The sequence below is a fragment of the Saccoglossus kowalevskii genome, chromosome 22, assembly GCF_978046115.1.
Source record: "Saccoglossus kowalevskii chromosome 22, keSacKowa6.1, whole genome shotgun sequence".
In the NCBI taxonomy this organism is placed as follows: Eukaryota; Metazoa; Hemichordata; class Enteropneusta; family Harrimaniidae; genus Saccoglossus; species Saccoglossus kowalevskii.
In genome coordinates, this window is record NC_140662.1 from 28,525,109 (window position 1) to 28,668,437 (window position 143,329).

The window sequence follows — 143,329 nt, forward strand, 5'->3', positions numbered from 1 at the left end:
TTGTTATTTTTAGAACAATGCCATAGAACACAATGTTAGAGAAAAATTGCATTTTTGACACTTTTTAAAACCCAGATTTTTTAAATATTTCAGAGCAACAAAAAGTACTCCATCATTAACAATATATGTCACCAGGCTAGATTTTGAGATATTGCATAATATCTCTGCTGTAGGAACCTGTGGTAAAATTATTAGAATAGTGTCAAAATGGCGACTTTCCACTAAAATACAACCATCAATTTCTCGAAAAAAAGGCTGGTGACCCCCAACTTTTTTTAGGTCAATAACCTTATATTGCCTTGAAGTACAATTTATTGCAAAATGAATAAATTCCGGGTTTTTGAATTTATGAGTAGGCTTCTAACTTAAGTAAGTGCAAGTTTGTTTATTTTCTATATGGGTTGTCCTGAAATAAAGTTAATAATATAAAATATAGTTAGAATAGATACCCTGAACGGGGGGGGGGGCGAACGTTCTAATCAACAACAGAACATGAAAGATGCTGCCAGTGATATCTAACCAACTCATATCGATATTCAACAACTGCAAAACAGCATGCTTAATGAAAAATCGTTCAATATACTTCTTTCTACTCAGAGTTCAAAGTTATTGGACTTCCAACAGCGTTTAGCCAGAACAAAACGAGACCGATGTGTCCTCTGAATTACCCCATCCACTAACAAACATGCTTGTAATGTCTGGTATGCACACTGTCAACGCAACTATGCAGACAGGTTCAAATATTTTTTTACATCTTCCCGGAGATTCAGAGACTGACTTAAATACTCGCATGATATCGACGTATATTGCTATAATGGTACGTTAATCATCAAAAATACACACATGGACCGTATGTACCGCTAGTATATTTAACTACCTGTGTAAGCGTTCTTCAGCATCACGGCTTTGCTCAACCCACCAGACATATAAGTCCCTCTGCGAGTGGAGATAGTGGAAATTTAATGCCTTTATTACTTGAATTTGAGCTAGATTATTCAAGTTTAATGCTCAAAATTCATGTTTTACTTTCCTTCAAATGTGTGTGTGTTTTATAAATATTTTTTTTTGTTATTCTAGTAATTTTATATTTTTCCCATTATATCAGTACAAATTTAAAAAACAAATTTTCACCCGAGAACTGGTCAATCCCTTAATTCATCGTGGATGCTATGCCTGGGGTCAAATGGGATACATTTCAAGAGAGTCTCCCCAGGGAACTTATGAAAACCGCGATGCATTAAATATAAATATAGAGGAAATGAACTTGCAATTTCGTATATTTCAAACCAATTAATTTTGAATCGACAAAGTGAGGCAATCATATCGGTGATCAGCATGATCAGTACTGTTTTTTTTGTCGATTGGAGTTTATGGCAGATTCATTTATTTGGATACCTGGAGGAACGAACAATTTTCTGTCAATTTCGAATCGCCGACTTAAAAAAAATCGCCAATATATATTCTCATGATATTTTGAAAACAATTAAACAAGAGTGTATTAGATGATCTTAGTATGTCTGAGGTGCTGCCATGGCAACGTTTATAATAATGCTTCGTCACAACACATACTTTGTGTCCAGCTGTTCTTTAACGAGATGTGTTTACGGACGATGTGTGTAAATAGTATTTTAATGTGTATTTCACATTACACTTTAATTTATGAGTAGTAATACCGACCAAACAGACCGATGTTTCTGCTTTACGTTGATAGCTGGCGTGCTTCGTGAAAACGAAACGCACATACTCCATGTGACGTCACATAATTATGATTGGTAATGCAGACGAAGATATTCCCGGTAATTATAATTGTACTGTGAATAAATATATGAAAATATGGTAAAATATAACCACACACAAATGGACACAGTCAATAATTTCCAGATACGCAAATGTATGCAATGTAATACCACTAGCTTTATTTTCACTACTGATATAAAACTTAATATTGTTGACCATATCTAAAGCTCATTTTCCAAATTGTACTTAATGATACACAGATTCAATATTGAACAACTTACCATATCATGTTTCAATTATTTAAAATGAATATTTTGAATATTTTGTGAAGATCCGACACGAACATAGTCCGAATTCTTCAAAGTACCTACCACCTCCGCCATTTTGTACCCGGATGACTTCATCTTTTAAAGGGGTTACCATAGCAACTCTGAGAGGGAAGACGGTAGAATTGCCTATATTTTCAGTCTTAAAGTAATTGTTTTCGTTCAGGATCATATCGCTAAAAACTAGCTATTGATAAAATGGAATTTGCATGGATAGTTTGTGATTAATGCTGGGTCACATCAAACACGATATTAGGTGATTGCAATTTCTCAAATATATTGCTCCGGTTAGTTGGTTTGTTGACCAGAGTGCCAACTTGGGACCAAGACAGATATACACTTACAGGCAGAAACAACCGAACGATTGAGTATTCTAACTGCCTGAATGCACATGGCGATTCTGTAAGTATAAAATACGTAATATAGAAACATTTACTACAATTAAATAACCGATAATCTCGTTATTTATTTATTTTATATAAATATTAAATGACGATTGAAAACTGATCAATCACCACACGACAACGAATGCATGGCCGTAAACCGATCAATGACTGAATTAAGCACACAAAGATTTCTGGGTAATGGCTTCTAGCCGGACATTTATAGCCAATGAGAGCGTACTTGAATGGGCTTGGCAAGAATGTTTTTTTTTATACAGAATATTTATAAATATTTTATCAATTGCAAATGACGATTTAAACATCTGGGCCAATCATAGGTAAATCGGCCAATGATTGTACAAAACCCGCAAAATTGACGTTACCAAATAGCTTCTTTTTTGCCAATGAAAGCATATTCTTCGGACTTAATTAAAGCGTGAGGATCTTCCAGGGTAAATGTTTTATATAAATATTTTAAATATTTCCACAGTCGATCGTGATTATTATTATTACGTATAACCACACTTTTTTTAAAACTTAGTTTTTAAAAACGAAGTACCGTAAAATCCTGACAAATTCAAGCACAAACGGAGATCATTTCTGGACAAAGGTCAATAACCTCTAACTTACACTCTACGCATGCGCAAGTTAACTTAGAACCTTCCATTTTAATCTGTGTAAACTCTCGTGGGTTTTTTGGATTGTTTTGGTTTGGTTGAACTTCGACCACCTTGTTACATTTTATTCAGAGCAGTAGGAGCTCTGGGGTAAGTGTATTTACGCTTTGATAAGCAATATCTCGTGACATCGTCGCCAATGTGACATGTAGATTCTCAAACTGTCGGACAGTGTCAGTTATCTGTGGCGAGTTGTCCCTCAATCGTCGCGAGATGCTGGGTCACTAAATAATTGATCTATGCTTTTCCAGCGGTTCGAAATCCGAAATCGAAAGTTGTATTGATCAATCGGCAATATTTAATGGACGCGGGTAAGGTTGTATGTTAATAGGTCACATACTGATACGATGACCTTGTTTGACCTCGTCGCGATGTCCGTAGTGATGCGCAGCTCAGGTTGCGTCACAGACTCAATTGTGAGGCCAAAGCCACAGTACCCTTGCTGGTGAGTGTGCCACAAACTCAAGTATACCCCTACAAGTATTCTACATCCTGTCACAGTCACTGGGACTGTGGTTCTGTTGATACTGTGATGCTTTGCTCATAGAGTATGTTGGTTTTGTGAAATTCGTTTTCATCGCGGAATATTTTTTTATTGCGTTTCATGTAATAGTTGGGCTAACATGATATATATTATTACATTGTGGGTGTGGAAGTAAATAGACTGCCATTGATGTTGTGATTATTTTTATATATATTATATAAAGGATTTTTACCATTGAGATGAACTAAAATTTTGCATCAGGAGTGGATCGTTAAGAGGTGTAGTTTACAAAATATAACACCTGTTCCTCATCCTGCCTATACTGCCACAACTAAGGATTACATTTCAACACAAATCTTCAGCCGAGAGCGACGATAGGTATTGATGTGGGACACGTCTGCCTGTAGGAGAAGGTGTGAAGCAATGTGCATTGAAGAGCGGTTGTGCCTGCAGCCCACTTGTCATTTTAATACTTTACTGTTGGTTTAACTATCTATTTTATCGCTTCATTGAATTTGGTACTACCTCTAAACTATATATTGAAGTACAAATGTAACATCTGCAATTCACAGTTCAGTCGGAATGGTCCAATAAAGTTCACCATGAGATAAAGAGTATTATAAAGAGTAATTAAAAATTGTTGTACAAGTTTTGTAACAAATTTTATATTCATTCATTTGTTCGTAACTAAATACACTTTTCATAGGCAAGTTTGTGTCATTTAAGATCTTTTAAATAATCCATTGAAACAAAAACAGAACCGTTGAAAGTGAAAAATAGCATGGATGCGTTTTGAAACTCATACATTTGTAAAATGTCTAGTTTTCATGAAATAATTTAAGATTCATGCCCTAGGGACGTATAAGTAAAGTCTGTATTTACACATGTATTATGCACTTTAGTGCATTTATTTACGGGTACCTCAAAAGCATATCGGAGGGCGTGTTGAGCGGGCACGCAGAAGACACAACACCGATGTCTGCATGTTGATCTGTGCGTACATTCTGGGGGCACACAGTTGACACATAAATCAAGTCTGTTTGTACTACCAATTCTTTTATATGCCCTCACTGGAAGAAACTTGTTAAGCTATAAACTAGCTACATTTAGTTGAAAGAAACAAATGCGTAGAAATGTGACCGGTCAACATTGAAAATATATCGTTATCAAGTAAACTAATGACAAAAAAATGCAGTTTTGAATAGTGACACCATTTATATTTTAAAAGGCATCAAAAATAAAACAAAGCAAATAGTTGTACACTGCTTATTTTTAACTGTTAAGCTGCATCTATTCCCGCTGACAATTTTAAATTAAGCAACAAAAGATCGCCACAGACTTTGTTTGCATGTTGTAAATGCCAGGTTCTGTTGAATAATATATAAGATATTTAGAAACAAAGAAACAGTTGAAATTTGTTTACTTCCCTATAAGTACAATCATATAGGTTCAATTGGTGCAATCGTGTCATCCATTTAGTCAACCGAACGTTACGATCCGGACTTGCTTGACTATTATTCATCAACTTTTTATTTTTGATTTGGATATATGCTGTTCTATTCTTTTTATCAAATTCGATACCACTTCCAAAGTATATATTGAATTAACATCTACCATTCAGTCGTTGGAGTGGAACAATAAAGTTCACCATAAATTTTATATAGAGTTCATTTATTGGTCATTCATAAATGCATTTTACGTACCGTTTTAGACCTTTTAAACAATTCCCTGAAACTGAAACAATTCTGTTGAAAGTGAAACAGCGTAGCTGCTGAACAAAAGTGTTAAAATGTGTTGTTGACACTCCTGCTTGTCAACCAAATATAGCACAGTCCAACAAGTCAAAGATGGCGGGCTGCAAACTCAAGATTGTTGTCTTTTAACGGCAATGATTAACACCTGAAACGCTCCAAGATATGGTTTGGGTTTGTAAAACACCGATCACCGGAATGGAATGGAACTTATTTAGATTTCTATTCCCAGCATTGAATGGACAACTAACTATTAAGTTATTTCCCATCCTACCATCTCCTGGTACCACAGTAAATTGTGTATGTTTGATTCTGACGTTCAAACTATAGTCAGTATACCGTACGTAATTAAACAAGAACAAAAGAATAAATATTGGCCTACACAACTTTAAAACTGGGCCTAGCTACTTGCTTGTCTGTCTATCGATATCTTCATATATTCCCCACTCACAACCAGTTTTACTGCTAGGTTTATTTATTGTATTAAAACAAAAGAATCGGTAGTACCGGTACACGCAGTTCAGACATAAGTCATGTCTTACTATTGGCTACTAATAATGAATCCTTTCCCTTTTAGTTGTTAGTTACTGGTTCATGATGGCAGCATTTCATCGATTGCGGCGACTTGTCGTTGGCGGTGCTGTTGTCGCTGGTGGAGCAACAGCTACATATTTAGCATACAGCCGAACAGAACATTCAAGCGTGAGTGAAGTCTACTTATTTAAAGTTGTACCCGGTAGTCTTGAATTTTTTAACTTGAATATGCCTTATAAATGTAGGTATAGTCTAAATATAGGGACTCGTACTTATTAGATTTTGTACGCATACACATATACTTACATACATGTGCAGTTACTTGTCTCTCAAAGATAAAATAGCGTTATTGTTATCAGCAATGTTGTTATAGAGCTATTGTAATCAGTGAGCGACATACTTGTTATCAGATATTTGCATGCTGGTTGGCAAAAATTAAACGTATGACATATCACGTATAGAGATAAATATACTGTATTTATCTAAAAATACATTGAGATATAAAATTGTGATTTTTGAACATCAAAATGTGGGACTAGACCAAGACTAGTCTGATTCCAATATGTCTCGTTCACATTCGTCAATCAACCACTTTATAATGAATGACCTCCTCTAAGCTCCTCTAAAGCTTTTTACCAGTTGTGTACTTTTTAAAACTAAATTAAATAAATACAGACCCAGTTTCCTAGCAGAACCATCAAATTGTCACTGTTATTGGTCCTTGTGTCACAAGATTTTAAACTGATTTACTCATCTTCGCATATGTGTTATTATTCTGTTACTAGCAACAACTTGCCCATGTACAAGCAGCGGAATTAATGGGCGTTCCGTCCTATGAACCTCTACCCTCCAGAGAAAAACAGATGAAATCCTTAAAGGAGACAGAATTTGATGTTTTAGTCATTGGTGGTGGTGCTACAGGGTGTGGTGTGGCATTAGATGCAGCCAGTAGAGGTGTGTACTTTACTTTCTAGTGCTGTTAAGGTAGAGATGTATTTTAATTAGTTAATTAGGAAACCAAGATGACCTCCCTTGTCCACAAAACTATATATTTTCGGAAAGCTTATTGTATGAATTTTTAAATTTTGATGGTATTTTTTTTATGGACACTGTAGTTTGAAATATGCACAAAAATGTGTTTTTTTGGTCAAAAGTGATTTAAAAAAAATTAGCTTCTAAACCATGCTTCTGTTTCTTGTCAAAATTGGTTTATGGGTACATCTGTTTACTATGAAGAAAGTGTTGTCTTGAAAACTGTCTACCAGTTGTCATTTTTGCAGGGCAGCAGCTCAAATTTCACTACTTCAAGTTTATGCATAAATTAACACCCAGGCTAGTTGTCTGTTCAACCAAAAACAATGCCCCAACAGCGGCGTTTTGAAGATAAACTCATTGTCAATCATTTGTGAAAATTTCAAAACAAAAGGTCAAAGCTAATGGCTGTAACAGTTCCAAATTTAAATGTATTATCGTTTTGTTAAAAGTTAAATATAGTGCATAATATGGAGATCCCGTCATTTCTATTCACAATTTTACAAAATTTTAACAGTCTATATAGCCAAGACTGTTTGGATAATAACCCCCCCCCCCCAAATAAAAATTCACTCCCATGTGCCCACGAACCTGCATCTCTACCTTAAGGCAGTTAAAGCACAATTCAAATTTGGCATTACTGAGCATGTTCCTGCACACATGAAATGCATTGTGGGAAGTTTTCTTTTGTATAATGGAATACTATTATCATGCTGGAAACTCACTAACAATATTAGGGTTCATATCAATAATATTGATATTAATGTCACCAATCTATGCCATTTTGAAATGCTGGGTGCACAACTTATTGGAAACATGAATTTTTCAAAATACTGATAAATTGTTTACAACTTTATTCTAATTTTATTAATTAGACAACAACCTTTCAGTTGCCAATAGTGAGAGTTAACACTGCTTCATTTAATGTTATTTTGTCACAATTTTGTATACTGCCAGTGTTCTCCACAATCCAAAATAGCTGGTGGGCGGCCTAATTAGCATAAATTTGCATATTAATTTGCATGTCATTTACATACATCTTTCTAGCTTTTATGTCATGCAATGCAATACACACTAAGTTATTTACTATTCTCTTTTTAATTTAATTGAAACATGTTACAATTTTTTGAAATACAAACAGATTGGTCACTATTAATATTTACGAAATGCAAAAAGTTTGAAATCGGTGATTTATACGTTCGCAAATTATTCTGCAATTCGAGTAACCAAGAGCAAGTACGAGTTATAATGTAGAAAATATACGAGGTGATTTGTTCCCGACGCTAAAACGGACGATTTGTCAAAATAAAACTCATAACATTTTTTATTTGTGGCATCAGTACTCACCCGTGCCGACGGACGGTAAGATGCATTTACGCATGTACGGTCACGATACGTTGCGTTTTCACACGTTGTTTTGGGATTCAAGAAAAATGCTAGCAATCGGCAAAATAAAAGAATCTGCTATTTTCTCGAAAGATTAGACATAAAAAATGGATAAATGAAAAAAAGTACGTGGAAAAGATAACTAAAATATTATTCAATTACAAATACTCGCGGTAAACTAATCTGGCAGCCATGTTTGATGTTTATTACCGCTTTCCGAATTCAGTACACGAACACCCAGAATGCGCTGCTCCCCTATGCAACTTAGATACTAAATCGTTACAGCGCCAACACCGGTGGGTGGCCGACGGTCGTTGAATGGGGTAGGCCAAAAGGTCATCAGTTTGCCTTCTCCATGCTGTTTTCACGATGAAAATCGAGCGAACGTTGTAAATACGGCTAGAATTTTAATTTTTGTTCGAGTTTACATGCAATATGCTAATATATTTGTTTATTTTCTGTGCATATACATTTCGTTCGTATTTAATTCTTTCTTTCGTGATTGGAAGACGATTATTAAAAATACAGCTGTAAATTGAAACCACTGTAGTTGTGTATCGTGAGTAATAAGTGGCAACAATGTCGGGCGACAATGAATTCAGGCGATTGACACATTGCCATGAATACACTTGATAACTGCTTGCAGACTTCCAGTGGTCATTGTTTATGTTTGGACTCTTGAAACAATAGCAAAATAAAGGATTGGGCAACTACTCTTTTGTTTAGGCTTGGGAAGAACAATGCAAGCTTTTTACAAATAATTTCAGCTGGATGTACGTTGGTGGGCGGGCGTTGAGAGTTACTAGGCGGCCGTAAAACTTGATGGGCGGGCCGCCCACCTAAAACCCCTTGTGGAGAACACTGACTGCTATCACAGTAAAATGAAGGTACTCTGTAATTACGTTTTCTGGATAGCCTGGTGAAATTTTCAAAATTGTCTGTAGGGGCTTGTGTAGGGATATGAGTTAGGACTGAAAACAAAATTTGCAGCAAAACACAATATGCAGATGAATCAACAGATTTTAACTTAATCTTGGTTTGTGTTTTAGAGAAAAAAAAATCATTAAATATGATTTGTGTCTATGATGTTTAATAGATAGTTGTGTGTAGACTGAACTTAGCTTTATAGATAATAGTGGTTGCTATCAGCTTTAAATCTGATGTTTAAAATTGATACATGAACAAGTTTAATTCTATATATAATTATTTTTTTCATATCATATATCATATCATATCATATATCATATCATATATCATATCATATCATATCATATATCATACCATATCATAGCATATATATCATATCATATCATATCATATCATATATCATATCATATATCATATCATATCATATCATATGACCGCCTATGGAAGTGATATTCCAAATTGAATTCAAAATACTACTGTGACATTCATTGCAAGGTGACAATAGATATCATATCAGGTGAACAAATGATGATGATAACATCAAATATGTCATCTCTTGATGTTCTACAGTCATGTTATCATATCAGGTGAACAAATGATGATGATAACATCAAATATGTCATCCCTTGATGTTCTACAGTCATGTTATCATTGCAAACATGTATTAGAGGGACTTGAACAAATTTATTTTTTGGTTTACTTTAATTTTCAGGTTTGAAGACTGCCTTAGTGGATAAAGATGACTTTGCATCAGGGACCAGCAGTAGGAGTACTAAATTAATCCACGGTGGAGTTCGTTATTTACAGAAAGCATTCCTTGGACTAGACTATGAACAGGTAATTATGGAATCAAGTTTACAAGGTTAAAAATTCCACCAAGTTCACGTAAATCCAGTGATGTGAAATAAAGCTATACATATGTACAATCATTTCACTTGACTCGTATTCTGCCACTGGACCCCCCCCCCCCCAATTCTCAGTACCCAATTGCCATAAACCATAAACAAGCAGATTCACAAACAAAATCATGAGATCTGAGAATCTGTTGAGGCAACGTTAGTAGTAATGCTGTCATGTACAGCATCTTGAAGCTTTTATTGTATATGCATATTTAAACAAAATTGAATGCATGTGCTTGAAAGAAATAAACCATTACACATGGTTACGCCATATAAATAAAGCCAGGTGGACATTTTGAATTATAAAAAAATGTGTGTTCAAGATATTGATGGAAACTATATAGTCAAACTTTCAGAGAGGTTACAATTTTATGATTAATGAAGTTCAAGCACTGTAGTCACTGGAATAAACATTTCTTTTATCATGACCATGAAATGTGCTCATATTTGGTTGAATAACACTAATTTTATATCTTTACACTTGAACAAAACTATTAAACTAAGCTCCCCCTGAATTCCATCCTAGAGGCCCAAATTGTTTTGATGAATTTCCTGATTAGCATACTTTGTTTCTTTTCCCGGTAGTACTGTAAATATTTTCTGCATTTATTAGTCCCCGTTCGGACGAAGTCCGAAAACGGGGACTTATAATTTGGTCTCCGTCCGTCCGTGTGTCCGTGCGTCTGTGCGTCCGTGCGTCTGTGCGTCCGTGCGTCGTGCGTCTGTGCATCCGTGCGTCCGTCCGGAGTCATATCTCAGAATCTCTTGGACCGATTCCGTTCATTCTTTGCATGTGCCTAGTACTTTATGTGGGACATATGCACATGCAGTGGTTTAGCGATTCGATTTAAAATGGCCGACTGGCAGCCATCTTGTTTTTTGAAAATGTTGTATTTTGGACATACTTTGCCAGTTTTCATTCAAACTTGGTACATAGATTATACATGTTAGGATACATGTCCATGATGATTTATTTCACAATTGGATCAAAGATGGCCGACTGACAGCCATCTTGTTTTTTGAAAATGTCGTATTTTGGACATGCTTTGTCAGTTTTCATTCAAATTTAGTACATAGATCATACATGTTTTAGGATACATGTCCCCAACCGTCTGTGAGTTCCTGAGTCTGTCCGTCTGACCGTCCGTGTGTGCGTCTGTCTGTGCGTCAGTCTATCCAACGTCATATTTCAGAATCCTGTGGACTGATTCCGTTCATTCTTTGCATGTGCCTAGTACCTTATGTGGGACATATGCACATGCAGTGGTTTAGCGATTCCATTCAAAATGGCCGACTGGCAGCCATCTTGTTTTTTGAAAATGTTGTATTTTGGACATGCTTTGTCAGTTGTCATTCAAACTTGGTACATAGATTATACATGTTAGGATACATGTCCATGACGATTTATTCCGCAATTGGATCAAAGATGGTCGACTGGCAGGCATCTTGTTTTTGTTTTTTTATGCGGTATCTTGGACGTGCTCTGTCAGTTTTCATTCAAATTTGGCACATACATGTACTTTATACATGTTAGGATGCATGTCCATGACAATTTGTTTCAAAATCTGGTCAAGGATGGCCGATTGACAGCCATCTGACTTTTTGGCCTTACTACTATATTTCCACAATTTATGTACCATTTTCATTCGTATTTGGCACATACATCATACATATCAGTGTGTTTCATAATCAGATCAAAGATGGCTAAATAACGGCTGTTTTTATTTTGGCTATATTACTATGACACGAAACAAGTGTTTTGATGTAAATAAACAATCTGTTGTATATGCCACTTGGAACTCAAGTTTCAAGGACACGCTCGCGACAACCCCTCCGCTTTAATATGACGAGCACAAAGAGAACTTAACGGGGACTGTATCATTTTCAATGACTTGTTTATAGGAGATTTAGTATTTTAGAGATTTTCACCAGGGATTAAATTAATTGTATTGTGACAGATTGTTTATTTCACTTGGTGTTTATTCAGTTGTCAGCGAAATAAGTGAAAATTAAATCAAGAAAATATTTGCACTCTACACAGTCTGTACATGTATGACTGTTATAAGACCAGAAATAAATCCTGTTATTATTCTCTATATTGCTGTGTCTTTTGAAGTGTTTGAATTAAATGTGAATTACTAGGAATGTGTTCAATGCTGGTGACATAGTTTGAGGAAATTCAGCGTGTTAGAATGATAGCAAGTACATTTCGATTGAAAAAATTCCTCTTTTCAAAGGTATTCTAAGTTCTATTGTTTTCAGTGCTAGTTGTTTGATTAAATATACCCTTTTAGAACATATTTCATTATCTGTTCCAATTTTCATATTATAAACTAGATTTAAATGTTTAATAGTGAATTCATACTGCATATCAGTATTGCCACTAAAACTGTCAGCTATACCTATTAACATAGCCCTGTGATGCTTCTGTGAATATACAATTAATTTATCATATTTTTGACATTCACTCATCAAATTCAGTATCCACTCAATTGCCTTCTACTTCACATGTTCTTCTTGAAATGCAGCTCAGTTTGGCTTCAATCATGAATTCAGACTTTCTTATTAATAGCTTTTTCAAGTGCTAAATCCAATTTCTCACCTCAATTAAAACACCTGTTATTAATATTAAATTCAATATTTTTTTTTCCTGAACAGATTTGAAATTCTGAGCACCAGGTCTATATAAATTAAATACATAATCTCAGTTGTAGCAATCACACGCAGTGTTGGATGAATTTTTTCATCATTTGTACAAATAATTTTTCAACATGTAAGATTAATTCAAAGGATAAGCATGTTTTTTTCCTAAGGATAATTTTGTCCGTCCAATTTTCTTCCAAATAAGCATTTTCTAGTGATGCTTTATGATAGCTTTTTGTTGTAATAAGTTTCAGAGTGTAATATATTTATTGTGCTTTGTTGACGTACCATAAAAACAGAAATGAAAACACTTCAAACAGTTGAATATATTCGTCGTCGTTCGTGTCAATGTTTTACTTTTTCAACTTCTTCTTGAAAACTACAAGCCTGAATGCTTTGATACTTGGTGTATATGTACCTTGGGTAGACCTCTCTTAGGTTTGTTCATTTCATGTTGATATCTTCAATTCTCTAATTTTGGTGAATATTTTTGCCATTTTTGGTAAAAAGGGATATTTTCGACTTCTTGTTAAAAACCAAAATTCCAATTGCTTTGATATTACATATATAGGTACAACATGTGGACCTCTCTCAAATTTGTTCATTTCATGATGATATTTTCAATTCTCTAATTTTTGTGAATATTTTTGCCATTTTTGGTAAAAAGTGATATTTTTGACTTCTTGTTAAAAACTGCAAGTCCGATTGCTTTGATATTACATATATAGGTACTACATGTGGACCTCTCTCACCTTTGTTCATTTCGTGATGATATCTTCAATTATCTAATTTTGATGAATATTAATGTAATTTTTGGTAAAAAGTGATATTTTTGAATTCTTGTTGAAAACAGCAAGTCCGATTGCTATACATACTATACATATTGTTCATTTTCTAATGATATCTTCTGTTCTTTAATTGAAATGTGCAGTGCTAACAGCGGAGCTATCTCAGCCGAGAGGCTGCTTGTATATATTCATTGTACATCATGTCAGAGATATACAGATATATCGGATTGACTATCCAACTATCCAATTAAAAATGGCCAACCGGTGACCATTTTGTTTTAATTAATAATGCCGTTCCATAGCAATATCTCTCAATATGGACAAGTACTCGTTTGATGATCAGATACAAGATGACTGAATGTCAATCATTTTAATGTTAAAAAATCATCATAATCAAGCATCAGCTTCTGGATTCATATATCTGACATGTTTATATTCAAACTATATTACTATAAACAAAACTATATATCATAAATTTGATAACTAACGGGGACTATGCTATGCATGGCTTGTTTTCCCTGCCAATTGTTAAAATAATATTTTTTCTATTTTTATTTGTTATTTTTGGAATAAAAAATAATTGTGTCAAAGTTGACAATGGTTTTAAAGATTTGTTAGCTAATCAAATATTGATGTTGTTGTTTTTTCCGTAAAAGTTGACAAAATTTGACAATGACTGAAAAAAATGAAAATGTAATTTGCTTTGCTAATGAACAAAAAATTCAAATACATTAACAAAGGAATTATGGGAAAATATCTAAAAATTGGTGAAATTTTACATAAAAATTTGAGTGGGAAAAATGATTGCATTCATCAGATTATTAGAAATAAGATTACAAAAATTTGTTTAGTATTTGTAGTATACATACATGTAGATGTATGCATCTTTTTTTGTTTTCACTGCACGTGTTGAGAAGCGTCCTAAGGCAGTTTATCACCTTCATTGATATTAAAGTATGTCATGCCTGGATCTTTTTTTTTTTTGGAATACTGTCTTTCCTCTGTACGATTGTGTAATATTTGACACCCGGGGGGTTGTATTGACACCATGCTCCTCCTTACATGAATGCATCTTGTCTGACATCCTCTTTTTGTCGTGTTTCCATGGTAACAGTATAAGCTGGTGAAAGAAGCACTGCATGAGCGAGCCAACCTTCTAGCAATAGCACCGCATTTATCAGGACCCCTGCCAATCATGCTACCTGTGTATAAGTGAGTACACATTCATTTATTCAATGTATTAAAGGATTACTTTGTATAAAACAGATAAAAAGCAAACTGCAGCTATTATCAATAAAGTCAGTTCCTTGAATGTTCTTTCATTTATTCTCCAAGATGATGCTCGTGTTTTTGAACTATTGTGTAACATTTTTGACTCTATGATAATGCATGATTTGTGGAAAATGTGTCTCAATTTTGACACATACAAATATACAAATGTGTCTTGATTTTGGACACATAAAAATATACAAATGTTTAATTGGCATTTATTTAGCACTCCTGACTGGTGGCCGCCATTTTTTTTCTTTCAAGCATCTATGTCGAAGTTTGTTTAAAACTATGACAGAACACCATGGCATTGCCCTGACATTTGTAGGGTAAGTTAAGAGAGTGAAAATACAGCATGGGTACACTGCATCATTATCAGCGAAAATGAGTTTCAAACCACACAAATGTCAGAGCGAGGCCATGGTGTTCTGCTACTATTACATATTTTTCTAGACTTTACGAAAATTGCCAGGACAGTCGTAAGCACTTCATTTAAGACTTTGGTATAGGTTTTGAAATCTTTCCAATGATTGGTTAATTCTGCGTTCCATTCTATTGATATGCAAATTTTGGCAGACATGCTATTGTTGCTGTGTTTGCAGCAGTTTAAGCAATGAAAATGTCTACCAACAAATAAAGCATATGGAACAAGCTTCAGCATTTTTTCAAAATGGCACTTCCTGACCCTTGAAGGGCATACATCCTGGCACTTTCTGGCCCTGATTGTCATACATCCTGGCACTTTCTGACCTCTGAAGGTCTTACATCCTGGCACTTTCCAATCTCTGAAGGTCTTACATCCTGGCACTTTATGACCGCTGAAGGTCTTACATCCTGGCACTTTCTCACCTCTGAAGGTCTTACATCCTGGCACTTTCTCACCTCTGAAGGCCATATATCCTGGAACTTTCTGACCTCTGAAGGTCATACATCCTGGCACTTTCTGACCCCTGAAGATCTTACATCCTGGCACTTTCTGACCCCTGAAGATCTTACATCCTGGCACTTTCTGACCCCTGAAGGTCATATATCCTGGCACTTTCTAACCTCTGAAGGTCATACATCCTGGCACTTTCTGACCCCTGAAGGTCATATATCCTGGCACTTTCTGGCCCATGAAGGTCATACATCCTGACACTTTCTAACCTCTGAAGGTCATACATCCTGGCACTTTCTGGCCCTGATTGTCTTAAATCCTGGCACTTTCTGACCCCTGAAGGTTGTACATCCTGGCACTTTCTGACCCCTGAAGGTTGTACATCCTGGCACTTTCTGACCCCTGAAGGTTGTACATCCTGGCACTTTCTGACCTCCGAAGGTTGTACATCCTGGCACTTTCTGACCCCTGATTGTCATACATCTTGGCACTTTCTAATCTCTGAAGGTCATATATCCTGGCACTTTCTGATCCCTGAAGGTCGTACATCCTGGCACTTTCTGGCCCCTGAAGGTTGTACATCCTGGCACTTTCTGACCCCTGAAGGTCGTACATCCTGGCACTTTCTGACCCCTGAAGGTCATACATCCTGGCACTTTCTGGCCCTGATTGTCTTAAATCCTGGCACTTTCTGACCCCTGAAGGTTGTACATCCTGGCACTTTCTGACCCCTGAAGGTTGTACATCCTGGCACTTTCTGACCCCAGATTGTCATACATCTTGGCACTTTCTAACCTCTGAAGGTCATACATCCTGGCACTTTCTGGCCCTGATTGTCTTAAATCCTGGCACTTTCTGACCCTTGAAGGTTGTACATCCTGGCACTTTCTAACCTCTGAAGGTCATACATCCTGGCACTTTCTGACCCCTGAAGGTCATATATCCTGTCACTTTCTGGCCCATGAAGGTCATACATCCTGGCACTTTCTAACCTCTGAAGGTCATACATCCTGGCACTTTCTGGCCCTGATTGTCTTAAATCCTGGCACTTTCTGACCCCTGAAGGTTGTACATCCTGGCACTTTCTGACCCCTGATTGTCATACATCTTGGCACTTTCTAACCTCTGAAGGTCATACATCCTGGCACTTTCTGGCCCTGATTGTCTTAAATCCTGGCACTTTCTGACCCCTGAAGGTTGTACATCCTGGCACTTTCTGACCCCTGAAGGTTGTACATCCTGGCACTTTCTGACCCCTGAAGGTTGTACATCCTGGCACTTTCTGACCCCTGATTGTCATACATCTTGGCCCTTTCTGACCTCTGAAGATCTTACATCCTGGCACTTTCTGACCCCTGAAGGTCATATATCCTGGCACTTTCTGACCCCTGAAGGTTGTACATCCTGGTACTTTCTGACCCCTGATTGTCATACATCCTGGGACTTTATGACCCCTGAAGGTCATACATCCTGGCACTTTCTGGCCCTGATTGTCTTAAATCCTGGCACTTTCTGACCCCTGAAGGTTGTACATCCTGGCACTTTCTGACCTCTGAAGGTTGTACATCCTGGCACTTTCTGACCTCTGAAGGTTGTACATCCTGGCACTTTCTGACCTCTGAAGGTTGTATATCCTGGCACTTTCTGACCCCTGATTGTCATACATCCTGGCACTTTCTGACCCCTGATTGTCATACATCTTGGCACTTTCTAACCTCTGAAGGTCGTATATCCTGGCACTTTCTGATCCCTGAAGGTCGTACATCCTGGCACTTTCTGGCCCCTGAAGGTTGTACATCCTGGCACTTTCTGGCCCCTGAAGGTTGTACATCCTGACACTTTCTGACCCCTGAAGGTTGTACATCCTGACACTTTCTGACCCCTGAAGGTCGTACATCCTGGTAGTTTCTAACCCCTGATTGTCATACATCCTGGCACTTTCTGACCCCTGAAGGTCATACATCCTGGCACTTTCTGGCCCTGATTGTCTTAAATCCTGGCACTTTCTGACCCCTGAAGGTTGTACATCCTGGCACTTTCTGACCCATGAAGGTTGTACATCCTGGCACTTTCTGACCCCTGATTGTCATACATCTTGGCACTTTCTAACCTCTGAAGGTCATACATCCTGGCACTTTCTGGCCCTGATTGTCTTAAATCCTGGCACTTTCTGACCCCTGAAGGTTGTACATCCTGGCACTTTCTGACCCCTGAAGGTTGTACATCCTGGCACTTTCTGACCTCCGAAGGTTGTACATCCTGGCACTTTCTGACCCCTGATTGTCATACATCTTGGCACTTTCTGACCTCTGAAGATCTTACATCCTGGCACTTTCTGACCCCTGAAGGTCATATATCCTGGCACTCTCTGACCCCTGAAGGTTGTACATCCTGGTACTTTCTGACCCCTGATTGTCATACATCCTGGCACTTTATGACCCCTGAAGGTCATACATCCTGGCACTTTCTGGCCCTGATTGTCTTAAATCCTGGCACTTTCTGACCCCTGAAGGTTGTACATCCTGGCACTTTCTGACCCCTGATTGTCATACATCTTGCAGGGTTTGCGCTAGTGTCTCGACAAGACGAGTCCCATTTAAAAAAAGTTAAGAAATTGAAATTTGACCCTGGATCAATTTATTAGACATTGGACTCCAGCTTGCCTGAAAAACTGGGTCCTTCTTCAATAATTGGAGTCCGGGAAGCAAAATATGGGGTTAACGCAATCCCTGTTTGGCACTTTCTAACCTCTAAAGGTCATACATCCTGGCACTTTCTGATCCCTGAAGGTCGTACATCCTGGCACTTTCTGGCCGCTGAAGGTGTACATCCTGGCACTTTCTGACCCCTGAAGGTCGTACATCCTGGCACTTTCTGACCCCTGAAGGTCGTACATCCTGGCACTTTCTGACCCCTGAAGGTCATACATCCTGGCACTTTCTGACCCCTGAAGGTCGTACATCCTGGCCCATGAAGGTTGTATATTCTGTCACTTTCTGGCCCTAAAGTACCTACATTTTTTCTATGTGAATCTGTTTTTGAACTTCACTTTTTGAACAGTTGCTTGCGTTTTAGAAAATACTTTAGAAATTCTTATTATAGTGAATTTGCAGAATGTATCAGGATTTCCAGATCACTTGTTCCTTTTCAGATACAAAATCTGAATTTATCTTTCCATCTGTGCTGTGAGTCATACCTCTTTAAATTTATCTACTCCTAACAGAGGTGAAGCAAAAGTCATGATGTTTACACCATATATTCCTATCATATAATGTGTTTAACGTACAATAAGAATGTTTACACCATATAATTCCTATCATATAATGTGTTTAACGTACAATAAGAATGTTTACACCATATAGTTCCTATCATATAATGTGTTTAGCGTAGAATAAGAATGATTTATTTGATAATGTAATGTATTTTATGGTTTTATGGCGCTACCAAACAATTTGAGAAGTGACCCAGTTAAACTTGATTTTGATAAAAAATTCTTAAATAGCTGACTATTTGAAAGTCTGAAGTTTTTAATTTATGTTTGGACAAAGTCATGTATCATTATGACTGATGTCTGTTAACTGTTAATTGTTTTGATACTTGGTGTGTAGCTACCTTTAGTGACAATATCTTTAATTCTCTATTTTTGGCGATTATTGTCATTTTTGGTAAAACATGCTATTTTCAACTTGCTAATAATACATATTGGATTGCAGGTGCATATTATTTTTTGTTTAGAATCTGATTCAAGATGGCTGACTATCGGCCGTTTTTTTTTTTTTACGCCGCTCCTATCTGTTTCTCTAGATCAATTTTATCTCAAACTTTTCAGTGATTTCATATAATTCTAAAATTTCAAGGCACTCAAATTAATGACAGGGATTGTGTCATTTATCTTACCAGTTTGGCTACCACTTTCTATTTGCTTTCCATCATTCATTTGATGAAATTTTCATTATCTCAGTGAGGTATCCAGAATTTTTAAAGTGCTTTTAAAATGTTTTGCATTTTTACAAGTTAGCCGTGTCCAACCTATGACCTAACCTTATGTAATAAAAGATATACCTTGATCAAAATTGGTGTTATTAACAGATGCTGCTTTTGAGCATTAACTAAATATACGTAAGCCATGTATACATTGAACATACTAGGGATATACTTTTACACAAGACAACACTATTAGAAGTACATTTATTGTATTACTGGATCATTAAAATACATTATTATTACCATGAAATGAACATGTTGTGCAAAATTACTTTTCACCACCAGACTTTGTTGCCCCAATTTTTCTGCACTTTTTTCTTATATTCTTCAATATTTCTCAAAATGAACCCTAATTTTGGAGCCAACAGACAAAATTTGATTCAATTTTCTGTTTTTATTCAAAAAATTTGGCTATTTTTGTCCCAATCTTCTGAAAGAAAGTACAGACTATAAACAGGACTATTTTGTGATGAAAAGAGGAAACTGGTGGTGAAAAGGTTTCAATGACGAGACTATTCCATTTATGTGTGACTTGACATGAGACATTTTGTTCTCTGTATATTTCGAAGATAGTGTTGTGAAATGATTTAGTATTGTTTGATCTGAAAACAGCTTTGTTAATTGAATTTTTTATTTGACATAAAAATTGTCACTTGCATATCCTTACATTTTTGTGGGATAATTTTAGAAAAAAATAAAAACTGGGACAAAAATATAAATCATGAGACAAATAGCTGGCAAGACTTATTTTGACGACAGACACATTTCTGTCAATTACATAAACGCATATTATTACCGGTAAGGGAGCATATATATTCTATATTCAAAATTGTTATATGTACATGTATTGCAGAGAGATCATGTTTTTAACAGATTTGAACCGTAAACTATGACTAGAAAGTTAGGTAGATATTTGTTATATATTTGTGCTTTCCAAACAAAAATTTTAAAATACAATGCTATTTTCATATTATTTTAATATTCAAAGTCATTTCTGGAGAAAACATTTTAGAATACTGGTAGTAGTCAGTATTCTCTTTCTGTTATGAATTGCCTTAAAATGTTTCTCAGCTCAGAAACTTGTCAGTGCCCATGGTGCAAAATAATAATACACTGCTATGACAGTGATGCCAGTTTGACTGGAAAGTGTCCTATGTCACGTGTTTCCAAACATTATTACTACATGTGAATTCTTCTCTGAAGCTGGAAATCCCCTGTTGAGATGCATTCAATATGGTTGCATGCTATTTCCACACACAAAATGAAAACATTTGTAGAGCAACCAGATTATTTTTTTTCTTAAATCACTATAAAATGTCAACATTTTTTTTTTATCTTTGTTTTTTTTTATGGGTTGCTATGGTGAAAGTATTTCTTTATATTTTGCTCAGTGACATACTCTTAAAAAGTCATATTTTTATTGATGAGTTTTAGTATTGTGGTAAATTTTAACAAAGTTGATTTTTGATTGTAAGTGAGTTTCCAAGGTGATAAAATATATTCAAACAGAACTTCTTTCCCATAATGCATTGTACATATGCTCAGTAACATGCTCAGAAGTTCTAAATTTGAATTTCTCTCCCATAATGCATTGCACTTATGCTCAGTAACATGCTCAGGAGTTCAAAATTTGAATTTCTCTCCCATAATGCATTGCACTTATGCTCAGTAACATGCTCAGTGGTGCTAAATTTGAATTTCTCTCCCATAATGCATTGCACTTATGCTCAGTAACATGCTCAGTGGTGCTAAATTTGAATTTCTCACCCATAATGCATTGCACTTATGCTCAGGAACATGCTCAGTGGTGCTCAATTTGAATTTCTCTCCCATAATGCATTGCACTTATGCTCAGTAACATGCTCAGTGGTGCTAAATTTGAATTTCTCTCCCATAATGCATTACACTTATGCTCAGGAACATGCTCAGTGGTGCTAAATTTGAATTTCTCACCCATAATGCATTGCACTTATGCTCAGGAACATGCTCAGTGGTGCTCAATTTGAATTTCTCTCCCATAATGCATTGCACTTATGCTCAGTAACATGCTCAGTGGTGCTAAATTTGAATTTCTCACCCATAATGCATTGCACTTATGCTCAGAAACATGCTCAGTGGTGCTCAATTTGAATTTCTCTCCCATAATGCATTGCACTTATGCTCAGTAACATGCTCAGTGGTGCTAAATTTGAATTTCTCTCCCATAATGCATTGCACTTATGCTCAGGAACATGCTCAGTGGTGCTCAATTTGAATTTCTCTCCCATAATGCATTGCACTTATGCTCAGTAACATGCTCAGTGGTGCTAAATTTGAATTTCTCTCCCATAATGCATTACACTTATGCTCAGGAACATGCTCAGTGGTGCTAAATTTGAATTTCTCTCCCATAATACATTGCACTTATGGTCAGTAACATGCTCAGCAGTTCACCTCAGTCACTTATAAGTTTGAAATACATGTAAATGCTTTGAGCTTAGAAAATAAAATTATTTTTTCAAAGTATGTGACAATGTCCCCAAATCCTGTCAAAGACACGGAGGGAGGACTTGCTTAAGGTAGCAACAGAGTCAAAATTCATTAAAAATTTAATTGTGATTCAGACATTCTCTAAAAGTTACAAAGCATGCTACTATAACAACTTACACATCAACTGTAAGCATAGACAAATACTGTAGTGCATGAATGATACCAAAGAGATTACTTGATGGCCAGTATCACTATTGTATTTTTTTTGAGCTCCGCTGTCATCATAGAGGACAGAGCAGAGCTGTTCATATAGGTGATAGTCCGCCCTCGTCGGCTGTCTTTCATCTGTCATCTGTCTGTCATTTGTCAACAATTGCAATTTCACCTTCTTGATAATTCATATGTAGGTAACTTTGGTGGACCTCTGTCAGATTTATTCATTTCGTGTTAATATTAATAAATTTTCTAGTTATTTTTGTCATTTTTTGTTGAGAAATGTTATTTTTAACTTCTTGGGAACTACCAGCCCAATTGGTTTGATATGTTATATTTGAGTACCTTGGGTTGACCTCTATCAGATTTGTTGATTTTGTGCCGATATCATCAATTCTCTTTTTTGACATGGAGCTCTTCACAATACTGATTGTCCATCTGTAGTCTGTCGTAAACTTTTTACATTTTTGTCTTCTTCTTCAAAACCGTATAAACCAAATGCTTTCATATTTGCAACACAGATTTGTTATGATATCATCTTTAATTCTCTAATTTTGATAAATATTTTTGGTAAAAAGTGATATTTTCGACTTCTTTTTAAAAACTGCAAGTTTAATTGCTTTGATATTATACATATATAGGTAGCTCAGGTAGATCTCTCTCAGATTTGTTCATTTTGTGATGATATCTTCAAATCTCTAATTTTTATGAATATTTATGATATCTTTAATTCTCTAATTTTGATAAATATTTTTGGTAAAAATTGAAATTTTTGACTTCTTGTTAAAATACTCAAGTTTGATTAATTTGATATTATACATAAAAGTACTACGAGTGGACCTCTCTCAGATTTATTTATTTTGTAATGATATTCTTTAATTGATGATATTCTTTAATTGAAATGTGCATTGCTAACAGCGGAGGTATCTCAGCCGACAGGCTGCTTGTTACTCCTCGTTCGGACGAAGTTCGAAAACGGGGACTTATAATTCGGTCTCCGCCCGTTGCATGTGCCTAGTACTTTATGTGGGACATATGCACCATCAATTGGTTTAGCGATTCGATTCAAAATGGCCGACTGCAGCCATCTTGTTTTTTGAAAATGTTGTATTTTGGACATGCTTTGTCAGTTTTCATTCAAATTTAGTACATAGATCATACATGTTAGGATATATGTCCCCGAACGTCTGTGAGTTCCAGAGTCTGTCCGTCCGTCCGTCCGTCCGTCCGTCCGTCCGTGCGCCAGTCTGTCCAGAGTCATATTTCAGAATCCTGTGGACCAATTCCGTTCATTCTTTGCATGTGCCTAGTACCTTATGTGGGACATATGCACATGCAGTGGTTTAGCGATTCGATTCAAAATGGCCGACTGGCAGCCATCTTGTTTTTTGAAAATGTTGTATTTTGGACATGCTTTGTCAGTTGTCATTCAAACTTGGTACATAGATTATACATGTTAGGATACATGTCCATGACGATTTATTTCGCAATTCGATCAAAGATGGTCGACTGACAGACATCTTGTTTTTTGTATATGCGGTATCTTGGACATGCTCTGTCAGTTTTTATTCAAATTTGGCACATACATGTACTTTATACATGTTAGGATGCATGTCCATGACAATTTGTTTCAAAATATGGTCAAGGATGGCCGATTGACAGCCATCTGACTTTTTGGCCTTACTACTATATTTCCACAATTTGTGTACCATTTTCATTCGTATTTGGCATACATCATACATATCGGTGTGTTTCATATTCAGATCAAAGATGGCAGAATAACGGCTGTTTTTATTTTTGGCCATATTACTACTACACGGAGCACGTTTTTTGATGTAAATAAACAATCTGTTGTATATGCAACTTGGAACTCAAGTTTCAAGGACACGCTCGCGACAACCCCTCCGCTTTAATATGACGAGCACTAAAAAGAACTTTCAACAATTTAACGGGGACTGTGTCATTTTCAATGACTTGTTTTTATATAGTTTTAAAATTCACAGATTTTCCAGTGAAGTGAGTTCTGATGTAATTTTATTTTGGTGGGATCTCTCATCATTAGTCCATTAATGGTATCTTTTTTATCAGGTAATTCACATAAATGTGGCAATCTTTTACTTTTACAATCTTCTTTGTAAACACCATCTAAAAAATAAAGGAGGCTTTGTTACAAACATCTTTTAAAGAGCAATCTCAAATTCAATACATAGGTGTTTACTACTGGCTTCCCAGTCTATATATTTTCACTAACACTTTAAGCTACTGCAATTGTGAGCCCTTTGTTTCCTATTTCACTTTTACCTGTATGTTTTCTACCCATAAATTATGCTAAATTGTCTATATTTCTATGCCCTAATAGAATACATTTCTATGCCCTTTTTTTTCTTGCCTCCGTACAAACGCGACTTGAAGATCCATCCAGTATAAATTAAAATGAATGGATGTAGATCTAGAGAGGTGCAATGTTGATAAATCATGAAATAGCTGTCAAATCTTTTCTTAACCGTTCCAATAAAAATGTTAAGGGTAGTATTAGAGACGCTAAATTTTAAAATTAAATAAATTTAAATATTTTTACCACAGATTTGCCCTGTTTATTAGAAGTGCAACTCAAATAGGCGTACGGTAATTAATTGTATTCTGGATTATTCAAATATTACTTATTTTGGCTATAGTAAAACTGCAGCTGTACTACTAATAGAGCAAATACTGTAGTGTTAATGTTAATAAAAGGAAAAGAAAGAAAAAAACGTGTTTCCATTTTTGAGTTAAGAACATTTCAGCATTAAAGTATTTGTCTGAAATACTTTAATATGAATTACAGCATTCTTTGTATATTGCAATCAACAAATGTCTTGTTTTTTATGTTTTTACATAAACAGTAACTAAGGTGATATGCTAATTTTCAGACTTTTCTGGTGCACCAAGTGCCTGGGTTATCCATCAGATTTATTAACCCCTTTAAAGCTTTTTTTTTCTCACCAAAATATTGGTGCGTTTTTATATTTTTCTCTAATTTCTGTGTTGATTTTGGACCAAATGGTTGACATTTTGAATCAAGTATATTTTATGCATGCTGCTTTATTTTGTGTAAGATGACAAAAGTTGACACTGACATTAAAAAAATGTCAGAATTATAGTACAATTTTTTATTTTAGTTACTGGTAATGTGAATTATTTCAATGATGTATGTGTGTTGGTAAAAGCAATATTGTTCACTGAGACAACTTTGTTTAGTTTGGTATATGAAGACGAATGAAGGAAAATCATTCAAATTCATCTTTAGTTCTGCTGTCGATGAAGTTGCCTGGAGCTATTCGTATAACTTATTGTTCACTGTCATTCATTGCTGTCAACATCAACTTCACATTTTCAATTTCTGCTTGAAAACTGTTATAAATAATTGGCCTTGATAGATTCCCAGAGAGTTCTCTTTTAGATTTGTTCATTTTGTGAACATAACTTTGATCTCTAATTTTTGAGATTATTTTAATCAATTTACAGCTGTTTTCAGAGAAAGATTAAAACTTGTCATTTTCACATTGTCGGCAAAGTCTGATCACATTGCTATACAGCCAAATGTACACCCACACTTCTGGAACACTGCTTGTAATAGACTTACAGGGTCGTTGTTGATGCCTGTTCAAATCTTCACTTTTAATAAACAGCAAAATTGTTGAAAGAAGTCTTGGTTCAAGCCAATAATGACTCTGTGATTGTTCTTTTTATATTTCCTGCATTGACGTCATTGAATCACTTCAATGCTGAAGGCATATTGAAATGGTGTAATGTTAATGTTTTCTGTAACTTTGCCGAAATGTTTGCACCTCTGGAACAAGCGACTCCCAATTTATCACCAATCAATAGAAAAATCACACAGTGAGCTGTGAATTGACGATATGTTACAGCGAGTGCAGGAAATGATTTTGATTGTTTCCCTTACAACGTTATAATTACCCGTATTCTTTATGAGCGTTTTTGTCATGTTAATGTTCGCTTCAAAGTAACCACCTTTTGAGTATGGAAAATAGAAACCTTGTCTCTAGACATTTTATAAGAGTTGTTTCTGTTATATCACAATACATAATCTCTATTGTATAATATTTGAACCCTACAGACTTTCGTGGTAATAAAACTTCAACAAATTACCAACAAATAATAATAAATAAATATATGAAAAATTATGAAAAAAATGTATAATTTAAGTTTATTAGAGTAGTTATGGTGTGAGTATACGAGTGTTACTGACTTTGCATACTTGTATGACTTGCATTCAGTGACTCAGACAAACTTAATAAATCAAAAGTCAAGATTTATGATACTTTTTCACAGCAGGTAGTAATGATGTAATATAACACTACATATTATCCAAATCCTCAACACACTGATGAAAAATATCATACATGTTGCATTTTAAACGATCTGATTTTGCCAAAATTGTTTCACAGATTTGTATTTTAGATTCTTTTCTCTAATTTTTCAAAAGTTTAAAAGAACACTTTCTAGAAAAACAAAACAAAATCACAATGTCATGGTTTTTTTTTCAATAAAAATAATTGATTTGCATTATTTGTATAGTTTTTGTGTATTATAAAAACCATAATTTGTATGTGATTTGTCTCATAATAGGTGTAGGATTTCTAGTAATGAAATGTAGTTAAAATGCAAATGGATAGATTTCAATTTTTTGAATGCCATTTAGTCAACTTTTGTCACCCTTCACATAATTTATCAATAAAGTTTTTTCATATTTTTGACATAATTTTTTGTCAAGGCCTCTCTCTAGCTAGTCTGAAATGATGTCTATATTGAATTTATTGGAGATAAAATGGAAAGAAAATGTGCGAATGTACTAACATTTTTTGGGGAAACAAATAAAACAGATTTCATTATTTGTGTGTATATATATGAACCAATGACTGATGTGCAGTGTGTGTGAATATTCCTACAAATGTACGTCTCAAAGCTTGTAGCTAGAAATGTTGTCGTAAATAGGAACAGATGGCTAATTTAGCTTTTTGACGATTTTCAGGAAAATGCTTAATCACCTATTTTTCTGGTTGGCAGTGGTGGTGGTAGTGTAAGTTATAAAAACTTGTTATTCAAAGATGCTCTCCATGTTGTTAGGTTCGAATGCAATAAAGAAATTGGATAAACATTATATATTGGAAGATATTTCGCATAAAAATAAGAAATATTATCAATGCAATGGTTGAAAGAATCCTTCTAATTAATTGGTGTACCCACATTACAATCTGTTGAAAAAAAAGGAACTCTGTCTTTTTTGAATGTGATGTGATAAAAGTGTATATGCAGTTGCCTAGCAACACAAGGTGAATGGCATTGTTGTCAGTTTCACTGATTTTCCATTATCCTTCGTTCTTTATAATACCCATCTCTGGCGAATTCTTGTAAATGCAAGGTCAGGAACAGGTCACTCTACTGAGCTATTATTTATATTATAGTCATTAATTTGAACATTTCTAAATTGTCTTGAGTCTTCTTGTATTGATGAAAGGAGTTACAAGAGTAGTTGTCAATTTTTAAACAAACGGAAACAGGTGTCATTTTTTTAGATGTACGTCTCACACTTAGTATAAATTATAATGTGTCTTTCATATTTTATCAGATACACACAAATGTATGTACAATTCATAAAGATAACAATTTTAGATTAATGTAATGAACAAGGTCATGTAAGGCCAAGGTAGACGGCTTATGTCAACTGCTACCTGTGTTGAAACAAACCTCTTGTGCTAGCTACCGTAAATTAAAAAAAAAAATGCAGTTTATAGCCAATAGAAATCTGAACATTTTTTGGGAAAATTTGCCCTAACTCAGCTTGATCACTTTTTGACTAGTAATAAAAACATATCTCCAGTTGATGGTGTTTTTCTATTCATTTTTTTTCTGTGGAGGGTTTCAGAAGGCGATGTCTTGACATCCAATCAATTTGTTCATGTCGTAGTCAGGTCATAGACAAAATTTTGATTTTTATGGCAAATTAAAAAATTCTAAAAACCGAATATGTATAATTTGAAGGAAGCTAAACTAGACATTAATTGACATGGATATTTTGAGATTATTAGAGCCAAAGGTAGACAACATGTATAGTGTTTTGGATTGTTAGATGGGGTCTGTCATGAAAGCTGTTGATCAGGAAAATTGGAAAATGTCAATTCACCACCATTGGTCAACTGATTTTATCAACTGATTTTATCAACTGATTTTATCAACTGATTTTATCGAATATCGAAAAAAAGCTAAGCAAACAAATTCTCACACTAATTGGGCAAAAACAATTTATTTTTTTACTTTTGTTCTGTTTTACTTATTGATATAATTTTCTAATTGTTTACTCTATTTTGTTACTTTTTTAGCTAGCTGTTGTTTATTTAAACAACATTCTTTATTGTATTATTTTCAAGATCCCAATAAGGATACAAAATCAATAAAGTTATTTACTTACTTACAATCCATGGATGTGGTGGGTACATTTACATAGAAATATACTCTAGTTAACTACCGGTAGTTTGTGTGTTCAAAGTGGAAGGTGAAGGATATGGGCAATGTTGTATCTGAAGCAATGACACCCAGAGAAATTAATTGACTTTTAGAAATTCTGTTATTAACAAGAAACTTGTACATGTCAGCGTTTTAGTTGTTGACATATCCTCAGCATGTTAGATGTGACAAAAGCAACTGGAAATTATTCTTTACCTTGGAAAATTCTGTGGCTATGTCCAAGGAAACTTACACCATCAGTAACTTGTATTTTCAATTTGTTGTTAAGAAGTCTGTATTTCTAATTCTGGAAGAGAGTAAATGTTGTACAAGTTCATAACCATGGAGATAAGAGTCTTGTTAACAATGATATCATAAGCCAATTTCTCTTCTACCAGTTATTATTAAGATTTTGAAAGGTGTGTTTGAATTATGAGGAAGTGAGACAGCATGGTTTACTATGTGGCAAATCAAATGTGTCTCAACTTCTCAAGGTTTTTGATGAAGATAATTCAAACTTAGATCATGGCTGTCAAAAAATAACATGTATCTTGATTTTATGTAGTATTTGATAGTGTTCAACATTACTTGATAATTCACAAAATATTAAACATATATACATGAATGATGTAGAATTAGTAAAAATTGCATCTTACAATAACTTAGGCATACATATATTTGGCAACTTTTCGTGGAATAGGAACATTAGAACGAAAGTTATTTGTAATTTCATATAGGCACCAAAACAAAAACATTACATTTTGCTTGTAAGACGTACCATGTGTCTGCATTGGTACATGATGAAAACTGTGTTTAGCACTGAACTATTGCAGGTATGGACAATATTATTTATATGGACTATGTCTGAAATAAAACCATAATAATAATAATAATAATAATAAGTATAAATCTTGCTGTATGTAATGGTCATGGGATTCATCTGTGTATATGTGTACTTCATTTTTAAAGTACAATGCATCTGAGTTGAAACATGTTTGCAGCTTTTCTGTGTTTTTAAAAGTAACAATAACTGTAATACCTTTTGTTGATATATATTTGCTCTTTAGTTTTTTTGTTTACTTTGGAATGTCATGCTCTATACATACATGTATACTATGAATTGCAAAAACAATGAAGTGATGGCATAAAATGCTTATTGAAAGTAAACTGGTGATAAAACTTAAAAAAATTTTAAAACCCCCATGAAGGCTGTTTTACAAGAGTGGTTAATACTTTGCTTGTCATACCACAAGATATGCAGATGATTGTGGTTCAACCTAGCCCTAAGTACCAAAATGCCATCATAATAGGAAGCTGATTACAAAGTCCTGAGCCTTAATATGAAATATTGCCTTGACAGAAATGTCCTATGTGTATGGTCAGCACTTAGTATTTACACAATAGACAATACCTATTAAATCTCAGGTCTTGTAGTCAGGCATAAACGAAAAATTACAAATGTTGGTTGATGATGTATAACAAGCCCGCAATACTGTTGTGTCGTCACAGGAAGCGCTGTCCCAGCACAGACCTGTGTGATATGATGCCTTACTAGCCGATTTTGGCTAAAATAGCGCTCCACTGCCTATTTACACTAGTGTTCATACACTGAACTTAATACTCCTTTTTAAAATTTAAGTTACTTTCTAATCACATACTTCAGTGAAATATTGTTCATTGAGTTAAATATTAATGTTATACATAATTTAATATTTGTAACAGCAAAAACTATCACATAATAAAGCTAATTAAATTTGTGTTTGAAGTTCCAAATTTCCTGCGTAATTTCAGGTTTCAACTAGCTTAAAATAGAACGTCTTCGAACACATAAAAAACACGCGTAGAACGCACTCTACTCAAGGAACTATCAGTGTAAACTGACTGCTGAGTGCACAATATTTTTGGTCCAGCTCATTTCTACATTGTCTCTAAGTTTCACTTATCATTATATAGTAAAGAAATAACTGAAATTATTTATTGTATCAGTAAAATACATGCTGACCATTTTGAACAAACTCCCTGCACTCCTTGCGTGATATGCGTCATATTGATGTAGAGACAATGCCGACCTGCAGCGTCAATGTCCGCAATACACATAATCATTAGATGTCCAACTTTTTATTCCAGAGGGCAGTATAACAGAAAATGTGTTATTTCTTGTTTGTCATTGCGAAATTGAACATAATTCGATTTTTATCTGATAATTTTTTAGAAAAATTATCTGCCACTATTCATTACTATAAATATTTAAAGATAATAGAAATATAATTCAGAAAACAGTTTACTCAAAAAATTGTAACATATTGTTTCATGATATCTGAACCCTGTACTTCCCTTCTAGTGATGTCATGCAGTGTGGTTTTTGCTGTCAGTGTTACCATCACCATCAATGTATTTTAATAATACATTTACAAATACTGTATTAAACTAAGTATTGTTAACTGGATAATTCCCATAAGTTTTATGATAGTTTCAGACCCACTCAACATTTTTTTACAAATGGTCAGGTTTTAATGAAAATGCTTTTAATCAAAAAAATATAATTCGCACTACTTTTTTGTAAATTGATAAACACTAGCATAGCAGTAAAGAGTCCATCAGTCAATTTCACTAAACTATATTCAGAATTATGTTTCAGCTTGCTTAAATCATCTTATTTGGTTTTGTATTTTAATAGCAATATGATTTATCATAAAATAAAAACATTATTCTCTCAGTAAATATGCCAGTATTTATTGTATGGAGTAATAAAAATATTAAATTATGAGCATTTCTATTCTATTCTATTCTATTCTATTCTATTCTATTCTATTCTATTCTATTCTATTCTATTCTATTCTATTCTATTCTATTCTATCGGTGAATCCTTTGTGCATGCATACTAGTGGTAACACTGTAACGCTTTGTTCGCAGTCTTTATGTTTCGCTGTTGGCAACTGTAAAAATGCCTTGTCCATGAACCTCAAACCATTACCCATCTGCATAATCTTTCCACAACTTACGCCGCTATAACCACTGTCCCTAGGCTGACACCTAATATCATTTTTATAACACTGTTACAAACACTTTCCCCTATATTCCCCTATGTCTAATTACGCAAAAGCACAGCAATATTCTATAATAATCGGTATCAATATGCCTTAATGGGTGTAATAAAAATTCATAGAACTGCCGTTCTATTAACGGGAATTATGCAGATTTAATCAATCATATTTGTATCCACATGTACTTTTCTCTCCCATAAACGCTTCAGTTTGCTTTCAAGGACAGTTACAGCCTCCTCCAAAGTCTCCTCCTCTTCTAGCCATCATCTTATTCTCTCTTCCCCATCAATGCCTTTATTAGTCACTTTTCTTGATAAAATTTCAAGGATATTATTGTGTTTACAGCTTCGGGAAGGTATTTTCTATTTAAATTTCTATGGATGTTTAATTTTCAAATACGACCACTTAAAAAACACTTGAAAATAAATGCATTCTGTAAGAGATGCAGTACTTAATACTCATTTGTCAATTTGGTTTTAGACAGGAATGTGTAGCAAGGTCACTGATTATTATCTGAATATTCACTTGAATTTCACCTTTTAGAGTTTCTGTTTTATGGACATGTTTTATTTTGAGTAACCTTTAATTTATACAAAATTGAAAAACTCATCTGGATGTACAGTTGTATGGGAAAATAATGACATTGTTTCCATGGTAACCTTCAGTTTTTATTTGTTTTATATATAGTTTATTTGATAAAACTTTTCGGTTGAAAATATAAAAAATTTGTCATGCTTGAATTGTCGTCATTTTTACAAGTTGCCTTTCGATAAAATAAACTCATATGGATGATGTTTTCGTGTATATTTCGTCACCTGCTGTCACTGGTTTCGACATAATTCACTACGTTATAGAGAGCGTGATGACCTGAATTACTTTTTATTACTCATTTCAAATTAGTAACAGTTTCTACGACCGTATAGTCTACTCGTAACATATTGCACGTAGAAAAACATTCGCATATCGCTGCATATCGCGTTGATTGTGAATGGCTGATATTGATTTTGGGAGTGATAGTAAAATTTAACTACTGATTGAAATTCATAAAATGACAGTCTTTACTTTACATGTAAATAATTGCAAACTATAACATATGTACAAGTTTTCCCGCCAAAATGTTGCTCCAATATTTTAACATTTCCTGTAGTTTTCAATGATTTTTTTGTTAATTTTGAACCAGACAGGCATTATGTTAATGATAATCAAGTTATACAATGTATATTCTCATTTTTGTGGAAATATTGTACAATTATTCTAGTTCAGTTAGAAATCATTGAATTGTGAAAACACATCACATAAAAAAGGAGCTACACTATATCCAATTAATTGTATAAAATTTCCTCCTCATTCCTGTTTATTACAAAACTTACTGTAAAATGAGGGGGGAGATATATCGAAATGAAGGGGAGGGGGAGATATATCGGTAAAGATATGAACAAATACATTTGTATATTTCACTTTGAATGCTTTATAGTTTTAGTGTAACATTTTGCAAATATTTTTGTAATTTTCTTTGAATTCTTCATTAATTTTGAACAAAATGAACATAAATACCAATTGGCAATTGATAAAATATTGGGAAATTTTTTTTTTTTAACTTGGAAGGGAGTTGACTTTGATGTTAAATTGCCGCACTAATCATGCAGCATATGAGTTTGAATTTGCGTAAAATAATTTCTTGTACATGTGTTAGATAGAGAACCCATATCAAACACAACACATTGGAATTGGGGTTTTATTAATTATTTTATTATTTAACTGATTCCATCACCTTTGTGGCTAGATATTTTTTTCATGAAAGTAAACAAATTTTGATTTTCCTGTAACTTTCATGGTATGAATCTAAGTACACCCCTTGAAAAGACAATTAAATCTACCCAAGATTGTTATGTGCAATACACAAAACTTAATGATGTCTTGCAGCCTCCCACAGTGATGGTCATGTATGTGCTCATATTGTACACAGGTTCATTGAACATGAATTAGATCAAGGACTCAGTATGAAATTCTTTCGCAAGTTAGTTTTTCGGTGTCTTTTGTCACATCTAACAAATAATGATTTTCCAAAATTTTGTCGGAAATATGTTGCCAATGAGAAATTATGTTTATTAGGTTCAATATGGATAAACACATGAAAGAAATTCAATATAGTGCATCATATTTTGGATGGTTACAAGAATTCCAAAGTCAGATGAGGTATAAATTACTAAATCTTGTCACCATGGAAACAAGCTTGTGGAACATGAATGCATGATTTTTTCGCTCAGTGGAAAATAAAGATAAATTATAATGTATTACAATTTTATTTTCCAAATTTTTTTTATTGCAAAAGTAAAGTGGTTTTATACGGCGTGGTACTTGAAAACCAAGGGGGCTAGGCTGCTTTCCCTACAGTTTGGATTATTGTGTCATTTCTTTTGCTTCTCTTCATGTTTGCTCTCTCTGACTCACTGCCTTTGTGCTGAATTCAAGCACTCACTTCAATTTGTTACAGTTAAATGTGTAGAGAGTTTTTTAGTTTTTTTTTCCTTAGTTTTGTTTTTAAATATAAAGGAATCCACTGAAAATCTTGATAGGAAAAAAGAGCATGAAATCACCTTTCAACTACTAATATAACAAGAGTTACAAGTGCAGCCGTATTGCTCATATAAAAAGGTTATCGATTCATTCCATATAGACTACTGTACACATATGTTAATACCATATTAAGAAATCTAACAGTGAATGGCATAGGTTTATGTAAATAATTGTTTGGATGGAGGGAGACCATTTTCTTGTTTCAATTTTACATAGTAAAGAAACTTTATTACTTGATTACCATTTTTTTTCTGTTCTTTAACCAAAATAATTGTAATGAGTTTTAGTAAATTGTATGGCCTGACATTTTGGTTCAAGCAGGGTTATATATATATACATGTTTCTGCATAAATTATGTAAATTATCATGTTTATTACACCAATTTGCATAATTTATTCATCTCATTTGCATGTGCATTTCATACCCCTCAAACTGCATATACCTGTATAATCATTCTCATGATAGAAATGACTCGTACTTGGAGTGAGTAAAAGTGATATCAAAACGCAGATTTATGTGGCTTGTATATACGCTTAATACATCATCCACAATGCATTATTCTTTTGAACGTATTACTTGTTGCACAACGTCACTCAAGTCTTAAGTACTACATGTCGTTTTATGCTTTTCCAATTTCTTGTAAATAGTACGTTACCTGGAGTGATGAAGTTGATGAAATGTCCCTCAAATACAATGTTTGTTTGAATACAGATCACATGACACGTCTCCAAATTGATGCGCTTCACCAGAAATGAAATTTTATTGTATGTCGCAAAGCTGTCAAATTTAAATAAAAAAAGCTATTTGCAAGGTGCATGCAGGTATACCAGAACACATCACAAAGCTCTTTATTATTAAAAAAACCTATTACTAGAAATGATAATTCGTAACCTTGATGACAACAGTATGTGCACTGTCTATCTCGGTGTTTATCAGAGTATCTGTCCCCTGTAACCTACTGCTTGGAGTAGGAAGCCACAGTTTATAAAATAATATTTCCTGAGGGAAGTACGATGATTATTTTATTTAAAATAAATTGTCCATAGTCAGAGACTGTTTATTCATCATAGTTAAAAATACAACAGCTTGATTTTTAAGAATGTAGATCAGAGTTGTCTAGGCTAACAATGCCAGAAGCATTGTTATAAACTGTATGGTGGCGTCAACCACATTGTTTGTGAATAATTGATATTTACCAGAAGTTTCAGGTATTAACAGTTGTTGTGCCCCTGGCTTTTTGCTATTTTTTGTGATGTGTTTCAGACACAGATGTGAATACTCACTGTTGATACTGTATAATGTGTTGACATATCACAGTTTTGACAACCTCTGTCCATTCATACTGCTTTCCACTTTGTCATTAGCAATAACTGATTGTATGTGCATGTATGTAAATGGTCTCTAGATGGTAGTTGAGCGCGGTAACTGAGCGTCTCAGTTTTCATGAAGATACGAGTTGAGCGTACGCTCACTTTCAAAAGTAAGCGTGGAACCAAATAATGGAATGCTCGAGTGCGCTCATTTTCAAAAGTAAGCGTGGGGACAAACCATGGAATGCTGATAATGTAATGAAAGCTACGCTCAGTTTAACATGAAGTCGATACAAGTTCGTTTCAGAGATCCAACTTAAGTTAAAAAATCCAAGCTGGATATATCACATATTTACGTGAGGGAACGTTTCTTAAAACAGACGCAACCATATTTAATTAAATATTCACGCAGTTTGAACCCTATGACCTTGTAAGATGGACGCGTCTGGTAATGAGAGACTACGCTCACCTGTACAAGTAATAGTAGGCCTGGGAACAACAATGGAAGTTGAAATTGTTGGTGGTCAAGCAAGTACAAAATTTGTTGGTCACTAGAAATTATGTTTTAGACCAAAGCGATTCAAATTTGTTTCTACTTTATGTTGATTAGTATGTCATGACTGTCTTGCTTTGGATTAAGATTCATATGCAGTTTCTGATTAATCAACAGGCTCCATTTTTTTTTTTACTGTCCAAGGCAATGTCCTAAATGTATTGCCCGACACTGATTCATTAACAGGATAAGATTCATTTACATCATTCCTCTGTAAACTGCATGATTTATCACTGGGACTTGCAAAATATGCAGTAATAATCCTGTGTTATGATATAACAGATAGCGCAATGTACATGCGCACAATGTGTTTTGGGTATATGTGTTGTATAGTATGTTTTATGTTACACAAAGTTTTTGTTTATGAGATGGGTATCGCAGGTGAACATCAAATATGTTCATTTGGTTACGATATTTCAATTCTCTGATTTTTATAAATATTTTTAATAAAAAGTGATATTTCTTTGAAAACTTCAAGTCCAGTTGTTTTGATATCAAGGTGACAAATGTTTATTTTAGCACTCAAAAAAAACAATGACTGTGGAATTAGTATGACAAATGAGGAAGTTCCACTCAGATAACAGTTGATTTATGTGACATATGTGATACTGGCAACTATTGTACTACCCATACTAGGATATATGGAGGTATTTGCTGTCATCAAAACCTATTATGAATTCGTATTACATACTTAAAAAAACTAATTAATTCAAAAGTGTATTAATTCAATAGGTCTTAGTAATCAATATGCAAATGCAGAAGAATGTTGATTGTTGTAATTAGCAATATTTGCTACGTTTACACGACAGCATTTCATCAGAGCCCATCAACTCAAGCCAGCAAAAATGGCCATGTATACACGTTCGACTTGAGCCAAGTTCAGCTTCAATAAACCCTCGTGGTTGAACTCCAATAGGATTGAGCCCTGACATGTCTCCAGCTGTGTATATGCATCGGGCCCAACTATCATAGCCGAAATCATAATAGTTTCCATAAGTAACATCTCATTTCAATTATGGTGGAGTCAACATCGTTTGTAATTTCATGTAATTTCTGGCTTGACAAAGAGGTATGCGCCCTAATATATATTTAAAAAGAAATACAGCAATAGATTGATAGCTCAACACGAAACAGAAAAATGGCAAACAAAATTATGCGTCAAAAACTTGAAATCATTTTCAGCCATGTTGTTTTCATACTAAGTATTTGAAGGCACTCTTTCTTTTGGCTCTGATCAAACTGAATTGAACTCGGATCTTGCAGATCTCGACTCCTGTTTGGCTCTCGACCGTGTAAATGTATTGGAGATAATCTTCTGTTAATCGTGGGAGGGCCAGACCCTCTCAATCCTGATAGAATTCTGTCATGTAAACTAGCAATTGTAAACTCCCAACTTTGTTTTCAGATAATTACACAATTAGCACAGGTGCACCCAATAAATTTAAAATTTGGGATTTATGTCATTTATGTCATTTATGTCATTCACACTTATATTCACACAATAGATACTATTAATCTACATTTTGCAATAAATAAGTTATAATCTTCTTATAGTGTAATTTTTAAAATCCAAATAAATTGAAACAATACAAAAATAAACTGTTAGTAAACCTGTGTCATTCGTAATTAGAGTTTATAAACGACCATTATCATAATTATTAACCCCAAATATACTAATTTTAGATGTAAAGTAATTAGGCTTAATTAAACTAATTGGTTTTGTCAACATAAATAATAAAATTATGTTTTTAATGATGATAAATAGACATCATTGGGCAAGTTACAAGATGGGAGTAGGCATATAATATGTGAAATGAGGACAGATACATTTCTAGAATAAATAAGTCTGTGATAGAACTGATCAGTGTTCATCTCAGGCTGTTTTGTTGGTGTCCTTGTTTATTCTCAAAATGTGTATTACGTGCATACTACATTTTTGAATAAGACGATAATCTCACTCATTTCACACAATCCAAGCTTAAACTTTGGAGTTGTGAGGGCAGTCATTTTCGATGTAGAACATGTTGAATATGCCTTTGTCTAATTGAACTTGTGCAGTGAAAATTAAGGGCCCTGTGTTAATTGATTTTGTGGACTGTGTGAATGTCAAGCCCTGTCATTTTCATTGCATGTGACTTTACAAAGATATCATTAGTTAGTAGGAAGTTAAAATATTGTAAAAATTAACATATTATCATTAACATGTCTTTACGTCTGTCCATACAGAGTTCTATCAGGAGCATTATTGCAGATAGAAATATTCACACAATGTTATATTGAAAACATTGCACACTAGATCTGATCAATATATTTAAAAAAAACATAAATGGTTATGGGATCTTATTATAAATGCATAAATATCATATCTGGAGTACTATTGTAGATTGAAATATTCCAACAGTGCTTTTAGGCACACAGTTAGGCTCATGATCTGATTAATATATTTAATAACCATATGTGGTCATGTGACCTAATTAAAAATGCATAAATATCAGGAGCACTATTGCAGATAGAAACATTCATCAGTGCTTTATTAGTCCCCATTGGGACGAAGTCCGAAAACGGGGACTTATAATTCGGTCTCCGTCCGTGCGTCTGTCCGTCCAGAGTCATATTTCAGAATCCTTTGGACCAATTCTGTTCATTCCTTGCATGTGCCTAGTACTTTATGTGGGACATATGCACATGCAGTTGTTTAGTGATTTGATTCAAAATGGCTATCTTGTTTTTTGAAAGTGTTGTGTTTTGGACATGCCTTGTCAGTTTTCATTCAACTTGGTACATAGATTATACATGTTAGGATACATGTCCATGACAATTTCTTTCGCAATTCGATCAAAGATGGCCAACTTGCAGGCATCTTGTTTTTGTTTTTTTATTAAATGTTGTATTTTGGACATGCTTTGTCAGTTTTCATTCAAATTTGGCACATACTTTATACATGTTAGGATACATGTCCATGACAATTTCTTTCGCAATTGGATCAAGGATGGCCGATTGACAGCCATCTGACTTTTTGGCCTTACTACTATATTTCCAAGATTTATGTACCATTTTCATTCGTATTTGGCACATACATCATACATGTCAGTTTGTTTCATAATCAGATCAAAGATAGCCGAATAACGGCTGTTTTTATTTGTGGCTATATATCTCTGTCACCCATGTATCATTTTCATTGATATTTAGCATGTCATAAATGTATACATGTAAATGTACATGTCAATTCAATTTGCAATTTGATCAAATTTGGCCGACTGGCGGCCATCTTGTTTGTTTATAATGTGATAACTTGGACATGCTTTCACTTGTGATCTATGTTTTTCTTTGCTATGTCTTAAACCGGAGGGGGTTGTCACGTAACAAGTATATGCCACTTGGGACTCAAGTTTCAAGGACACGCTCATGACAACCCCTCCACTTTAATATGACAAGCACAAAGAAAACGGGGACTGTGTCATTTTCAATGACTTGTTTAAGATAATTTGGTGCACTATTGCAGATAAGAGACAATATTCAGTTCTTCATTGGAGACATTTACCTCAAGATCTGTTCAACTTATCTAATAACCATATATGGTCATGTGACCTTATTTAAAATGCATAAATATCGTATTTTGAGCACTGTCATGACTGTAAAATATTTTATTTCAGCTGAAATTAATTTTCACTGAAATGATTTTTCAGCTGTTTTGATTTTTGATGAGTTCAAGGCATATGCATTTTATTATCACCGATTCGTTCTTTCAGGAAAAACGGTGAAAATAAAGGCTGTAGTATTGAAGATACCAATTAAACATACAACAATAGCAAGATGATTATTAATCCTAAATATGCTGATTTAGTTGTAAATTAGTTAAGCTTAATTAAATTGATTGGTATATATAAAAACTTTTGTGATTATTGTGACTGACTTCTGATATTATTAATGTTTGATGTGCATTGGGTACTAGTATACTGTTTAGATTGGTTTATTTTATTGCAAGATTTTCTGTTTTTTACTTATGATGAATATTATTATTAAATTATTATTTTTAGTTAACAACTATTTAAATTTCTCCAATACAATTACTGTGAATACATGTGTTGGGGTGTTGATCATTACTCATATACATGTACTTGGTTACCGATGGAAATATGTGTATTTTCCTTTCGCCCAATTGAAGTAACATGAATCTGTGTGCGCATTTAAATTTTGTTTTACTCCTGTATACTGCCTTCATAAAACATTGTTATTGCTGCCATGGCAGTAAATTTTGTTATTTTATTGCCCATTAGGTTTAGAAACTGTCAGTATATGTATGTGTACACACTTGATGTTGTTATCCAGTCTTGCTTTCTGGTCATAGTGCAATGTATATTCATTTCATCTATTTTATAGTCTTATAGTACAAGTAAAAATATCTAGGTGTTTCCAGAGTTGAATCAGTTATTTATTGTACCTAACTAATGGCTGTTTGGAAAATATTCTGTTTGTGTATTTTTGGGTCTTGTCTGTCTATCAATCTATGTATTTTGTGATGTGCTTTGCTATCAATCTGTTGGGAGATCTTAATGACATCATAATTACAAATCCATACTTGTATTGTTGATATTATCATCTTCACATACTTTGCAGTAATTGTCTCAAACTAAGCTACATATACAACTTAATAGCTGAATATCTAGTGTTGAGGACTGCAATCTATCTGGTTTTCAAATATCATCCTCATTCTGCAAGTGTGTACCGGTAACTTAGGGAAGATATAATAAAATGGCGCCGTCCAACGTTGTCCAATGCTTAGGCGTGTTGACATATATGGTTCCATAAGAATGCATTTCTGTTTATATTTGACAAATTTTAATTATTATTTTTGTATGTAAAAAATGATTTTGAGACTACCACCTCTTTATGAGTAAGATCTTTATGCGTATTATCACCTGAATAATTTAAGTTGATCACTTTTCCTGCCCTGAATTTACCCTTGAAATATTATTTTATAGCCACAATATGACAGGTTGTAATAAATAACAATAATGCTATTAAAATACACTATAAATTGAAGAGACAATCACAAAATGATACATTCTTATGTAATTTTTCTCTGACCTTGATTTGATCTCAATTAATCTTATACTAGCGAGCATTACATCGATAATGGTGCCGACAATTCTTGTTTCGCCTTGCTTTTTTTCTGTATGACACTACATTACCCTCTACTGGTAGGTTTGGTATTTATATCCACAGCTCTTAAATTAAATTAAAGTTTGCAATATGAGATATTGATCTGATGGCCGTGGGTGTTGCTGGGGTAAGTTTCTGTGTGGCTGATTTGATGGAATCAGATGGGAACTAGTGATATTGGGTGATTGATCTGATGGGTGTGGCTGGGGTAGGTTGGTGTGTGGTTGGTTTGATGGAATCAGATGGGAACTGGTGATATTGGGTGATTGATCTGATGGGTGTGGCTGGGGTAGGTTGGTGTGTGGTTGGTTTGATGGAATCAGATGGGAACTGGTGATATTGGGTGATTGATCTGATGGGTGTGGCTGGGGTAGGTTGGTGTGTGGTTGGTTTGATGGAATCAGATGGGAACTGTTGATATTGAGTGATTGATCTGATGGGTGTGGGTGTGGCTGGGGTAGGTTGGTGTGTGGTTGGTCAGATGGAATCAGTTGGGAACCTGGTGATGTTGGGTGATTGATCTGATGGGTGTGGCTGGGGTAGGTTGGTATGTGGTTGATTTGATGGAATCAGATGGGAACTGGTGATGTTGGGTGATTGATCTGATGGGTGTGGCTGGGGTAGGTTGGTGTGTGGTTGGTTTGATGGAATCAGATGGGAACTGGTGATGTTGGGTGATTGATCTGATGGGTGTGGCTGGGGTAGGTTGGTGTGTGGTTGGTTTGATGGAATCAGATGGGAACTGGTGATGTTGGGTGATTGATCTGATGGGTGTGGCTGGGGTAGGTTGGTGTGTGGTTGGTTTGATGGAATCAGATGGGAACTGGTGATGTTGGGTGATTGATCTGATGGGTGTGACTGAGGCTTTGGTAGGTTGGTGTGTGGTTGGTTTGATGGAATCAGATGGGAACTGGTGATATTGGGTGATTGATCTGATGGGTGTGGGTGTGGCAGGTTAGTGTGTGGTTGGTTTGATGGAAACAGATGGGAACTGGTGATATTGGGTGATTGATCTGATGGGTGTGGCTGGGGTAGGTTGGTGTGTGGTTGGTTTGATGGAATCAGATGGGAACTGTTGATATTGAGTGATTGATCTGAAGGTGTGGCTGGGGTAGGTTGGTGTGTGGTTGGTTTGATGGAATCAGATGGGAACTGGTGATGTTGGGTGATTGATCTGATGGGTGTGGCTGGGGTAGGTTGATGTGTGGTTGGTTTGATGGAATCAGTTGGGAACTGGTGATGTTGGGTGATTGATCTGATGGGTGTGGGTGTGGCTGGGGTAGGTTGGTGTGTGGTTGGTTTGATGGAATCAGATGGGAACTGGTGATATTGGGTGATTGATCTGATGGGTGTGGCTGGGGTAGGTTGGTGTGTGGTTGGTTTGATGGAATCAGATGGGAACTGGTGATGTTGGGTGATTGATCTGATGGGTGTGGGTGTGGCTGGGGTAGGTTGATGTGTGGTTGGTTTGATGGAATCAGATGGGAACTGTTGATATTGAGTGATTGATCTGATGGGTGTGGGTGTGGCTGGGGTAGGTTGGTGTGTGGTTGGTCAGATGGAATCAGTTGGGAACTGGTGATGTTGGGTGATTGATCTGATGGGTGTGGGTGTGGCTGGGGTAGGTTGATGTGTGGTTGGTTTGATGGAATCAGATGGGAACTGGTGATGTTGGGTGATTGATCTGATGGGTGTGGGTGTGGCTGGGGTAGGTTGGTGTGTGGTTGGTCAGATGGAATCAGTTGGGAACTGGTGATGTTGGGTGATTGATCTGATGGGTGTGGGTGTGGCTGGGGTAGGTTGGTGTGTGGTTGGTTTGATGGAATCAGATGGGAACTGGTGATATTGGGTGATTGATCTGATGGGTGTGGCTGGGGTAGGTTGGTGTGTGGTTGGTTTGATGGAATCAGATGGGAACTGTTGATATTGAGTGATTGATCTGATGGGTGTGGCTGGGGTAGGTTGGTGTGTGGTTGGTCAGATGGAATCAGTTGGGAACTGGTGATGTTGGGTGATTGATCTGATGGGTGTGGGTGTGGCTGGGGTAGGTTGGTGTGTGGTTGGTTTGATGGAATCAGATGGGAACTGGTGATATTGGGTGATTGATCTGATGGGTGTGGCTGGGGTAGGTTGGTGTGTGGTTGGTTTGATGGAATCAGATGGGAACTGTTGATATTGAGTGATTGATCTGATGGGTGTGGCTGGGGTAGGTTGGTGTGTGGTTGGTTTGATGGAATCAGATGGGAACTGGTGATGTTGGGTGATTGATCTGATGGGTGTGGCTGGGGTAGGTTGGTGTGTGGTTGGTTTGATGGAATCAGTTGGGAACTGGTGATATTGGGTGATTGATCTGATGGGTGTGGCTGGGGTAGGTTTGTGTGTGGTTGGTTTGATGGAATCAGATGGGAACTGGTGATGTTGGGTGATTGATCTGATGGGTGTGGGTGTGGCTGGGGTAGGTTGATGTGTGGTTGGTTTGATGGAATCAGATGGGAACTGTTGATATTGAGTGATTGATCTGATGGGTGTGGGTGTGGCTGGGGTAGGTTGGTGTGTGGTTGGTCAGATGGAATCAGTTGGGAACTGGTGATGTTGGGTGATTGATCTGATGGGTGTGGCTGCGGTAGGTTGATGTGTGGTTGGTTTGATGGAATCAGATGGGAACTGGTGATGTTGGGTGATTGATCTGATGGGTGTGGGTGTGGCTGGGGTAGGTTGGTGTGTGGTTGGTCAGATGGAATCAGTTGGGAACTGGTGATGTTGGGTGATTGATCTGATGGGTGTGGGTGTGGCTGGGGTAGGTTGGTGTGTGGTTGGTTTGATGGAATCAGATGGGAACTGGTGATATTGGGTGATTGATCTGATGGGTGTGGCTGGGGTAGGTTGGTGTGTGGTTGGTTTGATGGAATCAGATGGGAACTGTTGATATTGAGTGATTGATCTGGTGGGTGTGGCTGGGGTAGGTTGGTGTGTGGTTGGTCAGATGGAATCAGTTGGGAACTGGTGATGTTGGGTGACTGATCTGATGGGTGTGGGTGTGGCTGGGGTAGGTTGGTGTGTGGTTGGTTTGATGGAATCAGATGGGAACTGGTGATATTGGGTGATTGATCTGATGGGTGTGGCTGGGGTAGGTGGGTGTGTGGTTGGTTTGATGGAATCAGATGGGAAGTGGTGATGTTGGGTGATTGATCTGATGGGTGTGGGTGTGGCTGGGGTAGGTTGATGTGTGGTTGGTTTGATGGAATCAGATGGGAACTGTTGATATTGAGTGATTGATCTGATGGGTGTGGGTGTGGCTGGGGTAGGTTGGTGTGTGGTTGGTCAGATGGAATCAGTTGGGAACTGGTGATGTTGGGTGATTGATCTGGTGGGTGTGGGTGTGGCTGGGGTAGGTTGATGTGTGGTTGGTTTGATGGAATCAGATGGGAACTGTTGATATTGAGTGATTGATCTGATGGGTGTGGGTGTGGCTGGGGTAGGTTGGTGTGTGGTTGGTTTGATGGAATCAGATGGGAACTGGTGATATTGGGTGATTGATCTGATGGGTATGGGTGTGGCTGGGGTAGGTTGATGTGTGGTTGGTTTGATGGAATCAGATGGGAACTGTTGATATTGAGTGATTGATCTGATGGGTGTGGGTGTGGCTGGGGTAGGTTGGTGTGTGGTTGGTTTGATGGAATCAGATGGGAACTGTTGATATTGAGTGATTGATCTGATGGGTGTGGGTGTGGCTGGGGTAGGTTGGTGTGTGGTTGGTCAGATGGAATCAGTTGGGAACTGGTGATGTTGGGTGATTGATCTGATGGGTGTGGGTGTGGCTGGGGTAGGTTGGTGTGTGGTTGGTCAGATGGAATCAGTTGGGAACTGGTGATGTTGGGTGATTGATCTGATGGGTGTGGGTGTGGCTGTGGCTGGGGTAGGTTGGTGTGTTGTTGGTTTGATGGAATCAGATGGGAACTGGTGATGTTGGGTGATTGATCTGATGGGTGTGACTGGGGTAGGTTGGTGTGTGGTTGGTTTGATGGAATCAGATGGGAACTGGTGATGTTGGGTGATTGATCTGATGGGTGTGGCTGGGGTAGGTTGGTGTGTGGCTTAGGTTTGATGGAATCAGATGGGAACTGGTGATATTGGGTGATTGATCTGATGGGTGTGGCTGGGGTAGGTTGGTGTGTGGTTGGTTTGATGGAATCAGATGGGAACTGGTGATGTTGGGTAATTGATCTGTTGGGTGTGACTGAGGTTTTGGTAGGTTGGTGTGTGGTTGGTTTGATGGAATCAGATGGGAACTGGTGATGTTGGGTGATTGATCTGATGGGTGTGGCTGGGGTAGGTTGGTGTGTGGTTGGTTTGATGGAATCAGATGGGAACTGGTGATGTTGGGTGATTGATCTGATGGGTGTGGCTTGGGTAGGTTGGTGTGTGGTTGGTTTGATGGAATCAGATGGGAACTGGTGATATTGGGTGATTGATCTGATGGGTGTGGCTGTGGCTTGGGTTTGATGGAATCAGATGGGAACTGGTGATGTTGGGTGATTGATCTGATGGGTGTGGCTGGGGTAGGTTGGTGTGTGGTTGGTTTGATGGAATCAGATGGGAACTGGTGATATTGGGTGATTGATCTGATGGGTGTGGCTGGGGTAGGTTGGTGTGTGGTTGGTTTGATGGAATCAGATGGGAACTGGTGATATTGGGTGATTGATCTGATGGGTGTGACTGAGGCTTGGGTAGGTTGGTGTGTGGTTGGTTTGATGGAATCAGATGGGAACTGGTGATATTGGGTGATTGATCTGATGGGTGTGGCTGGGGTAGGTTGGTGTGTGGTTGGTTTGATGGAATCAGATGGGAACTGGTGATATTGGGTGATTGATCTGATGGGTGTGACTGTGGCTTGGGTAGGTTGGTGTGTGGTTGGTTTGATGGAATCAGATGGGAACTGGTGATGTTGGGTGATTGATCTGATGGGTGTGGCTGGGGTAGGTTGGTGTGTGGTTGGTTTGATGGAATCAGATGGGAACTGGTGATGTTGGGTGATTGATCTGATGGGTGTGGCTTGGGTAGGTTGGTGTGTGGTTGGTTTGATGGAATCAGATGGGAACTGGTGATATTGGGTGATTGGTCTGATGGGTGTGACTGTGGCTTGGGTTTGATGGAATCAGATGGGAACTGGTGATGTTGGGTGATTGATCTGATGGGTGTGGCTGGGGTAGGTTGGTGTGTGGTTGGTTTGATGGAATCAGATGGGAACTGGTGATATTGGGTGATTGATCTGATGGGTGTGGCTGGGGTAGGTTGGTGTGTGGTTGGTTTGATGGAATCAGATGGGAACTGGTGATATTGGGTGATTGATCTGATGGGTGTGGCTGGGGTAGGTTGGTGTGTGGTTGGTTTGATGGAATCAGATGGGAACTGGTGATGTTGGGTAATTGATCTGATGGGTGTGACTGAGGCTTTGGTAGGTTGGTGTGTGGTTGGTTTGATGGAATCAGATGGGAACTGGTGATATTGGGTGTTAACAGGATTAGGTGTGTGAGTTGGTTTGATTAGGGGTATAATGGGGATCAAGATTCCGTGGTTGTTCTGCTGTGAATGTAGTATAGTGATAGGTATTCTAATAATATTGTGCAAGCAGAGTACTGAACAGCTGGCATCAACGTAATTTGTCTATTTTTAACGTCTGCAGACACTGGGATTACATCATTACTTTATATTAGGATGGTCATATCATTCTTAAAGCTGGTAGTTTACAATTAATGAGGGCAGGATGAACTACAAATTCCTTAACATTTGACTGATCTACAATCATGTGTTAAAATGGTGGGTACCCATCTTTGTTTCCATGGAAACATCGCAATAGCATACAATAGCTCCCTTGCTTGTTTCCATGGCAACAAATCAACATCAACCACGTTTGTTTCCATGTGAACAGATACAATATAAATTATTTTTATTATTATTATTATTATTATTCATGTTTGCTTCTGAGGAGACAAGATCCAATGGAACCATGTTTGTTTCCATGTGAACGGATCCAAAATCATCTATGCTCGTTTCCATGGAAATGAAGATGCAGTAGCATGTAACTTTCTAGTTGCCATTTTGAATTTTTAAATGTTAAGAATCAAAAATTCGAAAAAAAGATAGCAGGGATTCTCTTCACATTTTCCAAAAGTCAGATGGACAAGTACAGAGCAGAAATAGTTGTAAAGGTGATATATATGTTTCTTGGGATTAATCCCAAATATGCACATTTAGATTTGAATTAATTAGCTGTCAAAATGGTAGTACAAATTTTGTATCAAAATGTGTTCAGTGTGTCCTCACAATATTTAAATAACAAATACATGTAAATGTAATGTTAATCTTATTTTATGCTCTAACTTATTCTCATTAATCCATTATCCTGACTACTTGTACTTGTTTTCTCAGTAAGATTGTAATTTGTAAAATCAGGATTAAGATTGCTGAATACAGTTTCATAGCATGTGTGGGTTTGAAGTGGATGCACATGACTTTTCACATGTTCTAATGTCTCGTGTATTAGCTCCATTGTCTGTGTAAAGTAATATTATGTTTATCTCAACAATTTGCTTTCTGACTTTTTTTACGCTTATGAAGCAATATAATGGCATATTATAAAAAAAAAGAATTCCAAAGACTTTCATGAAGTCAACTTACAAGCTTATTGTAACAAAATTAACTGCAGTCTAAGAATCCAGAGACAAAAGATTTCTATACTGTAATAATGACATGTTTTTTAGTAAGTCATCAAACCATAGTGTTTTCACCATAACCTTGTTATGCCTAGTCGTAACACTGAGGGGTGGCCAGTATATGTGTCATGAAATGGACATGATTACAAGGCTGTTACCAGCCAGTACAGAACTCTACAGACCGAATCTGTTAAAACAATAATATCCGGTATACAGTAATGCCACGTATGTCATCCCCTTTTTTGTTTAAGAGATAAATAATCTTTGGAAAGTAAACTGCCATAATAAATGCAATAAATGAAGATTTAATTTTGTTATGATGACCATGATCTATAATTTCATTGAGTTGTTTGTTTTTATTAGGTGAGCCGTTGATGTTTATTTGCTCCAGATAATGTGTATTATTTTAATGTACGGCTCATAAAATAGACAGGATGAGCTGAAGTCTCGATTTACCGCCAGCCTGCAGGCTGTCTGTCTCCCTAAAAATCTTGTAATGTTTATTGTCGACGTCAATTACTAAGGTTTAGATATAATTAAAATGGTATATTATATAAGTTAGCCCAGAAAAAAATTGTCAATTTAAAATGGGCCATTTACATGAATTTTTCTGGTGTATTTGAAGAAAAAACAAAAAAATGTTATGCATTGAAGAAAATAAAAAGCATAATTCACATGATTTTTACCTTGCCCGTACCATCAAAGATGGAAGGGAAAGGTATATTAAGGGAAAAATTTTGTCCGGCGTTGTCGTCGTCGTCGTCGTTGTTGTTGTTGTTGTTGTTGTCGTCGTTAATAATTGTTATTGTGTGCATAATAACTTTACTAATTCTATTCCAAACTTTATCAAACTTGGTCACCTTATTCATCAGTATAAAGTCTTCCCTGAGTTTGAACAACAGATGTCCTGTATGAAAATATCATGCAAAAATTGAGAAAATCTGATAAAATATTTTGACTGTTTCTACTTGACTGATCACTGGTGATACACATCAAAGGTCACTGATCTCAGTGGAAATATGCATTGTTGTATGTGTTCAATGAAGCAAATGATTTATCTTGTAATAATATCCCTGGTAATGTATCTCAGAATCCCATACTGGGTTTCAAAACCAACTCATGGAGAGATTGCACAGTCTGATACACATTTGCAAACCTACCAATAAAATCTTTACAGAAAACAAGATGTCAGAAAATCAATATAAGCGCTGCTATGAACTGGGTGCCAAACTTTGATCAAGATCTGAAGCTAATAGAAAATCTGTTTAGTCAAAAGTTATAAATCAAAAACAATACATAAAAAATACATTAAAAGCAAAACATTTCATCCACATTTTAAAAAGAAAATTATTCTAAAAGATATGTATTCTGTATTTGACAAACAGTTCATTCGACAAATGAAAACTCACAGGAATATGTTTCAGCTATTAGAACAGAATGATAGAGTTTTTATAATACTAGTTTAAAAACGCACTTCAGAGATTGCAGTGTTTGAAGATGTAGTTTCTCAGGAGGCAACAGTACTGTTGACTTCTCCCTCCACTGGACACCAACTATTTAAGTTGATTTGCATACAAAGCAGAGCTTGCAACATGATAGCTATTCATAAAGGGTGTTTTTTTTTACTTTTCATATAATACAGTAGTCACACAATGAGGCAGTTCATATTTGTCTCAGTGAATCATTCATTTTTGACAGACACCTGTACAAAATACTTGAACTAAAGCCAGCTAAATTTTTCTGTTATCTTGCATGTTTTATGAATCTATTCACATCTAAATGCAGCACTTTTTTTTTGCAATGAGACATTTGTTTTTATTCTAAATATCTCAATTACTTTCAATAAAGCTGGAAATTATGTTCCATATTTTAAGGACATTCGGTAGACTGATTCCCCACTGTTGGTTCAACCCCAAAACTTGTTTGTATTCAAAATTAATTATGACAATGCATATTTATATTGAAACAAACTATGATAAAGGGAATTATATTATATAACAAAGGGCAAGGTCACCAGAGTTCAACTATGTTTTTGGTGTATGTAGAAAAAGTGAAAGAAAATGTAAAAATAAAGAAAGGCTGAGAATAGAGCAATGAGAAAAAACAAAATAAAATCACATAATTTTTTCAAGAAATGTTTTTTAGCTCCACTGTCATTGAAAATGCCAGGCTGAGTTGTTGGTATAGGTGATTGTCGTCCCGTGTCTGGCATAAACTTTTTAAACAGCTTTTTCTTGAAAACTGTTTACTCTATTGCTTTTATACTTGGTATATATGTTTCTTGGGATTTGATCATTTCATGACATCTTTTTCAATTCTTTTTTAATGAATATTTTTGTAATTTTTGGTCAAAAATGTTATTTTGATTTCTACTTTGATTTGTTTGTTACTTACAATGTGTATGTGCTTTGGGTGGACCTCTATTAGTTCATTTCATGACATAAGAGCAACGCTCTTAAACTACTAATTCACAGACGTATTCTATAACTGAAGTTGATGAATCCTTATTTCTGATAATATCTAAACGCAGGAGTAGAAACACTTAGGATGGAATGTAAACAAAACCAACATTATTTGATTGTTCACTATGTTTATGGAACTACATGTGTTCATTTATTATTATAAGACTGCTCTACGGATGTCTATCCACCGTCAGGTCATTTGTTTTTTGATTGTAGTGTATTAACTAGCACTGATACTGTATTGGTCTTACATACACAATTAAATATATATTGAATACTGTACAGTAGTAATATCAGTTGTGTACAAATGTATGTGCTTAAGTGTTTCTATGGTTGAAATACTAACGTAATATTTTAGTGATCTAATATACAACAAATGTCATTTTAGGTGTTTATGTTTACTCTGATTGTTCAGTTTTCAGACTTGGTAAAGTAACTCTCTGTAAGATATTTGTTAACATTTTATTGTGATGTAATTTATATGCCAGTTTTGTTCGTCACATAATTTACAAATGAACCGATTACATTGTGTATTCAAGGAATAATTACCAGATTTTGACCTGTTTCCCACATACATGTATACACACAAGTGCTATCCCTAGAACTAGCATACAACGATAATACATATAGAGCTGTCACAGCAAAAAAAAATCATTTTTCAGGCAAAATATTGAATCAGTATTTTTACAAGTTTACATGTACATTTCTTCTGCACTAAAATTGTTTGGATAATTATTGACAATTGATGATTTATTCAATCCCTACCATGAATAGTTGTCAGAAATAGTGAATAATTTTGTTAGTAGATATATTATAATAGATGTATGGTTTAACTTTTATTTCTTGCTAGATGGTGGCAGTTACCTTATTTCTGGGTTGGTATTAAAGCCTACGATATTGTTGCTGGAAAGCAGTGTCTTAAAAAAAGTTATTTCCTTTCAAAAGCCAAGGCATTGGAGATATTCCCTATGCTCAAGAAAGATGCACTTGTAGGAGCACTTGTTTATTATGATGGTGAGTATTATACTGCCCTCTGAAGGTGGAAAATAGCTTTGCTAGACAGCGCCCTCTTTTGCTACGAATTGAAAATTATGCCAAATTCAAACTTTATAATGTGTTTAATGTGAAGTGTTAGATGATAAAACTGTGACCTTGGTAGCAGTTATCATCTGTTGCATAGATAAATGATATACTTCTATTTAGAATGTAAGGCCAAGCCTCAAGATGACTTGCTCAGTGGAATTCGTCGCTTGTAGAATTGTTTGGGATTGTATCAAATTGGTCATTGTGGATTCCTTGCAAGATATTCAAACACAAGATTTATTCATGATTCTACTCAGCTTAAAATAATTTACAAGCACCAAACTGAATCTGAAAACAAAATGATTTTTCTAAAGCTTTGAGGCAATTGGCTACTAGTATAACAATGTAGTAATGGCTTTCATGGCTGAAACTATTTCATCTTCAGTGAAGGGCCAGAATCCTTCTATTTTTGCATTAGAGTTGTCACCAACTTTAAGTAGCATATATATTCACCATCTATGTATGTGTACAGGTCATAGTGTTTTAGCATTGTGACTTGGTAAAGTAACTCCCTGGACAGAACACCAAATAGATATCAATAATTACAACATATGAGATCCATTATATTAGTGATTGCATGGATGTCTTATTAAACAGGTATGAACTGCATTATTGCCAGCTACTTATTTATGTAATACTGTGCTAAAATGGTCTTTGTGATACCAAATTAGTAAATGCAAGTTAATGCGCATTACATGTAAGTAGCTGGAAATTCATTTTTCCAGCTGTCTAGGTGCTGTTTATATGTGCATATCCTGGTGCCTAGGTGCTGTTTACATGTGCATGACCAACTGCCTAGTTGCTGTTTACATGTGCATATCCTGCTGTCTAGATGCTGTTTACATGTGCATAGCCTGCTGCCTAGGTACTGGTTGCATGTGCATGACCTGCTGCCTAGGTGCTGTTTACATGTGCATGACATGCTGCCTAGGTGCTATTTACATGTGCATATCCTGCAGCCTAGGTGCTGTTTACATGTGCATAGCCTGCTGCCTAGGTGCTGTTTACATGTGCATAGCCTGCTGCCTAGGTACTGGTTACATGTGCATGACCTGCTGCCTAGGTGCTGTTTACATGTGCATGACCTGCTGCCTAGGTTTACATGTGCATGACATGCTGCCTAGGTGCTATTTACATGTGCATATCCTGCAGCCTAGGTGCTGTTTACATGTGCATAGCCTGCTGCCTAGGTGCTGTTTACATGTGCATAGCCTGCTGCCTAGGTACTGTTTACATGTGCATGACCAATTGCCTAGGTGCTGTTTACATATGTATAGCGTGCTGTCTAGGTGTTATTTACATGTGCATCACCTGCTGCCTAGGTGCTGTTTACATGTGCATATCCTGCTGCCTAAGTGTTATTTACATGTGCTTATCCTGCTGCCTAGGTACCGTTTACATTTGCATGACCTGCTGCCTAGATGATGTTTACATGTGCATATCCTGCTGCCTAGGTGTTGTTTTACATGTGCATGACCAACTGCCTAGGTGCTGTTTACATATGTATAGCGTGCTGTCTCGGTGTTATTTACATGTGCATCACCTGCTGCCTAGGTGCTGTTTACATGTGCATATCCTGCTGCCTAGGTGTTATTTACATGTGCATATCCTGCTGCCTAGGTGTTGTTTACATGTGCATGACCCACTGCCTAGGTGCTGTTTACATATGTATAGCGTGCTGTCTAGGTATTATTTACATGTGCATCACCTGCTGCCTAGGTGCTGTTTACATGTACATATCCTGCTGCCTAGGTGTTATTTACATGTGCATATCCTGCTGTCTAGGTGCTGTTTACATGTTTATAGCCTACTGCCTAGGTGTTATTTACATGTGCATAACCAGCTGCATATGTACTGTTTACATGTGCATATCCTGCTGCCTAGGTGTTGTTTACATGTGCATGACCCACTGCCTAGGTGCTGTTTACATATGTATAGCGTGCTGTCTAGGTATTATTTACATGTGCATCACCTGCTGCCTAGGTGCTGTTTACATGTACATATCCTGCTGCCTAGGTGTTATTTACATGTGCATATCCTGCTGTCTAGGTGCTGTTTACATGTTTATAGCCTACTGCCTAGGTGTTATTTACATGTGCATAACCAGCTGCATATGTACTGTTTACATGTGCATATCCTGCTGCCTAGGTGCTGTTTACATGTGTATAGCCTACTGCCTAGGTGCTGTTTATATGTGCATCCTAACTTTTTACCTAATGTATATTCAATTGGATATATTGTGAAGATCATTTTGGTTCAGTATTACTTTTATCAAATATTTGTATAAAGTTGGTGAAACACACAATTTGTAAATGTCAGTGACCTGACTATCATCTATACACATACTCACAATTTGTTTATTTGTAGGTACGCACAATGATGCCCGTATGAATATTACGATAGGTTTGACCGCAGCAAGACTCGGTGCTACCATTGCCAACCATACTGAGGTATTGGAGCTGACAAAGACAACAACAGATAATGGAAGAAAAGTTATTAGTGGTGCTAAACTCAAAGATTGTCTGTCAGGTAAAATACAAATGTATATATATTATATTAGTGCTAGCTACGGGAAGGTAAACATGTTTTAATTTATCTATCTCTGTAGGTGCTTGTGTGGGTTAATAATAATAATAATAATTTCATTTACCGGTATTACACCATAATGAAAGTACACCATAATGAAAGTTAACAAATCATTTTAGGCTATTATGTAATAAATTTGAAAAAAAAAACAGTACCAGTAACAAAATAGAAGTTAAAAAATTAAGATAAATACAGTGTGGTGATATACAATTATGTATGATAAGTACATGTCTATGTGTCATGTTTCTTAAAACAAAGTTTTAAGTATTTAGTCACATGCTTGATTAATTTATGTTCTTTTGTATTAATAATAGTTTTGAATTTGTTTATATTGTTTTCTGATTGAAAAGTGGGGAGTACATTTGTGAACTCTGTATAAAGTATTTCTCTTTCAGTATTATAAAAATCACACCCTGTTACAAAATGTATTTCATCTTCAATTTCTGATGAAGTGCATTTTTTACAGATTCAATGAATTGTTGTTGACTGCGTTGACTGTTTCCTGTCTTCAGCATTTGTGAGTCCACTTCTGTAACTCTAGATCAGTATGAACAAATATAATTTCTGCAGGATTCTTGTACTGACTTGACCCTCAGTGTTCAACGCTGCTCTTCTTAATCCAGATATTGTCATCTGCCATTTCCACATGTCCTCATGACGTCCTCAATGCTAGCAATCCAAAGTTGGTTCTCTCAGTTTATTGAGCCATTTGATCCTTCAAGTTAACACCATAAATCCTTCTCACCATCCTCATGTCATTTCTTTCAAGCCTTAACATATCTTCATTCTTAATGCCTACACATTTCATGACCATAACTGAATTAATTTTCTGTGAGAACCTTCTTGTTTGTATCAATGTAGCAAATTTATTAAAACAATCTTAGGTGGTTTTCTTTTTCCTGTGTTTTGTTTGTGTATTTATGTGCATGTTTGTCTTGGTGTTTCTGTGTTGTGTTTTTCTTTTTCTTTAGTTTCTTATTCATATTGAATATAGTTGTTGTAACCTTTTTCATTCCCTCGAGGGGATGTGTGAGTGTTAATGAATAACTAAAAAAAGGACACTAGGGAATGCAAAGGCTCAGTGCACTACAATATGGTGTAGTCAATATGGTGGACAACATAAATATAAATTATGTCTGTGCATTTGACTACTTTATCTCTAAAACTTTCTCAATGACTACAGTGGCATGTAGTAGGGAAGTATATAAAGTCAATTCTTACTGTGGACATACAAATACTTCTTTCTAATAAATGGGATGTTCTAATTTGGTCTTGTCCATAATAAAATGGAAGAGAAAGTCTATACCGTTAATAGTTCTGTCCATTTTGTCAGTGGTATCATCATCGTTCATTAACTCAAAAAGCTTTTTTTTCAAACTTAGGCATTTTATGTATCAGTATGATATCTTGCCAATGTACTGGTTTAGTGTAGCTCACTTCATGGGATACGATGGTAATAAACGTATGCACACATTCACAAGTTATGGAGTTTGTTTTTCCTGACATTTCTTTATATCTTGACTACTACATTATCTCAATAATGTTCAGATCACAAACAGAAATGGATCCCCCCATAGCATTGTGCTCTCAAACAACAGCTTTTTTGTGTTGTTTACAACAAAGAGATCTTGGTGTACTTTATTTACACTATCTAGTACCATCCCCATCATTATACTAACGTTTGTAAGACCAAACCTATTAGAGAATACCAGGACAGGCATAAGATATATTTTCTTTGATATAACTCAAGTTTATTTGAATTCCAATGTTAGACAAACATACAAGGTTATGGTTGAGTACGGACACACTATATCCAAGGAAATGTTTATTATTGTGAACTTATTTTTTTATACATAATTTTTTCAAAAACGGGTTACATTTGTGACTTGCTACATGGGCCAGGATGTTTACATGCGTATTATTAAAAGATCACACACACACAAAAAAGAATTACATAGGGTAAATAAGGATATTTTCATGGAATAACTAAAATTTACAATATTGCTCTAATTCTCACATTCATGGATCTGCATTCATGTTCTTCAGGTCAAACCTTTGAAGTAAAAGCAAAAGCTGTAATCAATGCCACAGGTCCATTCACGGATAAAATACGTCAAATGGCGAATAATGAAATACAACCGATATGTCAACCAAGTGCTGGTGTCCATATTGTATTACCAGGCTATTACAGGTAAGCTTATCACTACTACTACATGTATAAAGGGTACTGTGACAGGCACATGATGAAATACAGTCGATACGTTAGCCATGTGCTAGTGTCCATTTTGTGTTACCATGGTAATACAGGTAAGCCTATCATCATTGGTGTAGTGATTGTCAGTGTAGCAAGCAAATGATTCGATAAATGGATTGTTTCCATAACAACAACTGTTATGGTTCAATCTAGTGTCTTTCATAATTTTATATGTACATGATTCTTACAGTCCAGAGACAATGGGTCTGTTGGATCCCGCCACCAGTGACGGTAGAATTATTTTCTTTTTGCCATGGTTGAATAAGACATTAGCAGGGACTACGGATACACCGTGTGAGTTGTCACACTCTCCAGCACCATCAGAAAAAGACATACAGTTTATATTGGATGAAATCAAAAACTATCTCAGTCCAGATGTACAAGGTAAATCTTCTGAAGTATTTTCGCTGTTTTTTCTGTGGTGTTTGTCTTGTTTCATCACTTTAGTTTACTCTGTTCATTTCAATATTTAATATCTTATCAAATACTGAATGACTATGTCTTGTTTTTTGATTGATGCAAAAGTCTTTTTTTCTCTGAAATTAATGAGATAATTACTGTTGCAACAAAAACCATGTTGATTTATGATGTGATTAATAGTTTATTCATTACTTTCTAGTGAGACGAGGTGATGTGTTAGCAGCGTGGAGTGGTATTAGACCATTAGTGACGGATCCCTCTGCCAAGAATACACAGTCACTTTCTAGGAATCACGTTATTGAAGTCAGTCCAGAAAGACTCATCACAATAGCAGGTATAGAATGCTGACAATCACTGTCAGTGGTTTGAATCTGCCTCACAATTATCAGCAAGAATAATTTGAAATCAGCAGTAGAAGTTACCCTAAAGACTGCTAAGACAACTATGTGTCCTGTTTAAGCCTGTTAAATAGTGATTCATTCTTTCATTTTGTCTACTGATCTGTGTAAGGTATTTAGAACGTCATGTTGGAAGTAAATTAAACACTATTTGCAAGTACGGTAACTTACTTGTTTTGGAAGTGTTAAAAACATTATTATTACTCATTTGTGATTATAATAACATACAAAAAATTGATTTGTTAGTTTGTTATGAAATGCAAGTAAAATTCAACTTTGTTTCATCACAAGTGAATAGTGGAAAACTGCATGTTTTTTTTTTAAAAACAACAGGAAATTAAAAATTTTTGAATGATAAACTGAACATTGAAAACAACTCATTGTCGAAACTGAGTTTACTCATTCACGCTGGTCACAATAAAATACTGTATTTGGCATCAACAACAACGAAAAACCTAAATTGTATGCTAATTTAGGTGTCACAAAAAATTTATAAGTTCCAAAAGTGAAAATTTTACGGTGAAATTAGGCACATTCAACGAGATCGTGGTGACCATTTGGATCTGAGGTCTATTCCATGTTGTGAAGATTTGTAAGTGTATATCTTGATAGATTTAGTGCTTGTAGTTTGCATGTTCATATTTTGAATGAGGCCATTGGCTTATAGCATCAGTCACTTTATACCTCATGAATTGTGGGTAATGTACTATACAATAGATGTAGATGTATAACAATTATAGTTTCTTGAGAGTACTGCAGAGAATGCTCTTAGGCAGCACATTGACCTCATCATCAGACAATACTATAACCATGCTGCTGTTTAGCATATTTTGTGTATAACCAAATAATTATGAATAGACCATTTTCCGCTCACTGCGAAAATCACGCGTTATGAGTGAAATCGAACGTAAAAACAGGATTAACAAAGGTCATAGCGTCATAGTGGCGTCAAACATCGCGTGGGATTTGACAAACGCGAAAGTATTTTAGATAACATTTCCATGCTTAATAATGTGCTGTCCACATTTGATGATAGGCAATTTTGATTAAGTGAGGGTATTGAAACGCAATATTCCTCTGTTGAATATCGGCCGGTCGATGTGAGCTACGAAATAAAGAATTTCGAGTTCAAAATCAAAATGTTTCGATTTTTGAGGCAGGCGTTCGACGTGCGTCTTTCATGCGACTCGTGAGATCTCGCAGTTGAACGGAAAATCACCTAATTATTCATTCAATCCTCTCCGTATAAGGCGATGGCAAGAGATCTCCATTTGGCTCTAGAGAGGGAGCTCAAAGACAAAAGAATGACCCTTGACATGACACAGCCCCTAGAGCAGCCGCAGACAAGGCCAGATAATTATATTCCATGTTATTATCTCAACCAGGTGGTAAATGGACAACGTATAGATCCATGGCATCAGATACGATAGATGCTGCAGTCAGGACGTGCAATTTAAATCAAGCCTGCGCATCTCAAACTGATGGTATGTTATTAGATGGCGCAGCTGGCTGGACACCGACCATGTTCATCAGATTAGTCCAAGACTATGGGTTAGATACTGAGGTAAGATTTCTAAAATCTACTTTCATTAGTACAACTTTAATTTTCTAATTTTAGTGAATATTTTTGTAATTTTTTGTAAAAAGTGCTATTTTCAACAAATAGCCAGATTGCTTGTCAATGAATATTTTATATGTGGCCTCTAGTCATATTTGTTCATTTTGTGACGATACATTCAATTCTTTAATATTTTTGTAAAAAAATGCTTTTCTCGAATTTCTAGCCCAATTGATTGACACCTTGGTTGAATAGATTTTGTGACAAAAAGTTCAGTTTTCTAGTTTTAGTGAATATTTTTGGTAAAAGCAGAGCTATATCAGCCAACAGACAGCTCGTTCTTTCAGTCTGTTATTTTGCAAAATTTTGCCCTCACAAAAAAAAGTGGAAAAAATTAAATAGTTTGTTGTGTTTGTAAATGCAGTTAAATATAAATTGAAAGATTCTTCATATTTTTTGGCTTAATGTTTTTTAAATTTTTTCTATAGGTTGCGAAACATTTAGCAAGTACATATGGACATCATGCGTTTGAAGTCGCCAAGTTAGCGGAGTTGACTGGTAAACGGTGGCCCCTTGTTGGCGTCAAACTGGTTGACCAGTTCCCATATCTTGAGGCAGAGGTAAGAAAATGGCAAAAAATAAGATATTTGCCCATGATTTACCAAAGATTACAGCATAATAGTGATAACTTGTACATCTTCAATATCTGCTGATTATCAGAGAAATATCTAGGTGGGATATTGTTCATTGAGAGTGAATTATATATTGAATAAACCAAAATGTTGAGATATTACTGGTATAACCAATCTGGAATAACTTACCAAAATGTTGTTTCAAAATGGAGATATTGTTAAGATGAACAAATCTTTGACAAAATCTACTGACGCCGCAGGAAGAAGCTTATGTCTCTATTTAGTTGCTTAATTTGCATACATATTATTATTATTATACATCTGACACCAAAAACAATACTTTATAGAATTTACCTGTCCATAAAACACCTTACAGCTGTGTGCGAAAGTGTTACGAATGTATTTGAATGACTTGCTAACAGATTTATATAATAATAAACTTATCATAAGAATACCGCAAAGTGTGGACTCCAGGAGTTTTTCGAGAGAAAAAATGCAAGAGAGAGCACTGCAATTCAGCAGAGCCAACAAGTGGGGGAGATAGGGTTCTCCCTACCAGGGTGTGGAGTTTTTGATAATTCTAAGTTAAAATGGAGCATTCTATGGCTTCCTTAGGGCCAAAATTACTATCAGACAGGTCAAAGTTAAAGACTGTGGCCCACATGTGATCTCTGGTCAATCAGAATTTTATGGTTGCCAGAGGATCAGGGTAAGGGGGCGCATGGCCATGGCATGAGGGCGCTGCACCCCTGTTCCCTTGTTTAAAAAAATCCCTGGACTCAGGCAGTGCAGTAAAGCATCATTTGATATGATCACAATATTGCCTTAATGGATACTTTGCAGTATTCTCATAATCTCACAGTTCCTACCACCAAACTGAGAACTTATGAAAAATTGAAAGACTCTTATAATTTTGAAAAAATACTTGGATGTGTTGAATTTGAAACAAAGAATTTCAATGACAAAATTTTGAATAGAAATAGAATAGAAAAAGGGAGGCATACACAACAACAAATACCTACTGAAAACAGAATTTGCAAAAAATTTACACAGATGAACTGCATTTTGTTATGCACTTTTGCTCACAAAATAAAGTAATACACTGACAAATCATACAAGACATTACGCTGACAAATCATACAAGACATTACGCCAACAAATCATACATGACATTACGCTGACAAATCATACAAGACATTACGCCAACAAATCATACAAGACATTACGCTGACAAATCATACAAGACATTACGCTGTATCAGGTGCTGGGAATCAGCCACCCTAAATACCAAATAGCAAATTGTTGTCGGCCTAAGAGGCAAGAGATCCGTGGTCGGGTATGAGGAGAAACTACACAAGTCCTAGTGCGTATTAAATTAACAAATAAATCAATTTAATCAACAGAATATCGATATCATAACACGTCTTGGATATATACTTATGCGCACAAGTTAAAGCCCCAACACTACTAAATGTAACCTTTGGTAATGAATATAGCAGTACAATTAATTTATATAATATCAGTTCTGGTAACAAGTACAGCAGTACAATGTTCACTCTCTATGACTAGTGGTTACTGTTAACGCAATGCAGATATGTCACTTAGCTATGTATCACATTCACGGTGAAACAGTCTCAATGCAGATCAAACTCCTATACAGATTGACGTAGACTCGACGATCCAGAGCATATGACGAGTTCCATACAGGGTAGTCTGGGAACTGTAGTCTTTTTACATCCAGGGAGTCAACAATACCGGACTTTAAGTCACTGGCTGGTTAGTTGGAAGTCTTTAATCTAATGGCTGGATAAGGAAATCAACAAAAGTGACTAGAGATGACAGTTTGGCGACTATACAAACGCCGACAGTCCTCATTTGAAAATATAATTACCTTGTCACAAGTACAATAATAAAACTAGAAACTACATAGTATTACAATCGTCTTGTTTAACAGATTACGAAATATAACTTATGAAATGTTGCCTCTCAGTCTTAATATGTACAAAATTATATGGTTACAATACAAGTAGCACAGCAATACACTTGTTCACTCTCGACAACTGGCCGCGAAAAGAATCGCATTTGATAATCTTTTACGTGCAACTAAATTTACACAAAATATATGCACAATATGAAATTAATTACTTACACGAGAATTCTTTCACACACTTCACGCTCAGCAACGGAGGGTCTAGAGGCTGGTCCCACTGAACTCCACCTCGAGTTATCCCCAGCAACACCACACCACCACGCCGATCACACCCAGTACTCAGCCACGCTGCCTGTGTCAAATAGACACAATACTCCTTTTTGGAAGTACCGAACTTACTTCCACTCGAATAGCAGAAAACTGGCTCAGAGAGCACTAGAGCACAATACACCAATATATGGATACATCGACTGCCTAGAAAAGCTATGGTGCGGAATTTCTTCTAACCCACTGAGCAGAGTAACCTGACTTGTTGCTCCTTCACAGTCCAAAACGAAGTGTGCTCCTAACAGCACTACACTGTCCTGGCTAAAACAAAGCCCTACTCATTAGCATAACAATGCCTAATACAGCTTCCACCTCAGCTATGTGGGCACCTGTAATTCCAGTGCCACCCATAATATGACACGCTGACAAATCATACAAGACATTACGCTGACAAATCATACAAGACATTACGCTGACAAATCATACAAGACATTACGCCAACAAATCATACAAGACATTACGCTGACAAATCATACAAGACATTACGCCAACAAATCATACAAGACATTACGCTGACAAATCATACAAGACATTACGCTGACAAATCATACAAGACATTACGCTGACAAATCATACAAGACATTACGCTGACAAATCATACAAGACATTACGCTGACAAATCATACAAGACATTACGCTGACTAATCATACAAGACATTACGCTGATAAATCATACAAGACATTACGCTGACAAATCATACAAGACATTACATTTCCAGAAGAAACACAGAATGATCTCAGGAAATTTAATTTCTTGATGACTTCAAAAGATGATGTAATAATAAAAAAAGATTGGCAACCATATTCATAATGCATTTCAATCAAGAAATGAAAATGTCATTTGATATGTAACACTTGCTTTATCCCATTAACAACTAACTTTCTTTTTGTAGTAGTAGTTATCACAACTAATCTTTATTGCTATTAACTGATAGAAACATTGTATTTTTAAGGATGCAATAAAGTTATTATTATTATTATTATTATTATTATTAAAGTGACATACTAATAATGATATTTAGCTCCGCTGTCGACTTTGTCGAGCGGAGCTTATCATATGAGTGATTGTCCGTCGTCGTCCGTCGTCGTCGTCCGTCGTCCGTGTCAATGTTTTACTTTTTCGACTTCTTCTTGAAAACTACAAGCCTGAATGCTTTGATACTTGGTGTATATGTACCTTGGGTAGACCTCTCTCAGATTTGTTCATTTCATGATGATATCTTCAATTTTCTAATTTTGGTGAATATTTTTGTCATTTTTAGTAAAAAGTGATATTTTTGACTTCTTGTTGAAAACCGCAAGTGCAATTGCTTTGATATTACATATATAGGTACTACATGTGGACCTCTCTCAGATTTGTTCATTTTGTAATGATATCTTTAATTCTCTAATTTTGGTGAATATTTTTGTCATTTTTGGTAAAAAGTGATATTTTCGACTTCTTGTTGAAAACCGCAAGTCCAATTGCTTTGATATTACATATATAGGTACTACATGTCGACCTCTCTCAGATTTGTTCATTTTGTAATGATATCTTCAATTCTCTAATTTTGGTGAATATTTTTGTAATTTTTGGTAAAAAGTGATATTTTCGACTTCTTGTTGAAAACCGCAAGTCCAATTGCTTTGATATTATTACATATATAGGTACTACATGTCGACCTCTCTCAGATTTGTTCATTTTGTAATGATATCTTCAATTCTCTAATTTTGGTGAATATTTTTGTAATTTTTGGTAAAAAGTGATATTTTCGACTTCTTGTTGAAAACCGCAAGTCCAATTGCTTTGATATTACATATATAGGTACTACATGTGGACCTCTCTCAGATTTGTTCATTTTGTAATGATATCTTTAATTCTCTAATTTTGGTGAATATTTTTGTAATTTTTGGTAAAAAGTGATATTTTCGACTTCTTGTTGAAAACCGCAAGTCCAATTGCTTTGATATTACATATATAGGTACTACATGTGGACCTCTCTCAGATTTGTTCATTTCATAATGATATCTTTAATTCTCTAATTTTGATGAATATTTTTGTAATTTTTGGTAAAAAGTGATATTTTCGACTTCTTGTTGAAAACCGCAAGTCCAATTGCTTTGATATATTATACATATAGGTACTACATGTGGACCTCTCTCAGATTTGTTCATTTTCTAATGATATCTTCTGTTCTTTAATTGCCATGTGCATTTCTAACAGCGGAGCTATCTCAGCCGACAGGCTGCTTGTTTTATGAAAATAATAATCATGTGATATCGATCTTATTTTTTTCGATAAAACACCAACACATATGTAAGTAATATCACTTTAACTATCTATCAACTGTATATAATTAGCATATCAATAACTTAAATATATGTTGTGTTTAAAAAATACCGCTTGAGTTGTAGCCTATTTTTGTTTATTACAGGTGAAATTTGCAGTACAGGAGTATGCATGTACAGTAGTGGATGTACTTGCAAGGAGAACCAGACTAGCATTTCTCAATATACAGGCAGCAGAAGAAGCCCTTCCCAGAGTTGTCGAGTTGATGGCAAAGGAATTGGGATGGAGCAAACAAAAACAAAAGGTGAGGGAAATGATATTTCCAATCATTGTGCTCTGTACAAACTGTTTTTAAATCAGGACAAATTTACTTTGGCTATTGTTCATTTCAGAATTTACTACATTGAAAATCTTACCTGAAGTTTGACATGAACAGGATAAAAGCTTACCTTGCTAACTGTGAAATGTTGAACCAAATAAAAAAATCTATGTTGCCTGTTATTACTCAAAGTTGGGTCAACTGGTATTTAAACATTGAGTTGTAATTTGGGCATGGTTTTGCAAAAGTAGGCATGGCTTCTAACATATGGGCACGGTCATTTTTGTAACTCGATCGTAACTTGAACAATTCAGCATCTCAAATAATAACAACAATATTAACATTAAGAAAAAAACATTCTTGTACTGTTCGTTATGGTAAGTATTTAAATAATCTGTCTTGATATTTAGTTACTTCAGATGAACAGAAGATTTGTTTTGTTTTTTATTCTTATCTTGTCTGTGGTTGCATCATAGGAAGAGCATGATGAGGCGATCAAATTCTTATATGAACAGATGGGTAGTAGCTGTAGAGAGAATCTTATGAACATACCTATTAACTTTAGTGAAGAAGATATCAAGAAGTACAACAAGAAATTTGATTGTCTTGATCGCGGCAAGAAAGGATACATAACTCTACTAGATGTCAGGAAATTCCTAGATGTAAGTTGGTTACTATTGAATAGGTGAAAATCAGCCTACTTTTTGCATCCCCATTAGCAATCACGTAATACACGCTAAAATTACAGTTTCAATAAATATAAGTTATGAAATACACCAGATTTTTTCTAGCTTTCTGATGTAAAGCTTTCTTGGTTATAAAATACAAATAATTATCTGAAATGATAAACGTTTCTTTAATGAAGGTTGGGCTTTTTTTCCCATAAATGATTTAGTGTGCTTGTATTGAATGGCACATTGGTGCAGTATACATTTCATTTCATATATTGTGCGAACCCCAAAATACTCAATCGATTTTCAACTCTGTTACCAACAAACATACTGACCATATAAAAACTGTCTGCATTTAATTTTGGCTTGAAATATAGTAATTATGTGATATAGCAGTAGTACCGGGTAATTACCGTACTTGACCGCGTTAGCGCCCAGGGGCCTCAACTCAGAAAATCACGATTTTGTAGGGGTGGGCGCTTACCCGAGCACCCCCCTCGAAAAAGAGTGCAAATGAAAATTTTGATTCATCAAGTGACAGATCACGTCTTTGAGGGAAAGTCAAATTACTAAATTAATTTGCGTCGTCATTGATTTTCACAATGAAGAAACAGAAATGATCACAAAAAATATGCACATTTTATTACAATATTAATTACGTACCACCATAATTTATGGAATTAAAAACATTTGAGTCTGTTGGAACACAGTCAAAGTCAAAATTGTCATATTATTTCCACTGACAAAGTTGTTGGATCGAATGCAAACTCTCGATGAAAATCACTTTCCGCCATGATGCAATTGCAGATTTGACCTACAGCAGCGTCGTTTGACCTAATGGGTCAAAGTTGGTTATTAACTAATCAGAATGCTGTGTTGTACTGACGCAATTCTTAGGAAATTCCCCAAGACTTTCCGATAACGCAATGCGGAAGTGAATAATCGATGTCGAAGTACGATCTGTTGGAATTATTTCAGCGAATAAACGACATGGTATTTCCAAAAAACTAGTAGCTAGACATTTTTGTTTAATTGAAACTGAATATGGCATGAAATATTTATCGCATTTTACTTGTACTAACAGGTCATTGTCGAAGCGTAGTTTACGCACGGTTACCATGTTCTACGCATTCACAACATGTTCACAGCGATTGATGTCCACGCTCTATCATATAAAAACGATTACCAAGATTCGTTACACAAGACCAAGTTTTAAATTAGTTGCATTTTGAAGGGGTGGGCGCTTTGCCGAATGTGACCCCAAATATAAAAATTGTGCAAAAGTGGGGGGTGGGCGCTTGCCCGGGCATGGGTGCTAACACGGTCGAGTACGGTATCCTTTTATGATGAAAAACTTCAATGAATCAAAAGTGTGTGGAAAAGGTTTTGACTGTATTGTTTGAGTTTTTGTAAAAAATGATTTTCACAGGTATAGGTGTGCATAATTATTCTATGATTAAAGCGAGAGGGTCGTCATCTACACATGCATGGGAATTGAGTTCCAAGCGACAATAAAAACGCAAAAAAACACGCTAAAAATGCAAAGACTCATTGGTAGACGCTTGATTGTAAACAATGACACGCTATGGCCATCTGAGGCATACGCAGATGATGACTCCCCCGCTTTAAGAACAATTTGGTAATTTAGCACGTATCATGGTTGATAAAAGTGGTGTCTGAAAACCGTACCAGTTTCTATAGACTTAACAATTTAAGGGTTGAAATAATTTTTCTTAAAAAATTGTTTTTTTTCTTTTTTTCTAAAATTCCGACAACAAACCTATATAAACAAACTATGATTCACATGTTTTAGCACTACAAACACAAACATTTTTCTTCATAGTATCAATAGGTTGAGTAGTATTCTACCTAGCATCTTCAATTTTACCATAATCTAATTTTCATGTTTTTTTAGAGTATTGGCGAAAAAGTGACTGAAGACCAGCTACGAGATATGATGAATGAAGTAGACTGCAACAAAAATGGTAGGATTGAGAAAGATGAATTCTTACAGGTAAGATCGTTTTCAACTAAAAATACAACTGACATATTTTTTCTGACCTAAATATAAATGCAACATTTCAATGTATTTTATAAATTAATGTAAATTAATTTTGGACCAAGTGAACAAAACTTTACATTGCTTATACGTCCTGGTTAAAAATGTTTATTGTGTGAATAAATCAAATTTTGCCATTCAGAGAATATATGCTGACGATGTCTGCAGACGATAAAAATAGTTTAAACCACAACTGTATTACTGACACTATGACTATTCTGTGATTTGATGTTAATCTGAACAAATCTCAAACTGTTATAAATATGTCTGTAATTTTTTTAGCCTCGCTGTTGGCGTCCACATCAACTTAGCCTGATTGCTTTGATACTTAGTGTATATGTACCTTGGGTAGACCCCACTTAAATTTGTTCATTTTATGATGATATCTTTAATTCTCTAATTTTGGTGAATGTTTTTGTAATTTTTGGTAAAAAGTGATATTTTTGACTTCTTGCTTATAAACACTGCAAGTCTGATTGATTTGATATTATACATAAAAGATACTACATGTGGACTACTCTCAGATTTCTTCATTTTGTGATGATATCTTTAATTCTTTAATCGAAATGTGCATTGCTAACAGCGGCGCTATCTCAGCCGAGATAACCCTGTTTACGCTTGGTTATTATCTTCCGCCAAATATGCTAATTTTACCCAGAGAGATCCTATACCCGATACCAAAAACCCTTGCTTGCCATTCACAAACAAATGTATAATCTCTAAGTATATACTTGATCATTTAAATATGACTTATTTTGATTACAAAAAAACCTGTCATTTACATATTAAGTGCATGCACTACTAATAGAACAAATACAGTAGTGACATTGAATTTACCAGTCTGTGTAAACTGAATACTCTATTATGTTCACAGCTGATGAGTGCATTGAAGACTGGTGCAGTGTCTATAAGTCGTCTTGGTACTGCCTTAGCATTGAGTGAAATGAAATCAGCGAAAGCTATCCCAACAGATCGTAGCGGTGGTGGTTTATAAATCCTTTTAATTTAATCTCAACATTTCAGCAATTAGTCAAAGCACTTATAGAGTTAAGTACATAGTGATTTTCTTAGTTTAATTTTTGGCAGCTCAAACTTAGATCCGATCATCATTTATGTTATTAGCATTCACAACAACATATTATAACTGTGTTGTTGTAATACACTTTGAAAAAGAAAAAGTCACTCAAATTTTCATGTTCTTATGGATATTGTTTTGTCATGTCAACTTTCATACAGATACGCAAAGTTTTTTTTTTTATATAATGTGAATAGGAATCAAATTTAATTGGGAGTCAGTGCGAGTTTAAACTTTCATATTCTGTTTATTTACAATTGATTGCTTTTTGTACCTTACGTTTTGGTGCTCATATTGGGTATCCCTTCTATAACACAAAACATTATTTCTGAGGCAAATTTAAAATACTTTTTTACATCTATATATTGACTGACCAGTCTTTAGTTTATGACCAATACACATGTTTCAAAGCAAAATGATTTATATATATAGAAATTTATCAAACAACTTTTTCATAGTGAGCAATATATGCAACAACATATAATACCTGGACTTGTACCACACTACAGTTTGGTTTCAGGCTTGGTAGACACTGCCCTCTAGTGGCAGTTTCATGAAATGAAAGACACAAGTACATTTATTACCAAACGCTTCAGCGTGGTATTAAGAATTTGTTTTCAGGGTTGGGTGATACCAAGGTGGAAAATGGTTGCACATATGGGGGTAATTCCTGGAATTACAATAAAGAGGGTTCAGGCCAAAATACAATATATAGTGTTTTCATGTTTCGTCTGATATTTCTGTGATATTCAGCTGCTGTAACTAATGCAAGATTTGTTCCGAAATCCAGTGTATTGTGTGCACTCAAGGGTTATTCGTTTTTTGCTGAAAAGACCCCTATTTTTAATGGCAGATTCGAACTAGGTTCACTCCCACTGGGAAATATGCATTGTCGCTTGAATGAGAGCTAGTTAAACACATTTTCCAGACCGGCGAAAAAGTATGTAACAGCCAATTGTAACAGCCTATCACGTGATTTTACTCAGAATGTCAACATGGAAAGAGGCTATTCCATTTTACGCATGAATAATTGGGAGAAGAATATGTGGAGGATTGTATAAACAGAGATATGTATACTGAAAAGTAATATCTATCCTTCTTTTGCATCGCTGAGCATTTCTTTTTAGTATACTTGTTTAAAATTGCTAAATTTGCATGATTTGCGATGTTTTGTTTTTATTAAAACGCCCCTAATGGTTGAATCCTGGGTTTGAAGGAGAACGTAACAGCACACCACGTGGTTCGTTTGAATACAATGGTGAAGGGTTGGCACGATAGGGCACCGTCCGATCTCGATGGAATGTTTCGAATCAGTCATACGTAGTTTAAATTAAGTTAAAAGTTCCTCCACAGAACTGCGGTACTCCACTGACGGAATGACTTTCGTCGACAGCGATCGTTGATGAGTTGCACGCTACAACTTCGCTTGTGATGTTGCTTGTTAGCCATGGATTGAATAAATCTTCATTTCCGGTAAAAATGTCGCTCATTTGGCGTTGGTAATCTTTATTTGGAACTGGGTCACGCCGCAACGTCGCCAGCAGAAACCTCCTGGTACTTTGATGTTGATGGTCTATGATAAAGCTCATTCAACATACATCAAGTTCTCTCAATCGTAGTATTCCATGTGGTGTACAGCTAATATTAGGGATTTCAGTCACTTGGTTAAAGACATCGGAAGAAGTGGGTGTGGGCAGCTACCCTTTCAAAAACTACAAAATACGTGAGCAAAACTAAAAGCAAAAAAAAAAATTACCATGAATTCTAGCTCTATATCTTATGGTAAGTTTCTGAAAATTGCAACCCATTGCATGTAGCCGCTTTAACAACACGGGAGAATAAAAATTGAAACCTCCGTGATCTCCAAATTTAACCCGGTGTTCTAAATCCAGAGAAGTTTGCTGCGTTTTCTCCGCGTTGGAATGGACCGTACGAAAATACCACAGAAATCAAGTAGGGGATGACAGCTATAGAATGAGAGGTGATAGGTGAGAATCGGCCGAAAATTGGCGAAACGGCAATAAAAACAAAAGTTTGACGGCAATTTTAGTATCGACTTACAACTTTCTGGCATATCTATCACTCATAATTTGAAAAAAAAATATATTTCAATAGACAAAAATCTATGTTTTGTGAGTGTGACATCAATTTAAAGAGTACGACAAGCCCATTTTAAAAGTGGTACCTCCAACCCTGTACTTTATTTACATGGACTCCATTTTCATGTACGAAGAGAATGTTTCACTCCTTCACTTTTATATACGTTTATTTTGTTTTTAACATGTCTAAAATACAGCATAAATGCAAAGTAAAACGAATTGTACATGTTAGAGCATTCACAGCTGTAAAATTGAGATGATTCATTGGTTATTTTGGCATAAAAATGGATCGATCAGGCAGAGATATAAAAATTTCCGCGCAGCTCCCAGTTATGTTTTCCATGCATACTTCTTTTCTAAGTTGCCAAAAAATAAGCTGTAATGTTATATCTTAGATTTGTTTATTCGTGTCAATGCTTTTTGTTTCATAAGTATTATTATAGCGTAAAAATAAGCAAAGCTTGGTAGAACGCATAGCCGGTCGATGAGGGCGTTTTCAATGCATTTGTATAGGAATAAAAACGAAGGCAACATAAACGAAAGTAAAACTTGTTTATCTTTATTGACACTGACAAATGATTTAAAAAGAAATTTGAATATGGCTTGTTTCTATGGTAACAGATGGTCTATAAGTTGCCTTCTAATGACATTAAATAAAAATTGATATAAAGTTCATTTGTTGAAAATTTGGTGAAAATTCAATAAAAAAGGGGAAAGATATGGCAGTTTAAGTTCAGCTCCAATTAGATAATTAGTGCTTATTCATCCAAAATGGTGCCGTTGTCTTTACTATTCAGTAGTGCTTTGTTGTGTTTTCTTTTGTCCAAAATTAAGAGATGCTAATTGAAGCTACAAAGTACCTTATCTCGAGAACGGTTACCCTGATTTTCATCAAATAAGATGCATTGCATTACTCTAGTAGAGATCTGTCTAATGACACCACTCTATGATATGTGTATAATTTCCCCCTGAAATCCCTATTGATACAGTGTAACAATGTCGGTGCCGGTGATCTCTTACCAGTGCGCAACGTAGCCAGAATAAAAGGCATGATCATTTGGCCACTGCTGTTACAAGACTGGTAGGGGGTCATAAATTTGGGACGAAAGTATTAAAAAAAACAGATTTTGGCTGTTGCCATGGTAGTGGTGGGTCAGGATTGTTTTTCCAATTAGTGATGGTACGACCTATCTGTCAAGTATGAACAAAATCAGCCAAGCCAAAAAAAATCACAGAAGAGTTAGTTAAAAAGCCATAACTGGTGAACAGTTACTCTAAATTTGGGGTCAACCTTCTCATTGATGAAAAAAGATATCAAAAATTCAAATAGTATCATTGTACCCACACTCAAGCCGAGTAAATGAGCTATGTCTGAGGTGTTGTATTCTGAATTTGTAGGAGATACGTTTAGCTCGAAGCTATCCAAAAACCTTTTTTTACAGTTGCTATGGCAACGATGGACCAACATTATTTGCAGATTTTTCCTAATAACTCGGGTGAAGGTGTGACCTACCTGCCATGTTTGAGCGAAATCGGCCAAGCCAAAAAAATCACAGAAGAACTAATACATGAAAACACTGGAAATCACATCACACACACAAATGATTTGAGGGGCAATCCTAGTGGAGCGGATCGCCAATACCGAGTTCATTAGCATATTGACCCTAAAAATACCGAAAACATTATTGCATTGGTGATATACGAATTTGTTTTAGTCAAAATAAGTGACAGCCTAGAAGTTCCATTACTGTTGTTCAAATTTCATTTCACTCGGCAAGTATATTCATGTACTCAAGGGTAAAATATAGTACTTCTAAATATTGTTTATTTTTGCTATGTTTCGAAAACGCTACTCTTGAAAGGACTACTTTGTTTGCATATTTCATAGACGAATCAAAATAAACTGCAGTACATATGTAATAATGTAGTATACTTCATTTTTACTGAAAACGTTTTTCCCCTGAAATAAATTCCAGTGAAAATGCCATTTACCTCATACTCTATTGAGACACAGCACAGGGAAAATCGGATTCACATGTAATGCTTGAAAACGTTTCAGCGAAAATAAATTAAGTGAAATTCTATGTGACTTCATAAGAGTTGGAAATGAACAAATTATGTGAGACCCGACCCTACCACTCCACACAATGTAAACTATACCCCAAAACATGCTTTCACTCACGGTTTCACCAGTGCATTCTATTTGACTTCAGAAGAAATTGAAATAAACAAATTATATGACAACGCACTTAGTTATAATTTCAGCCTCTAGTTCAGCACTGATTAAATAAACTACCTCGTCTTCATGCCAACTTGAAGTTATCATTCATTGCCTACATCAGTGACTTCAAAATGCATGTTTCAAACCCAGGAATTTCACTTGCTATTAATTGCATGGGGCTGCCAGTCTTTCATGATTTTTTATTGTAATATCAATTTTGCGATTACTCTGAACATGAAGCTGTAACCACAGACCGTCTAGGTGCTGTAATTAAATCCTTGTATAAGCACCGGTAAGGCAGTCTTGAACTATGCATGTGAAGCCAGCTGAGAGGTATATCCAATCCTATAGATTTCTCATTGTTTGGTAACTATTTGCTGCAAATGCAACAAAAATCAATATAATAATATTATCCACACAGCATTCTACAGGTTACTTGTTTATATATTGAGTTTCCTCTGACATGCATCATGTGCAATATTGACTAGACTTTATACACAACCCCAAAAGGTCACACATCCTGGCACTTTGCATGACCCCCCCCCCCTGCCAAGGTCACACATCCTGGTCTTTTGCATGACCCCTAGCATTTTTGTGGGTATGGTACTGTTATTTGTATATCTCAATTGATGCTAAGTTTTAAATGTTTTAACACTTTCTGCATGAAAAAAGAAATTCTCATTGATATAGTGAATTCCCTCTTTTCTTAGAAGGTACCAGGATGTGTGACTCTTAGAGATCATTGTATTGGTTGTATTCATGTTTTACTATATTGTTTTTATTGTGTGTGCGTGTCTGTACAATAAATATTGTGTGTCTAATGTCAATTGTTAATAACATCATTATTATCACTGTTAGTGTTACTTGTAATATATTTAGTTTATTAAGGGGTTAGCCATTCAGAAATCTGGGGAGGGCTGCACAGAAAAAAAGGACATTGTCAAAAAAAAAAATGGAGAAAAGAAAGCCAATAAAATACTTACATCATCGTACTTACATCCTGAAATTATAATTGAAGGATACTTCCACCCTCAATTTCTAATGGTTAACCCCTTAAGACTAACAATTATTGATAGAAGAGGGTCTGCTTGCATGCCTCTATTGTATTTTGTTCTCACTGAAATATTTCCTCCAGCTATTTTTAGGAGGAAAACAAATATATTATGTGGACCATGATTTATCATTTCTAAATATGCAGAGTAGAAAAATAGAGGGCATAAATGCCAAAAGTTGTTTTTTGTGTTGTATACTGCATGCTGTGATTTGTTACATAACAAAAGGTTCTGTTAGAGAAAATATAGTATGGCTGATTATACCTTGGATTTGGAGTCTACTAGTAAGTGTATTACATATTTACTGGGTTTTAATTTCACTGATGAATGATATGCGCTAAATTAAGTTCATGTGAGCATAAAATTAGAATTGTTTAATGGAATGAGAATTGAAATCCCACTGAATACACCAGGTTTCATAAAGGCATGAATTTGTTTTATATGAAATATTTATAAAAGTTATATTAGTGATCAAAAATGAATACTGCCTGTATAAAAACTCCATTCAGTTAACCTCTCCTTTGACACTGGATATAATGTCTACACTTTGTTGTTGACACTCAGCAGCATTCCTTGTAAAAATAATGAGGAATTATGCATAGATACTCTTTATATGGGCAATTGTAATACAGGTTCTCAAACAAAAAAATGGTGTCATCATCAACTTAGTGTGGATGCTGTAAATAAAATAGTCTAAAATATTGATAATATATAATATAGTAATTATAAATATTATAACCATTTATTAGAGTTAGTTACTGAATATTATGTTGGGTCCAATGCCCAGGTTGCTTTGTTACCTGGATCTCAATTTCTTCAAATAGGAAATACTTAATACTGTGAAGGGGGGGGGGATGCTTTAAAATTGGGAAGCTGATAAATCACCAATAGTTCTATGCACTGAAAATCAATGAAATAGAAATAAATTCTACAATTCATACAAATTCCAGAGTTATATGTATTTCACATAAGAGTCCTACGAGTACAAACGTGTTTATGGTGCTACACCAATGACTACCACCGTGTGTTATCAGGCGAGTTAACAGGTAGTACACCAAACATAATTTTTGCATCCCTGACCTCAAGAACACTTAACTACATCAATATATCCAGCGAGCCAACCTCTGTTGATGTTGTAGAAGGAATGACATACCAGTTTTGAGTACTTCTGTTCTGCCTCTGCTCAGCACTGCTGGTGTTAACAAGGATGTCCAAGGTGTTGGTAACTCCACATACTGGACATCTTGGTATACTCGTACATAGTCAACTGGTTTCTCTACCATCAACTAAGGGACACTAGATGAACTAGTCTCTAGACGCAGTTTCACTGGCAATGCGGAGGGGATTCACAGATGCCAGTGAATTGTAACACACTTTTTCTGATGGACAACAATCATCTTTGCATACTCAAGTTTGGATGCACTTGGTCATGTGACCTATTCTGGCAGTTGGTGTACTTTTGTAACTCCATATGCTATGTGTAAACTGACAACGCATGTATTCATATAGAGTATAATTGCTACAAATAACTGTGGCATGTTTTGTATTTAACATATGTTCAGCATTGTGCACTGCCAATTTATCTGATTGCTGAATCTTTCAATTTATTGGATTTTCATGGTGCAAGTTCGAAATGCTCACTCGCAAAATGTGGGTAATATAAATCCCCAGTTTTGGTCAGAATCTTGTAAATTGCATGCAGGCTGGTGTCCTTGTGCAAATTACTTGACTCTGACCAAAACAGTGGATCTGTAAACCCACACATTCTCATGGTGTTTCTAACACATGTTACTGTATTTGTTTTATTAGTATACAAGTATATTTCCAATGGAGGTACATGAATTGTTATTGATTGAATTGCAAATGAAATTACCCATAAAATTTTCCATATTAGAAGATTATCTCAGGTTGAGCTACCAGTACATATATTTTTTCTATTAAAAACATATTTCTGATAGAGATGAAAAATCCTTGATGGGATTTATATTTACATTATTAACATCGCTTTTGTAAATGCATGCGCTTCTAATAGAGCAAATTTAATGTGTTAAATTAATTTAATTTCCTTCATGTTATTTAACATCAATAGTGCCATATATCCATTTTTTGTATTAAGTCTGAATGGCTCTACACACAATAGAATTGTTCATTTTTTCAAGCACATAGATTATAGCCATTATTATTGCCATAAGCATTGTTTTGAGTGATTCCATACCTTTCATGAAATCAATCCAAAGAGTGAATTCTAAGTGGGTAGTTAGTACAGGTATTCACTATTTCATTGTTTTCAACCAGACTGGTTGCACATATGAAGCTTGCTGAATTTGATATATTAAACTTTTGCTTACTGATTATGTTCAAGTTGTATTTTGTGTGGGAATGCATGTAATAGGACTCTCAATATAGAATCTATGCAGCATTACATTCATTCAGTGCCTGGATGTGATGCTAGTAATATCGCATTACCCATTTAGATTTATGGGAACCACACACTGTGGAAATCGGCATGCTGGGAATTTCCCATAACCCTGTTTATGTTGACAGGTTTTCAATCTGATGCATGGTTAACAGCTATTACTAGCTGTTATAACTATATTACTAGCATTATATCTAGGCACAAGTGTAGTGAGGTAGTGGGAGTGGAATACTGCTAGGCTACTGTACGAGATATTACTAGCATTATATCTAGGCACAAGTGTAGTGTGAGAGTGGAGTACTGCTAGGCTACTGTACAAGATATTAATAGCATCATATCTAGGCACAAGTGTAGTGAGGTAGTGAGAGTGGAATACTGCTAGGCTACTGTACGAGATATTACTAGCATATCTAGGCACAAGTGTAGTGAGGTAGTGAGAGTGGAATACTGCTAGGCTACTGTACAAGATATTAATAGCATCATATCTAGGCACAAGTGTAGTGAGGTAGTGAAATACTGCTAGGCTACTGTACAAGATATTAATAGCATCATATCTAGGCACAAGTGTAGTGAGGTAGTGAAATACTGCTAGGCTACTGTACAAGATATTACTAGCATATCTAGGCACAAGTGTAGTGAGGTAGTGGAATACTGCTAGGCTACTGTACAAGATATTACCCGGTACTAGCATTATATCTAGGCACAAGTGTAGTGGGAGTGAGAGTGGAATACTGCTAGGCTACTGTACAAGATATTACTAGCATCATATCTAGGCACAAGTGTAGTGAGGTAGTGGAATACTGCTAGGCTACTGTACAAGATATTACCCGGTACTAGCATTATATCTAGGCACAAGTGTAGTGGGAGTGGAATACTGCTAGGCTACTGTACGAGATATTACTAGCATCATCCTAGGCACAAGAATGAAATCAAAGACCCAAGCATCAATTACCTTTTACACAGCATGATTATTTGACCCCTACCCTGGGTAGGATGTGTGCCACAGACTCAAATAGGGGAAGTCCAATTCCACTAATTAGTTCATTCACTAATGAATGCGACTTTGCGGGAACCTTGGTTATTTGATGAGGGAGGTGCCCGCACAGTCATGTACATGTAGTCCCAAATATGGAAATGTCTTTTGTGGAAAAAATGTCCTCTTGCACTATTCCTTGCAGTTCGCACATGGAAAAAAAAAAGTCTGGAGAGACAACAGTGACATTTTCTCAAACAATGGGGAAATCGACTGGCTCTAGTTAAAATTGTTTCTTAAAAGTCTGGAGAGACAACAGTGACATTTTCTCAAACAATGGGGAAATCGACTGGCTCTAGTTAAAATTGTTAGACAAGATTGTTTCTTAAGTTTTATTTCTGCTTTACACAGTACAATAATCTTTTGAAAAATATTACTTAAAAAAAAGAAGAAATGATATTCTTTAGTTTATATTATTCCTTGTCTTCATTGTGTTGTCCAGTATATGAGTCCATAGTCTATGACCGTGTGTATTTTCCCCAGATGTGTAGCATAAATACCGATGCAATGAATAACAAACTCATTACTAATACGGGAACTGGGCCACTGAAAATAAAATGAAGATAAATATTAAAATCTAGTTTATGGTGAATTGTTATACAAGGTTCAAATCAAATTGACAGGTTTTGTAACACTCTCCATGTGTGAAGCACATATTACACATCTTATGAAGTAGATTGATTGGCTTCTGATAATGGCGATAGACTTGCTTTAGAAAATGAAGGTACAGTGTGAAGAATATGGATGGTAAATTTAAAACAAAACTTGCTGAAAATGTCAATTAACAAGAATTATTTTTTCCTTTCATGCCTTGCTGAGATCATCACAGTGATCTGTTTCTTGATTGTTTATGTTAGACCCAAAACATGGGCAATTGTGGAATATTGAAGTTAGTTTACAGTTGCTTCACATTGCTATTCTCTAAAACAGACCGGAAACGAGACTAAAACAAAAGATTTTTCAAGTTAGCGTGGGGGGAAATAACGTTGCTAAGTATTATCGTCAGGGAAATCTATTGTTTAAGCTAGTCTGTGATTGGTTGCTGGCAATGTTTGGGGGATTTTGACCAGTTTATGACGTAGGCTTGAATTAGAGAATGCAATATACTGTAAAACATGCCTTTTTAGCTAGCATGTTATTTTAGCTGTTTTAGCTAATCTGTAATTTAGCTAATTCAAGATGTAGCTAATTTAACATAAAGTATATCCTCACGGGGAGATAGTGGACACTTTAGCTAAATTAAGACTGTTAATTCATGCCAAGAGTATTTTTCATAGAGAGTAGGATTTATATACAGCAAATTTGTTGGTAACACATAAGGGGTAAATAATTGTTAGAAGAGGCTATCTATTTAGCTTAATTGCATGAAATCTCTGTTGCAAAAATAAAATAATTCGATTTTGAAATAGTTCAATCTCGAATTGCAAATCTGAAAGAAAAGTGTTGAGACGTCCTTACTTCATCAAAATTGACCATCATCAAATGTCTATAGCACACTATTAAGTGTGGAAATACGCAAAAAATTGTTTCGTGTTTGTTGAATCCTGCACATTGTTCTGATGGTAGTACAACACTATTCAATTTAACACAAAACACAGAAACTCACAGTGAAATTGTTTATTTACATGAATGATAGACTTACATTTTAACACCGGGTGAATCCTCTGTATAGAATCTCCACATACCACCACTGGAACCTCCGCCACCAGAAGCAGCAACTCGTGTCCTACCGGCAGCAGTACCAGCTGATTTCCTGAATTAATAAGATACACAATGATTTGTAAAAAAAAATTATACTATATTCTCAGAACTTGAAGATCAGAGTATGCTCTCTTAAATTTTTGAATGCAACAAAGACTCTTGTCTTTTCCATCTTTTAAAGTTATATGCAAATATTACAGAGAACTACTAGTATAGACTTCGCTTTCTTTGGCTGTATATTGGACTCAGTGTTCTCCCCACATAGAACAAAGCATGGCGGCACCGCCATGCTTGGCGACCCGGCCGCCACGCTTGGGCTCGGACCGCCATGCTTACAACTTCACCGCCATGCTAATAGGATGCATTGTTTACATCCATTTGACCCGCTCACACGTAGCACTGCATAAATTATCACCATCTACGCCACGGCGGTTTGAACTTGCCGGGACAAATTAAACAGTTCCATTGTTAAACACGTGTGAAGTACAGACGCTGTCAATGGGGAACAAATTGTCACTCAAGTTGCAAACACCGAGATGGTATATGGCAAAACATGTAAAGGAAAAAAAGGTGATGCCGCCCGGCTAAAACGTACAATCACCGCTAGCACAGCACAGAAACGGAAGCGTGTAGAAACACGGAAACGGTGTGAGGCTGGTTTTGATGAGTCGTGGAAAAGGACATTTCCCTGGTTAAGGTCAATTGTTCAGGTAAGATTTCGTAATTTTAGAAATAAAATGCCAGTGTGTGTATGTTTTGCCGATCGTAAGAACACCGAACATGGTAGGCCTACACCGATTTTAATCAACATCTTAGACACGAGGCTGGTATAGACACGACATGAAAAAAAAAAACATCACTCGTTACTGTCAACTTTTTTTAGATTACTTATGGATATCTTCATAGATTAATGGGTACGCATATGTTATAATTTGTCCAAGCAAAAAAAAAATCGAATTTTGTAATCTTCCGGTCACATGTTGACCTGTGTAGGTATTTCCAAGATGGCGGCCTGTCAACGTCTTGCGAACGACAGCTGCTATCATCACGCGCTATGATCGATGGAATCCCGATTTGTATACATAATTCTATCGTTACGTTTTAATTTTAATTGAATAGTGACCTCATGTTTTTTTCCCCGAAATTCCTGAGTCTCCTTGTCGTTGACCTGACAAAACCAACATGTAAACAAAATGTTTTGCAGACGAAATGCTTGCTATCCATACGGCACTGGGTTCCCGATCGTGGCACAATTCAATCGTTATGTTTACATTTATTTGAACCTCAATCATTGTTTTTTTTTATTATTTTTCATTTTTTCCCACTAGGAATGTTGTGCAGTTAATGCTCAAAGCACAACATGATTGCAAAGAGTGGATCTTCTTTATGGAACAAAGTCCCGTGCACGTCTATGACGAGTTTAACTACAGTAAGGCAGCCAATGTTTGGAGCACAACGAAGTCAGAAGGAATAGTTTAGACTAAGTTTTATGGAACAGTTCACATTAAATGTAAAGTATTATGTAATTTAAATAAAGTCTCTCATACATTTTAATACTGTCTTGTATGTTTGTTTTGGTGAGAGTGAATCCTGAAAAATATTCAAATTAGTATGCAAATTAGCATGCAAATTAGACCGCCATGCTTGCCTCTGACCCTGGGGAGAACACTGATTGGACTAGTGGAGACCACTGCTCAGTATGTTTGTTTTGTTTAAATATACCTCAGTCCCTTAATTGATAGCATACTGTCCCTGAGACAAACTAACATTGACACAAATTAAATGAAATTAAAAACAAATGAGCATCAATCCTATGCTAAATTGATATCAAAATGGAGCACATTTTAAGATCATGAAGAATGAACATTTGTTGTCAGTTTATGAACTGTAATAGTCAAAATAAGTCATATTTTAATGATTTAATTATTCAGTATACAACAAATATTATGTTTTTATGAACTGTTTTTATAAAACAAAAAAATGTTGGTGTAAAATATTTTCATTATGGGAAAGGTATAAACCAAAACAATTGATGAGACCAACATTATATTGCAAAACACTATTCTGGCCAATGGTTTGGGTCATGTTATATAGATAACAAGTCATTGAAAATGACACAGTCCCCGCTAAATTTTTGAAAGTTCTCTTTGTGCTTGTCATATTAAAGTGGAGGGGTTGTCGCGAGCGTGTCCTTGAAACTTGAGTCCAAAGTGGCATATACAACGAACTGTTTATTTACATCAAATTCGAACAAGTGTTGCGTGACGACCTCGCCGGTTTAAGACATAGCAAAGAAAAACATAGATCACAAGTGAAAGCATGTCCAAGTTATCACATTTTAAACAAACAAGACGGCCGCCAGTCGGCCATATTCAATCAAATTGCAAATTGAATTGACATGTACATGCATCCATTTATGACATGCTAAATATCAATGAAAATGATACATGGGTGACAGAGATATAGTAATATGGCCAAAAATAAAAACAGCTGTTATTCGGCCATCTACGAATGAAAATGGTACATAAATCTTGGAAATATAGTAGTAAGGCCAAAAAGTCAGATGGCTGTCAATCGGCCATCTTTTATCCAATTGCGAAAGAAATTGTCATGGACATGTATAATCTATGTACCAAGTTTGAATGAAAATTGACAATAAAGCATGTCCAAAATGCAACATTTTCAAAAAAACAAGATGGCTGCCAGTCGGCATTTTGAATCGAATCGCTAAACCACTGCATGTACATATGTCCCACATAAGGTACTAGGCAAAAAATGAACGGAATTGGTCCGACGGATTCTGAAATATGACTCGGACGAATGGAGACCGGATTATAAGTCCTCGTTTTCAGACTTCGTCCGAACAAGGATTAATAATATAATGATAGTTGGCTGCCATTAAAACCAATCAGATTTCCTTGATGTTAACACTATGATTATATTTCTTGTTACTTACTAAACCCAGATAAAAAATATATGGCCACCAAACATTTTGCATGAAACAGCGACCAAATGGCAAACTTTAATGAAAAAAGTGATTATTGGGTGTTTTACTATTGGTTCCAATGAACAAAACTAATATGTAGTTATAAAATGGGTACCACCAGTACTCATTGTTGTTAAAAATTTATTAGAACATTCTGATAATTATCAGACATTCATGTTATATGAAATAATGCTTTAATATAGATTTCAAATGGAATTATTTCAAAAAATGTCCATTCTTTGCATTTTAGAAAATATTTATGATTGGACATTTGTCAAAATCAATATGCGACATTTTCAAAACAAGAATTTGTGATAAATTTGTCATCCCTACTTATTAGGTTCAGAGCATGGTAAAATGCCATCGGTATGTTATCAGTGGTGTTCACTAAATATTGTATCTAATTCATTTCTAGAGAGTAACGTGTATTACACATGATTTAAGAATATATCACAATTACCCAAGTCACACTACTAAAGTTTGTAAATCCTCTAAAAACAAAATTAGGATGTGGAATTAAATTGTACATCTCAGAACAAAAAGCTCACATATGCAAAGTTACAGACAATGAATGTGTGAAACAGAAGGTAACAATATGTGAGCTATTGTTTTAATGCTAACTGATAACTTGACAATATATTCAGAAGGGTGGGAGTATAATGCGGTAGTTCACACTGAGTTTTTGAGAAATTGTATTGTTGAATCACATCTGTGACCATGCACCAGCAACAATCTCAAAAAAACATTTGAACAATGCTTAAAGGGGAACTAAATAGAGCTTATTTTGGTGTTTGTATTTATCAAGTTATGTATATTGATTATAAATTTGAAAAAAAAAATGAAAAAAAAATGATTATCGTCAGAGTTATGATGATTTAAATATGAGAAACCATAAACCTGCGAAGGACTTCCGTTTGCGCCATCTTGCCATAAAAAATGCTCTCATGAGGTATAAACAGGTAAGGAAACAAAGCATGATGACGAAATAGTATCTGATTAAATATACCGGTAAGCAACTTAGGGAGCCATAGTTGGCTGGACTGGTGAATTGACTTCTAGTCTAGGTTGTTTCGACTTTTACGTTAATGTTATTTACAAGCGTATCAACATACAAACATTATGGATGTGCGATTGATCGAGACAGACATTTTGTTTTGTTTTTTGTCTACTGTCTAATAAATGCTGTTTCCAGTACTGCACTGTGCGACGTGCAAATTATTCAATTTAGTATAGATGCTGGAGTATGCAATCTTGAGTTCGTAGGGTGGTGGTGGTGGAAACATTTTCGTCCATGTATTCACGGGGCTGCACTGGCAAATCATGGGACAAGTGTCACAGGAACACCAAGTAGATTGTTCACAGACTTCCATGTAATTTGAAATAAAACTATCATCCGAACAAGGGGCATCGTCGACGATATAATCTCTTCACTCACACTGGACTGATCTGAATCTTCATAGTATACCGTACTTCCCTGATCATAAGCCCGGAGGCATGAACACGTAATGGAAAAGTAAGGGATGAGCTTGTACTCGATGACCAACTCAGAAAAATGATTTTGTTTAGGGGTTAAACACTGTAACCATCTTGCAAACAACGAAAAATTATCCAAAAAAGTTATTCGTTCACCACGCCGGGCTCGGGAAAATAATACTTATTTTTGAAAAAAAATGCGTCATTGATTTGAACGACACTTACAATGAAGAAACAAACATGTTCATAAAAAACACACATTTTATTACAATACGATTTACATACCGTCTGAATTTACAGTGAAATAATGGGTAGGGTCTACGAGGAAACAGTGGATGAAGGCATTTATCATTATCTTCGTTTTGGTATGTTTTCGATTGTACGCAAACTCTCGACGCAAAGCAATTTTCCACCATGAGATTTTTCAGCACGATTTGACCTGGAACAACTTCCTTCGACATAACAGGTCATGTCTTTCATTAACCAATCAAAATGATGTGTCGTAACGATGAAATTTTCCAATTTTTGACGATGATTTTTTAACGCAATGCGGAAGTGAATTACCGCAATGTTAAAATGCGATCTGTAGCACTGATTGCAACGAAAAAACGATGATTTTTTTCCCTAAAAACTGGCGAATCGCAATTTCCGAAATATAAATGACGGTTAATAGTAACCGTGGGTAAACTGAGTGTGGAGGAAGAATTTAAACACCTTTCTCGGTCGCCAACATGTCGCATCGTTCAAACCCTAGGCCTTTCATGATAGTCTCAAAGTAAACCACGCCCAATAACCAGGTACACGACTTAACAATCACATTTTTGGCTTTTCGAAAGCTACTACTCAAAGAAATAGGGATTACTCCAGAATTGCAACATCAGGGTTCATCCTGAGTAAATGACAGAATAGAAAGCATGCGAACCACGTTGTGTACGTTCGCCATGCACTCTGAAATTAATGCGAGTTTTCTCATAAAACTAAAAGCATGAACCAAACTACCATGCCAATCACGATTATTATGAAATGAAACACACCTTTTACACGCATATTATAATCGTGAATGCTCTCAACTCGATAAATACCAAGTAAAAATATAGGGATGGGCTTCATACTCGAGAGGGACTTACGATCGGGTAAGTACGGTACTTTAACGCAATTGGGCTTTCACTTTCAGAATACTGTGGTTCAAACGCATAAGGCTCTAACCCAAGTTTTAAAAAGCACATTGTGCATATAAAAGTTGAGTTTATACTAGTAGTACACAATGCTTGGCAGCATGAACGGCTATGTACAATGGCATATACGAATGTGATCAGATACTAAAACGTCATAGCTTTGAAAAGTACCCGGATGTTAAATATGTTCGTTTGTTATTTATTCCCCTCCATGAATGGCCTCCATGGTGTTTAATTGCAAGCACTTCAAATGCCTATCCAAGCTACAGTTATAATTAAAACAAAATTAAACCACTGCAATATTACTTCGAATATAGTTTAGAATATACACAACTATAAATTAAGGCCGCATTTAGGTTCGCTTTAACAATTTTTAGAAATTGGCAATGTCTTTGGGTTTCTATATGATCAGATGGCGGATCAGACTTGAGAGATAGCAAAGATGTAGAGACCATAGAAAAGACTATTTTTTATTTGTTTAACTAGCTCTAGCAACCGATTCTACTGAAATGAACTACTTTGTATCAATACCCATGAATATTTCAGTCATACCTTTGTCTGACTTGTGAACCACCTCCGGATCTTGGTGCAACTGCCTTTCCAGGCGACCTTCCACCAACATTAGTACTGCTTGCTGCTGGTCCGGGCTAGTAGACAGAGAGAGAAATACACAATTAATAAAAAAATAACAAATATTTTTATATATGCCATGGTTTTAGATCATTTTTTTGAAATTACAAACTTCTTACAGCATAATGAACAATATGTTAACCAGATATAAGGGAACGCTACAATCAAGTACAGATGCAGAAGATAAGATCTTTTATCCCTTCAGACTATTCAAACACTGACTATGAAATTCATTCCGGATGAGAAAATAACAACGAGATTTCTGTTTATACGCTTATTTCGTAGTGTTCACTATAAAAGAAACAGTATGGCGAGGAAACCTCATTTGAATACAATAACTATTACTTTAACAACGAACCCTACATATGGTACACATGCAATACTGTTAGAACTTGCATCATACAGTTTGAAATGTCCACATAGAGCTGATCTCACGTGTAAACTCGCTGTGAGTTTGAATATGAAGGTGTAGCATAAACTACAGCGTCAGATCTCATGACCGAACGGAAGCACTACAAAAGTCCAACAACGCGTTGCCGAAAACGGACGCTGATGTGGCACTTTCCGGTAATGCGGAAGTCGACGTTTTTTCTCTTAAACGTATAATGGATTGCATACAATAATGAACATTGGAACTACATAAGACCGGCGATGTTTTTAGTGTATTCGACAAGTTTAGTAGCAAAACAGACACATGAATGCGAGAAATTAAGCAACAATTCGAGAGCATTAAAAAACACCTACCATCTTTGATCGTTGTCTGAAGCAAATGGGAAGTGACGTCAGAGAGGTCGTGGCTATATCGCCTTTTATGAGGGCGCTCTTCGATTCACAGTCAGTTCGCCCCAATGCACATTCGCCCCAGACCAGTTCGCCCCAAGATTACTGGTGTTCGTTTTCGCGGTTATGCGTGCAAGGAAATGTGGTTTTGAAATATTTTAAAAATTATACTAAAGTAAAGCCACATCGAAGGACGCTGATCGCCGCGATTCATGATTGTAGCATATCGCCCGAACCCGTGCTGTGCCGTGTGCTATGATCGCAGACTCGTTTGACCTATTAGTCCGTACGACACTCTCCGACCCGATAGATTTTATAATTGGCGTTCACAGGTCAAAGCAGCCAGCAATCTTTCCGTTCAGGCTTCGATGAGATCCGTAAACTGGACGAGCTTTGAATAGTTTATCGAAAGGTCGAATCGATCTTCAACGAACCGTTTCTCAAACATCGCCATCTTGGATTATTCTATTGAGCAATAGGGGTTGTGTCGGCTTGGCTAGTATATTATATCTGAAACCAGTGAGCTTCATGATGTTCCTATCAAACAGTGCTTTTACGTTCATTTATTATCTTTCCTTATTGCAGGTGACGTGTATGTACAATAATATCGTAACACGTAAACCAGAATCAATCATTGAGTTGTTGCGTGTCTTGGTTTTGTGTGTGAGGTGGGGTGTTTTTTTGTTTTGTTTTTTGGGTGTGTGGGGGGGGGGGGGCAACAACCGGATTGCTAACTTTATTGATTGTTCGAAAGTACGAGAATACATAACATCGAAGTTCTTAAGTGTACGATAATGTAACGATTATAAAATACATAACATCGAAGTTCTTTAAATTTACGATAATGTAACGATTATAAAATACATAACATCGAAGTTCTTAAAATAACGAACAGGTAACGACTATAAAATACATAACATCGAAGTTCTTTAAATTTACGATAATGTAACGATTATAAAATACATAACATCGAAGTTCTTTAAATTAACGAACAGGTAACGACTATAAAATACATAACATCGAAGTTCTTAAATGTACGATAATGTAACGATTATAAAATACATAACATCGAAGTTCTTAAAATAACGAACAGGGAGCGACTATAAAATACATAACATCGAAGTTCTTAAAATAACGAACAGGTAACGATTATAAAATACATAACATCGAAGTTCTTAAAATAACGAACAGGTAACGACTATAAAATACATAACATCGAAGTTTCTTTAAATTTACGATAATACATAACATCGAAGTTCTTAATGTAACGATTATAAAATACATAACATCGAAGTTCTTAAAATAACGAACAGGTCTTCTAGACGCCCAGTTTAATAGGTGTTATTCGGTACTGAAAAGGTGTCGCGGTCACACCTTTTTGATGGTGTGTGCATGGTGTACTACTATCACGCAATGTAGAGCCAACAATGGCAGAGAACAAACACACAGAATACTACTACGTTTTATGTTTTCAAAATGAATACAACGAACGGCATAATTGCGTGAAATTAGTTTGGAACGGTCGGTCCGTTTGATTGATTGTGCGTTTGTCCTGCCAGGCACCTGGTGCCGTCAATTGCTTGTCGGCCGATATAACTGTAATAACAAACTGGCTACATTTTAAAAACAATCAGCGACGAAAAGGCGGAGGTTAACGAGACAAACCATTTTACTCAAAGGAGTGGTAACTGTGATCTCATTTGTGCCGAACAAACCCGGAATGTGACAGGGATCGTTTGTATAAAAACAACTTGAAGATTTTGACGGTAACGGTTCGACAATTTTCGAAATATAATAAGCTGGAGCTACCTGACACCCCGGTTTGGCACCCCAGTCTGGGACCCATCTGAATTCAGGAAGTGGAAGTTTCTCTGAACACGCGTTCAGTAATCATTGGAAAAGCATTTGTGTGTGCGAAATAGTCTGGGGAATTAGTGTCTTCTTCGAGCGAGTATGGCGTACCAGATACAAGTAAACTACAGGGGAAAAGTTCGACAATCAGTTCGTCAGGAAGCGCAGCACCAACCCAAGCAACTTGATTTGTCCAGTCCAGCCAAACGAGCTGCAATCTGTCCGGACGAGACGAAAGATTCTGATTTCGTTTACAGGTCTCCTCACAGGGAGCCCAGGAACTATAATCAACTGTAATACGCAGTCTCTATGAGCGGCAGGGGGGGGGGGGGTTATCGGCTGGTCTCTAGTGTAAGAAATAGACAAGGGATGAAGGCTCCAGCCAGCTCACATTTTTTAAACTCGAAAAAACAGACGAAAAAAATAAAAAATAAAATCTAAAAAAAATACCAGGTTGAAGATTATTAGTTGCTCCTTCGAATTTCGCCAAAGCCTTACCTACATTTTACCGATATCTGCAGAATAAATCAAGAAAACTACACAAATTTACTCCATTTAGGAATTCCTAACGGTTAGTCCGAACGCATGACACCGTTGAAGGCGTGGCCTGTTCAGCATTTATCAACAACCAATCACAAGACTGGTTACGAACCAGTTGAGCAAGGCTAACCGAGTCGTGACCTCGATGTGGTTCGTCCTATAGTATTCCAGTAATGTTTTAGATTACTTTTTATCACTTCTTGGTTTGTTGTTATACGTTTACTATTACTTAGAATGTCATAAATACATGTTTGATTGGTAGTATTTTTTGGCCCCTTTAGATCTTGCCAAAACAGTTTTGAATTCCTACCACCATTCTTAGCTATATTTACACTCCGTTTAACTTTGAATTCCATCATTTTAGTATTTATCAAATTGTGTGCTTTTCTTTTATAGTCAATGTAGGTGGACCAAAGTTGGTCTCCATCAGAGACATTTTTAACACCTACAGAACAGCGTACTGTTCGGTCAGCGAGTAAACGCTTTTCCCTTGGTAACCTTATGTACACACAGGCGTATTTGGATTTATTGCACACCATAGAACCAAGACGACTGAAATTTATGGATGAAAGTGGGTTTAAATTGAACGACCATGGTAAACCCAGATACGGACACTCGCTTAAGGGCCTACGTTGTGTTGATGTAGTACGCTATGATCGCAGTCCTAACATGACTTTAAATTTACTCATGGGTCTCGATGGGGTATCGCATGTACAGGTTGTTGAAGGGCCATCGAATTCAGTCACGTTTGGTGATTTTATTAGACAGTGTGTGGACACCGTCAGCGATTATGGTGTGCAGGCGCTGCATCCTGGTGACATTCTAATATTAGACAACGCGCCGATACACCACAGCCAAGTTTCACAAGTTTTAGAGATGTGGTTGAACCAACAAGGCATTGACGTCATATTTACGCCAACATACTCCCCAGAGTTCAACGCAGCTGAATTTTGTTTTAACAAAATAAAAAGGTGTTTAGAGCGACCACCGTTGTCTTTAATCAGCTCTGAAAATTTTCCGTATGCTATATACTCTGCCGTTGAGGAAATTACACCAGCTGATACTAGATCATTCTTCAATATAGGATATCTGTTCGTTTAGCGTTTAGCTCAACAACTGTACAAAACGGCCCTTTTTAGGGCCACCACATCCTCCAGAAAGAGATATACCGTGTTTTAACAAGTTTAACAGTTTGATGTAGCTATGGATCCGTTCAGTGGCGGATCTAGGGGGGTGTTCTTGGCGTCCGCCCCCCCCCGTTGAAACAAATTATTCAATTTGTTTTTGTATAATATAAAAAAATCATTAACTTAGTCTGGCGATTTTAAAGTTTGGACACCGCCCCTGGATCCGTTGCTCTTTTTGTGTCGGCGTTTAGTCTTTGTGGTTGTTTTTTAGTTGGTGTCTTCAAATTTTTATTTTAATATATTTTTATCAACACAGAAGAGCTATGCCCCTCTATAAACTAGCCTAACACAGATGTGCGTCACCAATACAACATTTACCGTCACTTATTTATATTACGTACGGTGGACGGTTGGGCGTTATGTTTGCAACAATGTATTTGTTTATCATAAATGTCTACTCTACTAACCAAAACATAACCGTTTACAAAGCCTGTCGCCGACACTAGGACACGTTTCGATCTAGCTGCGGTTCCGTAGCTCTTTGGTGCGACCTACAATCGAATTTCGCCCTAACAATTTCATTTGGACGTCTTTTTTTTAATTTTGTTGTTGTACGTCGAACATAGAGCTACGGGATCTATCACCGTTTAAAAACAGAAATCTGGCATACGTAAATTAAATCGCTTTTGCTTTCGATTACGATGGTGTGACATACCCTTATTGTGAATTGATAGCTGGATGAATAACATACAAACTTTTGTTTGCAATTTGTGTTTAGAAATAAGCAATAATTTGTGATATTTTACAATTACCGCGGAAACCAAGCAAATTACGAGAAAACGACAGCCATTGACATCCCACACTCCCTAGCGCAGAATAAATGTAATCTCGTTTGGCGGTCATGTGATACAGTGGTGGAAGAATAAAACTCACTCTTCCCGTTATTCTAATTGTTCCAACAAAGCAATCACATACAGTATTTATAATTGTATGATTTTTGTTTAATAATAGAAACTAGTTGCATAAACGCAATTTATCTACTGATTTCGATCACGTGGTACAAAATTATAGGTCTCGCGTAATTTGCTATAGGTCTCGCGTAACTCTGTAGTCCAAAATGGCGTCTTTCGTCTTGTTATTTTTCTGCGACTCGGTGTACGGTAAATAAAGTCAATTTTTTATGACCACCGTCATCATTTCACAGCGCAAATAGGTTCTGGTCATTGTTTGGAAGTAAATAAACATAGTGAGTACTTTCGAAGGTCTTAAAATGTGATTTTCGCGACGACCAAATTTGGCATGTGGATTTTAACCGGTATTCAGTCGCACAAGGCCCCATAGCCCTATGGGCCGGCCAGAGTCAGTCACGTAAATAATGCGGTCGGCAACATAGGGCTATGTTCCACAGCTAGTTTCGATCTGACTAATTTCACGCAATTGTGACGTTTGTTGTACTGTGTTCTTGCATTCATAAACCATTGATAACAATTCTTCACTTCTGAAAACTAAACAAATATAATACTAGTACGTGTACAATGTTAATATAACTACGTTGTATATTACATCAAATGAAGAAAAAATGATAGCCATAATGACTAGTGATAATGAGTCAATTATAATAGAACTGTCGAAATATATTTACAACTGTTTCAATCTGAGAGAAGAAAATATTAAAAAAAACAGTATGTCATCTGCCTCAAAATCTAAATTGTTACATGTATTTTAATTTTATTTAATGTGTTTAATGTTATTTTTTTATTTTTACTTCTTTTTTTTTCTATACTTTATTGTACACTTTTGTCAAGATCCTAATAAGGATACGATTACAATAAAGATTATTATTATTATTATTATTATAATTATAACAAGTCTCGTGATCCCTTTAGCGTGACCACAGTCCTTGTGACACACACCACCCCCTTTTGAATGGAACGTTCAAGATGGCGGCACCGTATTTTTAATCCGTGCGTTAAAACTGGAACGCCGAAACCACACAACACCGATTGATTGGTTGGTTCATTCATGTTTGTAAGGCAAGCCAGGGGAGATAAGTCAATCGAAAAAGGGGCAAAAAATCGCTATCACAGCGCATGGCAAAAAAAAGGCAAATTATCGCTATCACGACGCATATGGCACGACACCGGTTCGACTCTTCGGGCGATATGCTACAATCGCGGCGATCAGCCTCCTTCGATGTGGTTTTTACTTAAGTATAATTTTTAAAATATTTCAAAACCACATTTCCTTGCACGCATAACCGCGAAAACGAACACCAGTAAACTTGGGGCGAACCGACTTTGGGGCGAACTGACTTTGGGGCGAACTGGTCTGGGGCGAATGTGCATTGGGGCGAACTGACTGACCACCCGCTCTTCAGTCAACTCGTAAATATAATAATAATAACTTTATTACACTACTAAAAAACCTTCAGAGGGTTTTTGTATGGTAAGGAACATAAATACATACAATACATAAGAGATAAAAAAATAAAATGTTAGTAAAATAAAATAAATTAATTACTTTCTGTGGTTTTAAAAATTGTGCTCTTTAAGTATTTTGCTAAAGCTATATTATTCTCCATAATCTTTTTAAATATGGAATTCACATCCATTGTGTAAATATTTATTGAACACTCATCAAACAGTTTTTTTCTTTGTTCTATATAGCCAGTACAAAATAGCAGGAAATGTTTTTCATCTCCTAATGCTTTAGTGTTACATTTATTACAGTGTCTATTTTCTAATTCTATTTTGGGCTTTGTTCTTCTACCTAATTCTATTTCTAAGTTGTGGTCACTCAGACGGAATTTTGAAAGCATTTTCCTGAGACTGAAATTTGAAATGTTTTGCAAATAATTTTCCATATTATAGCTTACTTTGAATAGTTTGTATGTTCTCAGTTTTGTTCCCCTATTTTCATTGGTTTCACTGAAATTTAGTTTTTCTCTCCATCTTTGAATATAAAACTCAGATAGTCTGAGTTTTACTTTTTTTAGTATTTGATTCCAATTTTCCATATTGTGATCATTTTTTATTTTAATTAGATCATGTCCCAGTGTAGCATTAATAGTCCTTACCCAGTTTGAATTAATTTTTATCATTTCATCCAGGGCTAATTTTAAAATGTGATTATCTGGCAGACTATATAGTCTATGGCAGTATTTAATTTGAGCCAAATTAATTTTTAATTTTACTGGTAACCTACCAAGTTCTGCTTTCAAACCACTAATTGGCGTCATTTTACTCACTCCTAGGATAAACCTGTAAAAATGACTGCAAACTTGCTCTAAACTGTTACTGTCAGTTGTGATTTCATTGGCCCAGATTTCTGCACCATACATGAGTATAGGTGAAATTAATTGGTCGAAAATTTTCAAACTAAGTGCTGGTGAAATTATTTTGTGGTTTAAGACTGTTTGTCTGATGCTGAAAAGAGCCTTCATTGATTTATTTTTTAACATAGATAAGTTTGTTTTAAATTTCCCATTTGGAGTAAATATTGCCCCTAAATAGCAAAACTCGCTAACAGCTGTTATGTCTTGGTTGTTGATTTTAAAATTCATGTTTTTAATCAGTCTGTTGCTGCAATTAAATACCATGACTTTAGTTTTCTTTACGTTTACTTCTAAATTCCAATTTATACAATAGTCATTTAATTTGTTCAGACAGCTTTGTAGGCCGTCTTCCGTTTCTGAAATAAGTGCAAGGTCATCTGCATATTGGATGCAATTTATAGGTTTCTCGCCCATTAGAACTGGTTTATCAATTTGATCCCCAAATAATTCTGGCAGATCGTTCAGAAAAATGTTAAATAAAGTTGGTGATAAATTGCAGCCTTGCTTAACTCCACAGGTAGACTGAAATCCATCAGTTATACCCTCTGACAATTTAATTTTATATTTAATATCCTTATACATAGATTTTATTATTTCATAAAAGTTCCCCGTGATACCACTGTTTTGTAACTTCAGAAAGAGTGCATCCCTCCAGATGCTGTCGAAAGCCTTTCTAAAGTCAACAAAACATGTGTATAACCGTCTTCCAGAACTGCTGCTTTTATTTTTATTATAAATTGTTTTTTCAACTGCTGTTTTTAACAGGAAAATTGCGTCTGTCGTTCTCCTGTCTTTCCTAAAGCCAAACTGCATGTCGGTAAATAAATTATTTTCTTCCAAGTATGTGGTCAATCTTTGATTCATTATGCCAGTAAATAGTTTTGAGAGACAACTTGTTAATGCAATAGCTCTATAATTACCAAGATTTAATTTGTCGCCTGATTTGTGTAGTGGAACAAGAATCGTAGATTTCCAGGTTGCAGGAAATTTTCCACTATCTAGAATACAGTTGAAAAGTTTCTGTAAACATCTTATCATTAACTTATTTTTGGTTTTCAACATTTCATTGGCAATGCTGTCATCAGCAGCTGATTTATTGTTTTTTAGTTTGCTAACAGCGCTAAGAATTTCTTTGTATGTGATATTTGAGTTTAGATATTGGTTGGGAATTTGTCGCATTTCTTTTTCTATAAGATTATTTTGTAACTCATGATTTTTAATGTTTGTTTTATTATAGAGTTTTGAAAAATGATCAATCCAATTTTTTCCGGATATTGTTGTGTCTTGATTTTTGGTCTTTTGATTACGTAGGCTTTTCAGCACAGACCAGTACTCATTTTGGTTGGCACTGTCCATATGTTCAAGTTTGGACACCAACATGTTTTTATATTCTCTTTTTTTATATTTTATAAGTTTTGTATAATGCTTTTTAAGAGTATAATATTGGTGTTTGATATACGGGTTGGTTGGTTGTTTTGTTAGCAACTTAGAGGTACTAATTAATTCCCTTTTTAGTGTAGAACACGACTTATCAAACCATTGTTGTTGTTTTGGATGTTTATAGTTTTTATTATTTATTGTTCTTTTATTGGTTACTTTTTTAAGGCAATTATCTGCTGCATTAATTAATATTTTGTTGAATTGATCTGTTGGTTCATTGACATCACTGTCTTTGAAATCATTGGCAAGGTAGTTTTTGAACATTGTTTCAAAATTTGAATTTTGTAACATGATTTTGTACTTTTGCTTTGCCTCAACGTCCCAAATGAATTTTTTACAGTGCGGTTTCAATTTATTCACAAGCTTTGTGTTCTTGGTGTGATTGTAATTTACAGTTAGTGAGAAACCAATAGGACAATGATCTGACAAGTAATTAATATCATGAATTTTAAGATAATCAATATGTCTGTGTAAATCCTTTGTGCTAATGCAGTAATCAACTGTACTTGAACCGACCGGATTATGACAGGTAAAGTTTCCATTTAAATCACCTATCTTCCTACCATTGGCTATTAAAAGATTATTTATAGTACAAAGATCGACTAATTGTTTGCCAAACTTATTGTTAGTTTTATCTTGGGTGTGCCTTTTTTCAAAATTTTCTAAAGTGTAATTATTTGGAGTGGGTACATGAATGTTATCTCCAAAAGCAATGTAATCAATTAGATTTCCAGTGCGACTATTGAAATCACCTGTTATAATTACCTGGCCCTGATTGGAGAAAACTGTTATTTCTTTTTCTAAAATGCCAAAGTAGTCAACATCTAAGTGATAAACCGAATTTTCGGGTGGAATGTATATACAACCCAAATAAATATCATTTTCTAATGAGAAAAATTCCTTGTCCAATTTACACCAAAGGAAGTCGTTAATTTCAGACTTTATTTCCCTCAGCCCTCCCCTCAACCCTGATTTAAACAAAATTGCCACTCCCCCAGAGTTCCTCCTACTTCTAGCTGATTTGCATTTTCTGTCTGTTTTAAAATAACTATAACTATCTAATACATCTAATGAACTACTATTACTACCTAGACTACCTAACCACGTCTCTTGTAAGCACAAAATATCAAATATAAACAATACCATCGACCCGCATCGTAGTTTAAACATACAGCTGTTTGGACCACCTGTTACACGAGCGAGTTTTCACAGGTATGTATAACCATGGTATATCACAATAGTAAAAAATAGATAACTGTAATAAATTGATGCACGAACGGAATTTCTAATCATAGATGCTTGAGGTATTTCTTAACACAGTCCCTAGGGAAGTCACAGTCCCTAGAGGAGTCACAGTCGATAGAGAAGTCACAGTCCCTAAAGGAGTCACATTCGATAGAGGAGTCACAGTCCCTGGAGAAGTCACAGTCCCTAGAGGAGTCACAGTCCCTAGAGGAGTCACAGTCCTTAGAGGAGTCACAGTCCCTAGAGGAGTCATAGTCCCTAGAGGAGTCACAGTCGATAGAGGAGTCACAATCCCTAGAGGAGTCACAGTCGATAGAGGAGTCACAGTCCCTAAAGGAGTCACAGTCGATAGAGGAGTCACAGTCCCTAAAGGAGTCACATTCGATAGAGGAGTCACAGTCCCTAGGGAAGTCACAGTCCCTAGAGGAGTCACAGTCCCTAGAGAAGTCACAGTCCCTAGAGGAGTCACAGTCCCTAGAGGAGTCACAGTCGATAGAGGAGTCACAGTCGATAGAGGAGTCGCAGTCCCTAGAGAAGTCACAGTCCCTAGAGGAGTCACAGTCCCTAGAGGAGTCACAGTCGATAGAGGAGTCACAGTCGATAGAGGAGTCACAGTCGATAGAGGAGTCACAGTCCCTAGAGAGGAGTCACAGTCGATAGAGGAGTCACAGTCCCTAGAGGAGTCACAATCGATAGAGGAGTCACAGTCGATAGAGGAGTCACAGTCCCTAGAGGAGTCACAGTCCCTAGAGGAGTCACAGTCGATAGAGGATTCACAGTCCCTAGAAGAGTCACAGTCGATAGAGGAGTCACAGTCCCTAGAGAAGTCACAGTCCCTAGAGGAGTCACAGTCGATAGAGGAGTCACAGTCCCTAGAGGAGTCACAGTCGATAGAGGAGTCACAGTCCCTAGAGGAGTCACAGTTGATAGAGGAGTCAGTCCCTAGGGAAGTCACAGTCCCTAGAGGAGTCATAGTCCCTAGAGGAGTCACAGTCGATAGAGGAGTCACAGTTGATAGAGGAGTCACAGTCCCTGGAGAAGTCACAGTCCCTAGAGGAGTCACAGTCGATAGAGGAGTCGCAGTCCCTAGAGGAGTCACAGTCGATAGAGGAGTCACAGTCGATATAGGAGTCACAGTCCCTAGAGGAGTCACAGTCCCTAGAGGAGTCACAGTCCATAGAGGAGTCACAGTCCCTAGAGGAGTCATAGTCTCTAGAGGAGTCACAGTCCCTAGAGGAGTCACAGTCGATAGAGGAGTCACAGTCCCTAGAGGAGTCACAGTCGATAGAGGAGCCACAGTCCCTAGAGGAGTCACAGTATCTAGAGGAGTCACAGTCCCTAGAGGAGTCACAGTCGATAGAGGAGTCACAGTCGATAGAGGAGTCACAGTCGATAGAGGAGTCACAGTCCCTAGAGGAGTCACAGTCCCTAGAGAAGTCACAGTCGATAGAGGAGTCACAGTCCCTAGAGGAGTCACAGTCCCTAGAGGAGTCACAGTCGATAGAGGAGTCACAGTCCCTAGAGGAGTCACAGTCGATAGAGGAGTCACAGTCCCTAGAGGAGTCACAGTCCCTAGAGGAGTCACAGTCCCTAGAGGAGTCATAGTCCCTAGAGGAGTCACAGTCGATAGAGGAGTCACAGTCCCTAGAGGAGTCACAGTCCCTAGAGGAGTCACAGTCCCTAGAGGAGTCACAGTCCTAGAGGAGTCACAGTCCCTAGAGGAGTCACATTCCCTAGAGGAGTCACAGTTCCTAGAGGAGTCATAGTCCCTAGAGAAGTCACAGTTCCTAGAGGAGTCATAGTCCCTAGAGGAGTCACAGTTGATAGAGGAGTCACAGTCCCTAGAGGAGTCACAGTCGATAGAGGAGTCACAATCTCTAGAGGAGTCACAGTCGATAGAGGAGTCACAATCTCTAGAGGAGTCACAGTCGATAGAGGAGTCAAAGCCCCTAGAGGAGTCACAGTCCCTAGAGGAGTCACAGTCGATAGAGGAGTCACAGTCCCTAGAGAAGTCACAGTCCCTAGAGAAGTCACAGTCCCTAGAGGAGTCACAGTCGATAGAGGAGTCACAATCTCTAGAGGAGTCACAGTCGATAGAGGAGTCACAATCTCTAGAGGAGTCACAGTCGATAGAGGAGTCAAAGCCCCTAGAGGAGTCACAGTCCCTAGAGGAGTCACAGTCGATAGAGGAGTCGCAGTCCCTAGAGAAGTCACAGTACCTAGAGAAGTCACAGTCCCTAGAGGAGTCACAGTCCCTAGAGGAGTCATAGTCCCTAGAGGAGTCACAGTCGATAGAGGAGTCACAGTCCCTAGAGGAGTCATAGTCCCTAGAGGCGTCACAGTCCCTAGAGGAGTCACAGTCCCTAGAGAAGTCACAGTCCCTAGAGAAGTCACAGTCCCTAGAGGAGTCACAGTCCCTAGAGGAGTCACAGTCCCTAGAGAAGTCACAGTCCCTAGAGGAGTCACAGTCCCTAGAGGAGTCACAGTCCCTAGAGGAGTCACAGTCCCTAGAGGAGTCACAGTCCCTAAAGGAGTCATAGTCCCTAGAGGAGTCACAGTCCCTAGAGGAGTCACAGTCCCTAGAGGAGTCATAGTCCCTAGAGGAGTCACAGTCCCTAGAGGAGTCATAGTCCCTAGAGGAGTCACAGTCCCTAGAGGAGTCACAGTCCCTAGAGGAGTCACAGTCCTTAGAGGAGTCACAGTCGATAGAGGAGTCACAGTCCCTAGAGGAGTCACAGTCGTTAGAGGAGTCACAGTCCCTGGAGGAGTCACAGTCCCTAGAGGAGCCACAGTCCCTAGAGGAGTCACAGTCGATAGAGGACTCACAGTCCCTAGAGGAGTCACAGTTGATAGAGGAGTCACAGTCCCTAGAGGAGTCACAGTCCCTAGAGGAGTCACAGTCGATAGAGGAGTCACAGTCCCTAGAGGAGTCACAGTCCCCAGAGGAGTCACAGTCGATAGAAGAGTCACAGTCCCTAGAGGAGTCACAGTCCCTAGAGGAGTCACAGTCCCTAGAGGAGTCATCTCCCTAGAGGAGTCACAGTCGATAGAAGAGTCACAGTCCCTAGAGGAGTCACAGTCCCTAGAGGAGTCACAGTCCCTAGAGGAGTCACAGTCGATAGAGGAGTCACAGTCCCTAGAGGAGTCACAGTCCCTAGAGGAGTCACAGTCGATAGAGGAGTCACAGTCCCTAGAGGAGTCACAGTCCCCAGAGGAGTCACAGTCGATAGAAGAGTCACAGTCCCTAGAGGAGTCACAGTCCCTAGAGGAGTCTTCTCCCTAGAGGAGTCACAGTCCCTAGAGGAGTCATCTCCCTAGAGGAGTCACAGTCCCTAGAGGAGTCACAGTCGATAGAAGAGTCACAGTCCCTAGAGGAGTCACAGTCCCTAGAGGAGTCACAGTCGATAGAGGAGTCACAGTCCCTAAAGGAGTCACACTCCCTAGAGGAGTCACAGTCCCTAGAGGAGTCACAGTCCCTAGAGGAGTCACAGTCGATAGAGGAGTCACAGTCGATAGAGGAGTCACAGTCCCTAGAGGAGTCACAGTCCCTAGAGGAGTCACAGTCCCTAGAGGAGTCACAGTCGATAGAGGAGTCACAGTCCCTAGAGGAGTCACAGTCGATAGAGGAGTCAAGTCCCTAGAGGAGTCACAGTCCCTAGAGGAGTCACAGTCCCTAGAAGAGTCACAGTCGATAGAGGAGTCACAGTCCCTAGAGGAGTCACAGTCGATAGAGGAGTCACAGTCCCTAGAGGAGTCACAGTCCCTAGAGAAGTCACAGTCCCTAGAGGAGTCACAGTCCCTAGAGGAGTTACAGTCGATAGAGGAGTCACAGTCTCTAGAGGAGTCACAGTCCCTAGAGGAGTCACAGTCGATAGAGGAGTCACAGTCCCTGAAGGAGTCACAGTCCCTAGAGGAGTCACAGTCCCTAGAGGAGTCACAGTCCCTAGAGGAGTCACAGTCGATAGAGGAGTCACAGTCGATAGAGGAGTCACAGTCCCTAGAGGAGTCACAGTCCCTAGAGGAGTCACAGTCGATAGAGGAGTCACAGTCCCTAGAGGAGTCACAGTCGATAGAGGAGTCAAGTCCCTAGAGGAGTCACAGTCCCTAGAGGAGTCACAGTCCCTAGAAGAGTCACAGTCGATAGAGGAGTCACAGTCCCTAGAGGAGTCACAGTCGATAGAGGAGTCACAGTCCCTAGAGGAGTCACAGTCCCTAGAGAAGTCACAGTCCCTAGAGGAGTCACAGTCCCTAGAGGAGTTACTGTCGATAGAGGAGTCACAGTCCCTAGAGGAGTCACAGTCCCTAGAGGAGTCACAGTCCCTAGAGGAGTCACAGTCCCTAGAGGAGTCACAGTCGATAGAGGGACTGTGCTATTAATGAATATATAGTGGTAGCATACATATGTAATACACCTTGCCGATTGGTACAGATAGTTACTAGTACAATAATAGGGTATTAACCCTTTAGACTGAATATGCACATTCTTCTAATTAACCTTAATAATTGTACTTGAAGTATTTTAGGGTACATGGTAGTCATATGTGAATTCAATTTAACTTATTTTATGACGCATTTAGTGCCGTACTCAAATTCACAATAGTTTAATATTTGTGTCATTGTCCTGCTGTATACCATTTTTATTCCACCAATGAAACATTGTATATATAATAATTAACATATATATATATATATATATAAAGGACCAATAAGCATTAAGAATTGCTGTAAATTGTTGTAACATTGTTATGGATGCCATGTCAGATCAAATACAATTAGGATTTATATGTCATAACCTACAACATAAAGTAGGGTAATAAATTCAAATTAGTTATTAACCTAATAATGTTTGTTTATTATCATTGACTGAATCTTGCAATTTTGTTTATGAGGCCACTACAAATAGATAGGACTCAATCTGCTGTTGTTTTTTTCCAGATCTATGGCAGAAAGCCAGGGCTTTGAACTGCCATGTGATGAAGAGGGAACTCAAATAATACCCTCAAAACAAGAAGCTTTTGAAGATTTCAAGCGAAACAAAGGTTCTGAAATAAACCGGATACTTATGGAAAATAAAGGTACATTTCAAGGTATCAGGGATGGTCATATAAAGGGTAGACTCTTATAAACTTGGGGGGTGATAACATAAATAAAGATATGTTAATGTTAATGTTGATCAGAGTGCAAGTAGAAAACAATTAATTTTCCCAGCAGACCAGCCTCACCTAGATTCTAATAGGCCTTGCATTGAATTGTAAGCCTCTCAAATATTAGTTGAAATTTATGTTTACCGAAAGTAGAATTTGGGAATTGATATAATTTGAATATATTTGTTGTGCCTTAAATACAATTCAGTTTTATTTTTGTTGGTTCACCACTAGTGGAAAATTACTTGCAAGTGGAAAAATAAAATAAAATAAATTTATTATACCTTTTCCAGAGACTGTTAAAAGACTTCTGAGTTTGAGTTCTTTACTTGCTACGATACTGAGCATAGATTCTATGATATAACGAGGGGGGGGGGGTGATTTATAGTCAATTGGTTGTGAGTTCATTGCTGCAGTTTTTCACAAATTTTACAATCCCGTAGAAATCTAAATGTCTCCAGTTTTGTTATGATTATTTAGAAAAAAATTATATTTTACAAATTTGACATTTTGTAAATTTCCATCACACCTTACAATTAAATTGTAGCTTGCATAAAATTAATATATTCTTGATGATTGGCACTACTGTGTGTATATGGTTACCTAGCAACCAAATAACCTAAATCTCAGATGTTTCATGTAATGTTTCAGAGATGCCATTATGTTTCTTTTTTTAGAATAACTTAAAATATAGAATATCCATTTTTGATTTTTGATTTTAGAAATCTTGTCTAACAAACGACAGTCATACAGAGACCTTGCCAAGATCATTAACGTCACAAAATGTGAAATTGACGAAACCAGAGGTGAGATTGAAAAGAAGAAATCTAACAGAATTCAAGAAGGTATGTCCTCAGTGATTGACCTTTGACTTGTACAATGGCCATTGACCTATATTATGTTTGTTGATGTATTTTTTTTTATTACACTTTGATTTTGTTTAAAACAGAATAATATATTTTTAAATGAGACTGAGATCTAGCCTTAACAGACATTTCAATATACTGCTATCCATCAATGTTATCAATATTCCATCATTACACATAAGTCATGTACATTTCTCATTAGTACTAGTCATTGACAGATATTTAAATATACTGCTATCTATCAATGTTATCAATATTCCATCATTACACGTAAGTCATGTACATTTCTCATTAGTACTAGTCATTGACAGATATTTAAATATACTGCTATCTATCAATGTTATCAATATTTCATCATTACACATAAGTCATGTACATTTCTCATTAGTACTAGTCATTGACAGATATTTAAATATACTGCTATCTATCAATGTTATCAATATTCCATCATTACACATAAGTCATGTACATTTCTCATTAGTACTAGTCATTGACAGATATTTAAATATACTGCTATCCATCAATGTTATCAATATTTCATCATTACACATAAGTCATGTACATTTCTCATTAGTACTAGTCATTGACAGATATTTAAATATACTGCTATCTATCAATGTTATCAATATTTCATCATTACACATAAGTCATGTACATTTCTCATTAGTACTAGTCATTGACAGATATTTAAATATACTGCTATCTATCAATGTTATCAATATTTCATCATTACACATAAGTCATGTACATTTCTCATTAGTACTAGTCATTGACAGATATTTAAATATACTGCTATCCATCAATGTTATCAATATTCCATCATTACACATAAGTCATGTACATTTCTCATTAGTACTAGTCATTGACAGATATTTAAATATACTGCTATCCATCAATGTTATCAATATTCCATCATTACACATAAGTCATGTACATTTCTCATTAGTACTAGTCATTGACAGATATTTAAATATACTGCTATCCATCAATGTTATCAATATTCCATCATTACACATAAGTCATGTACATTTCTCATTAGTACTAGTCATTGACAGATATTTAAATATACTGCTATCCATCAATGTTATCAATATTCCATCATTACACATAAGTCATGTACATTTCTCATTAGTACTAGTCATTGACAGATATTTAAATATACTGCTATCTATCAATGTTATCAATATTCCATCATTACACATAAGTCATGTACATTTCTCATTAGTACTAGTCATTGACAGATATTTAAATATACTGCTGTCCATCAATGTTATCAATATTCCATCATTACACATAAGTCATGTACATTTCTCATTAGTACTAGTCATTGACAGATATTTAAATATACTGCTATCCATCAATGTTATCAATATTCCATCATTACACATAAGTCATGTACATTTCTCATTAGTACTAGTCATTGACAGATATTTAAATATACTGCTATCTATCAATGTTATCAATATTTCATCATTACACATAAGTCATGTACATTTCTCATTAGTACTAGTCATTGACAGATATTTAAATATACTGCTATCCATCAATGTTATCAATATTCCATCATTACACATAAGTCATGTACATTTCTCATTAGTACTAGTCATTGACAGATATTTAAATATACTGCTATCCATCAATGTTATCAATATTCCATCATTACACATAAGTCATGTACATTTCTCATTAGTACTAGTCATTGACAGATATTTAAATATACTGCTATCCATCAATGTTATCAATATTCCATCATTACACATAAGTCATGTACATTTCTCATTAGTACTAGTCATTGACAGATATTTAAATATACTGCTATCCATCAATGTTATCAATATTCCATCTATACACATAAGTCATGTACATTTCTCATTAGTACTAGTCATTGACAGATATTTAAATATACTGCTATCTATCAATGTTATCAATATTCCATCATTACACATAAGTCATGTACATTTCTCATTAGTACTAGTCATTGACAGATATTTAAATATACTGCTATCCATCAATGTTATCAATATTCCATCATTACACATAAGTCATGTACATTTCTCATTAGTACTAGTCATTGACAGATATTTAAATATACTGCTATCTATCAATGTTATCAATATTCCATCATTACACATAAGTCATGTACATTTCTCATTAGTACTAGTCATTGACAGATATTTAAATATACTGCTATCCATCAATGTTATCAATATTCCATCATTACACATAAGTCATGTACATTTCTCATTAGTACTAGTCATTGACAGATATTTAAATATACTGCTATCTATCAATGTTATCAATATTCCATCATTACACATAAGTCATGTACATTTCTCATTAGTACTAGTCATTGACAGATATTTAAATATACTGCTATCCATCAATGTTATCAATATTCCATCATTACACATAAGTCTGATATATAGTCATGTACATTTCTCATTAGTACTAGTCATTGACAGATACAGACAATGGTTCACTATTACCAGACTGAACTATCATAATGTTTTGTGTAATTCAGGTTTTTTTGTGGATGAAAGTGAAGAGGCCGTTATCAGTGAAGTTGAGTTTGTGCTCATGAAAAAGTTAAGAAACCTGAAATCCTCATATCGCAGTGACTACGGAGATTTGGAAAACTTAAAACTAGAATTACAGTATTGTAAAAAACAAGTTGATATGTGTAGACAAAGACTTGTGCAAGGTATGTAGTCGGTCTGTGGTTCACCATTAGAAACTTGGGGGGGTGCAAATAAAACATAAAACAGTGTCACAAATTAAATAATTAAATCACACATTGTCCTGGAAATACGAATCAAGTTTAAAACTAAGTGACCAGAATTTTCTGCTCCCAGTGTTCATAGTTTACCCATAGTTTAGTTTGCACTAAAGCAATATATACATAGCGCCCTCTATGAACAAACATAGAAAATGGCTTACTGTCATTTTTGAACTAGATTTCAATGCTGATATATATACTACAATTGTTTATGTTTCACTGCAGTTAAAATGTGTGACCTATCTAATTTATGCTTTATGAATTTCATAGAAATAACCACTTTAATTTTCTCCTGCTTTTAACAATCAGATTTCATTGATGTTTACCATCATGAGGGTCGGCTGTAATCAATTGTTTTTATTTTCGTAATAATGTGATTTAAATACTGTAAAACATGTCTTTTTAGCAAATTTAGTGAGAGAACTGATTTTCTAATTCAAGATGTCGCTAAAGACTGTATTTTAAATTCAAAATGGCCACCAAACAATGTCTTTTTTATCCACACACACTTTGTAAACAAAAATAAAAATGTACTGACATGATACAGGTAGATACACTTTATTGAAAAGTAAATTAACACAAAAAAATAAACGTATTCATTGTGGTCATTATTTCAATGAAAATAAATAAATGAAGTGATACTGATATATTATTACGGAAATTAGTAGTACTTAGTAATATTTGAGTCCCGATATAAAAGGTCAATGTTCTGGGTGTAACGCAGCAATGATACCCGCTTTTTCAAATTCCTGTTGAATCAGTTTTTTATCATGGCGAACAGAATCAAATTACACTTGACAGTTTTTCTTTGTTTTTATGTAGGTGATAACTGCGCATTTGTTTTAGCGCGCGTCAGACAAGTATTGTGAAAACAGGAAATCAACAATGACAAGAAAGATTTGCTAAATCAACATTGCGCTATTACGTCATTTTACGTAAATTCGCTAAAATTGTCGCTTTTTCAACACGTTTTACAGTAAATAACAAACGTAAATACATAGACATGGGCAAGTTGTAATCCAATATTTTATTCATCCAAAATTTGTACAAATATCTTACTTTTTTTAATCATTATAGAGCATTCTCCACAGTATAAAGTGTAAAATGTAATTAGGAATTTGCTTTATCTGTAAAGTGTAAAGACCTATGTTTTACTGTAAATGAAACTTTCCATTTGATATCCTGTAAAAACGTAAAATGCATTTTGTATTTCCCGTAACCACTACCAGCTATCCCTCCTTGCCCCCTCTCATCATGGCATGTATTTTTATTTGACAATAATGTTCATAAAAAATACTTATCATAAATTAATAGTACAGTATACAACTTTTTTTTTCTTGGATGAACAAAACAGTTGTAAAAACAAAAGAAATTCAAGTTATACTACATGAGGGCATACATTAGGAAATTTTTAAAATATTGTTTCTATTTTAAGACCACCAATTTAGAAGTGCTGTTTTATCCTAATTTGAATATTAAATATATGAGACGAGTTGAAATAATATAAATCTGACAATTTGATTTCATCATATTTGAAATGAAAAGTTTTTATAATGACTGTCTCTGAATTATTTTGGTCTAACATTTACAATCTGATATTTCAACAATATATCAAAAATTCAAATTTTGATTTTGTACCAGTTGTCATACTTCCAGATTACTTGTGGACAATCTTTAGATTATTGACGTATGTTCTTGCATATATTATACATAGTCAAGAGTTCATAAGATAAGGGCTTGTAGCTGGTGTGATGAAGTCATACACATATTGAGTTGTTCACAAAACCGTGTGATAAACACATTTCTAGATATACTTTTCCAGGATTGCTTTTTTTCTAGCATCCATTGATATAAATCTGATGTATGACATGTATATTTTATTACTTGTAATTTGTAGTTTTTTATTACACCTTATTTTGTATTATTTTATATACTACATACATATCATCTTGTTGGCTTTTGTGATTACTATAAAATAAAAATATAACCCAAACTAAGATCTTACTTTGATCAGATTGCTGTTCATATAATGCCATTTGTTGAATGATGTGTTCATAGACTAGGATCTGCACTCATCTTATGAATTATTTATATTCACCTTCAGAGTTTGATGTTTGGTACAGTGAATATTTTCCATCAGTTGAGATGACTGGATATTCTTCTAATATACAGCGTGTGGGTAAAATATACAAATACTTGTAATTTGAAATATTTTTGAAAAAAAAAGTTTTTGAACAGATTTTTAGCAGTTTAGTTGAAATCAATCAGTTTTGATATGGTGGAATGGCATATTGAGAGAGAGTACTGCTGGGGGAACTCTAATATTGAATACCAGTGTAATTGAAATGATTCAATTTCTGGGACTTACAACATATGTGATGGTTACAATTACTACTACTATTACTACTGCAATTGCTATTTTAGTAGCAAATGTAAATTGCAGAGGTCAATTAAGTGATATTTTAATGATACAAATATAAAGATGATTTTGGGTTATTATGCGCTTTGCTTGTATATATGCTTGCAATGAGGAAAATAAACTACTCCAATGTTAAATACTTGACTTATTTGTTTTGTGTAAAATATCCTACAAACAAATATATTGTTTTGGTTTTTATTTTATTTTCACTTAATGTGTAATAGATTGAAGATGAAGATGACCATATTGATATAAAACAGTTACCTAGCAACACAACAGACCCTGAAGCAGTGGCATTCTATAATGCAAAACTACGAACAGAAAGGAGGGTATGTAATGAATGAAATTATGTCATCTTGTGAGTTGAAAGAAATACCTAAATACGTTAAAGTAAATGTTATGGAAACTGAGAGAAAAACATCTTTACATCAGGTTCAAATTATAGTATATAATAGTGTATTATAGTAATGCAGAGCAAGTCACATCAAAAGTATTCTCATTTGGTAGCATCTTATAATATATGCTACTATTAGCATAGTTATCACCTCAAAAAAGTGATGGTAACTATAGATGGAGTGGCAGAATAGTCCAGTCATTAACATTGCCTGTCAACACCAGATAATTAACAAATTTGTTCTTGAAAGCAATTATCATATCGTCTTGTGCAATACCAACCTAACATGGTTGGGACAAGAAATAAAACTTTAAGTTTATTCATTCATTTATTTAAATAAGTCTTGTTTTTCAGAACTTGGCTTTCTCCCTGAAGCAGAGGTGACAATAAAATAATATTAAAATAAAGTTCACAAAATAATAGTGTTATAGTGTTTTTTGCAGGTAATTCTTCAAATTGTATGGGGAAAAATAAACACAATGTGTTTTGCATGGCGAATAATGGTACCTGGTATACTAAAAGTAGCAATTGTAGGTCTTAGTTGCAAATTTAATATCACATTCATGCGACCATACATCACGTGTCAATGTGTCACAGTAATTTCAATCACAGCAAGAACCAGAAAATTTAAGCTTAACATGGGTTTTTTGACATTGTATATTAATACAGGGCTTGATGTTAGAATGTGCATGGTACGTGTTGTCTTATGGATAAACAGAATAAAAGAAGCACTGACACACCTATCCAATGATCAAAATTCCTATAACAAAGTACATATGACATATGACAATAACAATATACATGGGACGAAAGCACATTTACACAATACATAGAACAATGTGTGCAGTGGTTAATGTGCTACACAAGATAAAATGATTGGAAGTGAGAGTGAATAGTGTTGTGCAGTGTTTAGATTGTTTAGTACAAGTATATTCAACTAAAAATACAAAGTCAAACATAATGACCATTTGTTCAATTTCTAGCACATGCAAGAATTGTACTTGTGATTATGTTTTTAATCATATTCTATTCATTTTATTTGTTTATAGCATATTGAAAACAATATAACACGTCAACCACAGCCACAGTATGTAAAGAAAAGAGGTGTGAAAACGTCATCTGGTCAATTGAAGTGACAGTGAGAATACCTCATACAAGTGTCATCTGTACTTGAAATTGATTTCACATATCTGCATAATATCATTAATACCGGTAGTTCATAGCATATTTTTATAGCAAGACAATTGTTCTTGATGTTGGATATCACTGTTGGCTTTCATGACTTTGTTTTATCTGCCAACAGCATTATGTCACATAAACCATATTGCATATTTAGAAGGGTATGATCAGGTCACGTGGCAATGTAATATGCACTATGTCGATGTCAGCCTGACACAGCATATGTGGTCTTTAAGCTTGCACTTGTTGGGGAATTAATCTCGGCTAGTGAGTCATTCACGATACTCCAGATGTGAATGTTTTACAGTATCATGGTAAATATGCCAGTTGGCTGCGAATATATTATTTAAAATCAATACTAGTACAATAAACAACCATTCTATGTATGTATGTATTCTTAATTTGTATAGTGTACAGATTGTATTTATCTTTCTTTGATTGGTGTTACCAGTATATTAGTCTGGTCCCATGCCCCAATTTCAACGCTGAGGGCGGTTAAGAAAATAGGGTTATTTTCTTAACCGCCCTCAGCGTTGAAATTGGGGCAGGGGACCAGACTAACCAGTATATATAAAGTTAAATTATTATTGCTTGTAAAAGTTGTAGTGCTATACACTTTGGGCTTTTACGCAATGTACGTCTGTGTAATACATACATTATGTTACTGTGAGTTATTTTATAAGCATATTTATTAGCTTATATGCATTCAAACATAGTATGTAGTTTAATTGTATTGTAAGTTGTTGATGATGGAAACAACATTAATATGTTTCTTCATTTAGTTGATTATTAAAGCAATTATTGTAGCAATCACATAGTAACATTTCACGCATTAAACTATATTTAATCTATTAACTATTACACAAACATTTTAGTATATATATGTATATTTCGTTTTGTAAAGATTGACCAAAGGAATCTCGGCTTATTTATAGTTACACATACGTGGACATATTAGTACGAGAATTCGCTTCGCATGTTGCAGTAGAGGAGGATCTTCAGTTGGAACACTAAAGCGACTAAGACGTGACATAAATTCTACAGATTACTCCATTATTACCGTGAAGGCTTCACGACGAAATGACAGTCTCATCAGAACACTGTTGGGTAAAGTTTCCACGTATACGCTATGTACATCTCGAGTACTTCTTGGGTATAGTTTCTTTTATACGTATCGGGTATTATACGTATTTGACATGCTGCCGAGCATCTTCTGCATATAGATCCCAAGATCTGTTGGGTATCTCTCACGTATAACTCAAATTCACCAGTTACCTCCCACGTATAGGTTCCAAGATCTGTTGGGTATCTCTCACGTATAACTCAAATTCACCAATTACCTCCCACGTATAGGTTCCAAGATCTGTTGGGTATCTCTCACGTATAACTCAAATTCACCAGTTACCTCCCACGTATAGATCCCAAGATCTGTTGGGTATCTCTCATGTATAACTCAAATTCACCAGTTACCTCCCACGTATAGATCCCAAGATCTGTTGGGTATCTCTCACGTATAACTCAAATTCACCAGTTACCTCCCACGTATAGATCCCAAGATCTGTTGGGTATCTCTCACGTATAACTCAAATTCACCAGTTACCTCCCACGTATAGATCCCAAGATCTGTTGGGTATCTCTCACGTATAACTCAAATTCACCAGTTACCTCCTACGTATAGATCCCAAGATCTGTTGGCTATCTCTCACGTATAACTCAAATTCACCAGTTACCTCCTACGTATAGATCCCAAGATCTGTTGGGTATCTCTCACGTATAACTCAAATTCACCAGTTACCTCCCACGTATAGATCCCAAGATCTGTTGGGTATCTCTCACGTATAACTCAAATTCACCAGTTACCTCCCACGTATAGATCCCAAGATCTGTTGGGTATCTCTCACGTATAACTCAAATTCACCAGTTACCTCCCACGTATAGGTTCCAAGATCCATTGGGTATCTCTCACGTATAACTCAAATTCACCAGTTACCTCCCACGTATAGGTTCCAAGATCCGTTGGGTATCTCTCACATATAACTCAAATTCACCAGTTACCTCCCACGTATAGGTTCCAAGATCTGTTGGATATCTCTTACGTATAACTCAAATTCACCAGTTACCTCCCACGTATAGATCCCAAGATCTGTTGGGTATCTCTCACGTATAACTCAAATTCACCAGTTACCTCCCACGTATAGATCTCAAGATCTGTTGGGTATCTCTCACGTATAACTCAAATTCACCAGTTACCTCCCACGTATAGATCCCAAGATCTGTTGGGTATCTCTCACGTATAACTCAAATTCACCAGTTACCTCCCACGTATAGGTTCCAAGATCCATTGGGTATCTCTCACGTATAACTCAAATTCACCAGTTACCTCCCACGTATAGGTTCCAAGATCCGTTGGGTATCTCTCACGTATAACTCAAATTCACCAGTTACCTCCCACGTATAGGTTCCAAGATCTGTTGGGTATTTCTTACGTATAACTCAAATTCACCAGTTACCTCCCACGTATAGGTTCCAAGATCTGTTGGGTATCTCTCACGTATAACTCAAATTCACCAGTTACCTCCCACGTATAGGTTCCAAGATCTGTTGGGTATCTCTCACGTATAACTCAAATTCACCAGTTACCTCCCACGTATAGATCCCAAGATCTGTTGGGTATCTCTCACATACAACTCAAATTCACCAGTTACCTCCCACGTATAGATCCCAAGATCTGTTGGGTATCTCTCACGTATAACTCAAATTCACCAGTTACCTCCCACGTATAGGTTCCAAGATCTGTTGGGTATCTCTCACGTATAACTCAAATTCACCAGTTACCTCCCACGTATAGATCCCAAGATCTGTTGGGTATCTCTCACGTATAACTCAAATTCACCAGTTACCTCCCACGTATAGGTTCCAAGATCTGTTGGGTATCTCTCACGTATAACTCAAATTCACCAGTTACCTCCCACGTATAGGTTCCAAGATCTGTTGGGTATTTCTTACGTATAACTCAAATTCACCAGTTACCTCCCACGTATAGGTTCCAAGATCTGTTGGGTATCTCACGTATAACTCAAATTCACCAGTTACCTCCCACGTATAGGTTCCAAGATCTGTTGGGTATCTCTCACGTATAACTCAAATTCACCAGTTACCTCCCACGTATAGATCCCAAGATCTGTTGGGTATCTCTCACATACAACTCAAATTCACCAGTTACCTCCCACATATAGATCCCAAGATCTGTTGGGTATCTCTCACGTATAACTCAAATTCACCAGTTACCTCCCACGTATAGGTTCCAAGATCTGTTGGGTATCTCTCACGTATAACTCAAATTCACCAGTTACCTCCCACGTATAGGTCCCAAGATCTGTTGGGTATCTCTCACGTATAACTCAAATTCACCAGTTACCTCCCACGTATAGGTTCCAAGATCTGTTGGGTATCTCTCACGTATAACTCAAATTCACCAGTTACCTCCCACGTATAGATCCCAAGATCTGTTGGGTATCTCTCACATACAACTCAAATTCACCAGTTACCTCCCACGTATAGATCCCAAGATCTGTTGGGTATCTCTCACGTATAACTCAAATTCACCAGTTACCTCCCACGTATAGATCCCAAGATCTGTTGGGTATCTCTCACGTATAACTCAAATTCACCAGTTACCTCCCACGTATAGGTTCCAAGATCTGTTGGGTATCTCTCACGTATAACTCAAATTCACCAGTTACCTCCCACGTATAGGTCCCAAGATCTGTTGGGTATCTCTCACGTATAACTCAAATTCACCAGTTACCTCCCACGTATAGATCCCAAGATCTGTTGGGTATCTCTCACGTATAACTCAAATTCACCAGTTACCTCCCACGTATAGGTTCCAAGATCTGTTGGGTATCTCTCACGTATAACTCAAATTCACCAGTTACCTCCCACGTATAGATCCCAAGATCTGTTGGGTATCTCTCACGTATAACTCAAATTCACCAGTTACCTCCCACGTATAGATCCCAAGATCTGTTGGGTATCTCTCACGTATAACTCAAATTCACCAGTTACCACCCACGTATAGATCCCAAGATCTGTTGGGTATCTCTCACGTATAACTCAAATTCACCAGTTACCTCCCACGTATAGGTTCCAAGATCTGTTGGGTATCTCTCACGTATAACTCAAATTCACCAGTTACCTCCCACGTATAGATCCCAAGATCTGTTGGGTATCTCTCACGTATAACTCAAATTCACCAGTTACCTCCCACGTATAGATCCCAAGATCTGTTGGGTATCTCTCACGTAATAATAACAACCTTTATTGATATCGTATCCCTTCTGGGATCTAGATTAGAATACAATAAGGATATAAGGAACAATAAAATACATAAGTAATAATAATAATAAAAAAGAAATAAATAGTAATACTGTGAAAATATTATTATATAAATATTTTTTTGGTGTTATTTTGAGGCAGCTGGTAAATTGCTTTTCATGAAATTCTCTCTTTTATTGAAACAGTCGCTGATAAACTTGGCAATTGCTTGGACGGTTTCAGAATTTTTGTTATTGAGAAGTGCTTTCAGATTACCGGATAAGTTTACGTTTTCAAACAAAGCATCTCTTTCAAATTTGTACTGGTTACAATTGAAGAGGAAGTGTTCTTCATCTGCAATTTCATTGGAGTCACAGACAGGGCATGTTCTATTTAAGACATCTATGTTGTGATATCGCCCAACTTCAATCTGAAGTATGTGGGCACTTATCCTCAGTTTAGTCATAGATGATCTGTGGATGGGGTTTTTAATAATTTCAAGGTATTTTTCAAGTGCAAAATCAGTTTTCAGCTGTCTGTAGGTACGAAGTTTATTTTTGTGATTAGTGCCTTTATTGTCATTATGCATTGTTTCTGTGCAGTGTTTCTCAAACATATTTTTTAGTTTTTTGTAGCTAATGGGATAATACTGGTTTTTTCGCAAACATCACTAATTTCCAAAAGGTTCAGTAATTTTTTTATGCCTGTGGTCCAATTACTGACGTTTTCTTTGTCCAAATTGGTGCCAGGTTTGTAGGCCTCAGAGATCAGAGTGGTTTCATCCATATGTTTTATTTTCAGCCAGTAGTTAATCATACGTTTGATGCTTGAGATGATAAGTGGATATCTTCCCAGTTCAAGTAAACATGCCAAGTTTGTGGCTTTACAGTTTACTTGTAGTAGGTACTTGCACATTTTGTGATGTAATTTTTCCATAGGCAAGGATTGTTTAAACAAGTCTGTTGAGTACATATTAATAATATCGCTTGCTCAGATTTCGCTACAGTAGAGTAAAATTGGTTTAACCATAGCATCAAACAATTTCAGATGTGTTTTGATTGGAATATTTGGGTCTGCATAGAGTAATTGTTTTAGTTTAAAAAGTGCCTTCATTGCTCTGTGACTAAGGTCTTCTTGAGCTCTGTTCAGTTTACCAGTAGCATTGATTTTAACACCAAGGTAGGAGTATGATGAGACGTTTTCCAATTTTTGGCTATTGATTTGAAATCGAAACTTACTTAATATTTTACCTTGCTTGTTGAAAATGATAATTTTTGATTTTGACACATTGATATCTAGTTTCCATTGTTTGCAGTATGTTTCCACTGTGCGTATTGCATTTTGCAGACCATTTTTAGATTGTGATAGGAGGAGGAGGTCATCCGCATACATCAAACATGACAAATGATTGTTTACAAGTAAAGGGGGTTCATTATTGGATGATTCTATCTGGCATTTGATATCATTAATGAAAAGATTGAAAAGGAGTGGGATTAAACCATCTCCCTGTCTGATACCCCTTTGAACTGGAAAGCTAGCAGTCAAACCACCTTTTAGTTTAACACAGCCAGTGGCATTCTGATAAATAGATTTAATTATGTTGTGAAATTTTCCTGAGATTTTGTTTTTTGTGAAGTTTATATAAAAGACCGAGGTGCCAAATGGAATCAAACGCCTTCTTAAAGTCGATGAAACATGCAAATAAATAGTTTCCTTTATTAAGATATTTTGTTATTAGCTGTTTGAGAACAAAGATATGGTCCGCTGTGCTGAATTTTGGAAGAAAACCAATTTGCTCTTTAATTATGATATTATTGCTTTTTACATGTTTGGTCAACCTTTGTTTCAATACGGCTGTGAAGAGCTTGCTAAGACTGTTTAAGAGAGTTATCCCTCTGTAGTTGCCTGGATCAGATTTTTCCCCTTTTTTAAATATTGGAGTGATAATGCCCAAATTCCAAGAGCTAGGGAAATGGCCACTCGTTAGGATGAGATTGAACATTTTTTGTAGAGGTTTGATGAGCACATTTCTCCCTGTTTTAATCATCTCATTTCTAATATTATCAATGCCTGGAGATTTTTTATTTTTCAAGTTGCTAATTGCAGTTTGTATTTCTAACTGTGAAATATTTTGGTCTAGCTCAGTAATAGGTTTAATTTCCTTTTCAAGCTTAGCAATCTCTTCGTTTAAAGTGCTTTCATCAGTATTATTTATTGCATTTAATTGTCTGAAATGTTCATACCATTTTTGGTCTTCAATGTTTTCACTGTCATTATTAATTTGACCATTTCTAAGCTCCTTGATCAAATTCCAATATTCCTTTGGAGAAGAATTACCCATCTCTTCAAGTTTATTTAGTATATTTTTTTTATAGTTTCTTTTCGTTTTCTTAACCATTTGTTTGTATTTCTTTTTCAGACTATAGCAGTTGTTTCTCAGATCATTATTGTATGGGTCCGAACTTAATTTCCTGGATATTTTCTGGACATCTTTTTTAAGATTGCCAAGTTCATTGGAGTACCATTTTGGTTTAATTTTTTGATGTTTTTTGTTTTTTCTAATAAAGTTTTTTTTTATGACTTTTACCAGCTGCCTCATGGTAAATATTTGAGAGTAAATGTTCTGCTTCATCAACTGCCTGTTGTGTGTCATCAAAGTTTGCATTGGAGAAATTATTGATTAGCTTACAAATCTCTTTGCTGTGTAAAGCATCATTATAAAGAAGTTTGGAATTATCATGCCAAGAATAAAAGTATTTCGGGCCATGAATTGTAGTATAATTATTTTGATTAGTTTTAGCAGTTTCACAATTCGTTACAGCATTTGTTTGAAGAAGAAAAGACATTTGACAGTGATCCGAAAGTGTCAAATTAAGTGGATGTATTTGAAAAAAGGAAATGTGTTTAAATAAGTTGCTACTAACAATACTATAATCTACAATACTACGTCCTTTGCTTTGATAGCAGGTAAATTTGCCAGTGAGGTCCCCTATGCACCTTCCATTTAGTATAATTAGGTCTGCACCAATACACAGTTCTATCAGTTGGTTACCATACTGGTTTTTAACTGTTAGATCTTGTGTTGTTCTTTCTCTGTATGGGTTTTTAGTATTTCCAGACTGCTGGTAAATAGGGTTGTTGAAAGATGCCACATCTTTTTCATTTTTTATACGTGCATTAAAGTCTCCCGTAAGCATTACTGAGCCAAATTGAGAATATCTTGTGATATCATTTTCCAGTAGTTCAAATAGGTTAGAATTTTTCCAACGAAAAATGCTGGATGACTGAGGACTCAAGTATAATGCACACAGAAATATATCTTCATCTAGTTGAAAGAATTCTTTATCTAGGCGAGCCCAGATAAAGTCATCACTGCTACTTGCCATTTGTTTTACACCCTGTTAATACAAGTTTTTAAAATACATAACAATCCCACCAGAGTTGGTACGAGCATTTTTATGTTTTTCCCTCATAAAGGAATGAAAGTGGCAATAGTTGGGGATTTTAATCTTTGAACCAAAATTAGTTTTGGTTTCAACTAAACTAACAAAATCAAAATCACTAATACTATTTAAAAAATCTACGTCATTAATTTTCTGGACTAGACTGCCATAAATATTCCAAGTCGAAAATATAAACTGGACTTCATTGTGGAATGGCAGATAAAAAACAAAAACAAAAAAAACAGTAAGTAAGAGTATAACTCAAATTCACCAATTACCTCCCACGTATAGATCCCAAGATCTGTTGGGTATCTCTCACGTATAACTCAAATTCACCAGTTACCTCCCACGTATAGATCCCAAGATCTGTTGGGTATCTCTCACGTATAACTCAAATTCACCAGTTACCTCCCACGTATAGGTTCCAAGATCCGTTAGGTATCTCTCACGTATAACTCAAATTCACCAGTTACCTCCCACGTATAAGTTCCAAGATCTGTTGGGTATCTCTCACGTATAACTCAAATTCACCAGTTACCTCCCACGTATAGATCCCAAGATCTGTTGGGTATCTCTCACGTATAACTCAAATTCACCAGTTACTTCCCACGTATAGGTTCCAAGATCTGTTGGGTATCTCTCACGTATAACTCAAATTCACCAGTTACCTCCCACGTATAGATCCCAAGATCTGTTGGGTATCTCTCACGTATAACTCAAATTCACCAGTTACCTCCCACGTATAGATCCCAAGATCTGTTGGGTATCTCTCACGTATAACTCAAATTCACCAGTTACCTCCCACGTATAGGTTCCAGAGTCTACTAGGTGAAATTAAAATCGTATACATGCATGCACAAATTGCAGACATTTCATCTTTATTGTAATTTTCTTTTTCTGAGTCAATATCCAAATAATATGATTATGCAATAAAGATTATTATTATTGTAACTCCTGCGGAGTGATGTCTATTCGTTTTGCGCTTTGGCGCTGTTTAAGTGCTGTTTTACCTTCTGGTGCATAGCGCCCTCTGGGGTTGAAGGTCTCCAGCGAAGATTAAATAGTTATGACGCAGTTGTAATGTGCGTCCACTTTCTCTAGTTTTTCATGACTATTAGCTGTGACCCGGAAACGAGGTATGATTTTATAGTTTTTTGAACATACACCGATTTCAGTCGATATGATTTTGTGTAATTTTGAAGTCTTTTGCAAGAGAAATGGAGAGTTTTCTGATCGTGAACCCGAGTGGTATAAAATGGTCGTGTTGTGTTGGTCTGACCTATGACCCCAATTCGTTCGCACTTGTATTAGCTGTTGATGGCGTTTTACCGCACTATCCTATTCAGAATAATATGTTATTGTATTTGTGTACTTAAGATTGTTATTGTTTTATTTTGCTTCACAGTTTTACGTGATTGTGATTGCCAATGGGAACTGTGATTAAGGACCACATGGCGGATTTAATGTGATTCATGTGAATAAGTTGAGAACAGTAAAGAGTTAATAAAACGATATATTGGCGATATAGAACTGAGTGACTTGTCAATATCTTAATCGACACTCATCATATAACACAGTAAAACTCGCCCGTTGGACTATTGAAAGTCATGGCAAGTGGAAAAGACACGCAATATGTGAGTAGATTTGGTAGGCCCGTAAGGATGACAGAGAAGGGCTTCCAGTATGAATCCCAACAGAAACAGAAATTATACGAGACATCTTATAACCAGCTACACCTTAAGATGGATGAAATTTATAGGATGCTGAATGCTAAAGAGAATGCCAGGTTGGTACATAGGCATTATAGGAAGTGGTTACTACTCTCAGAACGGTTCAGTCTCTCTGAACAGAAATACAGAGAGTTGTTAAGTGAGAGTGAATTGCCTCAACATGATCAATTATTTTCTGAGCAAAGACAAAATATGGAGATGTTTAAAACTGCTGTACAAGAAGACCTGGCCGCATTTGAAGAAGTTAGTTCCTTCACAGAGGATGATGAAAAGTGTGACTCGCTTTCTCAGACAAGCAGGTGTGGTAGTCTCTCATCCTTGCAGTCTAACACCAGTCTAATGAGACTAAAAGAAGAACAACGTAAAGCTGAGTTAGCCACAAGAATGGCGGCATCACAAGAAAGACACAAGTTAGATATAGAAAAACAAAGATTGGCAAATGAAACTGAATTATCTCGATTGGAGTTAAAGCGGCTAGAAGAAGAGTTAAGATTAAAGGCAGAAATAGCTGTAAGTGATGCGAGAGCAAAGGTCATAGACGACTTTGAACAGTATGAATATGGGTCAGAGGTCAAGTTTAAACCTGACATTAAAACAAATGTAAGCACCCCTCTTAATGATGTTCTCACTGATATTAATGCTGTTAAACACGAGTGTATATACACCCAGCCACAGCGTGAGTTCAACACCTTATTAACTCCAAATAAATCATCATGTCAACAACCACTTGCATCCTCTAATCATGGAAATGGTAAGGTTGAAGTTGATGTTTTATCAAAACTTGCTGATTTGTTAGCTAGTAGACAAGATGATCTTCCTAGGAAGGAACCAAAAGTTTTTAGTGGCAACATATATGATTACCCAGCGTGGATACGATCCTTTGAGATCCTGATTGAAGATAGGAAACCGTTGGCCACAGATAGGTTGTATTACCTCAGAAAGTATACAAGTGGTGAGGCTAAAACAGCAGTACAAGGTCTACTGACTTTAGACCCTACTGAGGCCTACATTAAGGCAAAACAAATCCTAGCTGAGCGCTATGGTAATCCACTGATGGTCGCTGACACCTACAGAAAGAAAATAAATGACTGGCCATACATCAAGTATGGTAACAGTATTGAGTTAAGGCGATTTTCTGATTTTCTTCAGCATTGTCAGTCTGCAATGAATACAGTTAACTACCTTGTGGTTCTGAATGATCCCGAAGAGCATAGAAAAATACTTCGAAAGCTACCAAAGTCAATAGGTGAAAAGTGGTTAAGAATTGTTGATGGCTGTTTGACCGATCCCCTAAACCAGTCATATCCTTCCTTCTCTCAGCTTTGTAGTTTTATCAGCAAAGAAGCACGTATAGCTTGCAGTCCTTTGAATGTGAATTATGATGACAGCAAGACAGAGACAAAGACGAGAAGTGGTAAGAAATGGACAGCAACTAAGAGTTTGGCAACAGCAACAGGAGAAACAAAGAATACTCAAGGAGACTCAGCCACTCAGACTGGCTTCACTGGTAACCTGAAACGATGTGTATTGTGTAAAGAAACACATGATTTGGTGTACTGTAAGCAATTTCAAAGAATGACATTGAAGGATAGATATGCCACAGTGATAAAACATGGTTTATGTTTAGCCTGTTTTAAATGGGGACACAGAAGATGTGATTGCCGAAATAAGAAAATGTGTGATATCTGCAAGCGATTACACCCAACCCTTCTACATGACTACTCTTATAATGCCATCAGAGATCCAATAAATAATGAAGATGTCTCTGTTGATACGAGTCCTAGGTTGGAATGTGCCACTTCACACAGAGTCGAGATAGATCACCAGAGGGATTCCTCTTTACCATGTTCCCATTCTCTTATAATTCCTGTTTTCCTGCACCATAAGAGCGTACCTAACCAACAAGCCACTGTTTATGCTCTGTTGGATCCTCAGTCTGACTCTTGTTTTATTACAGAATCTATGATGGAGAAGATAGGCGTAAATGGTCCAAACATTCAAATAAAGTTATCAACGATGCTGGCCGAAAAGGTAATTGAGTGTAACAAGATAGATGGACTAGTTGTTATGAATATGGACCGTTCCATAAATATTGCCTTACCAGCAGTCTTCTCTCGAGAATGTATACCTGCCAGTCACAGCCAAATTGCAAGGCCTGATACAGTCAGCAGATGGCCACATCTTATGCAAGTTTCCAAGTATTTACCTCCTTTCAGAAAGGATATTGAGATTGGTCTTCTGATTGGTATGAATTGTCCTCGTGCTTTGAAACCCAGGGAGGTCATACCTGGCGATGATGACGATCCCTATGCAGTTAGAACCGATCTTGGCTGGGGCGTCATTGGTGTAATGAATAGTCCAGATTATGATCTGAGTAGCTACTGTCAAGTGATAAATACTGAAGGTAAAAGATGTCACTTCACCTACCGAACCCAAGTCAAGGAGATTAGCCCCTTACAGGTCAATAAAATGTTTGAGCAAGATTTCAACAAAAGGAAGTCTGAAGATAAGATATCTCTGGAGGATAGACAATTCCTACAAATTGTTACAGATGGAATTCACCAAAGAGAAGATGGCCATTTTGAAATGCCCCTCCCATTCAGAGAACCTGAAATCAGTCTCCCTAATAACAGAGCTCAAGCAGAGAAACGTTTACAAAGGCTGAAGTACAGGTTACTAAAGGATGACCAGTTGAAGACAGACTATGTTGAATTCATGAGTAATATTATAGATAGTGGTTATGCTGAAGCAGCCCCTCATGATAAAGAACATGATAACGATTTGAAATGGTACATCCCCCACCATGGTGTTTACAATCCCAACAAGCCAGGGAAGGTCCGAGTTGTGTTCGATTGTAGTGTTGAATATCAAGGACAATTGCTTAATCATCACCTACTTCAGGGCCCAGACCTCTTAAATAACCTGACTGGTGTTCTGTGCCGTTTCCGAAAGGAACCTGTGGCAATTATATGTGACATTGAAGCCATGTTCATGCAGGTCGGTGTTGATATTAAGGATCGCAATTATTTGGGGTTTCTTTGGTGGAAAGATGGTGACCTAACCCAAGAACCTTCAGAATACAGAATGACTGTTCACTTGTTCGGTGCGACATCATCCCCAGCATGTGCAAACTTTGCATTGAAAACTACTGCAGATGTTAATGGTGATGAATCTAATCTAGAAGCAGCAGATTTTGTGAGGAATGACTTTTACATGGATGATGGACTCAAGTCAGTTCCTGATCCCACCCAAGCTATCAATCTGATCGAAAGTTGCTCACAGTTGTGTGCCAAGGGAGGATTTAAGCTCCACAAATTTGCTAGTAATGATAAACGAGTTGTCGAGAATATCCCTGTTGATCTGAGAGCCAAGGATATTCAGAGCTTTGATATTTGTCATGATAATCTTCCAGTGGAAAGAGCACTTGGTGTGTATTGGTGTTTAGAGTCTGATACTTTTCAGTTTCGAATCGAGATAAAGGATAAACCCTTCACCCGCAGGGGTATATTGTTTACTGTTAGCTCGATTTTTGATCCCCTTGGTTTGGTCTCTCCAGTTTTGCTTATGGGGAAAAGGATTTTGCAAAGATTAACCAAGGATGGAATGGATTGGGATGATCCAGTCCCAGAAGATACAAGATCGCAATGGGAAAGGTGGAGGCATGAGTTGTCTCTTTTGGCTTGTCTCAAGGTGCCTAGGTGTTACAAAGGTGATGATATTGTTGAGCTTAGTACAGTTGAGATGCATCATTTTTCTGATGCTAGTCTTCTCGGCTATGGTCAGTGCAGTTACCTGAGGCTACAAGATAATCTGGGTAATGTTTCTTGTTCTTTAGTGATGGCCAAGTCTCGAGTAGTTCCTGTGAAACCAATCACCATACCAAGGTTAGAGCTTACAGCAGCAGTCACTTCTGTGTTGGTGAGTGAGTTCTTGAATAAGGAACTGAAGTATGATGGTATTTCTCATTTCTTTTGGTCATACAGCAAGGTTGTATTAGGGTACATTGCAAATAAGTCTACCCGCTTTCACATATTTGTAGCCAATAGGGTACAGAAAATTCAAGATCATACACAGCCAAGTCAGTGGAGATATATTGAATCAAAGAAGAACCCAGCGGATATTGCTTCAAGAGGTTCCAGTGCAGATGATTTAATCCATAATTCTATCTGGTGGAAAGGTCCAGTACTTCTATCCACAGTAGAATCTCAGAGCTCTACATCGAAGACAGAGCCATTTATGCTTGATAATGCAGACCCAGAGATTAAGAAGACGGTATCAGTTCTGCATACAAGCACCATACCAGATGAATATGAAGATATGCTGAGTAGAGTAGAGTACTTTTCTGACTGGCATCGATTAAAGAGAGCCATAGCAGTTTGTTTAAGATTTAAACAGAGGTTAATAGACCACAAGATTTTAAAACCGAAAGTACACTTGATGAATTCAGCAACGATTAAACAAAACTACATTCCCGTAAATGTGGATGAGATGCAACAGGCTGAAAAGCTGATTATCAAAATGGTACAGAGCAGAGACTTTGCCGATGAGTTACAGACGTTGAGACAGAGTTCAAGAATTACAAGTCCTGCCAGGGAGAATTCTAGATCAGTACCAACTGTGAAGAAGACAAGCTCATTATTCCGACTAGATCCCTATCTAGGAGGAGGGAATTATACGTGTAGGAGGAAGGATTCGTAGAGCTAACCTTCCAAAGGATGTTGCCCACCCTATTCTACTTCCTAAGAAGGGGCATGTTACAAAGGTCTTAATATTACATTACCATGAGAAAATCGGTCATTCAGGCACTGGAATGACGCTTAATGAGATACGAGCTTATGGTTATTGGATAGTAGCGTCTAGGGCAAGCGTAGGAAGTGTTGTTTGGAAATGTGTAACTTGTAGAAAGTTGCGTGGGTTGTTGTCGGGTCAGAAAATGTCTGACTTACCAGTTGATAGGCTAGAGACTGTCGCCCCCTTTACATATAGTGCTGTTGATTGCTTTGGCCCATTCTTTGTTAAAGATGGTAGACGTGAGTTGAAACGTTATGGAGTATTGTTCACTTGTTTAAATTCACGAGCAGTTCATATAGAGGTAGCAAATTCTCTTAGTACTGATTCCTTTTTGAACGCACTTCGTCGTTTTGTTGGTCGCCGAGGTCCAGTGCGTCAACTCAGAAGTGATCAAGGCACCAATTTTGTTGGAGCTAAAGGTGCCCTGGCTGCAGCGTTAGGAGAGATGGATGACAGTAAGATCAGTCGAGAGTTGTTATAGGACAACTGTGACTGGATAGCCTTCAAAATGAATTCCCCACATTCGAGTCACATGGGAGGAGTGTGGGAAAGGATGATTCGGTCAGCTCGGAATGCATTATCCGCACTTCTATCTGTTCATGGTCATCAATTGGATGATGAGTTGTTGAGAACATTAATGGTAGAAGCCGAGGCTATTGTGAATAGCCGTCCCCTCAGTTATGACGATATGACCAAGACAAGTTCTCTACAACCCCTTTCTCCTAGTCAGATACTAACGCTGAAATCGAAGGTTGTTTCACCTCCCCCTGGAGTTTTCCAGAAAGCAGATCTTTTCTGTAGACAGCGTTGGAGATGTGTCCAGTATCTATCTAATGAGTTCCGGAGACGATGGAGAGTCGAATTTCTACCAACCCTACAACAGAGATCTAAATGGATGAAGTCCCAACCAAACCTACAAGAAGGTGATATCGTCCTGATGTTAGATGAGAGTTTACCAAGATATCAATGGCCAATGGCCAGAGTAATTGAGACGTTCGTGGGACAAGACGGACTTGTTCGAAGAGTTAGGCTGATTGCTAAAGGTTCTGTGTACGATAGACCTGTACACAAGTTAATATTGTTACTAAAAGGGGAAATCCCAGTCGAGAAGCCATAGTTATATTTAATTAGATATCATTGGATAAATGGTAAATTGTTACCAATTTAGGGGAGCCATGTAACTCCTGTGGAGTGATGTCTATTCGTTTTGCGCTTTGGCGCTGTTTTACCTTCTGGTGCATAGCGCCCTCTGGGGTTGAAGGTCTCCAGCGAAGATTAAATAGTTATGACGCAGTTGTAATGTGCGTCCACTTTCTCTAGTTTTTCATGACTATTAGCTGTGACCCGGAAACGAGGTATGACGTATAGATCCCAAGATCTGTTGGGTATCTCTCACGTATAACTCAAATTCACCAGTTACCTCCCACGTATAGATCCCAAGATCTGTTGGGTATCTCTCACGTATAACTCAAATTCACCAGTTACTTCCCACGTATAGGTTCCAAGATCTGTTGGGTATCTCTCACGTATAACTCAAATTCACCAGTTACCTCCCACGTATAGATCCCAAGATCTGTTGGGTATCTCTCACGTATAACTCAAATTCACCAGTTACCTCCCACGTATAGATCCCAAGATCTGTTGGGTATCTCTCACGTATAGCTCAAATTCACCAGTTACCTCCCACGTATAGGTTCTAGAGTCTACTAGGTGAAATTAAAATCGTATACATGCATGCACAAATTGCAGACATTTCATCTTTATTGTAATTTTCTTTTTCTGAGTCAATATCCAAATAATATGATTATGCAATAAAGATTATTATTATTATTATTATTGTAACTCCTGCGGAGTGATGTCTATTCGTTTTGCGCTTTGGCGCTGTTTAAGTGCTGTTTTACCTTCTGGTGCATAGCGCCCTCTGGGGTTGAAGGTCTCCAGCGAAGATTAAATAGTTATGACGCAGTTGTAATGTGCGTCCACTTTCTCTAGTTTTTCATGACTATTAGCTGTGACCCGGAAACGAGGTATGATTTTATAGTTTTTTGAACATACACCGATTTCAGTCGATATGATTTTGTGTAATTTTGAAGTCTTTTGCAAGAGAAATCGAGAGTTTTCTGATCGTGAACCCGAGTGGTATAAAATGGTCGTGTTGTGTTGGTCTGACCTATGACCCCAATTCGTTCGCACTTGTATTAGCTGTTGATGGCGTGTTACCGCACTATCCTATTCAGAATAATATGTTATTGTATTTGTGCACTTAAGATTGTTATTGTTTTATTTTGCTTCACAGTTTCACGTGATTGTGATTGCCAATGGGAACTGTGATTAAGGACCACATGACTGATTTAATGTGATTCATGTGAATAAGTTGAGAACAGTAAAGAGTTAATAAAACGATATATTGGCGATATAGAACTGAGTGACTTGTCAATATCTTAATCGACACTCATCATATAACACAATTATTATTATTATTACAAACAATAATGTTATTGTATATTGAACATATCAGTACATTATCAAAATATAAGTTTATAAAATAGTAAAAAGTGAATTTAACTCTTTTAATTCTTTAAGAATTTTTACTGTTAAAATCTGTTTAGTGATATTTAGTGGCCTTGGGTCCATTATTGTAAGTAGCTTCACATTGACTCATTAATGGTTGTTCAGGACAGTTGATCCAAGAGTGTCTGTGTGTTGTTCGGAAGATGGAATTATTTTAAGCAGTGAAGTCGTAAAGCAGGCATGGTTCAATATATTGTGAAATTTTGACAATGATTTGTTGAATGCAGAATTTGATTAAAGTAATCATTGTATAAGAAACTGACATCACGTGACATGAGCCACGTCCTCACAACACTCCTGTGTCCTGCAGTGATTCCTCTACTTATTTAATTTCAATAGAAAACGTGCAGCTAATAATAATGATATTTAAAGGCAATATGTTGAAGTTAATATAAAAGATGTAATTTTTACAAAGAGATAATACAGTTATATAAATAAAGTAAGAAATAAATAATAATTAAATAAAAGTATTGAATGTAATAGTATTTGCAGACAAACTATGTTAGACATTCTAGTTAAGTAGTAATGACTTACTCAATTGTTGATCTTTGTACAAAAGTCTATAGGGAAATTTACAATCTACAAAACAATATGCAATATATACAAAACACTTATAAACCACCTAGTGCTTCTCGACCAATCACAATGCTCCATTGCCGAACTTTATTCACACAAAACAATCGACAAAAGTACAGTACACTACATGGCACAATCAGTAGAAAAAAGATATATGGACCCCGTGGTATAAATGAAATGATGTCATGTTTCGAAAATAGTGAACACCACCCATTAAATGTTTCTTTTGATGGTTTCTCTTGAAGCGGAAGTAAGAATAATATCATATTAAATTGATATGCAAATGACTGTAAATGGTTTCATGTCCAAATGAACAAACGCACATCGACTGATGCACGTATACACACTCAATCACTCAAATCAAAGAGATACATATATGTGGGCTGATATTACATTGCAAGCAAATATAAATAACATACTAGATACAAACAAGTTGGTATGTGTCTTGAAACTCAATGTCGACATGTCCAAATTCATATAGTGAAATGTGGTGTCCCCATTTGCAACTAGATAATTTTCCACCATGCATCATGTGTGGTATATCTGATGAAGAGATACTATAGTATGAGGGCGCTGTGGAATAAAATCACTCGTTGAGTCATACATGATAAAACACAGCACCAACGACAGAACTAAGAAATTATGAAAATCCTATATTATCCACTGCAGACAAATGCTCGTGTACTGCACGGTATTTCAGTGAGATTGTCACACATCTGTATAGGCGTTACGTAGAAATCAGCTGCACTTTTGTATTTTTGCTGACTGAGATTTTTTAACAAAGTATACTATGGAAATAACTTCTCAGACCGCATGTTTAATGGCGCGAACTAAACGAGTCATCCAATCGAAGTCGGCTTGTAAGAGAGGGCTATATTTGCGTTGACTGCTCCCTCAAACATCATTATGGAATATGCCTCAAAAACAAGACTCCAATGACCAGAATACAGTTAATCTGTAAAAATGTCAGAATAGCATTTCCCCATGTATTAACCTTGACAGTCACTATTGATAGACTTTTTGACTTTTGGTATCTGGAGTATCAAAAGATAGATCAAAAGTTTTTCAAGGCGTGTTAGTTAGAAAAACTGGCTGGGAGCACAATACACGCGGCTCACCCAAACAGAGGCGGGGAAATGGGTAAATCTCAATAACTGGAACGCCTGAAATGACAAAAAAAAGGTATGGAAAACCCATCCATATATATAGTTACACAGTCCGAGACTTTATTATACTATTATAGATTTTGCCACGTATTTGAACTTTTCAATTTCTGAAGAGTGGAGGATAATTGAGGCATTCTCATGGATTACGAATTTTTACCCTCAGAGAATACCTGCATGTATGACATTTTAAGGGTCACACTTAATGTCCATTGCCATATTTGTCAAAAGGATCCCGATAGTTGCTGCTTAACAAGTCTAGGTACAAAGCAAGGAAAAGCAATTATTATTTTCACTTATTATTTTCAATTACTAAACTCTCTATAGCACGACGTTATTGTAACAATACGTTTTCAGACAATTCAATAAATCCAGACAATAACATATCATAGTAGTTAATAACTAGTGAAGTTCCATACGAGGTAGATTAGTGTTATTAGTTTGTACGATGGGTTCAATAGTGTAAAATGAAACAAGGACATTGTAAACCACAGTCGATATACAGAGTGCCTACACTCAATCAAATGACAATTAGTAAGTGAAGTTTTGGCACATGTGTCTGATTAGGGTTATTAGTATTAACACATATAACAGGACCATGTATGCAGAGTTCAATAGTTCAATACGAAACAAGAACATTGTCAACCCGAGTCGATATAGAAACTTTGTCTACCATCAGAGAGCTGCGATAACTGAGGCTTTGATGACCATTTGTCCTCCGTCTTTTACGAATCAACATTTTTAAAGATAATATATTGTTTGTAAACAAGATAACCACGAGGACATTTAGTGTTTGTGGACAGATGACACAAGTTCTACTTTGACACTGTATGGGTGTTTAGTATGGTGCGTGTATATTTTTTAAGGGAGTGTTCGTATAGACCAACTAAGAGAATGAAAGCTAGGTGAGATTTTGCTTGCGTTCGTTCGAATCCCAAATCCAATCCTGAAGTGTACTAGTATTCTGTTTATGTGTTATTCGCCAGTTTTATTAAATATATTATATATATATATAATCTGTTTCAGGACATTTGAACAAAAAAAAACATTTTAGAAGCATAGCAATACAACGAATAGATTTGGTGTCACAGTTTGCTACCAATTCATACTGGAATATTGCCAGCAATAATTAATAAAGCTTGTTCAGAAAATCATTTATTCCCGACATCATATTCAATGGCTAGTTCCAGGATCTACAACAGTAAATAAATAAACAGAAATCATTTTGATGCGTGGTTTTTAGACGACACTGCCATATCGCACAGATATTCAACACAGCCATATCGAATTTGGATTTGAACCATACCATTTCAAGCTGCAGGGTGTCTAAATGATGACTCAACAAACAATAAACACATCTTCCACCCACCACACAAATTTTAGCCATAATTGAACAACCAAGAAAGCAACAAATATCAGGCTGCATCCTGAAAACAACGAGATAGCGCATTACAACCAGTCATTACAAACATGAAATCCTCCACCCCTCCCAGTACACCCTACAGCATTAATGGTTCCTATACTCATTTGCATCTATGTACAACAAGCTTAGCCAAGCTGAGCACCTGACTCATCAAACTTTTGACCAACTACTCATTCTAAATATTGCTGAGTGAGGGCGCTATTTATTAATGAGAGGAATCTTTAAAAAAAATAAATTAAACAGATATATTTGTATAACAATCAAGGGTTCTGACCAAAAGTCGAATATACATGTACGAGACTGATTGTGTGTCATTAATATTATAAATTTAATAAAACCACACAATACAATACAATACTGAAGTAATAACAATTGAAATTGTCAATGTGGTATTTGAGATTGATTAGGGTTATTAGTGTAACAAGACCACTCACTTTGAGTTCAATAGTTCCCCACGACATAAGAACATTGTTTGAACTGCAGATGACATGCACGTTTTCTGGCCTGCAAGACTACACACATAATGTACACAAAATAGTTAAAGATGAGATGCACAATTTTAATCTAATTTTGAAATGAGCCAATAGGAGAGAACAATGTTATTTACATCCAGAATCGTGGATATAACAGTCTATCAAAAATGTGGTTAGTTCTGGGGATTCACAAACTAGGCTTGATTTTTCGCTTGTCAAAATGAACAAATAATTAGCCTGAAATCTTTTTTTACCGAATGGTGTCATCAGGTAAAAATGTCGTATTTATTTGACGTTGTTTTGATACAATAATGTTTTGAATTCTGATTGTTCTCTAGATATCAGAATATGAAGATATATAATTCATGCACGTTCGACTGTAATTGCATCTACCAATCACATATGGCACAATAGCAATTTCAATAAATTGATTTAGACAACTGTGTTGTCGCGTGTTTTAGTAATTAACCTACAAACAAATATACTGTGGATGTATAGCACCATTACTATTATAGGAATTAAGATAAGACATTTAATGGTAGTGTGTGTGGTCAGATCATGTCGTTGTGCATACTGTAGCCACTTGACATTGTCAGTCAAATTGGGTGAGCATGACTACACTGTGTGTAGTACAAATGACAAGACATGACATGTCATTCATACTGAGTACACTATACTGTCACGTATACTTTACTTTATTAGAATTCCATGTATAAGTTATTGTGATGAAGCACAATATACAATTGCCCAATAATGGCTGTATGCTCAACACAACCGTCACAGCACGATCATGTCACCTGTAGATAAACTTGTCTACCAAGAGAAGAACAACCAACCGTTCGTTAACTCAAGTATTGGACTGAACTGATTTACTATACCATGGCTTTGGAGTTACAAGTCCGATGATTTTTTGTTTTTAAAGTCGCTTTTTTGAACAATCTGGCGGATAAAATAGCACAAACCATGACATTTTCCTTGTCTATAGAGAATATACAATCGTCTCATTTAGCACTTACACATTGCTATTATAATCAGGCCATAAAACAGTATGGCACATGCTGATGGTACCAGATTAACAAGATAGAATGAGAATTAACACAGACACAGTACACGTTGAGATGCAACCACAAATAATTGCAAATTCATGAAAAGAAACTCAGAACTATTACGTTTTAAGTTAGCATTTTTACTGCAACGTTGTAATGTAAACAATACAGTTATGTTAATGATACTAGCTGGAACAGAAATTTTCTGAAACATTCTTAAATTATCAAAAGAAGGTTGAACATTATAGCAAGTTACAACGCCACTGTTTCCATTGAAATATATTCGGCTGCCCCAGATATGTATTTGCGCTTTATCATTTATTTGAATCTTTAACTCAGCGAAAACTTGTAACATTTTTAAAATTTCCACTCGTGCTACGGAGTTTGGAATCTTGGCAAACCCTTGGGGAGGGGGTGAACAGTGAAAACGAACATAGAATGAGCAGATGTTACATCTACTTTACTAGAGCTATCTATCGAGTAAACGTAATTAAGGTTTAATGATAATGTAAATATTCTAGTACGTGGGTGGCAGGCCTTAATTCAACACTCTCAACCAAGTCACTCTGACACAATTGCAAACAAACCTTGTCCTAATAATAACCCTTTGAACTATGGAAATTGAATTTAGACATAGCGTGTATGACGTAGGTTTTGCATTGTATAAATACATTGAACACTTACCTAACTCTACACCTGGTACTGTTTACAAGATTGCAAGGTATGTTGAATTATCGCACTATTTCTTTCGTTCATTTATATTTGTTTTCAGTATTTTACGAGGTGGCTATTGAAGTTATTTTATATATTTGATTTTCGCTGTTAATTTTTAAATAAATGGCGCATACAACAATATATAAAGGAGCTTGTTGTAGACAATTACTGTTACTGCTTCATCTTTTGTTCACCCAGTATTCCCCTAATCTTCAAATCTGGCGACGCTCTCACTAAATTCACCGAGACTGAGATGAGTTGTGGTGCGTATGGCGTTACAACATACATATAGGCACACATCTGATATATGTTAGTGTTCACAAATAACAGATAGTTGTAACATCACTTTGCAATCCCAATATATGTTATATCCCAAGTAAATTGTACTATTTTATATGTTGTTGGTTTTATTTGATTTATGTGTGTGTGTCGGTGATTGTAATCTGCTTTCAGTGTTAAAGATGATTTGGAAAGTCCAAGTGATGCGGCTCTGTACGTTTTGTTGAAAGTCCATATCGTACTTACAACAAACATGGGAGATTGCACAAAACTAATTTTTGTTATTGTTTTTCTTGCACGTGTATGTAGGTGACAGTGATTTATCCTTACAAAGTTTGACAAATAGTGTTTCTTCTGCTTATTTTTTTTTCAAACAGTTATGGAGATTTTTCGAGTTTGTTGTGTATTCGCTTTTCTAGGTATGTATATCGCAGTAACCTAAGCTAGTGTTTGGTAGAATACATATTATTATTTATTGTTATTCAAAGCCTGTTTTGCTGATATATAAATGCTGATCTGTCCGCTTCATGGCTTGGTATATATTATAAAAACAATTGTATATATCCGTAGCCCCTGTATTCGCTGAATGGTCTCAGTGGAGTGTTTGGGATCAATGTTCAGTGACCTGTGGTGGCGGAACTCAATCTAAAACAAGGACCTGTACAGGGACCTGCACAGGAGATGATACAAAAACGCGAACCTGTATGACGGTAGATTGTCCGTTGGAAATAAGTAAGATTCTAAAATATTTTGTGATTATTTGCTTGCTTGTGTAGGGGACAGTAGGGGAGGGGTTGTATCAGTGGGGTCATTAGCAATAATTGCATAAAATGTTCGGAAAATTCATTTTTTACGTTGAATATAATATATTTATCATCATCAGGCAATACGATTAATTGATAACGGTATGAATTTGTGAAAGGATATGATTTCTTTGTTCGGTCATGTTCATTATCGATCAGCCTATGAACATATATATATATGTTTTTATTTCTATAATATTCGTGTAGATTATGAACACATGGGATGCTTTAAGTTCACAACTGAAGTGATTTCTTTGGAGGATACAGGGAACCCATATGTGGACCCAGACGACGCAGCTAGAGTAAGTATGGACTAGATAGGTGTATCAAACTAATGTGTTTTTGTATTGTCAGTGTTGACTAATTAATCTGAAACGATACTAGACTACGCTCTGATGATGACTACGATGATAGGTTGGTAGGATATACTTGATCTACTGAACTAATATGATATATATATTTTGATTTGACTGACGCTGTCAAATTCGTCCCGTCACATAGACGTATCCACTGATCTTCTATAGCGAAAACCTTCATTTACCAAACAATCCAAATTAACAGTACATTATATGTATATAATACAATATCCTATATAATACCTCACTCTAACTAACTAACTAACTAACTAACTAACTAACTAACTAACTAGGTATCTTACTAGTGTCTGATTGGTCATACATAGTTGGGTTTATTACCACTGGTTATTACACACTAGAATATTGTCGTGTTTTTTTACTCATCAGGGATGTGCGAGGGCGGCATATTTTGAAGACAAAGATTTTTTCGTTTTCAAAAACAACGGCGAATGTCATGCAGCGTCCGTGACATCTGACTACGATAACGCTGGCGCATCGAGTGGATGCAGATACGGATTAGGAACTGCTCAACGCATGGATGTATACAAAATCATAGGTAAATACATAAGTTCAAACACACTATTTAAACATATTGAGAATCACTCTAAATGAAATTATGATATTTCCAATGACATAACATTGAGAAATGAATGAAATATAGTAGGTAGATAGTTAAAGCAACCGACTTTGGTGATGGTGCAGTGGGGAACGAGTTCACTAGGAAAGTTTAGGGATATATTCCCGAAACCGACTGACTACTCAGCAGTATAAATCGTAGTACAGACCGCCTTGCCATCCAAACACTCAATATATAGTTTGCAGGACTTGTTTGCACACATGCAATCAGCAAGAACAAAGCTAGGAGAGAGTAAGCAGTGACTTCAATGTTCGGTAATGTCGCCTGGCACAAATACAGCGAAATAAAATAAATCACTGATCATTGCACGTATTACTATTCAAATAGATTGGGAATGTCCAGACAACACAGCATACGGTGGATTTTGCATGATGCCTCGAGTTCGAACACCAGTAGACAGAGGTGTTTGTACAACTCTCCACTATTGTCACGAAGTTAGCGGCACAACAATCAACCCCGTTGCAATCTGTTGTCCAAAACGTAAGTCATTTTTCAACTCAGACGTGCCTGTATAAATTAGTACATTTTCTCTAACATAATACGCACACTGTTGTTCAATATATTCACTGCCATATTCTCTTCATATAGAGTTCTGTAAAGACCATTGTGGAGAAAAACTCGTCCAACGAGACTGTTGGTGTGACGCTCAGTGTATATTGTTTGGCGACTGCTGCACTGAGTACATGGATGACTGCTCAGGTATGATAGCAACTTTCTGCCATGTTATATATGAATTGAAACTTTTACTACTTACATAGAATGTGCGTAATAAGAATAACATAATAAATAATGACATTATTGTATGTGTCCGTGTCACAAAACAAGAGGTTGCGATGAAAACTGTGTGTATGAAAACATTTTTGTTTGTGATCATATTTGTCTCGACTCATATTATTCATGTGTACGCCACAGGTAAAGACAGATGCAAAGCTATCGGCGACCCGCATTACACGAGTTTTGACAACAAGTACTTCCACTACCAAGGAAAATGTGAATACACATTTCTCAGCAGCAAATGCCCATTTGAAATGTTTCCGTTAGAAATTATTGTGAAGAATCACGATTGGCCTCGGGCACCGAGTGGCGTGACCACGACAAAGCAGGTCAGAGTGTTGGTCGATGACTTGGTACGTAATTATTGGTATTGATTTATAGGATGCTACCTGATATGCTTTTCAACTTGAACCACTTTTCAACATAATTTATTGCTGCTCCAATATCTTCGGCTACTCCAATATGTCAACATAGTCTATTTAGTATTGTAACAATTTCTCTAATAGCTAATAATTGAAATATAATGCCATCGAAAAATAGACACTTATTTGAACATTGAATGCAAGATGTAACACATATTTGCAGGATATACTGTTGATGCAAGGAAACCAACTGCAGATCGGCGGTGCCACTGTAGCCCCACCTGTCAACCCTTCTGACACCGTGAGCATTACAATATCCGGAATTTACCTGGTAGGACATTGTTTATGATTACCATATCATCTTGGTAAAGTTCTGTGTACTTCATAAACAAAATTATGTACTGTGTTTATATGAACATTTGTTTCTGTCTTAGCTTGTTACAACTGGTTATGGAGTTAATATATTTTTTGATGGAAAGCACAGCCTTCTTGTTGATGTATCGAATGCACACCAAGGAAGATTATGCGGTCTTTGTGGTAACTTTAATGGTGATATTGCCGACGATTTTAAGATGCCCGATGGCACTACGGTAAGAATGGTTTGCGGTGAAATCATTATTGTCACAATTGAGTGTGAGTGTGGTAGGAATGGTGAATTCGTGTTTGTGTATTTGTGTTCGTGTATATATTATTATTCAGATTAAATACGATAATGACTATGCGCAAATGATCCAGTTTTCTACTCCGTATTCACAACAGACAGGAAACGTTAACACCTTTGGAAACAGCTGGATAATACCTGGAGCAGATTGTAACGCTGGTAAGCGATCCGTGAGCGAAGTACTGCCTCGTGGGACAGAAGAAGAGGCAAACCAGCTTTGCGATGAATTATTCAACACAGGTATATTTAAAATGTCGTGACGTCACGCGTCGTGAGATTGTTTTCCAGTGGTATGAATATCCCTATTTTTACACATAATCTCCTAATATTGTAACTATGAACTTTTCAGGGAATATACCTAACTGTATGGGAGCAGTTGACCCAACTGACCATCATGTATCCTGTGTGATGGACGTCATGTTCTCTCTTCCTGATATCACTGAGGGATGTTCTATAATTGCTGACTATGTATCACTATGTAATGCTGCTGGCATCCACATCGGGGACTGGCGATTAGGAACCCAGTGTGGTATGTATGACACAATTTATCGCAAGACTTCTTATTTTACTCATAATTATACAAAACTCTGTCCAATACAGTTTATATATTGTTTGTGAAAGTTTAAATTAAGTCTACTGGTATATCGCAAACGCAGTGCACTATTATTTCGGCGAAGGTAATACAAAGCTGGCTCGAAGTACAATTATACCATAATTGTCAACAATGACATGTTTATCCTGCAGCACATATAAATATTGTCTATCTAGTGATAGTGACATTTCTATTACTATATCTCCTCGCCTTCAATACATACAAATAAAACAAATGACGAATATGCTTGGTCGATTATTTGTTTTTCTATTGAAAAGAGATCGATTGTCCAGTAGAAGGCATGGTTTATACAACATGTGGTCCACTTTGCCCAGCGACATGTTTGGATCCCCATCCATTAGGTTCATGTACTGAACAGTGTATTGAGGGGTGTTTTTGTGGGGAAGGACTTGTTTTAGATGAAGGTGGAATATGTATCGAAGAATCTGCGTGCGGTTGCTACTATTTGGAGGCGCTGTTCAGGGTAATGTATGATAGCAATTAATTGGGCTGCTTGTTAAAAATGTTTATGCAATTAGTTTCTGTAACTGATTGATTTGACAACTACTTGTATAATAATAACTAGCAATTCATATTGGCTGGTCTTGGCTGAACTGTTTATGACAAACTGGAATTCTCATGCCAAGACTGAACCGCAAATAAACCAAATGTCATCTATAAACACGAATATAATGTATCTATAAACATATGATTACCATGCATATACAAATATTGTTGTGTCATGAATATTCATTTTTAACATATTCATAATTTAATTGTTGCCTCTCAGTTGCATGAAGTGATGCCTAACGAGAAGACATGTTGTTGTGAAGGTAAGTGTGTACCAAGCCTATTTTCACTTCAATATTTGCTAACATTGTATACCATATTGCGCACATTCAATAATGTATGTATTGTTTATTATGTATTTAGAAGACAAGCTATGTGTTGGTGAACGTTATTTTGAAGTCAATACAGACAAAGTAACTTGGTCTATGGCAAGAGACACTTGTGAAGCGAGAGGAGGAATGCTAGCCAAGCTGAATACAGAAACGACCGATACCCAAGTGAGGAGAAATATAGAGCAAAATAATCTTGGTGCTGGTATTTCAACTGGTTTTTGGTTTGGTTTGAATGACGGTGAAAATGAAGGGTCGTTTATCTGGAGCGATGGGACATCGCTGAATAATGGCGACTACAGTAATTGGGCGAGAAGACAACCAAACAACAATATGAAAAACAGCCCAACAGGACAAGACTGTGCACAATTATGGTAAGCATTGAAGTGATTACAAACGGCTAATCGTGAAAAATTAAATATGAGATAAATCTTAAACAGAATTAAAAAAACTGAATAAGTAATTCGTTTGACCATATATAAGTACTTGTTTATCATAATGCGGAACGCCAACGACAACTTATTCCAGAGAATAATTACGGTGATATTTTGACATTGTCGTTTCTTGTAATAATTCATTTGTTTTATTCAATCCAATGAATATATTAGTAACCAGTTTGTTTCAATAAATTAATGTGAATGTCATTTATCATTATCTATATCTTGAAGTTATAGCAAGCTATTTAGAAATCATATTAAGCATTACAGAATATAATTTTCATGATCGAATACATAGATAGACCCGGCTATTTTCATTATGTAGTGTATTTCCTTAAATTTAATCTCGCATTTTTGTCACTAAATTGTCTCTAGATATAATGTTGCGCTATTTCAGAATTTTCTTATAATTTATTCATATTTCTTATTTAATAATTAGATTTCCTACATGTGATGTAACAGTTACGTTATGATTTGTTTTTGATTTTAATTTTAATTTTATTCTATTTTTCAGGAAAAAAGTTGGTTATAAATGGGACGATAATAATTGTGATAACTTGGCTGGATATGTATGCGAATACAGTAAGATTATATTTGTTGTCTTAAAGTGTGTCTGATTCTATATCACTCAGCAATACATTTCAGGTAGAAACGTTTTCACATTTTAATATGGCTTACTCACTATCTCGTTTCAGGTTTTGCCACAGCATGTCCATAATCGCTCTATACTGACCAGTACGTGATATATCAAACAAAGAAATGAACATAATCGTTAGTATTTCGGCGCATGCGTACTTGTAGTATTATTTTAAACAGCTTGCTTCACGTAATCTATATTACCGTTTGCATGTAACTGTTAATATTCTGAATGATACTTATATTAAATGTCTTTAACTCATTTTGCTTTTGTCGTTTGTCATGATTATTAGTAAATAGTAATATCCAATTGCACGGAACTCAACTCAAATACAATAAGGAATATTGGACCGATGGTTAACTATGAACATCATAGTAATTAGGGATTTAGAAAACGATGAAATGAATCGTCATGAACAATTGGTCATCGATAGGTTGGTTATCAACACATTCATCATATATTTTACCATAATCAAATGGTGTTTACGAACATCTGATATAAACCGAGAATTAATAGTTTATTATTTCGTGCCATGTGTTTTTTTTGTCAGTATTCACAGAGTCAATATATGTAAATATCTACGCACATTACACGTTTGTCAATGACACATACTTTAAACTATGATGGTAACATGAATTGTACACAGTTTTTAATGTTTGTATTGCCAACGCAATTTACATATACTGAGGGCTATTTAGTGTTAGTAATGGTTTCAATATTATAAAATGGGGTGGGTGGTGGGGTAGAACAGATTATTGTTTTTTTCTATCAAGTAAAACTGACGTACCTATATATCGTGATTATATATCTTCAAAACAATGAACATTGTCAGAGTACCTCTCGGCCTGTTAGCACAATATTCACTTTGACGCTCGGGCTTATTTTGCGGTAATCTAAATGGCTGCTCAATGAAAATGTGAGGCTATAATCGTTTCAAAAGAATTTAACAAAACATTGAAATACACACATATGGAACATTGCAGGGCAAAGGTTAACTTTAAAAACAATTGTGGGGGCGTTATTATCGGGAATTCACTGCATCCATCCTTAGAGCACTCTACTCAGATTTAGCCAATATTATCACATATTATATTTGCAAGCCAAATAAAACAAACCGTTCACCTATGTCAATGAATTAGTGGTCTTATTCATAGAGACGTCAGCAAATGCACTAACTCTAGGCTAGTTAGTTTAAACTTTGTTCAGTATACATAATTAAAAGATCACTGAGCGCTGTAATATTGTCACTACGATATCTGTCGGGATTGACCATCTCTGGTTTAATGGTGATGTAATGTATAAACACAAGTGTGTTTAGTTGTTATCTATTTTTATGTTCGCTTGTACATTCACTTTTACAGATATTGAATTTCACATTTATTATAAAATACAACAACATACTTGTACTACCCGGTCAACCAATAATAATCTCACCGCTGAGGGTGCTATATAGATTTCTCACTCACTGCAGTACGATGTATTTTAATATATGGCAAAGAATTTGAGATGGTAATCGCATAAGTTATTAGTCTATGCACAAGCAGGAGAGAACTAAACTTAAAGCGCGGTAGTCGTCGCGCTGCGCATGTGCGAGATATATGGGTCTCATATAAACAAAGATGGCGACTTTGACTGTTGCGCAGATCAACGAGTACGAACTGAGACGTTTCCAAGCTTTAATTGGGTAATTTTCATGTTATTGGAAGGTATCGAAAGAGTCACCAGTGGTAATTAGTAAAAGTCGCGCCCAGGTCAAACCTCATACTTTCCATTTGAAGAGCGCAGTGGGTTGTGGGAAAATCCATGTTTATCAACACAAATGTGACACAGCGCGACGACCACCGCCCTTTTGTTGATAAATGATAAAGTTTCCCAATAATTATTTTATCATAAGCTATTCACAATAATAAATTACACGATCACTGATATCGGTTTTTAGAAAATCATATGTTTATGTTATTATTATATGTTTAATACACAGACTTTTAGTCACAAACGTAAAAAAATGATACTTTCAAATAAATATAAAAAAAAACGTTTCCATCGCTCCAGACAAATGTTCGTTCGTTGTCAACATCATTTAAATCAAACCAGAAACCATTGGGGACGCTAAGATCAAATTCATATTTATATTCACTCCCATCGTCCGAATCGCTGAGTTTTGCTAAAGCCGGCCATTCATAACCGGCCCTCGAACCCGTGCGTGATTGTGTTAGGACAAGCTGTATTCAATGCAGCTAAATTGAGTCATTTGATTAGGCGCGCCAAGGAGCTGGCGCCACCAATCAGCGTTGCTGTATCATAAATGTGAAGGTCGGGAGCTCATCGCAGATTAAAACACGAGCAGCGTGAAGGCTTTGCACTGATTCACCAGGAGTCAAGAACAGAAGGCCTGTATGTTTGTGGGCAAGTGAATGAAGACGATGGAATTTCTAAATATTTGTGCAAACTGTGTCGTTTCTTTCGTGAGTTCTGATTAGGTGATGCAAATGAGCCGAAGGGAATCTTTTAATCGCTTGAGGGCGTGCGACATACAGTATATCATGGTGAAATCTGCCAAGGGTCAATTTTAAGGCTTCGGCCGAATAAATGGCCCTTGGCTGGCGAAGATGATTCACTCCTGATTTGTGTATCACCTGATTTTGTATCTACCCTGGCCAGCATCCAACCTCGAATTTCGCATGTGTCTTTTGCCGTCAACCGATCTAATGTATCTGTGTTTACCTCAAAATATCGTGGACCAACACAAATCTTGTCTGTAACTGTAAATGTACAATACAAATGTCAACCTTGTTATTGGTTATGCAAAATATTATTATACATCTGTCACCGTAACGGGGTATTTTCATCATACCATATAAGGAAATGCGAATTCCAAATATGAAATGATTACGCGCGTAAGCGTCCTCTAACAATAAAAACAAACAAGGCTATCACCAGGGGTTTAACCAATCTCCCAGGCAGAGTTTTATTCCTACAAATATATCTCTGCCACCACGCGATATATTGTCGTTGATTGGTCAATGCGTCGCAGTGGTACTACTTTCAAAGACGCCCAACAAAATTTTGCCATGCAGGTGTTCACTTTTCGAATCCGACGAAAGAGTACGCGTTGTTTGTAGATTATGGCTGTTTTCAAAGTGAGAAACTCATTTTTTTATTTTCTGTAGCAGAAACGGTGTGGCAGTAGGATGATTTAGCCGTCAATATAGTAAAATATTTAGCAGTATTGTGAAAAGTTTGGTTAATTTAGGATAACTCTAGATAGTTTCTAGGTAGGTAGGCAGGCACAGCAGTCAACGATGGCATACCAAATGACATTTTTCTTGGTGATCCATATAAACTTCATTACTCACCAACTGACAACCTGATTCAAATTATAAACCATTATGGTCAAGGCTGCTTATTGTTCAAAGCCGACATACGGCGTTGCTACAGATGGATTCCAGTCGATCCCCATGACTATCATCTGTTAGGTTTGGCATGGAGGGGATTACAGTTTTTCAATACCAAACTGCTATTCGGTCTTCGGTCAGCCGCCATGGCATGTAAAAGAACAACAAACAGGCTCATGTACATTTATCGCAAATTGGGATACCAGGCCACCAACTACATTGATGACTTTGAAGGAGGAGAGGCTCCAGGGAATGCACAGAAAGCCTACAACTCGCTCAAAGACACGATTACTAAGTACAGGTTTGAGCTGTCAATTGAAAAATGCTGCCCACCAACCACCTGTCTAACATTTTTGGGAATCAATTTGACACAATAAAGATGCAAGTTAGTATCCCAGAGCAAAAACTCAGTGAAGCAGAAGAGCTCAGGAAAAAATGCACCAAACGAGAGCTTCAATCACTCATTGGCAAGCTGGCATTTATAGCAGACTGTATACATCCTGCACGACTATTCCTGTGTCGCATGTTGGCACTCCTTCGTAAGACCAACAAGAAACATCATCATATTAAACTCGGTGCCTACTTCCATAGGGATGTATCATGGTGGATCGCATTCATGTATTGTTGCTAAGAAACTCAGCACCAGATATACGACTTGCTACGGATGCATGCCTTACTGGTTATGGTGGCTGGCTCCAAAAAAACACACAAGTGTTATTGAGTACTTTCATACTGAATTCCCTACCACAATGCTTAACATGCCAATAGCCGCACTGGAGCTGACATCCATTCTGGTTGCACTACGCCTATGGCCAATGCAGTTATCGGGAAAATCACTCATTATATACCGTGATAACCTAGTCTATGTTTACATCATTAACTCTGGGTCTGGCAGAGAGGAGCAGTTACTTCAAATCGAGAGAAATATCTGGTTGATAACGACAACATACAATATACGGCTAAGGGAAACTCATTTGTATGGGGTGGACAACAGAGCAGCCAATCTACTTTCACGGTGGCACCAGCACCAATCCCATGAAGTGAATTTCATCAGCTCTATGTCACAATTTAAACTGGTAGAACAACATGTGCAAGAACTAGATTTTATAATTAACCATAAAATTTGATATTTTAGGTACTACAATAAAGGAAATAAAAGCTGAAGTTAAAACTATTCAAAAATCAGCATTCCTCCCAGGAACTTACAAAAACTTGCACTGCCAGCTAAATTCATACCTTGCTTGCTGCACCATTCCCAGCTATTATGTATATATGCAAGCGTGCTTTCGGATTCATTCAAAAGCACTAAATCAATCAGAAACTATGTAACTCGATTATTTGCCCAGTCACTGCATATTATAACCTGTTAATTCACATCCCTGCCTCAGCGGCCTCACCTGCCTTTGTATACTCTCATTCAGGATCTCTCACTACTCTTACTAGTCATGCACTCACCCAAAAATTTAAGTCTTTGGTCATTGACATTGGGCTTGACCCCTTAAACTATACTGTCCATAGCCTGCATAGGTAAGGAGCTACTTTAGCAGCAGCTGCAGGCGTTTCAGATCACCTCATAAAGGCACATGGTGACTGGAAGTCTTTGGCCTACAGAGGCTACATAGCTCTTCCACCCTTATTTCGTTTTTCGATCACCCAGGCTATGGCCAGTACTTTCAACTTTTAGACAGTTACCTTAAATCTATTTGAGCTTTAATTAGCAATTTTGAGCTTGTATTGTCAATCTCTTGTTGCCTAGCTTTTAAATTGTATTTGTTTCTGTACAACACACACACACACACACATTATACACCAATAACACACACATTCATACAACACATTATTTTACATCTTTTTGGCAGTTGCTTCGCCTTGGCCTGGGTGCTTTTGTGCTATTTTTGCTGTTCACTAATAAAGCACCACCTTTTCTGCCAAGATGTTGTAGTGTATTTTGTTTCAGTAATTCCTCTAAGTGCTTTCGTTTCTTTATATTTCTTCGTCTAGCAATCGACAAGACGATCAGTTTGATGAACCGAGAAACAACTTAGTAGCCGTTATTCCGCGATGAAATTATTTTTTTTAGTAAATTATAACTATTTCACCTTTGACAGTGCATTTACGGAAAAAATCTTTATCAGCTATCGATAACATATTTTAAAGCTTGTTTTCCAGTAGAAATAAATCAACACGAGAGCCCTGTAATTACAAAAATACGCAAATGATAAGTGTAGTAAAAGTCTTGTGGTGTTTCACAACAAAATGGCGGTGTGTGGTGGCAGAGATACTTTCGTTGGTCTAACCGCAAAGAACTCTGGAAAGAAGGATGGCTTTTAACCGGATGGGTTTCTAAAATTTTTGGATTTCGGCATTCCCATGATGCATCCTTGGAAGTATGCACTCGGACAGTACGCCGTCCCATCGACCTAAGCTGCGTTTCGGTTAAAACTCCAGCTGTACTGTCTGGCGATTTTACCACATCATAGTACTATCACGGGGAAATTCTTCACTCTGAGGGGTTCTCCAACCCGTGTCAGGGGGAAATTCTCGTCTGTCTCTATATCTCGTCTGCTTGAGGTACCGGACCGGGAACATCACATAAGCTCTACAGTCAAATAGACGCACACAACGAAATACGTTTCAACTCTCGTCTTTAGTCGGTCAGTCGAGTACTCCATAAAGCATAGTGCCCTGCGGAAAAGTCCCCAAGACTATGCAAGGCTGACCCAAGACTCCGTCTCTCGTGGTGTTCTCTCCAAGACCAACTAAAACTCCTTTATTCACTTTCAAAACCTTAACCAATTACAAAAAAAGTTTAAAGACTCTAGGGCGTAACCTTCACACATACAGCCAATCACACTAAGTACTGGACACGTCATATCTTTTGATTAATCGTTCACTATATTACTAACTGCGAATACCAACTGTCAGAAATAGCGGTCCGGATGGCAACGGTTATATCGTAATTAGTTCCAAATCACTGAGTCAAGTTCCGTCCAGAACCTCGCATAGTAATCAGCTAAACAAGTCGGTCAACAGATACGCGAACAAATTCATGACAGTACCTCGCCGTATAATTTACCTTGTGA

The 143,329-nt window shown here is 36.2% G+C and overlaps 7 protein-coding genes and 1 long non-coding RNA gene across 8 annotated transcripts; 7 read left to right on the forward strand and 1 right to left on the reverse strand.

Annotated features, from left to right (window-relative positions):
* Positions 1–3,076: 3,076 nt before the first annotated feature.
* On the forward strand, positions 3,077–68,994 carry LOC100368630 (glycerol-3-phosphate dehydrogenase, mitochondrial-like). The gene is made up of 16 exons (XM_085496012.1): positions 3,077–3,213; positions 5,936–6,060; positions 6,678–6,846; positions 9,950–10,074; positions 14,682–14,779; positions 51,556–51,719; positions 54,156–54,317; positions 56,421–56,565; positions 56,819–57,012; positions 57,248–57,382; positions 58,832–59,010; positions 59,493–59,624; positions 64,308–64,466; positions 64,958–65,143; positions 67,068–67,166; positions 68,086–68,994. The coding sequence occupies exons 2-16, from the start codon at positions 5,953–5,955 to the stop codon at positions 68,203–68,205; spliced, it is 2,175 nt and encodes a 724-aa protein (XP_085352138.1). The 5' UTR covers positions 3,077–3,213; positions 5,936–5,952; the 3' UTR covers positions 68,206–68,994.
* Positions 68,995–77,425: 8,431 nt separating this feature from the next.
* Positions 77,426–86,302, reverse strand: LOC100368184 (protein transport protein Sec61 subunit beta-like). Its single transcript, XM_002735681.4, has 4 exons — positions 85,817–86,302; positions 84,995–85,089; positions 78,750–78,860; positions 77,426–77,653 (listed from the first exon to the last, which is right to left on the reverse strand). The coding sequence occupies exons 1-4, from the start codon at positions 85,817–85,819 to the stop codon at positions 77,566–77,568; spliced, it is 297 nt and encodes a 98-aa protein (XP_002735727.1). The 5' UTR covers positions 85,820–86,302; the 3' UTR covers positions 77,426–77,565.
* A 4,967-nt stretch (positions 86,303–91,269) lies between these two features.
* Positions 91,270–108,988, forward strand: LOC102802589 (kinesin-like protein KIF9). The gene is made up of 8 exons (XM_085496091.1): positions 91,270–91,380; positions 94,540–95,356; positions 100,325–100,464; positions 101,256–101,378; positions 103,921–104,100; positions 106,280–106,350; positions 106,819–106,923; positions 108,038–108,988. The coding sequence occupies exons 3-8, from the start codon at positions 100,329–100,331 to the stop codon at positions 108,122–108,124; spliced, it is 702 nt and encodes a 233-aa protein (XP_085352217.1). The 5' UTR covers positions 91,270–91,380; positions 94,540–95,356; positions 100,325–100,328; the 3' UTR covers positions 108,125–108,988.
* An 8,600-nt stretch (positions 108,989–117,588) lies between these two features.
* LOC146729484 (uncharacterized) lies at positions 117,589–122,355 on the forward strand. The gene has a single exon (XM_085495868.1). The coding sequence runs from the start codon at positions 117,589–117,591 to the stop codon at positions 122,353–122,355; it is 4,767 nt and encodes a 1,588-aa protein (XP_085351994.1).
* Positions 122,356–122,467: 112 nt separating this feature from the next.
* LOC146729485 (uncharacterized) lies at positions 122,468–122,929 on the forward strand. The gene has a single exon (XM_085495869.1). It carries the CDS (start codon positions 122,468–122,470, stop codon positions 122,927–122,929), a length of 462 nt encoding a protein of 153 aa, XP_085351995.1.
* A 27-nt stretch (positions 122,930–122,956) lies between these two features.
* On the forward strand, positions 122,957–123,565 carry LOC146729486 (uncharacterized). The gene has a single exon (XM_085495870.1). It carries the CDS (start codon positions 122,957–122,959, stop codon positions 123,563–123,565), a length of 609 nt encoding a protein of 202 aa, XP_085351996.1.
* Positions 123,566–124,325: 760 nt separating this feature from the next.
* LOC146729487 (uncharacterized) lies at positions 124,326–124,869 on the forward strand. Its single transcript, XR_014928187.1, has 2 exons — positions 124,326–124,475; positions 124,745–124,869. It is a non-coding gene; the product is annotated as an uncharacterized LOC146729487 (long non-coding RNA).
* Positions 124,870–130,314: 5,445 nt separating this feature from the next.
* Positions 130,315–137,096, forward strand: LOC102802715 (von Willebrand factor-like). The gene is made up of 18 exons (XM_085495872.1): positions 130,315–130,421; positions 130,613–130,677; positions 131,071–131,112; positions 131,264–131,425; positions 131,704–131,798; positions 132,240–132,408; positions 132,817–132,969; positions 133,078–133,188; positions 133,402–133,616; positions 133,849–133,956; positions 134,060–134,215; positions 134,385–134,526; positions 134,636–134,815; positions 135,157–135,362; positions 135,669–135,711; positions 135,812–136,151; positions 136,729–136,796; positions 136,910–137,096. The coding sequence occupies exons 1-18, from the start codon at positions 130,315–130,317 to the stop codon at positions 136,930–136,932; spliced, it is 2,385 nt and encodes a 794-aa protein (XP_085351998.1). The 3' UTR covers positions 136,933–137,096.
* The last annotated feature ends 6,233 nt before the right edge of the window (positions 137,097–143,329 follow it).

What these genes read in the sequence shown, in the direction of transcription:
- LOC102802715 (XM_085495872.1), top strand. Translation starts at nt 130,315, where the DNA reads ATGGAAATTGAATTTAGACATAGCGTGTATGACGTAGGTTTTGCATTG. An exon ending in ACCCAGACGACGCAGCTAGA is followed by an intron (nt 131,799 to 132,239) that starts GTAAGTATGGAC and finishes TTTACTCATCAG; the next exon opens with GGATGTGCGAGGGCGGCATA. An exon ending in CGATGAATTATTCAACACAG is followed by an intron (nt 134,527 to 134,635) that starts GTATATTTAAAA and finishes TGAACTTTTCAG; the next exon opens with GGAATATACCTAACTGTATG.
- LOC100368184 (XM_002735681.4), bottom strand. An exon ending in GGTTCACAAGTCAGACAAAG is followed by an intron (nt 78,861 to 84,994) that starts GTATGACTGAAA and finishes TTATTAATTCAG; the next exon opens with GAAATCAGCTGGTACTGCTG. An exon ending in GATTCACCCGGTGTTAAAAT is followed by an intron (nt 77,654 to 78,749) that starts GTAAGTCTATCA and finishes TTTTATTTTCAG; the next exon opens with TGGCCCAGTTCCCGTATTAG.
- LOC100368630 (XM_085496012.1), top strand. Translation starts at nt 5,953, where the DNA reads ATGATGGCAGCATTTCATCGATTGCGGCGACTTGTCGTTGGCGGTGCT. An exon ending in ACTATGGGTTAGATACTGAG is followed by an intron (nt 59,011 to 59,492) that starts GTAAGATTTCTA and finishes TTTTTTCTATAG; the next exon opens with GTTGCGAAACATTTAGCAAG. An exon ending in GGAGCAAACAAAAACAAAAG is followed by an intron (nt 64,467 to 64,957) that starts GTGAGGGAAATG and finishes GTTGCATCATAG; the next exon opens with GAAGAGCATGATGAGGCGAT.
- LOC146729484 (XM_085495868.1), top strand. Translation starts at nt 117,589, where the DNA reads ATGACAGAGAAGGGCTTCCAGTATGAATCCCAACAGAAACAGAAATTA.
- LOC146729485 (XM_085495869.1), top strand. Translation starts at nt 122,468, where the DNA reads ATGACGCTTAATGAGATACGAGCTTATGGTTATTGGATAGTAGCGTCT.
- LOC102802589 (XM_085496091.1), top strand. Translation starts at nt 100,329, where the DNA reads ATGGCAGAAAGCCAGGGCTTTGAACTGCCATGTGATGAAGAGGGAACT. An exon ending in ATCTAACAGAATTCAAGAAG is followed by an intron (nt 101,379 to 103,920) that starts GTATGTCCTCAG and finishes TGTGTAATTCAG; the next exon opens with GTTTTTTTGTGGATGAAAGT. An exon ending in ATTCTTCTAATATACAGCGT is followed by an intron (nt 106,351 to 106,818) that starts GTGGGTAAAATA and finishes AATGTGTAATAG; the next exon opens with ATTGAAGATGAAGATGACCA.
- LOC146729486 (XM_085495870.1), top strand. Translation starts at nt 122,957, where the DNA reads ATGAATTCCCCACATTCGAGTCACATGGGAGGAGTGTGGGAAAGGATG.